Consider the following 137,546-nt stretch of genomic DNA (forward strand, 5'->3'; position numbering starts at 1 on the left):
TTGGAAGGGACCTTGGAGGTCATCTAGTCCAACCCCCTGCTCGGGCAGGAAACCCTACACCATTTCGGACAAATGGCTGTCCAGTCTCTTCTTAAAAACTTCCAGTGTTGGAGCATTTACTGCTTCTGGAGGCAAGCTGTTCCACTGATTAATTGTTCTCACTGTCAGGAAGTTTCTCCTTAGTTCTAGGTTGCTTCTCTCCTTGATTAGTTTCCACCCGTTGCTTCTTGTCCTGCCTTCAGGTGCTTTGGAAAATAGCTTGATTCCCTCTTCTTTATGGCAGCCCCTGAGATATTGGAATACTGCTATCATGTCCCCCCTTGTCCTTCTCTTCGTTAAACTAGACATACCCAATTCTCGCAACCGTTCCTTATATGTTTTAGCCTTATATGTTCTAGCCTTACTAGAAAGACTATTTACAAATAAGTGAAAGAGATGGATGAAGACCAGGAAAAGATTATTTCTATGCTGAAAGCAATACATGAAACCATTCTTTTAGCTTGTGATAAAATAAGACCTAAAATAAAAGATCAAGATGCCAGCTTAGATGCACAAAGCCAAATTTTGACTACAACCAAACTAACAATGCAGAAGATAACAAAAGAAGTGGGACAACCAAATATTAAGACAGAAGACTCAATTGACCAACAAATACAGCTGATGGAAAATCCAGAAAAGGAAGTGACAACATTGAAAATGGAAATGACTTTCTATATAAACCAGAAGAAAATTGAGAAAGAGGTAGAACAGATTGAATTGAAGACAAATATATTAGAGCAAACATGAGGAACTGGAATAACAGGGAGACAATTTAACAAATACAAATGGGCTAGTCCTTCCAGAAAACTGGCAATCAAATGGTTTCCTTTAATTCAAATAACATATATAAGAATGGAGGGAGATCTATTTGATGATTTAAAAGCATTGATATGGGAGCCTAGTTGGCAAAGAAAGAAAGCTAGAATAAGGTTGAGAAAACTGAGATTTTGACTCATTGGGGGGATTTTATATTGCCAATTAGAGGGTATTGAAAATAAGGATTTTATTGGTATAATATTGAAAAATTAGACTTAAAAAGGAAAAGAAAATTAAATATTATGAAAATGTTTGATTTATTGATTAACCCAGGCAATATATATGTTCTGGACCAGCAAGTTAGATGAGAACTTTATGTTAGAATGTTTGGCATTTAAAGGGTTAGACACTGTTTCCTTAAGAGATGGCTTATGGGTAATGTAGTTTTAGCTGTTCGGTGAATCCTATGTTTAACAAGTCAGTGGGAGGGACCACTAAGTTCATCACAGGATATCCTGGCTACGTGCCAGCTTCTAAAGGAATGCCTTTGTGTAAAACCAGCATGGGGAAGCATGCAGGGACATTGTCTGTAACCACTCTAGAGCTGATATGAAGGAATTACTATTTTTACCTACGTAAAATGGGCAAATCAAGAGCCGAGGTGGCGCAGCAGTTAGAGTGCGGTACTGCAGGCCACTTTAGCTGACTGTGTTCAGCAGGTCAGCGGTTCAAATCTCACCGGCTCAAGGTTGACTCAGCCTTCCATCCTTCAGAGGTAGGTAAAATGAGGACCCAGATTGTTGGGGGCAATGTAAAATATATATATATATATACATTGCTTACTGGTGTACACCACTTAGAGAGTGCTTGCACTTAGAGCGGTATATAAGTCTCATAAATAAATAAATAAATGTACAGCATCTGGAAGCATCTTCAGAATTGTAAGTTCTGTTAAGGATTCCCGGAATAAATATTTGTTTTAAAACCATTTTATTATTGAGTTGACCCTGCCTGAATTTGAATTAAAAAGCATCTTAGTTCAGGTTCTGGAACAGTAAAAACATGTAATATTCTTCATATTTGTTCTAAAAATGCTATTGGATTTGTTTGCCAGTCAAAGTTTTATAGTAGAAAGTTAATGCAGTTCTCTATGTCCTGTTGGATGAAGTGGAAAAAGCTGCAACCTTGCTAGTAAAACAATCTTTAATCTTCATCTCTGCTCTCTCTTTGCTAAAAGTAAAAATCAATAAGACTTCTCTATATCCTGCTTGGATGAAGTGAAGATTGTGTGTGTCTTCGTTAAAGTGAAGAAATACTGACTATTTTCTCTATGCCTTGCTTAACTAGTAAAAGAGAGATGAGGTGTGCTCCATCCATCTGCTAGCAAGCAAAGTAAAGGGCTGTAAATATTCTTTATGTTTGTTCTAAGAATACCAGTTTGCTACTGATTCTGTTGCCAGTCAACGTTTTACAGTAAAGAAATAATACGTGTTTCTCCCTTGCTGAGTAAAAGAGGACAGGAGATTACTGTCTGTGTTGCTAAAATCAATGGAAAGGTGCCTGTGTTGAAACAGCTTGCTACCAAGAACGCTGATTTTCCCCGGCCTCACGATTCTGTGAACAGGCTAATTTGTTGCTAAGGGAAGTAATCAGGTTGCCAAGGACAGTAATAAAGAGATTGCTCTTAAATGCAGAAAGAGCAAACAGATTACATAAACAATAGAAGCAAGCTTATTTCTACAAAGAAACAACAGTCAGTTTCTTGGCAAGTAAGAAAGAGAACTAATTGATGTTGTATATGAATGTTTGTTTGCATGCCTTGCTCAAAGGATTTCAGAACTTCATTTTCTTCACTTTGTCTGCATGTTGCTCAGGACGATTTACCTGAGAGGGGGCCCCAGTCCTACCAGTCAGCAATAAAGTAATCACTCTCTTCAGCTAACTTAGCAACTGGTGGAGCAAAGCTGGCTCTCCCCCTTTTTTTCTCTTGGAATTGAAAGAATTTGGATGGGGTGGGGAGAAAGGCATCTAGTTTCAGAGGCACAACCAACTCCACTAGCAAATGCAGTAGCATCCCTGGTGGCTAATCTGTACACAATGCCTATTTAGCCTTTTATCCCTGCTGGAACTACAGCACCCCACCTCACCTTGGTAGCTGATCAGCAAATAGCAGGCTTGCACCAACACAAGTTAGTAGCACCTCCCCAGAGGTGAAAGAAGGTACTTTGCTGAAATTTCTAACTATGCAGAATGTGTCTCTGATAGTCAAAGAGCAAGTTCCCTGAATTCATCCAAAGTAACCAACACCCCCTAGTGGGCACAGAGTGAACTTCACCCGAAGTAATCACTCACGTAAGCAGTCACCCTAAGTGGTGTCTTTGCTAAGGGCAAATTAAAGAGAAAAAAGGCAGCAAATTAACCTTGCTTATTATCACAAAGTTGTGAAGACCAAGCAGATATTATGGAACCTAGCTGGAGCTCAGTAATTTCCCAAGCAGTCCACATCTTTCAAAGTGACAATTATGGTGAGGATTTATGGGAGCTAATTGGAGCTCAGTAATTTTCCAGATGGCCAACTGTTTGTGACATGATTCTTAGAGGAAAAAAATTTAGCTAGCCTTTCTTCAAGCACCCCCTAGTGGTTAAAGGAGGAACTACATGCAAGCCTTTAATCAGACAGAGAGAAAGCCCTCTAGTGGACAAAGGGTGAACCTCGAAGGAAGAGCACCCTGGTGACTGACCCACAAGAAGTGACCCCTAGTGGTCAAAGGGTGAACTTTGCTGAAGTACCCACGCACACAGGAGAGTGCACCCAGTGGAGCCTCCACCCACAAACAGCACCCCAGTAGCTGATCTGCAAGTAGCGACTCCTAGTGGTCAAAGAGCAAAGTTCATCGAATTCGCTTCAAAATAGCTAGGAAGTTTACTGAACCTGTCCTAGCCATGGAGGAGTGTCTCCTTGATTTAGAAGAAGGGGTTCAAACAACCAGCCTAGATGAGACACCCCAACCAGTGGGCCAAGGAGAAATGCTACAACCAGCTAACCTTGACCTGTATACAGAGGCTGATGCTCATGCCTCAATGAGGCCAAAGACATCCCAGGTGCACTATGACCTGAGGCAACAAAGAAAGCCTACACAAGCCATGCACTCACATCAGATGGAAAGATGGGAGTTGAGCTATAAACACCATGAAAGAAACTGGGAGAAATTACAGAAACTCTACCAAGTGCCTATGAAGGAGTCTCCCCCAAATGTGCGACCTCATTAGAAATAGACAAGGAAGAAGCTGTCTGATAATGGACAGACTTTGAAAGTCACCTTGAAGAGATTCAGGCACAACTAGGAGACCCAATGCTTGATAGCAAGATGCAGAGCCTCAAGCTACTAAACAAGGAGCGTAAAAAGTTTCTAGAGACCTTAAAACAGCTCCTGAAGACCGAGCCTTACCCAAAAGTCATACCAGTCGAGTCTGAAGTTTCCCACCATTCGCATGCACCATCCCAGCGATCACGTGTGGCTCCATCTCACACCTCTGGAAAAGCCTCATCCTTTCACTATAACTCACCACAAGCCCAGGCGTATTCCAGCATGTCACAACAGTCTCACATTACAGGTGTCTCCCACCAGAAAAAAGCGTCTTCTTGTCATAGCCAAACGTCTGAGTTTCAAAGGCAGAGCAAGCAAACATTGAAGCTGAAGCTGCCAATGCAGTCTTTCGTGTGTTAGAAGAGGAGCAGCAGAAAAAGAAGGAATTGGCGGCAGTGGAGGTTGAAGTAGCTCAAATGGAGGCCAAATGAAAAGCAGAAGCAGTGCAATGGAAAGCTGAAGCAGCTCAATTGGAGGCCAAACGAGAAGCTGAAGCAGCTCCATTGGAGGCCAAACGAGAAGCTGAAGCAGCTCAAATTGAGGCCAAATGAAAGGCTGGAGTAGCGCAAAAGGAAGCTGAAGCAGCCCAAATCAAGCCCAAACTAAAGGCTACTCAAGACGAGCTTGAGCTCATACAAAGCCAATGAGAAGTGGCAGATAAAACGGCAAGAGCAAAAGGCCTTCAGAGAACACTCCAACAGACAACCTTCTCACCCAACTGGGAACAACTGGAGAATGAAGAATGGTGTAGCTGTGTGCAGGCCTACGTGGACAGCCAGAGCACATTTCAATGTGAGCAGGTACAAGCTCTGAGGCTATCAGCAAGCCTCCCAAGACCGAGTAGGGAAGGAGAAGAATCTCAATGGCCAGACGTGCCGATCAGTCAGAGAGTTGATGTTGCAACATCTAGATCATGAGATCTTCTCACCATTGCTACACCATTGACCCCAACAAACCATACCACAGATGGTAACCAAATGGGTTCACGTGCAACAGTGACACCCCTACAGTAGGAACAGCTGCCGCTTGGGAATGAGATTGCAAGAGCTCGAGCCAGACTACAGTCCCTACGGCATCAACAGGAGGCAGCATCCCAAGGAACCGCTACCAAATCTGACCACGGAACACCAGTTGTGCCAACCTACCAGGGAGCCAGCAACGCACCACCTGAAAGATGAGAAACCCTCCAACAAGTAAGCACACAAGAAGTCAGGCCCCCTCAGCTCAACGTAAGAGCAGAGGAATTCAGATCAAGCCAACAAGGTCCCTCACATGTGACATAGCAAGATACCATCAGCGGACAACACGCTGAAGAAAGTAACCAGCCCGACATGGCACACACCCCCACTCTCGGAAGCAACACACCACCTCCGCCTGACTACACCCCATACACGGGACTGATGTATCCTCCAACATTCGGTGGAAGGAGGTTAGACATGGCAGCCAGAGTCGTGCAAAAATTCTCCGACAAACCAGGGAGGGAGTACTTATTGTGGAAGCACATCTTCAAGCGCACCATCCACGATGAAAGGCTTGGGGCAGATGAGGAGCTCATGCAGTTGACAGCCTGGCTAGGACCAGAATCTGCAAGCATAATGAAGAACATCTTCGCATCCCATCTGGGTAACCCAGACATTGGCCTTATGAAAGCTTGGCTTACACTTGATAAGGAATATGGTGCACCTACAGTGACAGAGTCCTTGCTCCTGGAGCACATTCTAGAATTCCCTAGAATGAGAATCAACGAACCTCGCCAGCTGAAGAAATTCTCATCCCTCCTTACACAGCTACAGATGGCACAACAGGATCCTACCTTACCGGGACTAGCCTGCCTCAACCAGTTTAGGTTGCAAAACCCTATCGTCCAAAAACTACCATGGCAGTTATGTGAAAAATGGATCAAGGTCTCTGTAGCTTATAGGAAAAAGCATCAAAATGGAGTCCCCCCCCCCTTTGCTGTTCTTGCAGAATTTGTCAATGACCAGGCAGAACTGTACAATGATCCCCAATACCTCTCCATCAGAGAAACACATTTTCCACCGACCAGGCGGAGCAGTCAAAATTCTGATGCAGCCAAGGGTCCCGTCCAAAATGCTTGGGGTAAAACTCCTGTTTCTGTGTATAAAACAGAGGTCACAGCCTGGCCAAAGAAGACTTCAGACATGCAAATGCCGAGGAGTATTCATTCCAAACTTCATCTATCAGAAAAAAGCCTGACTTGTCCAATTCATAAATGTTCACACTCTCTAAACAATTGCAGAGAATTTGGGAAAAAGTCCCTGCATGATCGAAAGGCTCTGCTCAAAGAGCATAGGATATGCTTCAACTGCTGTGACTCTATGGATCACATGGCCAAAGATTGAGCAGTTAGGGTGAAATGCCACCTATGTAACAGTGACAAGCATCCAGCAGCCTTGCATCTAGACTCCAAGAAGCCCTCTGAGGAGACACAACAAGTGACCTCGATCCCTACCATGGTGATGGAGACTCAATGTGACTGTAAAGAACACCCAGAAATGCATGAGGTGTACTACACAGATATATGTGGTGACTCAACACACCCTCCTTCATGCTCACCCATCTGTCTAGCAAAAGTCTACCCTGACGGATGACCAGAAAAGGCTGTAAAGATGTACGTCATACTAGATGCACACAGCAAGGTTACAATAGCTAAGCCTGCCTTTTTTGACTTCTTCGACCTCCCAAGTGAGCTAAAGCATTTTGCAATAAATATGTGCACAGTACCAATGCGCACGGCGGGGAAGAAAATCTCTGGTCTTTGCATAGAATCACTAGATGGAAGTTTGCAGTTCCTATTGCCATCAGTGTTGGAATGGGAGACCTTACCAGATGTTTGCAGCAAAATTTCAACACCAGAGACGGCAAGAAAAATACCTCACCTAGCGCACATAGCCAATTTAATCCCTCCCGTAGATCCTGAAGCTGAAATCATGGTGGGACAAGACGCCCCAGAGTCCATTGGTTCCAATGAAAGAATCAAAGGGCCACCATGCACCCTGGTAGCCATTAAGACGGAACTCGGATGGGCAATCGGAGGGTCGGTCTGTATCGATAAACTGCACACTCCAACCCAGGTGAGCATCTCAAAAACTTCCATTCCCAGAAATGGAAGAGCACCTCACCCAAAACCACGCCAAGAATACTTCATGCTTGTGACAACCAAACCCGTTTTGGAAGCAACAGTGTTCCAGACCCATGAAAGTCACGATGACTCAGCCTTGTCCATAGTCAACAAACAAATCTCTGCAGCTACGTGCATTCTCCCAAATATACATCAGAGTCTACAGCAGGGAGAGCTGCAGTCTCGGTGTCATTTTTGGAAAAGCGAGACTAACAATACAACAAGGCCACAACGTACCAAGATTAGAACTCTGTGGCACCATATTGGCTGTAAAGCTCACTAACTTGACACCGAAGACATTGTGCCTTGTCTTGACATTGTCCACCAACTTCTACGCAGACAGCAAGGTGATGTCAAGCTACATCTGCAAACAAAGCAGATACTTCTATGTCTATGTAGGCAATAGAGTAGAAAAGATTGAAACATCTTTAAACCCTGAACAATGGCAACATGTGCCAATGGATAAGAACCTTGTGGACCAAGCTAAGTGGCCCAACCTTGCCACACAGTTAATAGAATAGATCTGGCTAAAAGATCCTGAGTTTTTGGCTTGTCCAAACAGCCTGATGCCACAGAGACCAAAACGCTATATGCTTACAGTTCCAGATCAACAGTCCAACGTTCAACCTAAGACACTCAATAAATCTTTCAGGCAGGACGAGAAAACGATTGTCCAGACCATCTGCTTGTCCTCAATGGGCAAAGAGACAGAGAAACCCCCTTCTAGCCATTTCATAGAACCAGCCCACTTTGAACACTCCTTTAAATGGAGAACCCCGAGATTGGGCACAGTATTGATCGTCCTGATCACTTGTCTTAGCATCCCAAGAACTAGCTTTGTGGGAGCCTGCAAAGACTTACAGACTATTGAAGACATTTGTCATGACCAAGTGATTGACAAATGCCTGAAGGCCAAAAATTACCCTCCCCATGCATCTCACATGGGCGAAGCGGGAAAGCGCATGATTGGCATACCCTGGAAAATCATGGACTCTATGTCGACAAAAATACCCACGCCCACACATGAGGTCCTCACTACCCTCATGACAACAGTAGCAGCCATCGTCAGTGTTCCACCAGTGGTTCCGGATCCTTCAGTGTCCTGAGTCTTCTGCTCCTGTTGTTCTTGATTTTCCACCTCCTGCTGTTCCTGATTTTTCAGCTCCTGCTGTTCCTGATTTTCCAGCTCCTACTGTTTCTGAGTTTCCTGTGATTCCAGGTTCTTCAGTTCCTGAGTTTCCTGTGGTTCTAGTTTCTTCTGTTTCTGAGCATCCTGTGAATCCAGGTTCCTTTGTTCCTGAGAAAATTTGGGTTCCAGTTTTTCTGTTCCAGAAGTTTCTTTGGTTCCAGTTTCTCCTACAGGAAGAAGACCTTGTCTTGCTGAGAGACAAAGATGCATACAAGAAATCTTGGCCCGTGCGCTGAGCCCCACCTAGTTCTGATGGACTAGTTCGCCAAGTTGAGGTCCAGATCGTGAATCCACATGAGCCAGATTGTGACTCAAAAACTCTTGCGAAAGGGCTTTACACCCAACCGATCACCGACCTGGTCCCGTTGCTGAAGAAGACGGAACAGGAAGATTGAACCTCAAACTATGTATTGTGTTTTCTCATGATTGCATTGTTTGATGTGCTACCTTGTTTATCTCTGTTATAGTTGTGCATGTTTTATATTTACCTCATAGTTATGCATGTTTTGATACCATGTTTTTACCTATTTTAGTCACTAATTAATTAGCAATGAGAATTGCATGCTTCAATGCTACGTTTTTTGCTTATTTCTGTTAGTAGTAGTGGAAATTTATATTTCCAAGAGGGGAGCGTTCTGGACCAGCCAGTTTGATGAGAACTGTATGTTAGAATGTTTGGCATTTAAAGGGTTAGACGCTATTTCCTTAAGAGATGGCTTATGGATAACATAGTTTTAGCTGTTCAGTGAATCCTATGTTTAACAAGTCAGTGGGAGGGGCCACTAAGTTCATCACAGGATATCCTGGCTATGTGCCAGCTTCTAAAGGAATGCCTTTGTGTAAAACCAGCATGGGGAAGCATGCAGGGACATCATCTGTAACCACGCTAGAGCTGATATGAAGGCATTACTAATTTTACCTACGTAAAATGGGCAAGTGTACAGCATCTGGAAGCATCTTCAGAATTGTAAGTTCTGTTAAGGATTCCCAGAATAAATATTTGTTTTAAAACCATTTTATCATTGAGTTGACCCTGCCTGAACTTGAATTAAAAAGCATCTTAGTTCAGGTTCCGGAACAATATATAATGGTTTTGATTTATTAAAGGGGATATGGTGGGAAATAGATAACTCTTAGGAAATAGAACAAGATTATATGCAAACAGATAAAATGTGTATTTTGAATATTATAGTTTGTTATGAAGTGAGATAAGGGAAAGTTTGGTTACCCAAAATCTGAAAATTATAAATATCAAAGGTTAGATTGGAATATTAATAAGAAATAAAAAATTGAGTAAAAATCAATAACAGGATATGGATTGTTTATGAAGATTGAAAGTAATTAAGATATGTATAAGCTAAACTTTTATTGATAAATGTAATAATGATGTTCTCATTGAGTTGATATAATTAGAAATGTACTAATCTGAATATGAGACAGTAAATGTTAAGGGAAAAGAGAAGAAATATTTGATGTTGTAACCTGAGATTTGCACTAAGATTTTGTTATTGAACTATTGATTAACCCCAGTCACCACATTGCTTTTTAAATATTCAAATGTAAAATTGGAAAATTAATAAAATATTTTTTAAAAAGAATGAACAGAATATTACAGATAGCCCTTGATTTAGGACCCGTCACTTAGCAACCATTCAAAATTATGACTGACCTGAAAAAGGAGACATGCAATCCAGATCTGAAGTTCCAATGGTCAGCCTCGCTCTGCAATCACATGACCGCAATTCAGGCATTAAGCAACACAGCTGCATTTACTCCCTGTTCTTGGGTGTCCCATCTTCTAGGATTAAGCCTTTCTCGCAGATCAAAGAATAAGCCCTTGGAACTTTTAGCCATGGTACACTGTGTGCACAATGATTAGGTGTGGAGGAATTTGCACGCGCAGCAAACTGACATGCTTCCCCCCCCCACAAACCTCATAACCTTTTGATACCCTTTGTCCCAAGGAAGCAGTCAAAAGATCACCCCCTCTTGATTTAATATCTTACCTACCTAAACAGATAATATGCTTAGTTCCTTCCCTTATCTCTTCCCATCTTTATCTCTTCCTGTCTTTCATCTACCTGTATTTGTCTTTACCTGATCTCTGACCATGTAATATGTTACTAGAAAATAATTGCTTATATGAAGGAATTTTTCAATTACTTTATGTCAACAGCTAAAGTATATAAGAAGGAATAAACTCAGAGTTTGTCAAGCTGTGTCCTGCAGCTTCAAACCTCTGCTCAAGACATGCCTGTGTCTTTTTCTTAGCATCCTACATCTGGCGCCCAACGTGGGGCAGCCCTCCCATGGAGCAACTGGGACAGCCCCCCCTTCCGAGGGAGCAACAGCCAACTTACTTACCAGCGTCTGGAATAGACCCCTAAGTGCACTTTCGTCCTACGGGACCCCTCAGTGGTAAGTAAGGGTTGCAATCTATCTCAGCACCAGCAAAGGAACTCAGATTCCTGTTACACACATCAGGCATGAAAACGCCTGATGCAGACAAAAGGAAGCTGATGGGTGAGGTAGGGAAACATTCCCCTTGATATCCTAAGCGCTGGACGCTTAGGTTACAAGATTGGGAAAAAAATAGGGCATACTTTACATCTTGAATCTTGGGCTCCAGTACAGGTATTACATCAATGGCATCAATGCCATCAAGCAGTGGAAAAATTTGGCTCAGATGCTTCAGCAGGGTAACAATTAACTACAAGCCCCACACCTGATTAGGATCAAAGTAAAAACTGTGCCTCCGAAAGCATCTTTAATTGGATTTTCAGCTCCTTCTGAAGAGGCTAATTCTTTTGCCTCCTTACAGCCACCATACACCCCCATAAGGAAAATATTAGAGGAACAATCTTGAAGTAGGAAAAATATATATGGGGAATGGTCAGAGGAATTTAAAGAAACAAATTAAATTAAAATGTACTCCTCTGCAATGTGTTTTGAACAAATGGGATGTTTTGAAACTTCAAGTAGCTGTTAAGTTTAACCCTGTCAGACAATGTCTGATGGTGCTTTGTGTTGATGTGTAGAAGTATAAATAATCTTTAACAAGACAACACTGAAAAATTTTGTAAACCTCCGGCTGGCTAGTTTATCTGATAACAACTAAAGCCACGGAAGAAAAAGAAAAGAAAATTCAAAGAACTGAAAGCAAGTTTTTTTTCCCCCCTTTTAATCTGGCTCTATTCAATTCCCTTTTGTCAAGAGGTAAGGAGAGGAGGCTGCTACATTTCCCTCACCTTTCACACCTTCAATATTCCTTTTAGTCTTTCCCCAATGTCTTTTGAAATTGCTGGGATAAGTTGGAAGTAACCATAAATGTTCTCCTCCTTTTTAATTAAAAGGGAAGGCCTGTTTTAGCCTCAAACCCCAAATTGATGTGTCTTTTGTTTATGTATATGTGTGTATATGTGTGTGTGGCCACCCAGAACATTATGCTTGGGCTTGGAATGGTGAGAAAAATAGGAGATGATTAAAAGGGCCCTATTTAAAAAACAAAACAAAAAAACACATGTTTGGTTGGAATCATCTCATGATTTTTCTCGCTTTTTGCAAGACAAGCCATATGTCTAAATCAATGTTGTTTTATTGGTATTTGTATATATATGTTTGTCTGTGTTGTTCTGTGTTATTTCCAAGACTTGGAAGAGGGTCAAATCCTCTCTGATAACAACAATACAAAAAGACCTTATTTAAAAATAAATAGTTTGCCTGGAGAAAGTATAAAATGAAATATTTGTATGTGGAATTGTTTATACAAGCAGTTAGAATGAAAATGAATGAATTAATTTGTTGATACCTGAGTCTGTGTGTTAGCCCTCAAACCCCACCCCCACCCACTCTCTCCCAGGCTGTAAAAGAAATAAAAAACTGCAGATTTTATTGTTGTAATTGAAAAGTAATAGTAAGTGTTTGCATGAGAAGAGTCCCATGGAGAATGTGTGAAAGAATTTATGGAAAATACATGTCAAGGAGAGAAAACTAATTTTTAGTGGTGAAAAGTTTGTAACAAAAAAAATTTCCTGTCTCTTTTGTTTTTCAACTGGCTGTGTTGCTTTAAGAGCAAGAGAGACCAAAAGAAAAAAGAAAGAAGGGGGGGGGGGAACTGTTCATTTTAAACTTTTTTTTTCCTCTCTGCTTAGAATTCCAGTTTGCGAATGGAGATGAAATTTAATCCCCGCTCTTGCAGTTTCAGCTGGCAAAATCTTTATCTATCAACCAAAAGAAATAACTCTGAATTGTTTTATTTAAGTTTTGTAAATGTTTAACCTACTTAATATAAATTTGTTTCCATCTTTGATTAACTTGGAATTTAACTTATTGACCAAAGGAAAACAACCTGGAGATCTCATTTGTAGTTCCACTTGCAGCATTTACCACAGTTGAGCAAATTAAGTACTTGAGTACTCAATTTGTGGACAGAATTCCACATAGGAATTGTCACTTAACACTTTTGATATTTCTTACTAGTAAGATACTTACAGGAATATTAGCTGTGTTAGAAGCGCAAAAAGTATATTGTATTGAATGGCTTTATTTATCCCATCCCAAAATGTTTTATCTTTTATCCAGGCTGTTGCTGAAATAACCTTAGGACACAATCAAGCTTGTCCTTGAAATGGGACTGATTTAATTAATATTGTTATTCCTATCCCAAAATTTGATTTTCAATTTTATTTTCAGAATAACTTATCTCTTCTGCTGCTATTTTAGCTTTCCACACCTTTTCTCAACAGACTTTTAACTTAATCTCTTATTCTCATTATGTGTGCCAACTTATTTTTAATCTTACAGGTGCTTACATCATGCCCAGGATCGACCCCAATCTTATGGCTTTGTTTTTAACTTTACAGCAGCTATCTTTTGTTTCTCACATATGTATCGGTCCTTTAAGGACTGCCTTCATAAACAAATAAAAAAGGAGGGATCAAGGGTACCTAATTTGGCATGGATAAATAATCGAGTCAATAAAGTCCTAATAACTTTAAATCAGCTAAATATTTCTTTTCAAAAAAACTACTGCCTACCAGCGTCACTTTCAGCAGAAAGCTGTGCTTCCTAATCCATTGGTATGTTATCGGCAATTGTCTGATAAAACCTGGTTAGATCCAATTCCCTTACTAACTTGGGGGCGAGGCTATGCTCTGTGCTTGCTCCTACAGGCCCTCTCTGGATTCCAGCCCAGTGTGTGCAACCAGCCAAAGATGTCATGGCATCAAGTCCAGAACCCAATACTGGAAATGAAGCAGGTGATTCTTCAGACAGCACAACGTCCCTTTTGCTCTCACCATCGCAGTTGAACAACAACCTGGGGCGATGTGAAGAACCTAACATCCAAAGCGCAGGAGATTCTGAGGCAACAGGGAAAAGAACCTACACCAGAGAATTTATGCGCTGCCATATTAGTGGTTTTGACTGCAAATTCCTTAGTCATTCTTTGCCTCTCTTTCCTTCTTAATTGCTGTGTGGGGGCTCAAGCTCTTCCATCTCATCCTTTAGAATCACGGATGAAATATAATATTTGGGTGCAATTAGCTAATGTAACACAAGTGACAGACTTTTGTATTTCTGAATCATATGACATGGAAAATCTACTCTCTACCTGTCTTATACCTGTGTATGTCCCAGCTTCAGTTTATTTGTTATTTCAATGTTTCTGATCAATCTGGCGTTATTCAAAAGCAAATTAATGTTTTACATAACTTGGCTTCTGATTTAAAAATTGATACCTTAGGAAATTGGTGGAGTGCTCTATGGTCATGGCTTCCCATTGGCCTTCTTGGAAAGATTGTTCAATATCTCATTATAATAGTTGCTATCCTTATCAGCTGTTGTTGTTTATTTCAATGTCTTTTTTCTTTACTTAATAAGATGTCTTGCAATCTTCCATACTAAGCTAAGACCCACTGACTACTCCTGCTTAAAATGTCTTCATTAATAAAATAAAGGAAAGTGAGTTGTGGAGGAATTTGCACGCGCAGCAAACTGACATGCTTCCCCCCCCCCCCCACAAACCTCATAACCTTTTGATACCCTTTGTCCCAAGGAAGCAGTCAAAAGATCACCCCCTCTTGATTTAATATCTTACCTACCTAAACAGATAATATGCTTAGTTCCTTCCCTTATCTCTTCCCATCTTTATCTCTTCCTGTCTTTCATCTACCTGTATTTGTCTTTACCTGATCTCTGACCATGTAATGTTACTAGAAAATAATTGCTTATATGAAGGAATTTTTCAATTACTTTATGTCAACAGCTAAAGGTTAAACTTCTAAATGTAAAATGTCAGCAGTTAATGGCAAAGCCTATGTATGTAAAAAGTATATAAGAAGGAATAAACTCAGAGTTTGTCAAGCTGTGTCCTGCAGCTTCAAACCTCTGCTCAAGACATGCCTGTGTCTTTTTCTTAGCATCCTACAATTAGGCAAGTGAGTATTTTCACCATATCATTTTCATGCATATTTTCCACCTTGAAGCAGTATAAACTTGAATGTTTAGTGGATATAAGCAGATCAGATGACATGTATTTGTATAATGAGGGAGGGTTTTGATCAACACCCTATATCAAGGTGTACATTAGGCAGCTTCTTTTCATCAGGCAAAATGGGGGGGGGAGAGAGATTTAACTGACTCTGAAAAATCAAAAATTGTAAAAAAGACTTTCAGAGGAATGCCACACTCTTGAAATTGCTAAAATATTGGGGCGTGATCATAGAACCATCAAATGTTTTGTTGCAGATAGTTCACAAGGCCGCAAGAAATGTGTTGGCTGGACTGGGCAGGGCCACGTACCACCTGCCACATGCCAATGTACCACCAATGGTATGCGTACCACCGGTTGCAAGTCCCGCACCAGCTATGGTGAGGAACTGCAAGTGTGCCTGTGCCCAGAGGGTGAGGAGAAGGAAACGGAAGGTTGCGGAGGCTGGGCTGCTTTCTGGCCCACTGGATTCAGGTTTTTCCTTTGACTGGGGCATATGGCCTGACCTGTTGTGTCCTGGGCCTGATGAGGAAACTCAGCAGGCCCAGAAATGTTGCAAATGGTCCTGGGCAATCTAAAAGCTGCCCAGGACCAGACTGTCTGGTGCCGGACTACTGCGCATGCGCAAGGCGTGAAGAAAGGATTTCTATTGGCTGGACTGCCTGGGGGTTGGAAAACTATAAAAGGCCTGTGTGCCCGTTTTGCAGTTGCTTGGAAAGGAGTTATAAGGTGAAATAAAGAAATTTGGTTTATGATGTGTCGTGCTTCAATGCCTCGAATCCCGAAACACAAAACTGGCCAAAATGCAAATCCCCCTGTACGCAGGGATTGGGAGGCTGTACTGAACACCTGGCTGCAAACTACTCAAGCGGATTTTAGCCTAGCCCCTTGTGCAATCCCGGCCACATTCTGAAGGTAAGAGGATGTAGTAACAGGAGAGTGCTGAAAAATTGATTCGTGATTTATTCTTCTCTTTAGCAGCAATAACTACGTTCTTTGACGACTTTGCTAGCAACCTGCAGGCTGTGAACTTTCCTTTCCTCCTTGGGGAAAAAATTCAGAAGTGCTAGATTTATTTTTCCTGCTAATTACAGTATACCTTGTTGGGTTTTTAAGGAGCTTATGAGAAAAAGATGTGTTTGAAAATTAAAGGATGTATTGATTGAGTTGTGAGACAAGGAAGGGAAGTACATGGACTTCCAGTTGCTGACAGGTGTGCACTAATATTCTGACATGACACCTGCATGCTCTCAGGGCCCAAAGATTATCTTCTTTCTTCATAGGGCGGTATTGTGGATTAACTATTTTTTCTGATTTGAAGATGAATATCCTGAGCTATGGAGGCCTTTGATCTACTTCTTAAATACATAATAATAAAATAATGAGAACTAAAGGCTCAAAGGGAAGGCAGATTAGAAAGAATGAGACTTTTTGGGATCTTCAATTCCCTTCCTGTTAAGGTTTGCTCTTCCTTCCTAACATTAATAAAGGTGGTTTTTCCAGAAAATATGTGAAGAGCTGTAGTTAGTGATTTAACTATGTCTTCTTTTTGACTGTGTTTTAATTTATATGTAATGTATGTTTAATCAAGGAGGGCTTGGAGAGGCAGAAGTGGCCAATATGGAGGCTGCACCTTGCCCTCCAGATCTCTGTCTCCCCTGCAGATCTCTGGAGAGGAGGAGGGGGTGGCAGGGGAGCTGTGTGAGGGAAGGCTACCCCAACAAGCCAGCATCCTTAGCACGATTGGAAATGGGAATTCCCTTACGAGAAGGGCCAGCCTCCCTTGTGCAGGACCCAGGAGCACTGCTCCCCTGCCACCTCCTCTTGCTCTCCAGAGATCTGTCAAGACAGAAGTTGGACTCGGAGAAATTGCTTCCTTTTTTATTTTTATTTTTTATATAAGTTTTTTATTCATTTTTTCCATATACACAACAGTAATTTTTCAACCAACATGCTGTCTGAGTTTACATGCTAATACATATTTAATTCTTTCTTCTTTCTTCCAGCCAATGGTAAAATAAGGTCCAGGTCTGATAGTAGTCCGTTTCTTCTTTTTCTTTCAGTCTCATCGTCAATCTGTCCATCTCTGCACATTCTAGTATTTTTTAATTATTTCTTCATCTGATGGTATTCCTTCATTTTTCCAATGTTGCACAAATGTAATTCTTGCTGCTGTTATGACATGCAAAGTCAAGTATAAGCTTTGTTTATTAGTCTTTTCTGGCATTATACCTAATAAAAAAAGTTCAGGTTTAAAATCAACATGTTCTCCTAACATCTGTTCTAGCCAAGTATGTATCTTTTTCCAATAATTCTTTACTTTATCACATCTCCACCAAACATGATAACATATGCTTGACTTATGTTTACATTTCCAACATCTATCTGACATCTATCTGACATAATTTTAAACATTTTTACTAAACGTGCTGGTGGCAAGTGCCATCTCTAAAATAAGGTGACCAACCGTCCTTTTGTAAGCTCTGTCCTCCCTCAAAAAGTGTCCTCCTCACTTATTACCATGCCTGGTGGATATGCCCTATCGCTAAGAAATATTGGTCTAAGATCCATAGATGGTTGGAAAAGATGATGAAACTACAGATAAAATTTAAACCGGAATTGTTTTTGTTAGGAATATTAAGACCTGTTTATGGTAAAGAGAATGACTACTTGATATTGCATGTTTTAACTGCTGCAAGGAGTGAGTTCAAATCTTCAAAAAAAAAATTTCTCCAATTTTGTAGGTATTGTTTGAAATAGAAATAAGATTTTCGGTAGTAAATTCATTTTCACTGTGGCAATTCTTCCTAATATTGACAGTTGCAAGTTTTTCCATTTTTCCAAATCCAATTTTATTTGAGTCAATAATTTTGTGTAATTATCTTCTTTTAGCGTTGAACATCTTGCCATTAACTGTATCCCCAGATATTTAACCTTTTTAACTATCTGCAATTCTGTCTTTTCTGATATTTGGTTTTTGTTTTTTTGCTTATCTATAAGGTTTTTAACTATTAATTTTTTTAAAATTTTTTCTCTATTTATTATCAGTCCTGCCATTTCTCCATATTGTTCTATCTTTCCCAATAGTTTAGGAATCATCTCCAAAGGTTCTTCTAAAATAAACACCAAATCATCAGCAAATGCTTGTAATTTATATATTTCACCTTTTATTTCTAATCCTTTAATTTCTATATCTTGTCTAATATTTCTATTCAAAACTTCCAAAGTGAAAATGAATAACAGCGGAGTCTTTTCTTATCTCAAAATGCTCCATATAGTCTCCATTCACAATCACTTTCGTTGTTTGTTTATTATATATCGTTTTTATCATATTTATAAAATTCTGTCCAAAGTTCATTATTTGTAGTTTTTGAATCATAAATTGCCAGGAAACATTATCAAATGCCTTTGGGGCATCCAGAAATACTAATGCCGTTTGTTTTCCTGGATGCAATTCATAGTATTCTGATACATCCATTATTACTCTTAGATTATTTTTAATTTGTCTCTTTGGTTAAAAAAAAAATCATTCTGATCTGAGTATATAAATTCAGTTAAGTATCATTTCAGTATCTCTGCCATTTTTGAAGTAAAGATTTTATAATTCACATTCACTAACGATATTGGTCTGTAATTCTTTATCTGTGTCAAATCTGCATCTTCTTTTGGTATTAAAGTGATATTTGCTTCTATCCACGTTTGGAAGTTTAGCCTCCAACAAGAGTTCATTGCAAACGTCTTTCAACGGTTCATTTAGTGCAGTGGTGGCGAAACTACAGCACGGGTGCCAAAGGCAGCACTCAGAGCCCTCTCTGTGGGCACACATGCCATTGCCCCAGCCTTGCCTCTCCCCATGACCCCCTCCTTTCCAACAGCCCCCCTGAAGGAGAGTCGCCCCCAAGTGTGGCCCACACAGAGCAGTGAAGCCAAGGACATGGCAGCCAGGCAGCGTAGACAAGACTTTACCCTCACACCCCATCATGTAGTTGATGCTGAAGGGCACGGGCAGAGGGCATGACCACCATAGTGCTGCTGGGCTGCCTGGGTGATCTGCGGCGGGCCCTGGAGGCAGTAAGTGGTCCTATGGGCAGGTGGGGTGGGGGATGGGGGGCAGAGCAGGGGCAGGGCAGGGGGTGGAGTGGGGATGGGGGCGGGGCCAGTTTTGGGGCATTCGGACTCTAAAAGGTTCACCATCACTGACTTAGTATATCTGGCCTATACCATTTCAGACAAATGGCTGTCTAGTCTCTTCTTAAAAACTTCCAGTGTTGGAGCATTCACTGCAGCCTTGTGAACTATTTGCAACAAAACATTTGATGGCTCTGTGATCATGCCCCAATATTTTAGCAATTTCAAGAGTGCTGCATTTGATATGGTCAAAATACTCACGTGCCTAATCATTGTGCACACAGTGTGCCATGGCTAAGAGTTCCAAGGGCTTATTGTTTGATCTGCGAGAAAGGGTTAATCCTAGAAGATGGGACACAAGGAATAAATGCAACTGTGTTGCTAAATGCCTGAATTGTGGTCATGTGATTGCAGGACAAGGCACTAGGCTGAGGGCATTTAAAGTTGGATTTTGTAATTCTGTACATTCTTTTACCTTGTGTTTTCTATCCATCCTTCTCTTTTATTTCTAAACAGTTTGTTTTTTTCCATATAAATCTTTGACTGTAATTAAAAAAAAGCACTAGGCTGAGGGTATATAAATCTGTGATTTTGGAATTCTGGAATATCCGAGGGGCCAACAACAGGGAAGATTCTTTGTGCTGCCCCACTTCTTTTCGTTAATTGGCCACAAAGCGAGTCCTTGCTGATCTGGGACCTTTTGTAAATGACAGATAAAAACGGGATGGGGTGGTGCTAAACAAATGTGCCGAAGTATTTTTCAAAAATGTTTCTACAAACAGGTAAATATCAGGTTAAGGTTTAACAACACATCTCTTCTCAGTCCCCACTTAAAATGATTATTGAGGACCAGGCTTTTCCATGGATCAGTTACACAACTCACAATATATCTCAGAACCAGGGGACACAATATTTGCATTTGCCCACACTCAGAAAAAGTCATGACATGAGGTTCACCAGAAAGAGAGAGAGGAAAAAACCTGAAACCCTTTTTTATTGAAAATGAAAAGCATGATAAGTAAAACTAGGAGATAATACATAATTCAGCAGTTAGCAAGCTTTGATACAATATTATCAGTTTCTAAATGCTAAGCCTTAGCTTTCAGTCTAATCCCATGTCAATATATGCAGTTTTACCCTCTCTACAAGTACAGGAAGTAAGAAGCTGAGAAAAGTCTTTCTGCGTAGGCAACTCCTAAAAGCCAACAAATGCTTCTGCCTGAAGTACTATTTAAGCAAGATTCCCTGCTCTGCTTGTGCTTAAGTTAGAGCTTTTTCCATTACCGGTTTGTTACTAGAGAACTCCACACAGGTTACAAGTAATAACCCCCCCCCCAAAAAAAGGCCTCTTCGAGATGTCCTTCCTGGGCAACTGACATGGTGGTCTAAGTGATGCCACAGCAAAATGGTGGGGGCTTTTTCCCCCACATGGTCTTTTGACAGTAGGATTGTTTTTTTAAATTAATTTTTACATTTATTATTTGCCCTCCCTCCAAATTTGATCCAAGGTACCATTTAGGCTTAGTGCAGCCTAAATGTTTAGGAACCTTTCTCTACTCCAAATCATATAGAATAGAGGAAATCCTTTTCTTATTGCAGCATATGCATTGTTACTGTTAATTCCTTAAATTCAGAAATCTGATTTTAAGAGAAAGACGCTTTCTCCAGACTGAACAATTACTTCACACCGTATCCATAAATATGGGGAGAAACTAAACTTATGAACAATGAGCCTCTGATGTGTTGCAAGTTCAGTTTAGAAAACCCCGCGTTCTCTATATATTTCCAGCTCTCTCTTAACACGGAGCACCCATCCGTCAAATATCCCCAGGTAGGGTTACAGACTTGTTGCCAGAAGTAGGTCCAGGTTGATCTGTCAGCTGCTACATGTTCTATGAAAAAGTATGCACCACTCTGGAAAAAGTAAAATAATACAAAAAAGAAAAAATAAATCAGAAAACTTTGAAATTACATAAAAAATTGACACTGTAAACTGAGAACTGGCCTTTTTTATTTAAGGATGTTGACTAAGTAGCTGAATCAGTTCAATATATTTCCGTATATCAAACTCAAAATTTCAATAATTTATTCTTTTATTTATTTATATCCTTGTTTTATTATTTTTACAAATAACTCAAGGAGGAGAGCACGTTCAACACACTTTCCTCCTCCTATGTTCTCCACAACAACAATTCTGTGAGGTGAATTGGCTGAGGAGAGAAAGTGACTGGCCCAAATGCACCTAGGTGGCTTTCATAGCCATGGCAGGACTCAAACTCAATACATCAAGATAAGATGAAAGAAGCTGATTTATCTATTATTAAATGAATAAAGAAATGCATTTGCCCTTCACCACTTCTTCCTAAATTTATAGTATCCTTTTAAGATACAATCACCAAAATTTCAACGGAATGATGGGGAGAATAAAATAAGCCTCGTATCATGACAAGCAGAAATGGTAGAAGGATAATGTTTTTAACTCATTTGTTTAATTAGTTTGTTTTTATCTAGGTCTAGAATTTGTGCGGACAGCCAATCACAGCTTAGGTCAAACGTATGCAGAAATATTAAAAATTCAAAAGGGTTCACAAAATTGTAACCTTCACTGTATATTTATGAATTCAATTTTTATGTTATACATCTCACTTGGAAGGTGACTCAGGGTGGCTTACAAGTAAAAGATAATTAAAATATTAAAGTTACATAGATTAAAATATCATTAAAAACTACTAAAACTGAAACTAAGAGAGCTAAGAGATGGGCGGGAAGGGGATGAGGTCTTATCCCGTCAGACACCTCCAGCAGTGAGCTGGTATAGGAGTAGTAGAGTCATGTTATTTTTCCTTTAAACAATAGAGTGGAGGCTTTGGTACTAAGTTCAAAAATATACACTTTATATCATAAAAATCAGCTTTGCAAGATAGTCCAGACAAGAAGCACACCCAGAAGTACTAGCTCTTTTTTGTTCTTTTTCCTCCCTTTTCCCTTCCCCATTGTGTCCTAATATTTGCTTTGTATTTTATGCCCCAGCAGACATACTAAATGGGCACAGCCTGTGCTGTGACAGCCTAAGGCTCTTTTCCCTATGTTTTCCTCATGTAAACCCTCCTTCTCCTCTTGCCACAGAGTGAGCAGCTTGATCTATTCAGGTTCCTACTCAAGTCTCCTCCAAATCAAACTTGATCCCTGATGATTTCATGCAGACGTCCGCATTTGGGGCGGGATTTTTTTTGGAAACAATTAAAAAGTGGCTTGTCATTGCTCAGAGAAGTTGTTTTAACTTTCCCGTTTACCTTCAACCTAGTATTTTCTGGAGATCTCTCACTGAAGTACCAAGCAGGTTCCTCTCTCGGGCCAGAAACTTGCTGCCATTTACTAACATTAAAGTTGTGCATATATTCATTAAAGTTGTACACCGTCTGAAAATGATTCAGAGACACAGGCAGGCGGGAAAGCTGCAGTTGCTTTAAGAAGAAAATCTCATTCATAACGAAAGTTAAGTTTGAAAATCGGCAGCTGCTGCTATCTGATAGGAACAGTAAGTTAACTCAAAAGCAGACAGAGCGGTCAGGAAGAGAAGAATTGATGATTTTACTTTAAACCTAACTCAGTTTGAATTAACATCTACTCCTGTTACTATTCTAATTGGAGTGAACAAATATGGTGGAGGAATCCTCCTTCTTTGTCACTTTCTTTGTTTGAGAACTTTCACTTTCTATTTTTTACTTACTATTTTTAAACTGGCAACAAAGTTTTAACAATGTAATAGACTTGGTTCATTTTAAAGGGAAAAATTCTTATTCCCTTTTTTAAAGGGGGAATTGCTTTTTCTTCTCCTTTGTTCTTATATTACTATTTTTTGAAAAAGGGAAGGGGGGAACCCCTCCCCCTTTTTAAAAAAATGGCTTCAAAACGTCCTGGACTTTCTTCTCTTTCTGAAACTTCAACTGCCTCTCCAGTAACTCAGACTGTACAACAACCCAAACCTAAACCTTCTCCACCTTCGCCCCCACCTCAGGCACTTATACTTCAGGATTTACAAGATGCTTTAGATAAGACTTTGGAAAAATCACTAGAAAAAACAGCAGAGCTTCTGGCTCAAGAAAGTAATGAGCTCAGGAAAGATATTGTTTTGGTACTCCAAGGGCTTGCTGGCCTTGTGGAAAAGATTGATGACAGGGTGGATGAAGTGGTCGGTAATGTTGAAATATTACAAGATAGAGTTGAAAAAATAGAAGAAAATGTGGATGCTACACAGAATGATGTTATAATGTCACAATACAGAGAAATGGAGTATGCTTTGAGAATAAGGGGCCTGAAGGAAAATATTAAGGAGAATTTGAGAGAAGAAATTGCAGCAGAACTGGCCTCTATTTTGGAAATTGATCCCGAAGAAATGTTGAAAGATATTGAAAAGATTTTTAGAGTTAATTCGTGGGTTGCAAAACAGAGGAAATTACCAAGAGATGTGGTGGTCTATTTTGCGAGAAAATCACTTCGTAATGAATTTATACAGGCCTTCTATAAACAAAGATTTCAGATTGCAGCTCAGGATGTGATAGTTTTAAAGGAAATACCTTCTAAAATTCTTAGAAAAAGAAAAGACTTTGCTTTTTTGGCTGAAGAACTTAAGAAGCGACAAATTCAATTTAGATGGGACATACCTGTGGGGATAGTGGTGACTTACGCTGGTACATGATACCGTCTTAATACAGTTTCAAAAGCAAGAGATTTTTATGTTATTATTTTAAAAGCAAGTCCACCACCATCTCCAAGATCAAAGAAAGATGAGAGCAAGGCAGAAGCACAGTTATCTGTAGGTTCAATGCCATCTTTGGGAGAAGAATTGTTGGTTGAAGTTATGCAACAGAATTTGCAAATAACAGAAGACCCAAGGGAACAGAGAATTACACACGCTGCTTATAAACGTAGAGAAAGACAACAACAGCAGCAGCAGCAGCAGCAACAACAACAAAAGGCAGATGATGGAAGTTTACCACAGTCTATTTCGGAGCTGGTGGGAGGACCAAGGCCAAAGAGATTATCAACTGTAAATCTAGAGGCTTTGTTCCAAAGGCTTCATCCTGCCAAGGATGGCAAAGCTTCTAACCTGGAATGTTAATGGGCTTAACTTACCACAGAAGAGAAAGAAAATCTTTCATTATTTGAAACAACACAGAAATGATTTTATTTGTTTACAAAAGACTCATATTATTTCTAAAGATCAAAAATATTTGTTTAATCCCCGGCTGGGGATACATTTTATAGCTCCTGCTTTGCAGAAAAAAGGAGGAGTAGTTATCTATGTGAGAAAGGAGCTTTCACCGAAGTTAATTGACTTTGACTTACAAGGAAGATATATTATTATTGATTTACTAATAAATGATAAGAGAACTCTTCTTGTTGGTTTATATGCTCCCAATCAACAACAAAAACATTTTTATAAGTTGATTCACCAGAAATTAACTTCTTTGGATTATAAGTCAGTTATTATGATGGGAGATTGGAATGGTGTTTTAGACTCAAGTAAAGATAAGAAGGGTCCCCTTAAAGTTTCTAACCATGCAAGACTTCCTAAAGTTTTTTTTTTTTTACTTAAAGGATGATTTGGAACTTAGAGATATTTGGAGAGAATGGAATATTGAGGAAAAAGACTTTACTTTTTTTTGGATAGACACCAATCTTATTCTAGAATTGATTTTTTCTTGGTTACTAGTGATTTCCTTTCTAGGGTGAAGAATATCAAGATATTTCCTAGAATAATTTCAGACCACAGTCCGGTATGGTTGGAAATTTCATCGGAAGAAAGAACTAGAAGGACTTGGAGGTTGAATGAGAATTTATTTAGATATGAAGAGAATATACAGCCATATAAAGGTTATTTAAAGGAATTTTTTGCTTGGAATATGAATAAGGGTACTTTGATGCCAATGGTATGGGATTCTTGTAAAGCATACATGAGAGGGGTTTTGATTTCTATGAACAATGCTCACAGATGTAAACAGACCCAGAAACGTAAAGATCTTGAAGATGAGATTAAATGTAAGGAAAAGATTTTAATATCAAATCCAATGGACAATAAGTTAAAAGTTTCTATTACTTTGCTGAAGGAGCGATTTAATATGTTATTAGCAGATCAAATGGCAACTAATTTGAGGTATCTGAGACATAATACATTTTGTAATGCAAATAAATCTGGTAGATGGCTGGCTTATCAATTACGTAAGAAACAGAAATCGAGGATTATAGATAAAATAATTTATAAAGGTAAAGAAGTCTACCAACAAAATTTGATTAAAAAGTCTTCTTTAGATTTTTATTCTAAATTATATGCTAGTGAAAGTATACAAACTTCAGATATAGAAAAATATTTACAGGGAGCACATTTTCCTAGACTTACGAGTGATCAGTGTGATGGGATTAATGGTTTAATTACTTCTGAAGAGATTATTTTTGCAATTAAACAATTGAAGGTTGGTAAGACTCCAGGTACTGATGGGTTAACAGCGATTTATTACAAGATGTTATCTGAAGAAATGATAGAACCATTAAAGGTACTTTTTAATGATATTTTATCTGGAGCAGAATTACCTCCATCTTGGAGAATGGCCTTCATATCATTAATTCCAAAGGATGACCAGGATCTGTCCCAACCTAGAAATTATAGGCCTATATCTCTTTTAAATACAGATTATAAGATTTTTGCAAAGATACTGGCAAATAGATTAATGCAGGTTTTGAAACAATTGATTCATACTGACCAATCTGGATTTATAATGGGGAGATATATGAAAAACAATGTAAGACAAATTGTTAATTTAAATAGAGTATTTGGATAAGAACAACCAAATCCCTGCTGCTTTAATATTTATAGATGCTGAGAAAGCTTTTGATCCATTAGATTGGAATTTTCTATTGAAAGTTGTAGAGGAAATGAATTTTGGAGATAAATTCTTGTTTGCTCTCAAGGCCATTTATCAACAACAATCGGCACAAATTATAATTAATGGGGGATTAACAGATGTATTTAAAATAGGAAAAGGTACACGACAGGGTTGTCCTTTATCCCCCTTGCTATTTGTATTAACAATGGAGATTTTACTTATTAAAATTCGAGATTCATCTAGATTAAAAGGAATAAAAATAAGTAAGATTGATTATAGGCTGAGAGCTTTTGCTGATGATTTGGTTGTGACATTATCCCATCCAACAGATTCGGTCAAAGATTTGGTTGAAATTTTAGCACAGTATGGACAGGTCTCTGGTTTTAAGGTAAATAAGAATAAAACTAAAATATTATTGAAAAATATGTCTAGGAAGGGAAAAGATTTTATAGCTGAAACAACCGGTTATGAAATAGTTAATAAGGTTAAGTATTTAGGAGTTTATATTACAACATCTAATGGAAAATTGTATAAGAATAATTATGAGTGCTTATGGGTTAAAGTTCAAAAAGATTTAAATGATTGGCAAAAGCTACAACTATCGTTATTGGGGAGAATTTCAGTAGTGAAGATGAATGTTCTACCAAAGTTTCTTTTTTTGTTTCAGATGATACCCATTTTAAAGAAGGATGCTAATTTGGATGAGTGGCAGAAGGGTATTAATAAATTTATTTGGGGCGGGAAGAAATCAAGGGTAAAGTTTAAGATTTTACAAGATGCTCGAGAAAGAGGTGGACTTAAAGCACCAAATTTGAAATTATATTATGATGCGGCCACTTTAACTTTAGTAAGTGACTGGCTCAATTTAACAAATAGAGATATTCTTGTTCTTGAAGGGTGGGATTTATTATATAGTTGGCATGCATATTTAATTTTTGATAAGAAAGTAAATTTGGTCTTTAAGTCACATATTTTAAGATATGCTTTACTTCGGGCTTCCGGTGGTGGCTATTCTTTAGCCGTCCTTCTGAGATAGCGTTAAAACCGCCGAGGACAGCAGACATCAGCTGTTCCGCGGTTTAAAACCTCCTTCCTGGGCTAAAGGAAGGAGGGGAGTTCTACCCTGAATAGTGGTAGAGCCTCTGAAACCCCCCAAAAGTTTTTTGGGGAGGCGAAAAGAGTGCTCCCACGGAGTTTAGGGTATCTCCGCTTCTCAGCTGTCTTTGTTCCTTGTCGTTCGGGACAAAGCAAGACGCCGGTCCCACCTCCGCAATTAAAGAGAACTGGTGAGTTATTTTAAAAAAAGCGGACAGAGCTGATCGGGGAATTTTATTTTTGGGATTTATTTGGACTTTAATTTTAAAGATTTATTTTTATTTTTTATTTTTGTTGAGAGGGAAAGTAAAATGGCGATGCGAGGTTTTTTTTTTTTTTTCAGTGCCTGAAAGGAAACGGAACGTTTGGCTACTTTGTTACTTTTTCTTTTTTCATTTTTTGCTTTTTATTATTATGGTTTTCTGAAAGAGACTTGGGTTTAGTTATTTTCCCTCTCTTTTGTTTATTTTTTCATTTCTTCTTGGGATTTTTTTGTACTTTTTTTTTTTTTAAGAAGGAGGAAAGAAGAAAAAAATTTTTTGTTTAAAATGGCTTCAAAGCGTCAAGTAATTTCCACAGTGGCTTCTTCTCCGGCGATACTACCAGCGCAACAATCTAAATCCAAATCACCACCACCTTCTTCTCCTATACAACCACTCACGGTAAAAGATTTGCAAGATGTTATGGGAAATGTTATATCTCAAATTAGAGGAGAAGTGAAGGAGATCTTAGTAGAGAATAATAATATTTTGAGGCAAGATATAGTTCTGGCCTTAAAAGGACTTGCTTCTGTTGTTGAAAAGTTGGACTTTTGTGTTGAAGAAGTAGCAAATAAAGTGGATTTATTGGAGGAAAAATTTGAAGGAATGGAAAAAAAGATGGAAATTTCACAAGATGAAATTGTTATGTTTCAATATAGAGAGATGGAGTTTGCTTTAAGAATCAGAGGCTTGAGGGAAGATATGCAAGAAAACTTGAGAGAGATGGTGGCAAATGACTTTGCTGTGATTTTGGATAGAGAAAAGGAGGAAATACTTGGAGAAATTGAAAAAATATTTAGAGTTAATTCTTGGGTGGCAAAACAGAGAAATTTGCCAAGAGATGTGGTAATTTATTTTGGGAAAAGATCTTTACGCAATGAAATTATACAAGCTTTTTATAACAAGAGATTTCAGATTGCTGCACAAGATGTAATAATTTTAAAGGAGATCCCATCCAAAATTCTAAGAAGAAGAAAAGAGTTTGCTTTTCTAGCAGATGAACTTAAAAAGAGGCAGATGCCATTTAGATGGGATATTCCGACTGGAATTGTGGTGAGTTACGCAGGGATACATTATAGACTTAATACTGTTTTCAAAGCAAGAGAGTTTTATACTTCAGTCCTTGGAGCGCGCTCATCACTGCCTATAATGTTTAAAGCTCTGGAAGAAAAGGAGGCAGAACAGCAGTCTGAAGAAGTTGTATTGATGAAAGCTGGAAAAATACAGTCTGAGTGGTACCAACAAGCTGAGATGAAGGAGCAAAGAATGACTCGAGCAGCACATAAATGTAAGGAAAAGGAACAACAGAAGAAGGAGGTTAAAGAAGTTCCACAAGAATTTGTTTCTAATTGGATTCAGAAACAGAATTAGTTAAAGATTGCATGGTCAAATGGGCTCAAAATTCTGATGAGCCGGTTTTATTAGAAACATGGGAGATAATTTGGGTGAGGAATTTTAAATTCACGCAAGCTCAAAATTTACGGGAAAATTTTTATAAAATGTTTTATAGATGGCACCTTGATCCACAAAAGATGTCTCGTATGTATTCAAATTTGCAACCTAAATGTTGGAGATGTGGTTGTTTGGATGCAACGTATTATCATATTTGGTGGTCATGTAAAAGTATAAAAGCTTTTTGGATAAAGATATGGTGGAATATTCCAAAAAATTTTAAGAGAAGGATAAAATTCACTCCACAATTGTTTTTGTTAGGTATTATTGTTGATTGTGATGATAAAGAAATTATTTTAATGTTAAATTTAATTACAGCAGCAAGGTTGTTGATAGGACAATATTGGAAGAAGGAATTTTTGCCTACCTTGGAGGAATGGTTTTTTAAAGTTTCTTATTTATCTGAAATGGCAAAAATTTCGGCTTATTTGAAAGATCAATCGCAAGAGAAATATCTCTTGGTGTGGAAAAGATGAATAAACTTTATACAGTATAAGTATGATATTAAAAGATATTATTTAGCTTTTGAATAATTTATGTTTAAAGTTTAAAGTTTAAGATAATAAGTATTTTTTATTATATATATATATTGGACTTTTATTATATATATATATTGGATTTTTTTTAATGTATTTTGTTTGAGGTTTACTTAAGTTTAAATGTTTTGTATTCTTAGTTCTAGTTAACCCTGTATTCAGCTCTGGGAAGAGGGGGGGAGGGTTTTGGGGAGGGTAGGGGGGTAGTGGGAGAGGGATTTTATTGTAAAATTGCAAAAACTTTTAATAAAAAAAAGATATGCTTTACTTTGAGTTTGGAAAAAATATTATTTTAAGTTAAATTATAAAATACCTATTTGGGGGATCCCTGGACAAGCAATCCAGGGGGTTTCCAAGGGGGTGAATTTTGACAACATTTCGTATAAAGAGTTACTTACTTGGTCGGGTACTGATTGGCAATTAAAGTCTTCTGATGTGTTAAGGCAAGAAAACATTTTACAATCGTGGTTTCAATATTTGCAAATTGTGCAGAGATGGACTTTGGATAAGAAAGTGGGAATTACTTTAGTAGATGAAAATTTGGTAATTCAGATCAAGGATCAGAAATGTGCCCATATTAAAAGAATTTATAATGAGTTAATAAAATTGGATTCAGAAACAGAATTAGTTAAAGATTGTATGATTAAATGGCCCCAGAATATTCAAGAACCGATCTCGTTGGACTTATGGGAGGTAATTTGGACTAGAAATGTTAAATTTACATAGGCACAGAATCTGAGGGAAATTTTTTACAAAATGTTTTACAGATGGCATCTGGATTCTAAAAAGCTGTCCTGTATGTACCCGAACCTGCAACTTAAATGTTGGAGATGTGGTTGTTTGGATGCAACCTATTTTCATGTTTGGTGGACTTGTAAAGTTATTAAAGCCTTCTGGATTATGATTTGGTGGAACATTCAAAAGGAAGATTAAGTTTACTCCCCAACTGTTTCTTTTGGGAATTTTCGTGGACTTTAATGTTAAAGAAACTATTTTAATGTTGAATTTAATAACAGCAGCAAGATTACTGGTGGGTCAATATTGGAAGAAGGATACTCTGCCTTCTTTAGAAGAATGGGTATTTAAGGTTTCTAATTTAGCAGAAATGGCTAAAATTTCTGCTTATTTAAAGGACCATTCACAAGAGAGATATTTTAACGTATGGAGAAGATGGATAGAATATGTTCAGAAGAAATATGAAACTACAAAGTTTCACTTATTCTATGAGTAATGATTTTGTTTATAAACCTATGATGTTAAAGTTTGAAGAGAGTTTTATGATTTTGTTCATTGTATAATTAGTAAACTTAAATAAATTATGTTTAATATGTTTGCATAATCCTGTATTTTGCTCTGGGAAGTCGGGGGGGAGGGGGGTGGGGGGTGGATGGGTTGAAGTTTAAGTAGTTCAGATAAAGTAGAAATAGTCTTATTGTATATAATATTAATGTTTTAATTTTGAGAGAGGAACTGCTCGGGCATTTCCCCTGGACCGCATCAAGAGGGAGGAGAAGGTGAGAAGTAAGTAGGAAGGTTGAGGTGAAGGAGGAGAGGGGGTGAGTGAAGAAAAAGAGGGAAAGAAGTAAGTTGGTTTGAGGTGGGATGCGGTTTGGGGGGAAATGGGCGGGCAAGATCGAATGTGGTGTGTATCAATTTGTTTTATTTTTTATCTGAAGTTTGTAAGATTGTTATGTATTATAAAGTTGAAAATAAAAAATTTACAAAAAAAAGAAAGAAAAGAAAATCGGCAGCATAAAGAACAGCAGAGAGGTGCTGTTTGGGGGGGGATCTAAAACTCCTGCTCCCCATCATTTTCAAAGCATGCATAGCCTAGTGCTCATTATTCGGTGGTCTTTGCCCTTTGACTTACTGGTCTGAGCACTCGCAGAATTTCCTTCAGGACAGCCTGGGCATTGTTGACAGAGCAAAGCACCAGCGTGCCAACCACCACGTCCACAGAGCCGTCTGGTACCGAAGAGATGTCCTCAGCGAAGCCGACCACAAAATTCTTGAACTGCAGGTGCGTATTCTGAGCCATGTTCTCCAGCAGGATGTTTCTAAAGTTGGGATTGTAGTCCATGCAGGTAACATGCGAGTTGGGTGGATAAAACTGAAAGTTGGTGCCGGGGCCCACGCCGATCTCCAGCAGGTGAAGCTTTCCCGAGGCATCAGCGAAGTCACGCATGTTCTTGAATAGCATCTCCTTTTTCTTGTGCATTCTTATATTGTAGAGTTTGCTCGCTGTCTTCATGAAAACTGGGAAAGTTTTTTTACAAATAGGGTCCCATAAACCAAAATAGGCAAGCACATAGATGGGCAGGATGAGAATTTTCATGCATTGTTGGAAGATGAGAAGCATCATCATTGCCGGACTAGGAAGAGAAGCCCTCCCTGCAGCAAAGCAGCTTGACTCCCTCAATGTTTTGCTTTAAATACAGTCTGCTCCTCCCTGTTCCCTTAATGAAGCTGCGCAAGCAAACCAACGCCCCCCTCCAGTTCTTCCTTAAACTGTCAGCAACTCTTTCAGTCACGTTGAAAAAACTACCCAGTGAACATTTGAATTATATTTAAATGCAGATTGTATTTATTAATTCAATTTTTATGTCATCCATCTCCCTTGCAAGGTGACTCTGGGTGGCTTACAAATTATAAAACAAGTAAAAGATGATTAAAATATTAAAGTTACATAGATTAAAATATCATTAAAAACTGTACTAAAACCGAACTAAAAAAGCTAAGATGTGAACAGGAAGGGGATGGGGTCTTATCCCATCAGACACCTCCAGCAGTGAGCTGGTGTAGGAGTAGTAGAGTGATGTTATTTTTCCTTTAAACAATAGAGTGGAGGCTTTGGTATGTGGGAAGTCAGCCCCACAGAGAAGGAACTATTAAAAGGGCAGAAAAATATATTTCCTCAAAGGATCTTAAAAAGGCAGAAAAGCATGCCCAGTTTTTCTTAATAGCCCCAGGTCTCCCTCCCCCAAACAGAAACCAGTTCTGTTGAAATGCAGATGAAGGCCAGGCTGGAAGATCAAGAAGACAAAGACACCTAAAATCTACATACTAAACCCAAACTCTAAGACAGGACATAATAGGATTAACACAGAGACACCAAAGGGCACACTCAGACTCAGGTCAAAGTTCATGCCACAGGAAGTGACTCCAATCAAAAGGCTCCAAAGGGTGTAAAAACCCACTCCCCACATGTGCTCAGCCCCTTTTTCCCTCTTTTCTGCCTGAGCCACCGTTCCGTCTGGCTCTCCTTTTCAATAAACTGCAACCTTCTTTCTAAAGCAGTCGCCATGTTGTTTATCCCCGGCCTGGACAGAACGATGATAAAGACTTTTCTTCCAACAGGTACTATTTTAAATAATATATACTTTATACCAGGGGTTCTCAACCTTGGCAACTTTAAGACATGTGGACTTCAACTCCCAGAATTCCTCAGCCAACTTTGCCATCTCTTTTTTTCCTTTTCCTCCCTTTCCCTCCCTTTCTTCTTCCTTTTTCTTCCCAATTGTGTCCTACTATTTGCTTTCTATTTTGTATTTTACTTTACATCTTAATAAAATGTTTTTTAAAAAAGAGAGAAATCTCTCTTTCTAACTCTTCTCTCATCCATTTGATCTATTTTATCTGCATCTTCTTTTGGTATTAAAGTGATATTTGCTTCTATCCACGTTTGGAAGTTTAGCCTCCAACAAGAGTTCATTGCAAACGTCTTTCAACGGTTCATTTAGTGCAGTGGTGGTGAACCTACAGCACGGGTGCCAAAGGCAACACTCAGAGCCCTCTCTGTGGGCACACATGCCATTGCCCCAGCCTTGCCTCTCCCCATGACCTCCTCCTTTCCAGCAGCCCCCCTGAAGGAGAGTCGCCCCCAAGCGTGGCCCACACAGAGCAGCGCAGCCAAGGACATGGCAGCCAGGCAGCGTAGACAAGACTCTACCCTCACACCCCATCATGTAGTTGATGCTGCAGGGCACGGGCAGCATCATAGCACCATAGCACTGACCACCATAGCACTGCTGGGCTGCCTGGGCGATCTGTGGCGGGCCCTGGAGGCGGTAAGTGGTCCTATGGGCAGGTGGGGTGGGGGATGGGGGGCAGAGCAGGGGTGGGGCAGGGGGTGGAGCGGGGATGGGGGCGGGGCCAGTTTTGGGGCATTCGGACTCTAAAAGGTTCACCATCACTGACTTAGTATATCTGGCCTATACCATTTCAGTCAGACAAATGGCTGTCCAGTCTCTTCTTAAAAACTTCCAGTGTTGGAGCATTCACTGCAGCCTTGTGAACTATTTGCAACAAAACATTTGATGGTTCTGTGATCATGCCCCAATATTTTAACAATTTCAAGAGTGCTGCATTTGATATGTTCAAAATACTCACTTGCCTAATCATTGTGCACACAGTGTGCCATGGTTAAGAGTTCCAAGGGCTTATTGTTTGATCTGCGAGGAAGGCTTAATCCTAGAAGATGGGACACAAGGAATAAATGCAACTGTGTTGCTAAATGCCTGAATTGCGGTCATGTGATTGCAGGACAAGGCACTAGGCTGAGGGCATTTAAAGTTGGATTTTGGAATTCTGTACATTCTTTTACCTTGTGTTTTCTATCCATCCTTCTCTTTTATTTCTAAACAGTTTGTTTTTTTTCTGTATAAATCTTTGACTGTAATAAAAAAAAAAGCACTAGGCTGAGGGTATATAAATCTGTGATTTTGGAATTCTGGAATATCCCAGGGGCCAACAACAGGGAAGATTCTTTGTGCTGCCCCACTTCTTTTCGTTAATTGGCCACAAAGCGAGTCCTTAATAAAATGTTTTTTAAAAAAGAGAGAAATCTCTCTTCCTAACTCTTCTCTCATCCATTTGACCTTTACTTCTGCTAAAGAAATACATTATGTGATACTTTTAGAAAACCAAAAAACTCCCAAAGTAGTGTTGTGCCCCAGCAGACATACCAAATGGGCAGAGCCTATGCTGTGACAGCCTAACGCTCTTTTCCCTATGTTTTCCTCATGTAAACCCTCCTTGTCCTCTTGCTACAGAGTCAGCAGCTTGATCTATTTGGGTTCCTACTCAAGTCTCCTCCAAATCAAACTTGATCCCATATGATTTCGTACAGACTTCCCCATTTGGTGGGGGGGGGGTTGGAAACAATTAAAAAATTGCTTGTCATTGCTCAGAGATGTTGTTTTAAATTTCCAGTTTAGCTTCAACCTAGTATTTTCTGGAGATCTCTCACTGAAGTACCAGGTAGGCTCCTCTCTCAGGACAGAAGCTTGCTGCCATTTACTAACATTAAAGTTGTGCACATATTCATTAAAGTTGTACACCATCTGAAAATGATTCAGAAACACAGGCAGGCGGGAAAGCTGCAGTTGCTTTAAGAAGGAATCCCCTTCATAGCGTAAGTTAAGTCTGAAAATCAACAGCATAAAGAGCAGCAGAGATGTTACAGACTTGTTGCCAGAAGTATGTCCAGGTTGATCTGTCAGCTGTTACATGTTCTATGAAAAAGTATGCACCACCCTGGAAAAAGTAAAATAATACAAAAAAGAAAAAATAAATCAGAACGCTTTGAAATTACATACAAAATTGATACTGTAATCCAAATTGTTGTTATATAACTACCTGGGGATCTAAAGCAATAATTAAATATAGAGACAAAATGAAACTGGAATACAATTTATCCATTAATGATTTACAGATAATTCAAGTTCTAGGAAAACTGAGAACTGGCCTTTTTTATTTAAGGATGTTGACTAAGTAGCACCTGCTGAAAAGCCTCCTACCTCCATTGGTGGTACATTGGCACATGGCAGGTGGTACGTGGCCCTGCCCAGCCCAGCCAAGGGTAGCGTGGAGGCAACGAGCCAAAGCGTAGCACAGGACTTGCCATGAGAGAGTCCTCAGGTGATGCAGGGCTGGTTGGGGCGAGATAAAGGCCCCAGGATCGGCACTTCTGGCTCACCTGATAGAGAAAGGAGGAGGGGGGGCGGAGACAGTAAGGGATATAAAAGGAGGCAGTTTGGGTGGGAGACGGAGAGAAGAAAAGACTTTGGAGAAAGAGGCAGAAGAGAATGGGAAGGATTTGGAGAGACGTGTGTGTGAGAATGGGAAGCTGAGCCGTGCTTTGCAGGATGGAGCAGGCAGACCTATGCCAGCACACCCATCAGCATCAGAAAGGCTCCAAAAGAGGTAACTGCCGGGGGGGGGGAAAGCAGGAGGCTTTTCAGCAGGTGCTGCCAGGCCTGCAAACATGGCACTGCCCCTCTGTTTTCCATCCCCCAAATTCCGGAGTATAGATGGGCAGCCTTTGAGTGCCGCTGACAAGTGGGTGGGCAGTGGGCAGGAGCGCCGGGTGAGCACCGCTTTGCAGGATGAAGTGGATGGAGTTCCTTGCAAGTCCTGCCCCAGCTATGGCGAGGAACTGCAAGTGCGTCTGTGCCCAGAGGGCGAGAAGAAGGAACCGGAGGGTATATATTATATCTAATATATTAGATATATTAGAGCAAACATGGAGAACTGGAATAAAGGGAGACAATTTAACAAATACAAATGGGCTAGTCCTTCCAGAAAACTGGCAATCAAATGGTCTCCTTTAATTCAAATAATGTATATAAGAATGGAGGGAGATCTATTTGATGATTTAAAGGCGCTGATATGGGAGCCTAGTTGGCAAAGAAAGAAAGGTAGAATAAGGTTGAAAAAACTGGGATTTTGACTCATTAAGGGGGATTTTATATTGCCAATTAGAGGGTTATTGAAAATAAGGATTTTATTGGTATAATATTGAAAAATTAGACTTAAAAGGGAAAAGAAAATTAAATATTATGAATATGTTTGATTTATTGATTAACTCAGGCAATATATATAATGGTTTTGATTTATTAAAGGGGATATGGTGGGAAATAGATAACTCTTAGGAAATAGAACAAGATTATATGCAAATAGATAAAATGTGTATTTTGGATATTATAGTTTGTTATGAAGTGAGATAAGGTAAAATTTGGTTACCCAAAATCTGAAAATTATAAATATCAAATGTTAAACTGGAATGTTAATAAGAAATTAAAAATTGAGTAAAAATCAATAACAGGATATGGATTGTTTATGAAGATTGAATGCAATTAAGGTATGTATAGGCTAAAAATTTATTGATAAATATAATAATGATGTTCTTATTCAGTTAATATAATTAGAAATGTACTAATCTGAATATGAGACAGTAAATGTTAAGGGAAAAAGAGAAGAAATATTTGATATTGTAACCTGAGATCTGCACAACAAATTGTGGCAAGTTCTTAAAGAGATGGGAGTACCAGACCATCTTATTTGTCTCTTGAAAAACCTATATGCGGGTCAAGAAGCAACAGTGAGAACTGGACATGGAACCACTGATTGGTTCAAAGTTGGGAAAGGAGTCCGGCAAGGCTATTTAACTTATATGCAGAGCACATCATGAGAAAGGCAGGGCTAGATGAATCAAATTTGGAATTAAGATTGCCGGGAGAAATATCAACAACCTAAGATATGCAGATGATACCACTCTAATGGCAGAGCCTCTTGATGCAGGTGAAGGAGAGTGCAAAAGTTGGCTTGAAACTCAACATTAAGAAAACCAAAATCATGGCATCCGGCCCTCTCAATTCCTGGCAAAGAGATGGGAAAGAAATGGAGGTAGTGACAGATTTTATTTTCCTGGGCTCCAAGATCACCGCAGATGGGGACTGCAGCCAAGAAATTAAAAGACGCTTGCTCCTGGGGAGGAAAGTTATGGCAAATCTAGATAGCATACTAAAAAGCAGAGACATCACCCTGCCAACAAAAGTGTGTATAGTCAAGGCCATGGTTTTTCCAGTTGCAATGTACGGCTGTGAAAGTTGGACCATAAGAAAGGCTGAGCACCAAAGAATTGAGGCCTTTGAACTATGGTGCTGGAGAAGACTCCTGCGAGTCCCTTGGACTGCAAGGCGTTCAAACCGGTCAGTCCTAGAAGAGATCAACCCCGACTGCTCTTTAGAAGGCCAGATCCTGAAGTTGAAACTTAAATACTTTGGCCACCTAATGAGAAGGAAGGACTCACTGGAGAAGGGCCTAATGCTGGGAAAGATTGAGGGCAATAGAAGGGGACCACAGAGAATGAGGTGGCTGGATGGAGTCACTGAAGCAGTAGGTGTGATCTTAAATGGACTCCAGAAGATGGTAGAGGACAGGAAGACCTGGAGGAATGTTGTCCATGGGGTCGCGATGGGTCGGACACGACTTCGCAATTAACAACAATTAGCAATAGCTAATACAATGTGAAAAAGAAACTTTCTTTTTCACATTGTAGGAAGATAGTGGTGGTCCTCTGGCATGCTATTTCCCAGATGCCAGTAAATATTATTTAATAGGAATCACCAGTTCTGGTGTTCGCTGTGGCAGATCAAAATTTCCAGGATTCTATGTGTGTGCTGCAAGTTACAAAAAATGGATATATTCATATTTATCTAACAAAACAAATATTGTAAGCCTTCGGTTTGTCTTAATTTTGGGAACTGCTGGATGGATAACTTTCCATCTTGTATAAAATTCAAATTTTATTGAAATAGGGTGACAGATGATTATGTTTTAAGTTTTTTTCTTTCCCTTGCACACATATATTTTCCAGAAAATTCTCAGTAATGGAACTAATTGATTTATGTGATAACTCAGTATAATAAACCTAGTCTTCTTAGTATTCTAATCTGCTACTTATGCACACATACCTAGAAAGAATTTAACATGTATTTAATTGATAGTTTAAATATAAGCACCACTGTTATGTACCATTTATGAGCTATAAAATATATAAAAGCTATCACTAATATGCTACTGGGGAAGAGCAGAGGGCTAGTACTAGTAGCGTCAGAAAGAATGAAGCGACTGGGCCAAAGCCGAAAGGATGCTCAGCTGTGGTTGCATCTGGTGGTGAAAGGAAAGTCCGATGCTGTAAAGATCTTTTCTCCATAGGAACCTGGAATATAAGATCCATGAATCAAGGCAAGCTAGACGTCAAACAAGAGATGACAAGACTGAACATCGACATCTTAGGAATCAGCGAACTAAAATGAACAAGAATTTAACTCAGATGACCATCAGGTATACCACTGCGGGCAAGAATCCCTCAGAAGAAATGGAGTAGTTTTCATAGTCAATAAAAGAGTAGGAAAAGCAATACTGGGATACAATCCCCAAAATGGCAGAATGATCTCAGTTCGAATCCAAGGTAAACCATTCAATATCACAGTAGTCCAAATCTATGCCCCAACCACTGGTGCTGAAGAGGATAAAATTGACCGGTTCTATGAAGCCCTACAGCACCTTATAAAATTAACACCAAAAAATGATGTCCTTATCATCATGGGGGATTGGAATGCTAAAGAAGGAAACCAAAAGATAACTGGAATAACAGGCAAGTTTGGCCTTAGAGTACAAAATGAAGCAAGGCACAGGCTGATAGAATTTTGTCAAGAGAATACGATGGTCGTAACAAACATTCTTTTCCAACAACCCAAGAGACCTCTCTGCACATAGACATCACCAGACAGTCAACACAGAAATCAGATTGACTATGTGCTCTGCAGCCAAAGATGGAGAAGCTCTATACAGTCAGTAAAAACAAGACCAGGAGCTGACTGTGGCTCAGATCATGAGCTTCTTGTTGCAAAATTTAGGCTTAAATTGTAGAAAGTGGGGAAAAGCACTAGACCACTCAGGTATGAACTAAATCATATTCCTGATGAATATACAGTAGAGGTGACAAATAGATTTAAGGAATTAGATCTGACAGACAGAGTGCCTGAAGAACTATGGATGGAGGTTCACAACATTGTACAAGAGGTAGCAACTAAAACCATCCCAAAGAAAAAGAAATGTAAGAAAGCAAAATGGCTGTCTGAGGAAGCTTTACAAATAGGTGAGGAAAGAAGGGAAGCGAAAGGCAAAAGAGAAAGAGAAAGATACACCCAATTGAATGCAGAATTCCAGAGAATAGCTAGAAGAGATGAGAATACCTTCTTAAATGAACAGTGCAAAGAAACAGAAGAAAACAATAGAATAGGGAGGACCAGAGATCTCTTCAAGAAAATTGGAGATATGAAGGGAATGTTTCATGCAAAGATGGGCATGATAAAGGACCAAAATGACAGGGACCTAACAGAGGCAGAAGAGATTAAGAAGAGATGGCAAAACCACACAGAAGAACTATACAAGAATGAGCTTAACGTCCCAGATAACCACGATGGGGTGGTCACTGACCTCAAGCCAGACATCCTAGAATGTGAAGTGAAATGGGCCTTAGGAAATCTGAGCAACAACAAAGCTAGTGGAGGTGACAATATTCCAGCTGAACTATTCAAAATCTTAAAAGATGACGCAATAAAAGTGCTACACTCAATTTTCCAGCAAATTTGGAAAACTCAACAGTGACCACAGGATTGGAAAAGGTCAGTTTACATTCCAATTCCAAAGAAAGGCAATGCCAAAGAATGTTCAAATTATCGCAGCATTGCACTCATTTCACATGCTAGTAAAGTTATGCTTAAAATCCTACAAACTAGACTCCAGCAGTATGTTGATCGAGAACTACCAGAAGTACAGGCAGGATTTTGAAGAGGCAGAGGAACTAGAGATCAAATTGCCAACATACGCTGGATCATGGAGAAAGCTAGGGAGTTCCAGAAAAACATCTACTTCTGCTTCATTGACTATGCGAAAGCCTTTGATTGTGTGGATCACAGCAAATTGTGGCAAGTTCTTAAAGAGATGGGAGTACCAAACCATCTTATTTGTCTCTTGAAAAACCTATATGCGGGTCAAGAAGCAACAGTGAGAACTGGACATGGAACCACTGATTGATTCAAAATTGGGAAAGGAGTCTGGCAAGGCTGTATACTGTCGCCCTGTCTATTTAACTTATATGCAGAGCACATCATGAGAAAGGCAGAGCTAGATGAATCAAAAGTTGGAATTAAGATTGTCGGGAGAAATATCTACAAGATATTTCTGATACCACTCCAATGGCAGAAAGTGAAGAGGAACTAAAGAGCCTCTTGATGCAGGTGAAGAAGGAGAGTACAAAAGTTGACTTGAAACTCAACATTAAGAAAACCAAAATCATGGCATCCAGCCCTCTCAATTCCTGGCAAATAGATGGGGAAGAAATGGAGGTAGTGTCAGATTTTATTTTCCTGGGCTCCAAGATCACCGCAGATGGGGACTGCAGCCAAGAAATTAAAAGACGCTTGCTCCTGGGGAGGAAAGCTATGGCAAATCTAGACAGCATACTAAAAAACAGAGACATCACCCTGCCAACAAAAGAGCGTATAGTCAAGGCCATGATTTTCCCAGTTGCAATGTATGGTCCTTTTTTGGACCATAAGAAAGGCTGAGCGACGAAGAATTGAGGCCTTTGAACTATGGTGCTGGAGAAGACTCCTGCGAGTCCCTTGGACTGCAAGGCATTCGAACCAGTCAGTCCTAGAAGAGATCAACCCCAACTGCTCTTTAGAAGGCCAGATCCTGAAGTTGAAACTCAAATACTTTGGCCACCTAATGAGAAGGAAGGACTCACTGGAGAAGGGCCTAATGCTGGGAAAGATTGAGGGCAATAGAAGAACGGGACGACAGAGAATGAGGTGGCTGGATAGAATCACTGAAACAGTAGGTGTGAACTTAAATGGACTCCAGAAGATGGTAGAGGACAGGAAGACCTGGAGGAACAATGTCCATAGGGTCACGATGGGTCGGACACAACTTCGCAATTAACAACAACAACAAACATAACTAAAATACACATGTTATTTCAAAATTTACCTTCTTTATAGACAAATATATTCTGATTCTCATTCTAATAACTCCTCCTTTAATAACAAAATATCTTTCATTATCACATATCTATTTCCATATAACAAAGTTATAGTCTAACAGTTAGTTTTAACTCCCATTATAAATCTAAGTGCTAAATATTTTTAAAAAACATTATCTCTGAAAAGCTGCTTTACCCGTTAAGTAGATTTCTAAATCCCATTTTTATATCTAACTCTGGCTTTCCTTTTGTGCCAAGTACGTTTCCATACCAGTAACTCTAAAATCTTGGATGTATCTCCCTTCTTTTCTACACCTGTTGTTTGAATCAAGGGAGAATGTCCAGTTATCAGTCTTTCAAAAGAACTGGCCCCTTTGTAATTGTTAAGTTGTTGCCCTAATAATTCAAATCTCCATGTTTGGTTTAGGGTATTTATAATCGGTTCAGTAGTCTGGTCCTCTTCTTCTTCTTGTGATTTCATCTGAGTAGAATAGAGAGTCAGCTGCCAGCTGCCAAAAAGGCCAACAGAGTGCTAGGCTGCATTAACAGAGGGATAGAATCAAGATCACGTGAAGTGTTAATACCACTCTTCAATGCCTTGGTAAGGCCACACTTGGAATACTGCATCCAGTTTTCATCACCACGATGTAAAAAAGATATTGAGACTCTAGAAAGAGTACAGAGAAGAGCAACAAAGATGATTCGGGGAACTGGAGGCTAAAACATATAAGGAACGGTTGCTAGAATTGGATATGTCTAGTTTAACAAAGAGAAGGATGAGGGGGGACATGATAGCAGTATTCCAATATCTCAGGGGCTGCCATAAAGAAGAGGAAATCAAGCTATTTTCCAAAGCACCTGAAGGCAGGACAAGAAGCAATGGGTGGAAACTAATCAAGGAGAGAAGCAACCTAGAACTACGGAGAAACTTCCTGACAGTAAGAACAATTTATCAGTAGAACAACCTGCCTCCAGAAGCAGTAAATGCTGGACAGCCATTTGTCCGAAATGGTGTAGGGTTTCCTGCCTGAGCAGGGGGTTGGACTAGATGATCTCCAAGGTCCCTTCCAACTTTACTATTATTGTTATTGTTATTGTTATTATTATCTGGTGGTGGGGGTGTTTGGTTATCTAAAATGTCTATGTTCTCTGCTTTAAGAGTTACATCAAAGTTCTCAGCCACTTGTGCATGTTGTATGAAGTCTTCTTTAATGTTAAATTGTTCATCTTCTGTTATTTTTTGGGTTATAGGTTGATTAGTTTGAGTCTGAGGTTCAATTTGTAGTTTTGTAAAAATGTCTTTGGCTTTCACTCCTGAGATGATTAGCTCTGTTGCTTCACGGATTTTTCCAAGGATAAGTTTGTAATTAAGTTGTGGATAGGGTTCATCAATTTCCATGGTGATTAAAGATAGTTCTTTAGTGGAGGCTATGTTTAGTAAGACTCAGCTATTGTCCACCTCCACAATTTGTAGGAATTATTGTCACCACAGATGTTTCTACATCTTATCTTTTTTTATAGTATAAAGGACAAATCAAAGTAGTCAACAAGCACAATTGAAAAAAGGAATTCCAGTTGCTATGCCAAAGTTTGCCACAAGATGTCCCCCAAAGTTTACCACAAAATCTTTTCCCAAATGCTGAATAGCCTCTTATTCAGGTAAAACACAGAAAAGCTGATATTTTGCAAAGTTAGTAGTTGAAGAAGTTAAAAAAGATGCTAAGTCTCTATAATAAAAAGTTTGGGCCCCCAAGGTATCCACAAAACAAAAATCCAATTATTTAGTTGTTGAAGTTAGTAGTTCTTTCGTTTTCTTTCCAAGCTGTAAAATCCCACGTATGCAAACACCGCTGAATTGACAGCGGGGAAACAAATTTCAAAAGGCTTTCACAGGAAGGTAATTAGGGTAATTAGGGAAAAAGAGAGGTAAAAAAGGATTCACCCAAAACCTCCACTCCTGCTTCATATGCTTAGCTGTTATTGGGACTTTCGGCTGGTGCAACTAGGTCCTAGAGAGCTGCCTCAGATCAAACAGAAGGGCTGCCGCCCTTCCGTGATCTTGCAAGGATCCTCCCCAATGCTGATGGACTGTGTCCAAGCAAGGAGGGTTCTTAGAGAACCGCAAAGCCTTAACAGCTCCGCCTGCTGCTTCCTTGGCTGTTAGCACATCTTGGAAGGAGACAGTTTCCTTAGCAAAAATCTTTTGCTGAAGTTCTTGGCTCCTCAGACTGCAAACTAGCCAATCTTGTAGCCATTCTTCCAAGTCCTTAAATTCGCACAGCCTTACAGCTTGATGCAGAGCAGCAATGAAGTTTGCGGCAGACTCTCCTGGATGCTGGTCCCGCTGTTCAAAAGCATGTCGCCAAACGATGACCGACAGCTTCAGCTCAAAATATTCTTTGAGCATTTTCTTACGCTCGTGTAAGCAATGGACTCCAAGTGTGCTGGAGCAACCAAGTTTTCAGCGATTTCAAAAGTCTCTTGACCCTAAATACACAGCAACGTCGCAGCTTTCAGTCAGTCCTCTCGAACTTGGTTGGCTCTAAAATAATTTTCTACCCTGGGAACATAGGAGCTTCAGCATTCAGGATGCATGACATCGAATTCGGAAAGACAACCGATCTTCGCGATGGTGAATTTTGGCGACCTCTTTGAACGCCTCATGCTGTGCAGGCTTCCGAAGGGATTCCAGGGCGGTCCTAGCCGTACTCTCCTCCAGCGTCTTTGTACTGGCAGGCAAAGAGGAAGGAAGTTGGAACGCCGTACTTCTAAGCACTTGCAGGCCTTCCATGGTGAGTCAGCCTTTGAATCTTTGGCAGCACAATCCCACCTTCATTGCCCATGCTCTGTTTTGCGCGTTGGTAGGCACTGAACAAGGCAGAGTAACAAACAGGTACTTCTTTATTCTTGCTTAAACAGAACTCTCCACAAAATAGCTCCGCCCCTTTTTATACATTCACCCTGGAGCGTTGTCAGCCAATGAATACAACGTATCTTCCCGCTCAAATGCATGCTCAGTAACTCGGAGACAGCCTCTCTGGCCCAGGCAGGCCACGTGGTCTGCCTGGGTCTCAGTGCAGCTTCCTACACCTGGTCTGTCAATCAAAGCCCAGGACATAACAGTATGCATGCAAAGGCCTTAGTGCCAGAGAGCAAGAACCAGCCTGGGGAGCTTTACTGAGGGTAGGTGAAGGGGATAGCCACAGTGTGATTCTGAATGATGTGTGTGTGCGCATGTAGCTACTTCTACAAGAACAGGTAATACAAACATCCTGAACAAATTTTCCCTCCCACCAGACAGAAATCCAAGTTGTTCAATACTTGCTGTGCCAACTATTCCCAAATGCCATCTCTCCATGAATCCATTTGACTGACTAATTACAAAGTAAATGAGGCAAGAATGAAAGCCTTACAATGGGTTTCCGCCCTCCCCCCCATAGTTTTCCTAGTTGTCTTCTGAGGTTTCAGTTGAGCGCCAATGGCTCCAGGACTCCTTCCTCTCTCTGTAGCTTTCCACAGACATTTGGGAAGATCTGTTCCACTCTGCTTGCAGATGACTTTCTAGTGGATGGATGGATTCAAACTCAATTCCATGGCTCAAAGGAATAGGCGGTCTTCTCTGAAAGCAGCCTCTGGCTCAGTGTGCTCTGTTTCCAAAGGTTGCTGAATCATCTGTACAGGACTGAAAGATATGAGGTCCCTCCCCCCTTTCTGGGTGACTCTCCGGGAAGAAACATTGCTGGTCAGACATGAGGAATGGAGAACAGAGGATAAAAAATGGAGAAGTAGAATGGAGGATGAATAGCTGGCAGGCAGAGTTTTGAACAGATATTAATGTTAACTTTACAGATGTCAAATAGACAGATGAAATCCATTCAATGACATATAGTACAGTAAATGCAAGAGTGAAACTTTTCCTGTAGATGAACTTAAAACATTCCCTCCTGATAACTTTGGGCTGCTTCTTAAAAGCACACAGAGAGAAAGAGAGTGAGAGGAGAAAAGAAAGAAAAAAGAACACAGTTCTCCTCACCCTGTTTTGCTGGCCAGGCAAAGTAGGGTAAGGGAATTTGCTTTGCTTATTTTAAAATTATTTCTAACAGAATTTAAAATTCTTTTACCTTTGGATTAGAGACATTTAACAATTACATTTAGTTCATATACAAAGACTTAGACACACAAAGACAAAGAAAAGAGAAAAGGAGAGGAAAACAAACTCTCAGTTTTCACACACTGGTCATTCCCAAATCTCAATTAACTCAAATTAGGGAAGAAACAACTTTTAAACATATCACATGTTTGCATAGAAAGAGAGGGACAGAGAAGATATATTCTTCTCTTTTAAGTACCTTTATTTAGCCAAATTGGTTTCCCAGCTTTGTCCCTGAGCAAAGCCCATTCCTCACATATCTCCCTTGCTCATTTTCTCTTCATACCGGCTAGGATGGGCACTCGCCAAAAATCTCCTAGGAGGGTTCCTGTCATGACCCTCAAGCTACAGCTTCTCATGTTCCCTTTCTGATGTGGGGTCCAATTGGCTTAGCCAGGTCTCCCTTTGCAGCCAAACTCTGCCGCTCCGCCTGTCAGTTCTCGGATTAAAAAAAAGACATCTTGGAGGACTCTGGTTCCCTCACAGAGTACAGGCACCTCTAACCAGAGAACACACCGCCTGTCACTTTGCGGACCAAAAAAGGGTCTAGGAGGACCTGCCACCCCCAACACAGCAGGTACGGGCACCTCCTTCAACTGCCGGTCACTTTTCAGACTCAAGAGAGTCTGGGAGGACTGCTGCTTTTTCCACACAGCAGGTAAAGGGACCTCCTAATCCAGGCTTTGCTCACTGACTTCCCAGCTGTTTTCAGGAAGAAGTCTCAAAATCATAAAGAAAGGATCAGGTCTCACCCAGTTTCCTCCACGTTGCTGTAGAATTGCTTGGTAGTGCTCGTTGACTTCCATAGTCCGCAGCTTAGGGCTGGCTACACAAATGTGTTTGGAGGATTTCCTCAGTTCAAACGACTGGGCTGCCACACACACACACACCCCACACACACACACAATCGACGAGCATCCCCTCCTTGCTTGCCGCCTCTGTGGGGCGACTTTCAACCCTTTCCAGGGTCTTCCATTGGGGCGAAATAAGATGCAAGAGACAGAGCCCCATCTTCAAGCATATGCATCACCACGAGATCCCAACTGGAAGTGTCTTTTTGGTATTCTGATAGTGCTGGGTTAATCCTTTTATTCTCAGAACACGCAATGGCAGTTCGAGGATTTTTTGGTCGGCTCCGCCAAGAACATCTCTTCAGTACCGGACGGCTCTGTGGACATGGTAATTGGCACGCTGGTGCTTTGCTCTATAAGCAGCATCCAGGCTGTCCTGAAGGAGATTCTGCGAGTGCTCAAACCAGTAAGTCAAAGGGAAAAGAACACCGAATAATGAGCACTAGGCTATGCATGCTTTGAAAATGATGGGGAGCAGGAGCTTTAGATCCTCCAGAACAGCACCCCTCTGCTGCTCTTTATGCTGCCAATTTTCAGACTTAACTTACGCTATGAAGGGGATTCCTTCTTAAAGCAACTGCAGCTTTCCTGCCTGCCTGTGTTTCTGAATCATTTTCAGACGGTGTACAACTTTAATGAATATGTGCACAACTTTAATGTTAGTAAATGGCAGCAAGCTTCTGGCCTGAGAGAGGAGCCTGCTTGGTACTTCAGTGAGAGATCTCCAGAAAATACTAGGTTGAAGCTAAACTGGAAAGTTAAAACAACCTCTCTGAGCAACAAGCCACTTTTGAATTGTTTCCAAAAATATTCCCCCCCAAATGGGGACGTCTGCATGAAATCACCAGGGATCAAGTTTGATTTGGAGGAGACTTGAGTAGGAACCCGAATAGATCAAGCTGCTAACTCTGTGGCAAGAGGAGAAGGAGGTTTTTACATGAGGAAAACATAGGGAAAAGAGCATTGTGGTGTCACAGTACATTCTGTGCCCATTTGGTATGTCTGCTGGGGCATAACACTTCTTTGGGAGTTTTTTCACTAGTCTTTCATTCTGCGGAAGCCTCTGTACAGCAAGATTCTGAAGTAAATAAACTGAAGGCTGCCCTTCACCTTTAAATAAAAGTTTAAAATGCTGCCCAAAATCAGCCATTTCCCTGCAGAATTTCAAAGCTATGTTCGTGTAGTGATAAGAAGCACAGAGAGAGGCTGGGGATAGCATGCAGTCCAGTGGCTTTGGGATGCTGTATATATATATTGATATTGTATGTGTCATGTGCTCCTGGCTACTTTCCTTCATGACCAGAGGCAAGCTTGCCTAACCAATAACCAGCCAAGACACAGTGAAGGCCTTTTGTTTTGTTTATTGCATAAGCAGGGAGAGAAGCTATCAAAGCTTGCTTCTCTCCAAAGTTTTAAACCAAAATATTTCCTTCTTTATACATCCCTTCTCCCGACCACCACATCCCTCCTCTTTCCCCATTGGCTGAGGTACTATGAGGTTACACTCTTTCCAACCACCTCCTACATATTTCCTGCCAATATATTAAATCATACATCACATGTATATTAAAATTAGGAGATAATTTATGCAAGATGTGTCAGTTAATATTAATCAATTAATTGTGCATGCTCAGTTGCCTGAGTTCTGGCCCCCTTTTTTATGACTTCTTAGAAAAATAGTTATCTTCTATTACAGATGTTGTCTTCTTCCTTCCCCACTCTTAAAATCCAGCTATTTTTGCCTACATATTTCTTTTACATCCTTTCTTTATTCAACCTTTCCTGTTTCTCATCATAGCTTCTCCACTCAGTAAATTTCCACTGCAGCAAATTCAATTTTAAATTTCTCTTTTAATATTAAATTTTGAAGACCTTTCTTTTACTTCTATCATATGCAGTTTGAGAAATGACCTATATATTTGCCGTACAGAGAAAATTAGCAGCCATTTCCATGGATGGAATAGTTACTCTGTGCTGCCCTCTGTAATCAAATAATAATCACCAGTAAAGCCAATGTAATCTTCTAAATAGGAAATGTAGGGTTGTTCCTAGCACCCTGAAACATGACTAAAATTTGGATGTTATTCTTATCAGGCTATTTGTCCAACTAGCTAGTTTTTCTCCAAAGAAACATATTGTTTATTAACCTTTATTGCTGTGTTTATAGCATATCCTCAGCCTCATTTTAATATATCCTGCTATGTGTCTAAAGTCCACATGGAAATTTATAACTAGCAGAACATCGACTAGCTTAAAGAGTGCCCCTGTGGTGATCTCAGGATCATCTGAAGAAGATACAAAGGTCTCATAAGATGTCTCATGATCTGCTCAAAGAACAGTAAGGGCATAATATGAGGACCTGATAAAACTGTAGACCAGGGCAAACAATCAAGAGTCACCCAAAACCAAGCCAAGGAACTGAAAATCAAAAAGCGCAGAAAAGAAGTGATAAGAGATGATCAAACATAGCAACAATCCTGGCAATATGAAGTTCAACGATGAGTCACAAGGCTCACAATGTTCCAATGCCATTTTTTTTTCAGGAAAAGATTCAGCGCCAAATGTTCCAACTTTCATATAAACCAAGTCGTGATTCAGACATATTGCTATAGGAGAGCAATAGTTCCTAAGGAAGCTGTAATTCTCAGTATGCCACCCAGCAATTTATAAAATGTTATGGTGCCCATCTTGAAATTTAAAGTGGACTCTGGATGGATTTAAATTTTATTTAAAACTTTAATAATACAGAAATTTATTTATAAAATGTAAATGCCGCCCAACTCTAAATTTAAAATGACTCTGGGCGCCTTTAAGCTTTATTTAAAACTTTAACAATAATACAGATATAAAGACTTCATTTCCCTCTTTTAAAAAGTACATCCACAGTTCTCTGTGCTTGTTTTATATTTTTCTGTCTTACTATAATTTTATTTAAAACAAGTATTTGCAAAAAAAAAACCCTATGAATAAACATATCACTATTTTCACCATACAAACTGTATAAAACAGAATGCATTATTTTTATGTAATGGTGTATGGAAATAAATTTGGCAGACAGAAGGAAGAGCTATGAATTAGAAAAATTAGACAATGATTAGACAAGAAGCAAATGAGTCTGCAGAAGCAGTGAGGAGGTGGCAAGTTCCCTAGTTTCTTAGATTGGAAAGATGTGCTTTCAGACATGCAAGCTTTTGTTAATTTAACATTACAATAAAGCTAGAGCAAGTATTTCTGGGTGGGCTTCTTGTCTGGACTATCTTGCAAAGTTGATTTTTATGATATATATATATATATATATATATATATATATATATATATATATATATATATATATATATTATATATATATATATATATATATATATATATATATATATATATATATATATATATATATATATATATATTATATATATATATATATATAATATATATATATATAATATATATATATATATATATATATATATATATATATATTTAACTTAGTACCAAATCCTCCACTCTATTGTTTAAAGGAAAAATAACGTCACTCTACTACTCCTACACCAGCTCACTGCTGGAGGTGTCTGACGGGATAAGACCTCATCCCCTTCCCGCCCATCTCTTAGCTCTCTTAGTTTCAGTTTTAGTAGTTTTTAATGATATTTTAATCTATGCAACTTTAATATTTTAATTATCTTTTACTTGTTTTATAACTTGTAAGCCACCCTGAGTCATCTTGCAAGGGAGATGGATGACATAAAAACTGAATAAACACAATCTGAATTTAAATCAAATTCAAATGTTCATTGGGTATTTTTTTCAACAACTGACCGATAGAGTTGCCGTCGCTTTAAGGAAGAACTGGAACAGATCCCAGCCGGAACTGTGTGTCGCTTTCCTTGCGCAACTTTATTAAGGGAACGGGGAGGAGCGGACAATATTTAAAGCAAAACATTTAGGGAGTCAAGCTGCTTGGCTACAGGGAGGGCTTCTCTTCTTATTCCGGCGACGATGCTGCTTCTCATCTTCCAACAATGCATGAAATTCCTCACCCTGCCCATCCATGTGCTTGCCTATTTTGGCTTATGGGACCGTATTTCTAAAAGAACTTTCCCAGCTTTCATGATGGCATCGAGCAAAGTCTACAATATAAGAATGCACAAGGAAAAGGAGACGCTGTTCAAGAACCTGCGGGACTTCGCCGACGACTCGGGAAAGCTCCACCTGCTGGAGATTGGCGTGGGCTCCGGCACCAATTTTCAGTTTTATCCACCCAAATCGCGCATTACCTGCGTGGACTACAATCCCAACTTTAGAAACTTCCTCCTGAAGAGCATGGCTCAGAATACGCACCTGCAGTTCGAGAATTTTGTGGTCGGCTCTGCCGAGAACATCTCTTCGGTACCGGACGGCTCTGTGGACGTGGTGGTTAGCACGCTGGTGCTTTGCTCTGTCAAGAATACCCAGGCTGTGCTGAAGGAGGTTCTGCGAGTGCTCAGACCGGTAAGTCGAAGGGCAAAGACCACCGAATAATGAGCACTAGGCTATGCATGCTTTGAAAATGATGGGGAGCAGGAGCTTTAGATCCCCTGTGCATGCTTTGAAAATGATGGGGAGCAGGAGCTTTAGATCCCCCAAAACAGCAGCTCTCTCTGCTCTTTCCGCTGCCGATTTTCAGACTTAACTTTCGCTACGAATGGGATTCCCTCTTAAAGCAACCGCAGCTTTCCCGCCTGCCTGTGTTTCTGAATCATTTTCAGACGGTGTACACCAGTGATGATGGCGAACCTTTTAGAGACTGAGAGCCCAAAAACTGGCCCCGCCCCCACTCCACCCCCTGCTCTTCCCCATCTTCCGCCCCACCTGCCCGCAGGGCCACTCCCGGTCTCCAGGGCCTGCCGCAGATCGCCCAGGCAGCCCAGCAACGCTATGGTGGTCATTCTCTCTGCCCGCGCCCTGCAGCATCAATTGTGCATGATGGGTGTGAGGGCAGAATCTTGTCTATGCTGCCTGGCTGCCATGTCCTTGGCTACGCTGCTTCATGTGGGCCACGCTCAGGGGCGACTCTCCTTCAGGGGGGCTGCTTGGGAAGAGGGGGTCACGGGGGGGGGCAGCCAAGGCTGGGGCAATGGCATGTGTGCCCACAGAGAGGGCTCCGAGTGCTGCCTCTGGCACCCGTGCCATAGGTTTGCCACCATTGGTGTACACCTTTAATGAGTATATGCACAACTTTAATGTTAGAAAAGAGCAGCAAGCTTGTGGCCAGAGAGAGGAGCCTGCTTGGTACTTCAGTGAGAGATCTCCAGAAAATACTAGGTTGAAGCTAAACTGGAAAGTTAAAACAACTTCTCTGAGCAATGACAAGCCTCTTTTGAATTGTTTCCAAAAATATCCCCCCCCCCCCAATGGGCACGTCTGCATGAAATCACCAGGGATCAAGTTTGATTTGGAGGAGACTTGAGTAGGAACCTGAATAGATCAAGCTGCTCACTCTGTGGCAAGAGGAGAAGGAGGGTTTACTTGAGGAAAACATAGGGAAAAGAGCCTTAGGCTGTCACAGCACAGGCTGTGCCCATTTGGTATGTCTGCTGGGGCACAAAATACAAAGCAAATATTAGGACACAATGGGGAAGGGAAAGGGAGGAAAAAGAACAAAAAAGAGCTAGTACTTCTGGGTGTGCTTCTTGTCTGGACTATCTTGCAAAGCTGATTTTTATGATATAAAGTATATATTTTTTAATTTAGTACTAAGTCTCCAACTATTGTTTAAAGGAAAAAATAACATGACTCTACTACTCCTACACCAGCTCACTGCTGGAGGTGGCTGACGAGATAAGACCTCATCCCCTTCCCTCCATCTCTTAGCTCTCTTAGTTTCGGTTTTAGTGCCGTTTTTAGTGATATTTTAATCTATGTAACTTTAATATTTTAATTATCTTTTACTTATTGTATAACTTGTAAGCCACCCAGAGTCAGCTTGCAAGGCAGATGGATGACATAAAAATTGAATTAGTAAATACACAGTGAAACTTACAATTCTTTGAACCCTTTTGAATTTTTAATATTTCTGCATACGTTTGACCTAAACTGTGATTGGCTGTCCACAATTAAATTCTAGACCTAGATAAAAACAAGGAGGAGGAAAGTGTATCGGATGTGCTCTCCACCTTGAGTTATTTGTAATAATAATAAAGCAAGGGTATAAATAAATAAATAAATAAATAAATAAAGGAATAAATTATTGGAATTTTGAGTTTGATATGTGGAACTATATTGAACTGGTTCAGCTACTTTGTCACCATCCTTAATTAAAAAGGCCAATTCTCAGTTTTCCTAGAACTTGAATCACCTGTAAATCATTAATGGATAAATTGTATTCCACTTTTATTTTGTCTTTATATTTAATTATTGCTTTAGATCCCCAGACAGTTATATAACAACAATTTTGATTACAGTGTGACTTTTTTATGTAATTTCAAAGTGTTCTGATTTATATTTTTTCTTTTTTGCATTATTTTACTTTTTCCAGGGTGGTGCATACTTTTTCATAGAACATGTAGCAGCTGACAGATCAACCTGGACCTACTTCTGGCAACAAGTCTATAACCCTACCTGGGGATATTTGACAGATGGGTGTTCCGTGTTAAGAGAGAGCTGGAAATATATCGAGAATGCGGGGTTTTCTAAACTGAACTTGCAACACATCAGAGGCTCATTGTTCATAAGTATAGTTTCTCCCCATATTTATGGATATGGTGTGAAGTAATTGTTCAGTCTGGAGAAAGCATCTTTCTCTTAAAATCAGATTTCTGAATTTAAGGAATTAACAGTAACAATGCATATGCTGCAATAAGAAAAGGATTTCTTCTATTCTATATGATTCGGAGTAGAGAAAAGTTCCTAAACGTTCAGGCTGCACTAAGCCTCAATGGTACCTTGGATCAAATTTGGAGGGAGGGCAAATAATAAATGTAAAAATTAATTTAAAAAAACAAAAGACCATGTAGGGGGAAAGCCCCCACCATTTTGCTGTGGCATCACTTAGACACCATGTCAGCTGCCCAAGAAGGATAGCTCGAGGAGGCCTTTTTGGGGGGGGGTATTACTCATAACCTGTGTGGAGTTCTCTAGTAACAAATCGGTAATGGAAAAAGCTCTAACTTAAGCACAAGCAGAGCAAGGAACCTCTGTTTAATAGTACTTCAGGCAGAAGCCTTTGTTGGCTTTTAGGAGAGGCCTACACAGAAAGACTTTTCTCAGCTTCTTACTGCCTGTACTTGTAGAGAGGGTAAAACTGCATATATTGACATGGGATTAGACTGAAAGCTAAGGCTTAGCATTTAGAAACTGATAATGTTGTATCAAAGCTTGCCAACTGCTGAATTATGTATTATCTCCTAGTTTTACTTATCATGCTTTTCATTTTCAATAAAAAAGGGTTTGAGGTTTTTTTTCTCTCTCTCTCTCTGGTGAACTTTTGTTCATGACTTTTTCTGAGTATGGGCAAATGCAAATATTGTGTCCCCTGGTTCTGGGATATATTGTGTAACTGATCCATGGAAAAGCCTGGTCCTCAATAATCATTTTAAGTGGGGACTGAGAAGAGATTTGCTGTTAAACCTTAACCTGATATTTACCTGTTTGTAGAAACATTTTTGGAAAATGCTTCAACATATTTGTTTAGCATCACCCCATCCCGTTTCTATCTATCATTTACAGAAGATCCCAGATTAGCAGGGACTGTGGCCAATTCTTTGTGCAGCACAAAGAATCTTCCCTGTTGTTGGCCCCTGGGATATTCCAGAATTCCAAAATCCAGCTTTAAATGCCCTCAACCTAGTGCTTTTTTCATTTTTTAAAATTTATTACAGTCAAAGATTTATATAGAGAAAACCAAACTGTTTAAAAATAAAAGGATGGATATAAAACACAAGGTAAAAGAATGTACAGAATATGACTTCTTGTTCGCTGGCGCAGCTGCTGCGGAAGCTTGGAAGGCGACTCCATCTTCCACATCCGATTTTCCTTCAATGGGGGACCCTGGAAAGGGTTGAAAATCGAGCAAGGAGGGGACCCCCGCTTGATTGCGGGAGGGCGGCAGCCCTTCCACTCAGTTCAGGGCAGCCCTCCAAACTGGCGGAGAAAAGACTGGCCATAGCAATATGACTCGTCATTAGGCTGCAGACAGCCAAAGTCAAATCTACTATCAAGCACTTTGAAAGCAATGTGGATGAAACTGGGTGAGATCTGATCTTCTCAGGACTAAAACTCAATACATCAAGATACGATGAAGGAAGCTGATTTATCCATTGTTAAATGAATAAAGAGATACACTTGACCATAAAGTCAAATAAGTCGTATTAAAAGACAAACAAGTTGTAATGTATGTACAGTAACAACTTATATTTGGATAACCATCCCCTAACTCATTTGTGGTCTCAATTTCCCCTCTAAAAATGCTACTTTTTTTTCACGAATATCCAGTGAGATTGCATTCACTGTAGATACCATTATTATGAGAAAAAACAAATTCCTTTCTAATAACTACTTATACAGATTCACAAGTTTAACTGTTCATCTGTTTTCCTTTTCTTCTATACTAAAAAGTATCATTGGAGCTTCTCTTTTTAAGGGAGTGTTCATTTTATTTGCCCTTCACCGCTTCTTCCTAAATTTATAGTATCCTTTTAAGATGCAGTCACCAACATTTCAAAGGAATGATGGGGAGAATAAAATAAACCTCGTATCATGACAAGCAGAAATGGTAGAAGAATAATGTTTTTAACTCATTTGTTTAATTAGTTTGTTTTTATCTAGATCTAGAATTTAATTGTGGACAGCAAATCGCAGTTTAGGTCAAACGTATGCAGAAATATTAAAAATTCAAAAGGGTTCAAAGAATTGTAAGTTTCACTGTGTATTTATGAATTCAATTTTTATGTCATTCATCTCCCTTGCAAGCTGACTCTGGGTGGCTTACACATTATAAAACAAGTAAAAGATAATTAAAATATTAAAGTTACATAGATTAAAATATCATTAAAAACTGTACTAAAACCAAAATTGAGAGAGCTAAGAGATGGACGGGAAGGGGATGAGGTCTTATTCCATCAGCCACCTAAAGCAGTGAGCTGGTGTAGGAGTAATAGTCATGTTATTTTTCCTTTAAACAATAGAGTGGAGGCTTTGGTACTAAGTTAAATATATATATATATATAATATCATAAAAATCAGCTTTGCAAGATAGTCCAGACAAGAAGCACACCCAACCTTTTTTGTTCTTTTTCCTCCTTTTCTTCTCCCTATTTCTTTCCCATTGTGTCCTACTATTTGCTTTGTATTTTGTATTTTATTTTACATCTTAATAAAATGTTTTTTAAAAAAAGAGAGAAATCTCTCTAACTCTTCTCTCATACATTTGACCTTTACTTGTGCTAAAGAAAGACGTTATGTGATACTTTAGAAAGCCAAAAAAACTCCCAAAGTAGTATTGTGCCCCAGCAGACATACCAAATGGGCACAGCCTGTGCTGTGACAGCCTAAGGCTCTTTTCCCTATGTTTTCCTCACGTAAACCCTCCTTCTCCTCTTGCTACAGAGTGAGCAGCTTGATCTATTCGGGTTCCTACTCAAGTTTCCTCCAAATCAAACTTGATCCCTGATGATTTCATGCAAACGTCCCCATTTGGTGGGTGGGAAATATTTTTGGAAACAATTAAAAAGTGGCTTGTCATTGCTCAGAGAAGTTGTTTTAACTTTCCAATTTAGCTTCAACCTAGTATTTTCTGGAGATCTCTCACTGAAGTACCAAGCAGGCTCCTCTCTCAGGCAAGAGGCTTGCTGCCATTTACTAACATTAAAGTTGTGCATATATTCATTAAAGTTGTACACCGTCTGTAAATGATTCAGAAACACAGGCAGGCAGGAAAGGTGCTGTTGCTTTAAGAAGGAATCCCATTCATAGCGAAAGTTAAGTTTGAAAATCGGTAGCATAAAGAACAGCAGAGAGGTGCTGTTTGGGGGGATCTAAAGCTCCTGCTCCCCATCATTTTCTGTTGGAGTCATTGGTTAAAACAAGTTTGTGCCGTGCGGTGCAAGGGAATGTTGTTTTGGTGTTTGTTAGTGCCGTGTGCAACAGCTGTATAGTAGCGTGTGCAAAACAAAGTTAGCACGTGTAATATGCTAATATGCTGTGTCATGACAAATGTGGTTGGTGTAAGGTGGTCACCAGGTGCCTATAAACCCGCCTTCTGATAACACAATAAAAGGGATGCTTCGTCTTTGTTCGAGGCTCCCATCCCGAGGAAACCACGTGTACGTGTCTGTTCTTCAACACCCATGGGAGACCGCTGGGCGCGTGAAAACCCGCAAATGGTGACCCCGACTTCAGCTTGGCCTGGCCGTAATGCACCCACTGTAGACCAGTTAACTGGAAGTGGGAATTACACTTACCTGGGGAATCAACAAGCAATGAACCCTGTGTTCTATTCCCATTCAGCTCTAGCTGCTAAAGCTGCTTTAACAAGAGTAGATGACCCACAAAGGGGAACAAAAGGCTCTTTTGTAAAGATTTTTCAAGGGCCTAATCAGTCTTATGGGGAATTTGTGGATCAGTTACAAAAGGCCATTTCTAGGGAAATCACAAATGATATAGCCTGCGAGGAATTGTTGAAGAAACTTGCCTTTGAAAATGCCAATGAGGACTGCAAACGAATCCTGCAGCCCTTAATGAGCAAACCTGATGCAGGATTGGCAGAATATATTCAAGCCTGTAGAATTGTGGGGACCAATGCATTTAACATGGAAACTTTGGCTATGGCCTTACAAAAAGCAGGAAGTAATGGGCAAACTGAGGGTAAAGCTGGTAACTGTTTTAATTGTGGGAAGCCTGGTCATTTTAAAAATCAGTGCCGGGCCCCAGGAGGGGGTGCAAATAAAAGCAGGGGAGTAGGAGCCAGACCAAAAACTGTCTGCCCGCGCTGTAAAAAGGGGTTTCACTGGGCAAACCAGTGTCGCTCCAACCCCATGCCCGCTGATTCCCAGGAACCGGGAACCTAGAGCTGGGGCATTCAGCTAGCCCCGCCTCAAAGGCTGAACCTTATCATTTTGTCCTGGTGGCCTCTGAGACAATAACCACAGGTTTATCTGGGCTGTCATATTTTTTGCCAATCCAGCCGGCTGTCCCTTTTCCCCCTGATTGTGACACCCCTCTGTTAGTGTTTCCTCACCGTGACTTTATTATGCAGGGAGTAATGGCTATGCCATTTTTGAAAGACCCAGCTGACTTTACTTCAGTCGCTTTGGCATTTACCCCTAACACTCCCATGACTGTTTTTGAGGGAACAGTAGTGGCAACTGCCGTCCCTGTGCCCCAACAACCACAAGTTTTGGCCATTGAGCAAGAAATTCAAAAGTTCCACCCCTCTATGGCCTTTCAAGTCAATGGACGCTCCTTTTTTGGTATTCTAGATACCGGAGGTGATGTATCGGTCATAAGAGAGGAGGAGTGGCCCTCTGAGTGGCAGACCGACAGCGCACCGTCGGTTCGGGGAGTGGGAGGAGTCCAACACGCACGTGTGAGCAAACACTGGCTTTCTGTGACCTCAGAAGAAACATCAGTAACTGCCCACATTAAACCTGTCATTCTTCCACTTCATACTAATCTGTGGGGTCGGGATTTGATGAGTCAGTTCAATGCAAAATTAATTTTGGATTAAGATGTCTCAATTAATAAAGTTAAACCTCTTGACTGACACCCCAGTTTGGGTGGATCAGTGGTCTTTAACCAAAGAAAAATTAGCCGCTCTGGTGCAATTGGTAGATCAACAATTAGAGTTAAAACACATTGAACCCTCATTGAGTCCTTATAACACTCCAGTGTTTGTCATAAAGAAAAAATCTGGAAAATGGAGAATTTTAAGTGATCTCCGGGTTATCAATAAGATCATTCGCCCCATGGGAGCGCTCCAATGCGGTTTACCTAATCCTAATTTGATACCAAAAGACTATGACCTTATGGTTATAGATTTAAAAGATGCATTTTTTTCTATTCCACTACACCCAGAGGACAAACACCTATTTGCTCAAGGAATGCTAAACAGTCCTACAATATGTCAATATGTTGTCAATCAGGTTTTAAGACCATATCGGGACAAGTTTCCTCATTTTAAAATTTACCATTATATGGATGATATTCTAGTGGCAGCTCCAGGGCCCTCAGGTACAGTATCAGCAACCTTGCCTGTTCTAACCTCCATTTTTCAAACAAATGGGTTTTTTATTTCACCTGAAAAAATTCAGCTTAAACACCCCTTTCTGTACTTGGGCCACAAGCTTTTAGCCTCACACGCCGAGCCTCAGCTGTCTAAGTTGTGTCTTCCACCATGCCCAACCTTAGTCCAACTTCAACAATATTTAGGATCAATTAATTGGGCCCGTCCCTACATGGGACTAACCACCTCTCAATTGGCTCCATTGTTCTCTGCTCTTATGCAGGGAAAAAATCCAGGAGATAAGATCGTGTTAACTCAACAACAACTTAAAACTTGTGACATCATTCAACATGCATTGTCAAAAGTATGGGTCGATCGTGTTCAGCCCAATATGCCTTTTTCTATGCTAATTTTCAACACTGTTGACCTTCCTACAGCAGCTTTGGCTCAGATCGTGTCTAACAAAAAAATGATGATTGTAGAATGGATCCACTTATCTCACACCCCAAAGAACACCATTTCACAGAAACATACGCTCTTTGCTCAGCTTATAACAAAATCTCGCTTTAGGGCAAAGGCTTTAGGGGGTGTTGAACCATCCTTTTTATATATCCCTTGTTCGCTAACGGCTTGGGACAGTTTGTTGGCCAATTATGAATCTTTGCAGCAAGCACTTGCTGATTGGCCAGGAGAAGTGTCTTGTCATCCACCATCAGATCCTCGCATTTTTTTATTAAAAACAGTCCCATTTAAATGGCAATCTCCTTATGTTTCTTTCCCTTTAAAAGAAGCAATAACGGTGTTTGCAGACGGCAGCAAGACTCATGGAGCCTGTGCTTGGAAAGAGGAGGGTAAGTGGTGTACAAAAATCACCCCCCCCACAGACGTCAGCTCAGCGCTCTGAGTTAGTGGCAGCCACAATGGCATTTTTTCATTTTAAAGATCAACCTTTTAATTTGATCCTGGACAGTTTATATGTTACCCAAATTGTCAAAACCATTTTTGATTCTTATTTAGCACCAAATGTCTCAATGGATCTGTTAACATTATTTTTGGACTTGCAACATCTCATAAATGATCGGAAACATCCATTTTTTGTTGCTCATATTCGTAGCCATCAGCCTTTTCCAGGTCCACTCCAAGAAGGCAATGATGTTGCCGATGCTGCCGCCTCACAAACACCTCTTAATATGCCACTCACTTTTTTAACCCCTTGGGAAAGTCACTCCTATTTCCATCAGAATAAGAAAGCATTAATCAAACAATTTAATCTTTCAGCTGCTGAAGCTACTGCCATCGTTCAGCAATGTCCAACCTGTAGCAAGCAAGCACACTCCATACCACTAGGAGTAAATCCTCGTGGTTTGGAGAGCTGTCAAATTTGGCAAATGGATATTACTCAATATCCTCCCTTTGCCCCTTGGAAACATCTTCATGTTTCTATTGATACATATTCTGGCTTTATTATGGCTTCCCCCCAGAGGGGTGAGGCCACTAAACATGTTATCAATCACTGTATTCGGTCATTTGCATCGTTGGGACGCCCCAAAGAACTAAAATCAGACAATGGACCTGCTTATATTAGCTCTGCTTTTGCAGAATTCTGTACAAAATGGTCCATTGTTCATAAATTTGGCATTCCGTATAATAGCCAAGGTCAAGCCTTGGTTGAGCGAGCAAATCAAACATTAAAAACAGCTCTCAATCGATATTTAAATGAAAAGGGGAAAATCGCCCCTGGCCTCCCAGCAGTGCAAAACATCCTTAACTTGTGCCTTTATACACTAAACTTTTTAAATCTGACGGGCGATCCACCATCAACAGCTGCCTCTCGTCATTTTTCAACAGTCCCTCCCCCTACTTCAAGACCTCCAGTCTACTATCGACGGCTTCCAGACCCCACGTGGAAAGGTCCTGCAGAGCTTATCACCTGGGGGAGAGGCTACGCTGCAGTAGATGATCATGGCAAAATCATTTGGACTCCAGCTCGCTGTGTTCGTCCTTATTTGGTTCAATCTCCACCATCCTAACCAGACATCAGATGACCATGGACCCTGGGCCCATAACTCTTTTATGAAAGATGTGCAGAATATTTCTCGCCTTTTGAACAAGACTGAGTGTTGGATGTGCATGCATATTCCAACCCTGGAGGAGGGGGGACTTTTTATGCATGCGGTGCCTTTTAATACAACTGGTTGGAAACAATTTCCTTGGTCTAGAGGGACTCTTTCCAATGCTATGGTGAATTATAAGGTATATACAATAGGAAGCAGAATCCAGGAAAAAGCAGCGTTTTGTTGGGAATATAAGAACACTGCTAAAAACTCTGTTTTAGTAGGCAGATACCCATATTGTAACATCACATTTCAACTTTCAAACAACATGACTAGACCACATCCCTTTAAGAAAATTCCTCTTTTTGACTCCCTTGATGATTTTTCTGAATATATGTGTACCTATCAAATAACTGGATGCTCGCTATCAACAGGATGTCACCCCGGCAACACAGACACGATGTCCACACTCTTCCTTTGCAGTATTGTAAGAGCCATGGCTCGCCAAACTGTGCAAAGCTCCAACACGACTACAAATATATTAAGTAATGTATGGATGCTTTGTGGCCGGCGGGCATATCAACGTATACCCCCACGGTGGTCTGGCCGTTGTACATTGGGCTTTCTTGCTCCCTCAGTTTTTGTTTCAGATCAGCCACCTTCAGGCCGTTTGCGCAATCGAAGAGATCTAGAAAATGGCCTGGGAGGACCTGGCAGTACAGGAACGCAAATTGCACGATCTATATTTCCATCTATGGGGGTAGCCATGAATTACAGAGACATCTATGCATTAAATAACTGGACTATGCACATGTTCAACGCTACCATTCAGACTACCAAATTGTTAAACAAGGAAGTGGCAGAAATACGAGAGATTGTTCTACAAAACCGTTATGCTTTAGACATTATCCTTGCCTCGAAAGGAGGAGTATGTGCCTTAATCCATTCTCATTGTTGTGTTTATATCTCTGATTACAAAGCCAATATCACAGGTACCATTGAGCATATGGAAGACATGGTTCGTCATGATCCATTACAATCTGACAGATCTGGCGCAATAAACATTTGGGATGCCCTATGGTCTTGGTTACCTGACGGAACCTGGCTGCGATCTTTAGTTTCTGGTATTATAACTATTGTAGTTATTTTAGTTCTGATATGTTGTTGTATTCAATGTTTGCCTTCTTTGTTTATGATGTTTAAAAATTTTTCCTCAGGAACTGTCACCCACCAACAGGTCAATTTAGTAACTACACCTATCACTGCAGTTCAGCAACCCTTGCTAACTAAACCAGCCTTCACTTTGCCAAGCGACACTGAGGATGACTTCCTATAAAGCGCAACCTCCTTATTTTTTAAATAAAACAGAAAAGTAGGAGATGTTGGAGTCATTGGGTTATCTGGCCTGTTAGGCTGAGTCATCAGCTGCAGTAGGCCAAGGTATGAGGAAGTCAAAAGTGAAAAAACAAGTTTGTGCCGTGCGGTGCAAGGGAATGTTGTTTTGGTGTTTGTTAGTGCCGTGTGCAACAGCTGTATAGTAGCGTGTGCAAAACAAAGTTAGCACGTGTAATATGCTAATATGCTGTGTTATAACAAATGTGGTTGGTGTAAGGTGGTCACCAGGTGCCTATAAACCCGCCTTCTGATAACACAATAAAAGGGATGCTTCGGCTTTGTTTGAGGCTCCCATCCCGAGGAAACCACGTGTACGTGTCTGTTCTTCAACACCCATGGGAGACCGCTGGGCGCGTGAAAACCCGCAATTTTCAAAGCATGCATAGCCTAGTGCTCATTATTCAGTGGTCTTTGCCCTTTGACTTACTGGTCTGAGCACTCGCAGAACTTCCTTCAGGACAGCCTGGGTGTTGTTGACAGAGCAAAGCACCAGCGTGCCAACCACCACGTCCACAGAGCCATCTGGTACCGAAGAGATGTCCTCAGCGAAGCCGATCACAAAATTCTTGAACTGCAGGTGCGTATTCTGAGCCATATTCTCCAGAAGGACGTTTCTATAGTTGGGATTGTAGTCCATGCAGGTAACATATGAGTTGGGTGGATAAAACTGAAAGTTGGTGCCGGGGCCCACGCCGATCTCCAGCAGGTGAAGCTTTCCCGAAGCATCAGCGAAGTCACTCATGTTCTTGAATAGCATCTCCTTTTTCTTGTGCATTCTTATATTATAGAGTTTGCTTGCTGTCTTCAAGAAAACTGGGAAGGTTTTTTTACAAATAGGGTCCCATAAGCCAAAATAGGCAAGCACATAGATGGGCAGGATGAGAATTTTCATGCATTGTTGGAAGATGAAAAGCATCATCATTGCCGGACTAGGAAGAGAAGCCCTCCCTGCAGCAAAGCAGCTTGACTCCCTCAATTTTTTGCTTTAAATATAGTCCGCTCCTCCCTGTTCCCTTAATGAGGCTGTGCAAGCAAACCAACACCCCCCACCCCCGGTTGGGATATGTTCCAGTTCTTCCTTAAAGTGTTAGCAACTCTTTCAGTCACTTGTTGAAAAAAATACCCAGTGAACATTTGAATTATATTTAAATGCAGATTGTATTTATTAATTCAATTTTTATGTCATCCATCTCCCTTGCAAGATGACTCTGGGTGACTTACAAGTTATAAAACTAGTAAAAGATAATTAAAATATTAAAGTTACATAGATTAAAATATCATTAAAAACTGTACTAAAACCGAGAGCTAAGATGGACGGGAAGAGGATGATGTCTTATCCCGTCAGACACCTCCAGCAGTGAGCTGGTGTAGAAGTAGTAGAGTGATGTTATTTTTCCTTTAAACAATAGAGTGGAGGCTTTGGTATGTGGGAAGTCAGCCCCACAGAGAAGGAAATATTAAAAGGGCAGAAAAATATATTTCCTCAAAGGATCTTAAAGAGGCAGAAAAGCATGCCCAGTTTTTCTTAATAGCCCCAGGTCTCCCTCCCCCAACCAGAAACCAGCTCTGTAGAAATGCAGATGGAGGCCCCAGCTGGAAGATCAAGAAGATAAAGACACCTAAAATCTACATACTCAACCCAAACTCTAAGACAGGATATAATAGGATTAACACAGAGACACCAAAGGGCACACTCAGACTCAGGTCAAAGTTCATGCCAGAGGAAGCGACTCCAAACAAAAGGCTCCAGAGGGTATAAAAACCCACTCCCCACATGTGCTCAGCCCCTTTTTCCCTCTTTTCTGCCTGAGCCATCTTTCTGTCTAATTGTCCTCTTCAATAAACTGCAACTTTCTTTCTAAAGCAGTCACCATGTTGTTTATCCCCGGCTTGGACTGAACCAAGACTTTTCTTCCAACAGGTACTATTTTAAAAAATAGATACTTTATACCATTAAAATCAGCTTTGCAACATAGTCCAGATAAGAAGCACCCCCAGAAGTACTAGCTCTTTTTTGTTCTTTTTCCTCCCTTTCCCTCACTTTCTTCTCCATATTTCTTCCCCATTGTTTCCTACTATTTGCTTTGTATTTTGTATTTTATTTTACATCTTAATAAAATGTTTTTTTTAAAAGGGAGAAATCTCTCTTTCTAACTCTTCTCTCATACATTTGACCTTTACTTGTGCTAAAGAAATATGTTATATGATACTTTAGAAAGCCAAAAAAACTCCCAAAGTAGTGTTGTGCCCCAGCAGACATACCAAATGGGCACAGCCTGTGCTGTGACAGCGTAAGGCTCTTTTACCTATGTTTTCCTCATGTAAACCCTCCTTGTCCTCTTGCTACAGAGTCACAGCTTGATCTATTCAGGTTCCTACTCAAATCTCCTCCAAATCAAACTTGATCCCTGATGATTTCATGCAGACATCCCCATTTGGGGGGGGGGTTTGGAAACAATTAAAAAATGGCTTTTCATTGCTCAGAGATGTTGTTTTAACTTTCCAGTTTGGTTTGAACCTAGTATTTTCTGGAGATCTCTCACTGAAGTACCAAGCAGGCTCCTCTCTCAGGCAAGAGGCTTGCTGCCATTTACTAACATTAAAGTTGTGCATATATTCATTAAATTTGTACGTCTGTAAATGATTCAGATACACAGGCAGGCAGGAAAGATGTGGTTGCTTTACGAAGGAATCCCATTCATAGCATCAGTTAAGTCTGAAAATCAGCAACATAAAGAGCAGCAGAAAGGTGCTGTTTTGGGGATCTAAAGCTCCTGCTCCCAATCATTTTTAAAGCATGCACAGCCTATTGCTCATTATTCGGTGATCTGGATAGACCAGACTGAATTCCCCTCTTTGCCCTTTGACCTACTGGTCTGAGCACTTGCAGAACCTCCTTCAGGACAACCTGGATGCTGTTGACAGAGCAAAGCACCAGCATACTAACCACCACATCCACAGAGACTTTGGTACTGAAGAGATGTTCTTGGCGGAGCCGACCACAAAATTCTCGAACTGCAGGTGTGTGTTCTGAGCCATGCTCTCCAGAAGGATATTTCTAAAGTGGGTATTGTAGTCCATGCAGGTAACGCGCGAGTTGGGTGGATAAAACTGAAAATTGGTGCTGGAGCCCACGGCGATCTCCAGCAGTTACCTCCTTCGGAGCCTTCCTGATCCCGATGGGCATGCCGGCATGGGTCTGCCTGCTTCATCCTGAAAAGCACGGTTCACCCAGCACTTCCCATTCTCACACACACGTCTCTCCAAATCCTTCCCATTCTCTTCTGCCTCTTTCTCCAAAGTCTTTTCTTCTCTCCATCTCCCACCCAAACTGCCTCCTTTTATATCCCTTACTGTCTCCGCCCCCTCCTCCTCCTTTCTCTATCAGGTGAGCCAGAAGTGCCGATCCTGGGGCCTTTGTCTTGCCCCAACTAGCTCCGCAGCTCCTGAGGACTCTCTCATGGCAAGTCCTCTGCTATGCTGCTTTGGCTCATTTCCTCCCCACTACCGTTGGCTGGGCTGGGCAGGGCCGCGTACCACCTGCCATATGCCAATGTACCACCAATGGTATGCGTACCACTGGTTGAAATGCCCTGGGTTAGATAGCTTTTAACATTCCTAAATTGAAAAGATAAATATTCAGATTGATTATTTACTCTGTTCAGGAATTTAGGAATAGCTTTTAACATTCCTAAATTGAAAAGATAAACAGGTTGAAGATTATCTGAAGATAAGAAAAAGTTTGTTAGTACAAATTGGGGTCTGGTTTATTTCTTTAGTGAACTCTAAACAACCATTTTCCGTACAATTTACACCTCTTCTGACATCAGGCTTCATTTTAATGAACGTGTGTTATATTATGGGATGCAAATGTGTAACATGGTTGACCACATTTAACTGATTTCCTATGCAAAGGGGAGGTTGGGGCAAGACAAAGGCCCCAGGATCCGCACTCCTGGCTCACCTGATAAAGGAAGAGAAGGGGACGGAGACAGGAAGGGATTTCAACCAGTGGTACGCATACCATTGGTGGTACATTGGCACGTGGCAGGTGGTATGCGGCTCTGCCCAGCCCAGCCAAGGGTAGCGTGGAGGGAATGAGCCAAAGCGCCGTAGCACAGGACTTGCCATAAGAGAGTCCTCAGGAGATGCAGGGCTGGTTGGGGCAAAACAAAGGCCCCAGGAGCAGCACTCCTGGCTCATCTGATAGAGAAAGGAGGAGGAGGGGGCAGTTTGGGTGGGAGAGAGAGAGAGAAGAAAAGACTCTGGAGAAAGAGGCAGAAGAGAAAAGGCTTTTCTCACGGAAGTGGTGAGAGAGAGAGAGAGAGAGACAAAGAGAGAGAGGAAAGGATTTTGAAGGAATGTTTTCATGAGAATGGGAAGGATTTGGAGAGACGTGTGTGTGAGAATGTGGAGGATATTGGAGGAATGTGTGTGTGTGAATGGGGAGGATATTGGAGGAACATGTGTGTGAGAATGGAAGCGCTGGGTGAGCCGTGCTTTGCAGGATGAACCAGGCGGACCTATGCCAGCACACCCATCAGCATCAGGAAGGCTTCGAAAGAGGTAACTGCTGGGGGGGAAGCAGGAGGCTTTTCAGCAAGTGCCGCCAGGCCTGCAAACGCAGCACTGCCGCTCTGTTTTCCAACCCCTAAATTCCGGAGTATAGTTGGGCAGCCTTTGAGCACTGCTGACAAGCTGCAAATCTGCTGTAGTCTCAGCTGCTGTCCCCTTTCTTGGCTAGGTGAGACTGGAGCGTTCAGCCTTTAGTCAGGGCTGCCGGCATGGCAGTGGGCGGGAGCACCGGGTGAGCGCCACTTTGCAGGATGAAGCGGGTGGAGTTCCTTGCAAGTCCCACCCCAGCTATGGCAAGGAACTGCAAGTGCGTCTGCGCCCAGAGGGCAAGGAGAAGGAACCAGAGGATATATATTAGATATATTATATCTAATATAGTAGATATATTAGAGCAAACATGGAGAACTGGAATAACAAGGAGACAATTTAACAAATACAAATGGGCTAGTCTTTCCAGAAAACTGGCAATCAAATGGTCTCCTTTAATTCAAATAATGTATATAAGAATGGAGGGAGATCTATTTGATGACTTAAAGGTGCTGATATGTGAGCCTAGTTGGCAAAGGAAGAAAGCTAGAATAAGATTGGAAAAAACTGGGATTTTGACTCATTAAGGGGGATTTTATATTGCCAATTAGAGGGTTATTGAAAATAAGGATTTTATTGGTATAATATTGAAAAATTAGACTTAAAAGGGAAAAGAAAATTAAATATTATGAATATGTTTGATTTATTGATTAACTCAGGCAATATAAATAATGGTTTTGATTTATTAAAGGGGATATGGTGGAAAATAGATAACTCTTAGGAAATAGAACAAGATTATATGCTAATAGATAAAATGTGTATTTTGGATATTATAGTTTGTTATGAACTGAGATAAGGGAAAGTTTGGTTACCCAAAATCTGAAAATTATAAATATCAAACGTTAAATTGGAATGTTAATAAGAAATTAAAAATTGAGTAAAAATCAATATGGATTGTTTATGAAGATTGAATGTAATTAAGATATGTATAAGCTAAAAATTTATTGATAAATATAATAATGATGTTCTTATTGAGTTAATATAATTAGAAATGTACTAATCTGAATATGAGACAGTAAATGTTAAGGGAAAAAGAGAAGAAATATTTGATGTTGTAACCTGAGATTTGCACTAAGATTTTGTTATTGAACTATTGATTAACCCAGTCACCACGTTGCTTTTTAAATATTCAAATGTAAAACTGGAACATTAATAAAATATTATTAAAAAAAGAAGGAACAGAATATTACAGATAGCCCTTGACTTAGGACCCGTCACTTAGCAACCATTCAAAATTATGACTGACCTGAAAAAGGAGACATGCAATCCAGATCTGAAGTTCCAATGGTCAGCCTTGCCCTGCAATCACATGACCGCAATTCAGGCATTTAGCAACACAGTTGCATTTACTCCTTGTTCTTGGGTGTCCCATCTTCTAGAATTAAGCCTTTCTCGCAGATCAAAGAATAAGCCCTTGGAACTCTTAGCCATGGTACACTGTGTGCACAATGATTAGGCAAGTGAGTATTTTCACCATATCATTTTCATGCATATTTTCCACCTCCAAGCGGTATAAACTTGAACGCTTAGTGGATATAAGCAGATCAGATGACGTGTATTTGTATAATGAGGGAGAGTTTTGATCAACCCCCTATATCAAGGTGTGCATTAGGCAGCTTCTTTTCATCAGGCAAAATGGGGGAAAAAAGAGATTTAACTGACTCTGAAAAGTCAAAAATTGTAAAAACGACTTTCAGAGGGATGCAGCACTCTTGAAATTGCTAAAATATTGGCGTGATCAGAAGACTATCAAATGTTTTGTTGCAAATAGTCCACAAGCCCACAAGAAACGTGTTGAGAAAAAAAGACACACATTAACTGCCAAAAATTTGAGAAGAATCAAATGTGATCTATTATAATACTATTGGCCCTACCATTAGAAAGTGAAACTATTATTTTAATACAGGATCACTATCCATTCTAATCATCAAAACCTAAAATCAAAGTTTCATTTGTTTCCATTTCAAGCAAAGATGTCTAATTTCTTTTCATAAATGTGTAGTTCCTGAGATTTCCTCAGAAACAGACATTTAAAGAAAAATATGAAAAATGGCTTTTGCAGATTTACAACCTGCCTCCAGAAATGGTGAATGCTCCAACACTGGACGTTTTTAAGAAGAGACTGGACAGCCATTAATAGAGGGATAGAATCAAGATCACGTAAAGTGTTAATACCCTTCTACAATGCCTTGGTAAGGCCCCACTTGGAATACTGCATCCAGTTTTGGTCACCATGATGTAAAAAAGATGCTGAGACTCTAGAAAGAGTACAGAGAAGAGCAACAAAGATGATTAAGGGACTGGAGGCTAAAACATATAAGGAACGGTTGCTGGAATTGGGTATGTCTAGTTCAGACATGTCAAACACAAGACTCGCAGGCCAAAACCTGCCCGCCATATGATTGGATGCGACCCGGAAAGCTGTCCTGGAAATGACAAAGGTCCAGCCCCTGCCACCTTGGCATTGGCCCGAAGAAAGCAAGCACACATGGGCTTATGGAGCCCAGCAACAGTTGCAGCTCATTGGCCCCTTGGCTGACCGCTCATTGGCCCAGCAGTCAGCAACAGGAACTCTGCCACCCTCCCACTCCTCTAGCCCAGGAAAGTTGTGAGCCCAAAGGTGAAGTTGTCATTGCAGCCTGCTAGGCATATGGTAAGCCTGTAGCTGGGCTGGAGGAGGCAGGGCTCCAGGCAGCCGCATCAGCAACATCAGCCTTCTGGCCCCTTAACCCCTTGTTGTCAGCTAGGAAGGGAGGGGAGGATATGCAGGCAGGAAAGACTGAGGGATTCCTGTTCCTTTGGGTGCTCCAAGACCATCTCATTCTGGGGAAGCATCCTCACAAACTGAAAACTCAGCAAACATTCAACAATTGAGCCCATCTCTCTCAACCTTTGTAACTTTAAGACAGCTGGACTTCAACTCCCAGAATTCCCCACTAGCAAAGATCTAGACTAAAAGTACAAAGGGGAAGTCCTTGCTCCACAGTCCAGTGCCACAAAGCCCAAAACCCTTCATTGGCATACCATACATGTTAAAGAACTGGTACTAAAATAACTGATGGGCATCCTCCCCCGTGAGCCCCATCCGCTTGCCCCCTGGGTCCCCAAACCTCATTATGCTCTGAGGCTTTGTGGAAAATGCGTGGAAGTCAATGGAGGGATGCTTTGGGTCTCCCCCAAAGGACAGACCAACAGACCCTGAGAAATCTAACCAGCATTGCTTGCGAAAGCTAAATTTTGGATGGATATTTCAGGGATTTTGAGCTCTATTTCTGGGCTTCATGGACATAGGAGAGTTGTTGGAAAAAGATGGAGCAAGTGGTTCCTTGTTTCCTATTTGGGAAAGCTGGATGTGTCTTGATTCCCCCCCCCCTTCAATCAGAGACTGGAAGGCAGCCCTGAAAATATCAGAATCTGATCAGAAAAGGAGGAAGCTTAACTAGAGAGACTGAGCAGTCCTTGTGGCTGCTAGATCAGCTTTGGAGAGATGGTGGATTGCTGATTTTTTCCTCCATCCATACAGGATCTCTCTTGTATAAAATATTTATTTTCAACTGTATCAAAGAGGGCTGCAGTCGCTTGCTTTCTCTCCATAGATGCTGTGATATTGCTAAACCTGCTCAAAACTTCTGGACTTGCAGCATCCTACTGAGCCACCAGAGTGCATACCTAGTGTGCTCACAACTGCTTGCCTCACATGCACCTGGGACTTTGAGCTTTCTGTCCAGTCTCATCCATATATACATCTGCAGGGAAGAAGACTTGCATGCCAATATTTAAAACCCCAAAAATGGCTAAACGGAAAGTGGATTCTGAAAAAAAAGATGCTTTCAAAAGAGGTGGGATGTCACAGCAGCATATGTTCACAAAAGCAAAATCACAAAGTGAAGCTGCTGTGAAAGCTAGTTTTATAGTGGCAGAAGAGATAGCTAAATCAGCCTGGCCATTTACAGAGGAGGAGTTTTTGAAACACTGCATGATTAAAGTGTGAAATCTTGTGTCCAGACCAAAAGCAAGCTTTTTTTAATGTAAGCCTAAGCAGAAATACTGTTGTTGATCGGATATGTGAGCTTGCCACTGATTTACAAGGACAGTTGGTTGAAAAGGGAAAAGAATTTATTGCTTATTGCCTTGCTGTGGATGAGAGCACTGACGTCTCTGACACAGCACAGCTGACAATCTTCATCAGTGGAGTGGACTCGAGTTTGTGCATTATGGAGGAACTTCTAGCTATAGAATCAATGCATGGCACTACCACCAGAAAGGACATATTTGAAGCAGTATTCAAAAGTATAAATGATATGAAACTGCCCTGGGACAAACTTATAGGATTCACAACAGACGGAGCACCTTCAATGGGTGGGGAAAAGAGTGGATTAGTAGGAAGGATGCAGGGGGAAAAGGAAAAGCGAGAATTGCACAGGTGAACTGATAGCATATCACTGCATCATACATCAAGAAACACTATGCGGCAAAGCCCTGAAAATGGAACATGTAATACACACTGTAACACAGACAGTTAACTTTATAAGAGCCAGAGGTTTAAATCACCGTCAATTTAAGTCTTTTCTTGAAGACATAAATTCTGAACTTGGTTATCTCCCTTATCACACAGAGGTGCGATGGCTAAGTCGAGGAAAAGTGCTCAATAGATTTTTTGAATTGCGTATGGAAATCTGTCCGTTTATTGAAAACAAAGGAAAAGACTCCACAGCATTGCGGGATGAAAAGTGGTTATGTGAATTAGCTTTTCTGTGTGACATTACTAATTATCTCAGTGCACTAAAACTTCAGCTTCAGGGACGGGACCATGTGATCACAGACATGTACAATGTTGTGAAAGCTTTTCAAGTAAAGCTGCGACTGTGGGAGACTCAGATGCAGCAAGGAAACTTGAGTCACTTTCCCAGTTGCCAAAAAATAAAAAACCAAGTCTCCACCACTGTGTTCTCAAGTGCTCAGTTTTCTGATAAACTGAGCACACTTCAGATGGAATTTACACGTCGCTTTGTTGATTTTGAAAGACAGAAATTCAGTTTTGGATTGCTCAGCAATCCATTTTCAGTCAAAGTGGAGAGTGCACCTGTAAATATCCAGATGGAGCTGATAGAACTCCAATGTAATAGCACGCTGAAGGGAAAGTACGATTCTGTAGAACCCACACAGTTCACCAGGTTCATACCTGAAACAATGCCCCAACTCCCCCTACGAGCTGCTCGAAAGCTCTGCATGTTTGGGAGTACATACCTCTGTGAGCAACTTTTCTCTGTCATGAGGGTGAACAAAAGCGCACACAGAAGTCTGCTCACGGATGCACACCTCCACTCTATCCTGAGAGTATCCACAGCTCAAAACCTAACGCCAAACATGGATGAACTTGTAGCCAAGAAAAGATGCCAAACATCCAGTTTGGACAAAATGGCATGAGAACTAAAAAGCTTGTGTTTTTCTTTGTTTAAAATTTGTTTTTGCAGATTTATTTGAAATAAATAATTTATTTGTTCATATTTGAAATTTTAATCCTTTTTGCCCCGCTTCTTAGACATAATACACTTCTGAACTAATACGATACAATAGTCTTACTACATGCAACTGGCCCTTTGAAGGCAACCATGATGCTGATGTGGCCAAAGTTTCCAGGAAGCAGTTTCCTCCAAGTCCAACTTCTGCCTTGAAAGATCTCTGAGAGGAGCAGGAGGTGGCAGGGAAGCTGCGTGAGGGAAGGCTGCTCCAACAAGCCAGCATCCTTACCATGCATGATTGGAAATGGGGATTCCCTTTCAAGAAGGGCCAGCCTCCCTCATGCAGGACTGGGAAGTGCTGCTCCCCTGCCTCCTCCTCTTGCTTTCCAGAGATCTGTCAAGGCAGAAGAAGGAAACTACACACCCACACAGACACACACACAAATACATTCCAAGCTTGGAGACTAGGAGGCTATTCACATATGAGCTAACAAACTACAATCATGCCTGGGCTTGGGAAGAAGGCCCTTTCTATCCTCTGTGGATAAAAGTCCCCAAACCTGGAATGCAATGTGTGTGTGTGTGTGTGCGAGCGCGCATGCGCACATGCTTGGCTGCCAGAGGTTTGGGGAGGTGAAGAGCTTGTGGGACAACAAGTTGTCCCTACATCAAGTTAGCCAGTGCAACTTGTTCTGTCCTGACCCAGGTATCTCGAGTCAGCTGCGCTGAGTGAGCACCATTGAACTGGCCACGCCCACCTGGCCACGCCCACCCAGCCCTTTGAGGGCAACCATAATACTGATGTGGCCCTCAATGAAATTGAGTTTGACACCCCTGGTCTAGTTTAACGAAGAGAAGGACGAGGGGGGACATGATAGCAGTATTCCAATATCTCAGGGGCTGCCACAAAGAAAAGAAAAAGAAAAGGGAGTCAAACTATTATCCAAGGCACCTGAAGGCAGGACAAGAAGCAATGGATGGAAACTGATCAAGGAGAGAAGCAATTTACCCCACAATTGTTTTTGTTAGGTATTGTTACTGATTGTGATACTAAAGAGACCACATTGATGTTAAATTTAATTACAGCCGCAAGGTTGTTAGTAGGGCAATATTGGAAGAAGGAATCTTTGCCTACTTTGCAAGAGTGGTTTTTTAAAGTTTCTTATTTGGCGGAAATGGCAAAGATTTCAGCTTTTTTGAAGGATCAATCGCAAGAGAAGTATTTTGCGGTATGGAAAAAATGGATAGATTTTATACAATATAAGTTGGATATTAAAAAATACTATTTAGCTTTCCAATAACTTATATTTAAAATTTAAAATATCTTATAGATTTTATTCTTTTTTTATTTTTATCTTTTATTTTTATTATATTTTCTTTTATCTTTTTCTTTTTTCCTTTTCTTTATTCTTTTTCCTTTCAAGTATTCTTCTTTTGGTATTTATGTTTTTTATACATATATTATTGTTAATTATCTTATAATTTGTTCAATTAATGTATTTAGATTTATTCATGGTTTATATCTTTTTTTAAGATTTTTTGAAGAAATTTCAATTAAGCCTATGTTCAGCTCTGGGAAGGTCGGGGGAGGGAATGGGAGGGTTGGGGAGGTTTGGGGAAGGGTTGTTTTGTTTTTGTAAAATTTCAAAAAATTCAATTAAAAAAAAAAAAGGAGAGAAGCAACCTAGAACTAAGGAGAAACTTCCTGACAGTTAGAACAATTAACCAATGAAACAATCTGCCTTCAGAAGCTCCAACACTGGAAGTCTTTAATAAGAGACTGAACAGCCATTTGTCCGAAATGGTATACGGTTTCCTGTCTGAGCAGGGGGTTGGACTCGATGACCTCCAAGGTCCCTCCAACTTTATTATTATTATTATTATTATTATTATTATTATTATTATTATTATTATTACTACTACTACTACTACTACTACTACTACTACTACTACTACTACTACTTTAAATACCTGCCAACTTTGTAGATGATGGGTGTGTATGTGTGTGGGGGTGGTAATTCATTACCTGAGGTAATTTAAAATTGGAGGTTGTCCAAGATCTCTTCCAGCCCTACGATTCTATGGAAACAATCTGCATTTAAATCAGATTCAAATGTTCACTGAGTATTTTTTTCAACACGTGACTGAAAAAATCGCTGACACTTTAAGGGAGAACTGGAACAGATCGCAACCGACAGGGGGGGGGGCGGTCAGTTTGCTTCGGCAACTTTTTTAAGGGAACAGAGAGTAGCACACTCTATTTAAAGCAAATCGTTGAGGGAGTCAAGCTGCTTTGCTGCAGGGAGGGCTTCTCTTCCTAGTCCGGTGATGATGCTGCTTCTCATCTTCCAACAATGTATGAAAATCCTTACCCTGCCCATCCATGTGCTTGCCTATTTTGGTTTATGGAACCCTATTTGTAAAAGAATTTTCCCGTTTCTCGTGAAGACAGCGAGCAAATCCTACAACGCAAGAATGCACAAGGAAAAGGAGACGCTGTTCAAGAACATGCGGGACTTCGCCGACGCCTCGGGAAACCTCCACCTGCTGGAGATCGGCGTGGGCCCCGGCACCAACTTTGAGTTTTATCCACCCAACTCGCGCGTTACCTGCATGGACTACAATCCCAACTTTAGAAACGTCCTGCTGGAGAGCATGGCTCAGAATACGCACCTGCAGTTCGAGAATTTTGTGGTCGGCTCCGCCGAGAACATCTCTTCGGTACCGGACGGCTCTGTGGACATGGTGGTTGGCACACTGGTGCTTTGCTCTGTCAACAATGCCCAGGCTGTCCTGAAGGAGATTCTGCGAGTGCTCAGACCGGTAAGTCAAAGGACAAAGAGGGGAATTCAGTCTGGTCTGAGAGACCTCCAGAAAATACTAGGTTGAAGCTAAACTGGAAAGTTAAAACAACATCTCTGAGCAACGACAAGCTACTTTTGAATTGTTTTCAAAGATACCCCCCCCAAATGTGGAAATCTGCATGAAATCACCAGGGATCAAGTTTGATTTGGACGAAACTTGATTAGGAACCCGAATAGATCAAGCTGCTGACACTGTAGCAAGAGGAGAAGGAGGGTTTATATAAGGAGAACATAGGGAAAAGAGCATTATGCTGTCACAGCTGTAATTCTCTGTATGCCACCCTGGAAATTTACCATTTCTGCTCTCCTATTTTTGAGTCAGTCAGCTTGGCACATACAGAATTGTGTCCTGACCAGAGTGACCTTTGGTGAGATCTGGCTATTTAGAATCAAAAAAGGGTCAGGAAGATACTATAGACAGGGATTTATGGCTTTCTAAAGTATCACATAACATCTTTCTTTAACACAACAAAAGATCAAATGGATGAGAGAAGAGTTTGAATTCCCAAGGTGATATGGTATCTAATACTATACATAAAGTTAAGGCACAACTTTCTATTACTTTTTATTTTCAGAGAGTGAGGTAAATGAATTTTCCCTGCACAACTAATAGTAATTTTTAATAACTCAGGTTTTATACCAGCACCATTCAGTACTTCTTTTTTGCTGCAAGATTGATAAAAATCCCAGTGCATTGTTGAAGTCTTATTCCCAATATTTATTATTTATACTTCTATTGTCACTTTTGGGGAACAAATTCAAAGTACAAATTCAAAGCAGAATGCAAAGGGATGAGCTGCTCCATAGTTTTGGATAGAGTTTTCTTTTTTTCTTTCATCAGCTCTAAATGTGTTTTTTTCTTACCGTTTATTAAATGTATATGCCGTCCATCTTGTGGTTCAGGGTGACCCTGCGTGGTTTTAAACTTTATTTAAAACTATAATTAATAATACAGCAATTTATAAAATATTATGGTGCCCATATTGAAATTCAAAGTGAACTCTGGGTGGTTTTAAATTTTATTTAAATAATAAAATTTAATAATACAGAAATTTATTTATAAAATGTATATGCCGCTCATCTCCAAATTCAAAATGACACTGGGTGGCTTTAAGCTATATTTAAAACTTTAACAATAATACAGATATAAAGATACATTATTTCCCTATTTTATTTTATTTTTGTAATATATTTTATTGATTTTTTTAAAAAACATAAACCACTTAATAATTGTTGAACAGTGTGTTGTCAGGGTTGCATTTGTAAAACAATCACTAACAATTGATTTCTATAATCCATAATCCACATAATAGTTTTAGTTGATTTCTTCTTTTCCCAAAATATCCTCTTTTGCAAACATTGAGTTAATACATTTCTTATTGTTTTGATAGATAACAATTAAATATATATTTTTCCCAATAGTCCTAAAAATAATCACATCAATATAATATTTCTTTTCTATCCAATCATTCTGGTTGCCTTATCATAAATCCTGTTACAGTTCTTATTTTAATTTGTTTTTCCCACCAAATTCTAGATATTCTTACTGGTTAAGATTTTCTCAAAAATTAATTACATTTAAGAATTTAACTCTATTTTTCCATATAAACCATCTCACACTTTTACATTTCTTAAGAAATAGATAAAAGTAGAAAGAAAGAAAGAAAAGCAAGAGTAAAGAAGCATAAAAAATAACATACTGCTTAAAATATATATCCCTCCTAAGCTAATACGTATTTATTTCCTAAATTTCATATTCTATTTAACCATAATTAAAAATATGTTTAATCTTTAAACATTCCATTTAATACATCTAGTCATCTAGTCTTTTAACTCTTATTCAAAACATTTTTATCCATTATAATTTTCTTAAATTCAATCACATTTAAATATCTAAAATATTTCCTTTTATCTAAGTCATTTCAACTTTTTTATATTACTCATATCAAGAAAGAGAACAAAAAGGGGAAAAAAGCATACTATATTATATTTAGAGAATTCATCCCTCTTAGAGTGACATATATATTCCAAAACTTTTCTATTTCTTTAACCATATTCAAACAAATGTTTCTTTTTTAAGTATCCTCTCTGGTAAGTCTCATCATCTATTTTCTTAGTTTCTACTTTAGTCTTTTTCTTTTGCCCAGAGTCTTTCTTAATCAATGTATTTTGCTGAATCAAAAAGTTTTTCCCTATGTTTATAAATGTTGCTCTAGATATAAAAAGTAAATCAGGAGAAATGTCTTTGTACGGGACTTCTGCCTTTCTGTGTTTGTTGAAAATCTTTTTCTTTTTCTTTCTCTCCGCTTCTCTTATCATTTCTTTTCTCTCCAATGTTTCTGACATCTCTACGGTCCATTTTATCCGATCTGTTTTCTTGTCCTCAGATTTATTTTGTAATCTTAACGAATAAGTTGTTTTTTCCAATTCTTCTGATTTTTTTCCCACTAGGATTAAATCATGTTTCCTTGTTTTGTTAAGTTCCATTTTTAAGTCTCTGTTCTCAATTCCACATCCATTTATCTGTTTTATCTGCTCCTTCTCTGTTGTTGTTTTCTGGGAATTTTTTTGTTGTAGAGTTAACTTGGAAATAGATTGATATATATTTTCAAAGTTGTTTTGGATTTCTTTGTGGTTTAAAGTCATTGTTGTTTGAATTAGTTGCAGTATACTATATATCAGGGCCTGTCAATTGGTGGTATGCGTACCACTAATGGTACGCGACCAACTGGCTGGTGGTACGTAGCGGTGTCTTCCTGCCCCCGCGGCGTCGCCTCCCCCCTCCTTCCCAGCTCATGTGCTTCTTGAAATTGAAAACATGCTGCTTTGCGATGGCCTGCAGGAACCCTGCAGAGGGTGCACAAAGAGCGCAAGCACAGAGCGAGGCCCCGCCCTCCCCAGGGACTCGTTGTCGCCCTTCCCCCCTCTCTTCTTACTTCAGAAGCAAGCGTGAGCCTGAGGTGGGCAGGCTCCCTCGGCAGGTAGGTATTTGAGACCGCTCGCATGGCGGCCCTGAGCACCAACCTCACAACCACCTCTCATGGCCCTCACATTGCCTCCCGGGGCTTGAGTCTTTTCCCCCTCTCCTGTTCCCGAGGTGCCGGGTTTTACAGAGGGGAAAGCAAAGCAGCCAGATGGCATGCACCCATCTCATCCCATAGCAGCAGGTGGGAATCGAGGCCCACATTTGTTTTGCTTATGCTGATCAACACGGTGACTCAGGGGCCGGCCGGGGAGGGGGGGGAGTGCTCCCTTGCTTTGGGCTTGCTGAGCTCAGCTCTCTGCTCCCCACTCCTGATACCAATCAAACTGGCCACAATGGTGCTGCACACTCAGTAGCCACCCCTTAACTGCCACCCCCCGCCCGGCACTCATTGGCCACTATGTGCTGCCTGTCAGGCACAGCGCAGTCTCATCGGGCTGCGGTGGCAGCTCAAGGCAATCGCCGGCGCCTCATTGGCTCAGGCCGCCCGCCCGTGATAGGAATCTGATGGGGATTCGGGGGACAGCTGGAGGGGACTGTTCCCTTGCTCCAGACTCACTGAGCTCCGCTCCCGCTACCGATCGAACATTCCAATGCCCCCATGCTGGAAAACCGATCGGGGCACCGCAGCAGAAGCCGCAAACTGTGGGGGATCCCTGCCGCCGCCACCAGAGCCTGCTACAATGGAGCGCCAGCCAGCTGCTTCAACCAGGCACCAGCAGCCTCCTTGGGATGCCCCGCCCATTGGTGATGTTGCCACGCCATGTTCCATGATGCCTGGGAATGCCCGCCGCAGGCAGAGCCGGCCATAACGGAGCACCGGCCAACTGCTCTAACCAGAAGCTGGCGGGCAATCCTGGGGTGCGCTGGAGTCCCGCACACCACCTGGTAGGCTGCCATCAGCTGTTCCTCCTGTGTGGCATTTCCAGCAGCCAGCTGCATGGGTCTCCCCCTCTATTGTAGGCCCCGCTGGCCGGGAAGGCGCGCCAGAGTCCCGGATGCCGGGAAGGCAATCGGCTCGCTCCTCTCCCATCGGCCGCTCTGCCCAGCTCGTGCCTGGCTGGAGCAGCATTGGTACTTCCAAAGGTGGCCGCTTCAAAATCACACGGGCACCCCTCGGCTGCTCCCTTCCCCTCTGCACCTCCAAATCGATCCCCAAGCAAAAAGGGGGGGAGGAAGTGAGGGAGGAAGAGAGGGAGAGAAAGAGAGAGGGAGAGAAAGAGGAAGGAAGAAAGAAAGAAAGAAAGAAAGAAAGAAAGAAAGAAAGAAAGAAAGAAAGAGGAGGGAGAAAGAGGGAGAGACAAATAGAAAGGGAGAGAGAGAGAAATAGGGAGGGAGAGAAAGAGGGAGAGAGGGAGAAAGAGAAAGAGGGAGAGAAAGAAAGGGAGAGAGAAAAAGAGGGAGAGAGAGATAGAAAGGGAGAAAGAAAGGGAGTGAGAGAGAGAAAGGGAGAGAGAGAAAGAGGGAGAGAGAGAAAGAGAGTGAGAGAAAGTGGGAGAGAAAGAAAGAGGGAGAGAAAGAGGGAAAGAGAAAGGGAGAGAGAGAGAGAGAGAAAGAGGGAGAGAGAGAAAGGGAGAGAGAGAGGGAGAAAGAGATGAGAGAGATATAGAAAGGGAGAGAGAAAGAGGGAGAGAGAAAAAAATAGGGAGGGAGGGAGAGAAAGAGGGAGAGAAAGAAAGAGGGAGAGAGAAAGGGAGAGAAATAGAGAGGGAAAGAGAAAAAGTGGGAGAGAAAGAGAAACAGAGAGGGAGAGAGAAAGGGAGAGAGAGAAAGAGGGAGAGAAAGAAAGAGGGAGAGAGAAAGAAAGGGAGAGAAATAGAGAGGGAAAGAGAGAAAGAGGGGGAGAGAGAGAAAGAGAGAGGGAAAGAGAGAAAGAGAGAAGGAGAGAGAGAAAGGGAGAGAGAGAGGGAGGGAGGGAGAGATTATATTAGTAACATGGTTGTTAAGTGAATCTAGTTTCTCCACTAACTTTGCTCATCAGAAGGTTGCAAAAGACGATCACGTGACCCTGGAATAATGTGACCATCATAAATATGAATCGGTTGCCAAGCATCCAAATGTAAATCACATGACCATGGGGATGCTGCAATGGTCACAAATGTGAAAAATGATCATAAGTCACTTTTTTCAGTGCTGTTGTAACTTTGAACAGTTAACTAAGCAAACTGTTGTAAGTCAAGGACTACCTGTACTTTATCACCTTTTTCCATTTTTTTTGGTCAAGTTTTTGACACCTTGCTAGGTGACTTGTGGTACTCGAATGTTGCCATATTCTAAAAGTGGTACAATTGCTGAAAAGGTTGAAAATCCCTGCTATATATCTCCTCTTGTGACATATTTATCTTTTCTTGATATGTTCTTTCTACATGTCTCTGATCCATGATAGACAAGAATTTGAGTTTTCCTCTTCCTTTCTTTTCTCTGTAAATAGCTTTAGAGTCCAATTAGGTAGATATTTGTAATCCAAATAGTTCAAAAAAGTTTTTTTCTTGAAATTTATAATTCTCTCATTGTTTACAGCCCAGATTATTGTCTTTTTTTGTCATAGCTGTTTTTTGTTGTTAAAACTTTGAAGGTCACAGACATAGATTAGCTTTTCTCAGATTTCGCCAAGTCTTATATTAAAGTCATAGCTGTCATAGTCATCTGCCTGTTATGGTTCCGGCTAATGAAACACTTCAAGGAACTTCCAGGCACTTATTTTCCCAAAAGTCAGTGATTGTTACAAAATGTCGGCACAGGCATAACAGAGGGATGCTAGGATCTAAGTTCTCTTCCTCTGAGCAGTTAAATTATCAGCATGTTCCCTCCCTAAATTAGCCATCATATATCACATTATCCAATTAGTGTGAAGGTCAAAGGTTTTCTTCCTCTTTCTTTCCTGGGCTTTACCCCCACCCCCCTTCTGCTCTGTATTAGCCCCATAAATACCAGACAGTTCTGCATATTGTCAAAAGCAAGAATATACAATATTTGCAGTGTTGATATCCGCCCCCCCTTACAAGGACAGATCCTGTAAAGTAAACAAAAGCATATGTTAAGGGTTATCTTTCAGTTTGTTGGGGTGTTTCACATGAAACCTTTTGACCAATCTGTCAGTTTTCACTTCACTCGATTTCACCCAGGTGGCTTCAGACAACGGGTATCCCTTCCATTGCACTAGGTACTACAATTTCCCTCTAAAGATTCTAGAGTCAAGAATACGTTTCACTTCATAGTGGGTCTGTCACGCGACTACGAGGGGCCCAGGTGCCTTCTTCGGAGGAGGTCTTAAAGTGGAGCCCCTATAAGGTTTCAACAAGCTACAATGGAAAACTGGGTGAATTTTCCCTAAAAGTCTAGGAAGTTTTAGTTCTACTGTGACTGAGTTGATGATCCTTACTATGGGGAAAGGCCCCAAGAATTTAGGTCCCAATTTCCTGCTGGGGAATTTGAGGCATAAATACTTACTTGACAAGTAAACCATTTCCTCAACTTGGAATGTTCTTTGGGGACCCCTCTTCCTATCAGCCTGCTTTTTATAGGTTTCAAAATTCTTTTTTAAAGCAGTTTTTGTGTTTTTCCAAACTTCTTCCCATCCCCTCACCCACTGATCTAGTGTCTAGGAAGCGGAGGGCAACTGAGGATATTCAGGTATTGGGCTGAACTCTTTTCCTGTGGCCACTCTGAAAGGCGTATAGCCAGTGCTGCTGTGCACAGAATTATTGTACGCCACCTCCGCAAAAGGGAGGAGATCGGTCCAGTTCATCTGTTGGTAAGAAACATAGCATCTAAGATATTGCTTCACCATTTTGTTAGCGGCTTCTGCGGCCCCATTGGTGGCCGGATGAAAAGCAGATGATAAAGCTTGAGATGATCCAATTAATTTAAGAAAAATTCTCCAAAACTTTGCTGTGAACTGCACCCCCCTGTCCGAAATTATTTGCTTAGGAGTGCCATGCAGCCGGTAGATATGTTTCAGGAACAATTTGGTCAGTCGTTGGGGAGATGGGAGTCCTTTGCAGGCGATGAAATGAGCCTGCTTCGAGAACAGATCTATTATAGTCCAGATGACAGTATTTCCACTACTTGCAGGTAGGTCTACTATAAAATCCATAGCTATTTCTTCCCATGGTTGAGAAGGGTCTGCCATGGCTTGCAGTAACCCAGGGGTTTTCCCCAGGATTCTTTTCATTGTGGCACATACAGTACAACTTTTTACATAGTTTTCCACATCCTTTTTCAGCCCCGGCCACCAAAATTGCCAGCGGGTGAGGTGTAGGGTTTTCAAATATCCAAAGTGTCCAGTCTGTTTTACATCGTGACTGTGTTCGAGAGCAGTAAGACAGAGTGCTTCTGGTAAATATAGCTTTCCCCCTTTGTAAGCCAAGCCATCCCTGCATGTTAGGGAGGCTTGATTATCTTTGAACCATTGGTCGGTGAGGAGCTCTCATTTTATTATCTTCGCCCCAGGATCATCAGGAGGGGACTCTGCAAGGTGTAAGTTGAGCAGCCGTTTGTGGATTGAGAATAATTGCTTCATTAACCTCCTCTCGTTCACTTTTGTACTGTGGTAACTGGGATAACGCATCAGCTAGGAAGTTCTTTCCTCCTGCTATGTATTTTAGTGTGAAGTTGAAGCGGTTAAAGTACTTGCTTTGGGGACAATTTGTGGGGAGTTTTCAGCACTTCTAGATTTTTGTGAACTGTCCATACTTCAAATGGCACCTTGCTACCTTCTAGATAGTCGCCAGTTTATTAGCACCCATCTAATCGCGAAGGCCTCTTTCTCCCAGATTGCTCATCTCCGCTTGCTCTCAGTAAATTTCTTAGAGGTATAGGCGCAGAGTTGCAGGATCCCATTTTTGTTCTTTTGCAGTAACACAGCTCCAACTGCCACATCGCTGGCATCGGCTTGAATCACAAACGGTTCCCCTGGGCAGGGGTGCTTTAGAACCGGTTCAGCAGCAAATAGTCTCTTTAAATTCTCAAAAGCTGTTTGACAGCCCATTGTCCATGCTAGTGGTTGGCCCGGTCATGGCTTCCCTCCTCCTTTGCCTGTTTTGAGTAGTTCTGTGAGAGGTAGGGCAATCTCGGCAAAAGAAGGGATGAATTGACGATAAAAGTTGGCAAAACCCAGAAAGCTCTGGAGCTGTTTGCGAGTCCTTGGGGGCTGCCATTCGATTATAGTTTTCACCTTGGCTGGATCCATTTCAATACCCTCATTGGAAATTTGGTAGCCAAGATAGTCTAATCGGGTTTGGTGAAATTCACACTTCGACCATTTGGCATAAAGCTTGGCATTCAATAGTTTCTTTAACACTTCTCTCACCAGCTTTATGTGATCAGTCATATTCGTGCTGTATATTAGGATATCATCAAGATACACCAAAACCCCTTTGTACAAGTGATCATGTAGGACCTCATTAATCAACTGCATAAATATCGCTGAGGCCCCCTGTAGTCCAAATGACTTTGAAATGATAGCTCCCCAAAGGACAGTTGAAGGCAGTTTTCCACTCGTCCCCCTCTTTTATTTTCACCCAGTAATATGCCTCTCTCAGGTCTAATTTAGTGAAGACACTCCCCTTAGCCAAATGGGTTAATAAATCCTTTAGGAGGGGGAGGGGGTATTTATTTTCCACACTCACAGCATTGAGACCCTTATAGTCTACGCAGAGATGAAGAGATCCATCTTTTTTATCTTTGAACAACACAGGGGCTCCCATGGAAGATTTGGCCCATTCGATAAACCCCCACACTAGGTTTTTGTTCATGTATCACTGCATCTCCTCCATTTCGAGGGGGGACATGGCATACATTCGCGGTCGTGGGAGTTTGGCTCCGGGGACCAGTTCGATGGAGCAGTCATTGGGTCTGTGAGGGGGTAGGACATCACATTCCTTTTCACTAAATGCCTCCGCCAGGTCCCAGTATATCTTGGGGATGACTGGTTCCCCTGGAGACAGTGAGGCGGCCATGTGCACTCGCTCATTGGGTGACCTAAGATGCCTAGCAACATCTGTGGAATCAATGGGGGGATTAGGCCCTATAGATAGTCTCACAGTTCTCATTCCTTTCTCCCACCAGATAAACGGCTTCCATTTGTCTAACCAGGCTAGTCCTAGGATCACCGCCTCAGTCATTTTTGGAGCCACCAGGAAGCGAATAAACTCCCAGTGTGCACCTATTTCTAGGCATAAGGGCTCAGTTAATTGTGTGACAAGAGTTCCTCCCATCAGGGAGCCATCGGCTTGCTCAAACCTCACCAGTTTGGAAAGCTGTTTTGCCCGTATGCCCATTTTCATGGCAAATGCCAGACTAATAATGCAGTGGGTGCATCCCGAATCAATTAGTACATTCAAGTCCATTTGTGCACCAGACTTAGGGATTATAAGTTTGGCGACCAGTGAAAAAGGCGGGATTTGTCAACTCACCATCAGGTCATTCTCTCCTTCATCATCGCTGTCAAAGAAGAGTAGAGCAGGGGCGGGTCCACCTGGAGTCCCGGCGTCCTCCTGTGTGGGGGGTGTAATCTGGGCGACAGGTTCCAGTGTAAGTCAGTTGGATTTTTTTCTCGTTAGCTGCTGAGCAGGTTTCTTTCACATTGTTGGTTCTGGTTTGCTCTGCAGTCGGGGGTAGGGGACTGGACAGGTGGCCGCTCGATGTCCTCCTTGTCCACACTGGAAACACTTGAAGGAAGGGCATGTAGGTGGCCTGTGTCTCTCAGCTCTTGCAATAGTTGAAGGCTTTCGTGGGTGTGATTGCTGTCCGGGTAGCTCTGGTTGCTGCTCGGGTTCATGTGGGAGAGGCTTCTTATAATGAGAGAGCTTAACATCTAACTTCATGGCTGTCTGGTACTACTCCTGTAGCTGATCAGGTATTTCTCAATAAATGCAGGCCTGAGAGAGGTGATCGTCTAATCCCTCGATGAAGTAATGGATGAGGGACTGCTCAGGCCACCCCTCTATTCGACCTGCTATCTTGTGGAATTCTCGCACGTACTCCAGGGCAGGACTCCCGGCTTTTTTATTTTGTGAATTTGTCCTGCTGCTTTGAGGCCAATGGATGGGTCCTCAAATCATTCTCTCAGACTTAAGAGAAAAAGGTGGGGATCTTCCAATTCGGGGGCTTGCTCACTATATAAATTGTTCAGCCATTCAGATGCTTCTTCCTTTAGGTTGGGCGCAATGACATCGACCATGGCCCCTGGTTCCGGGTACAGATAGGCCCAGTGATTCAAGTGAGAACGCACTTGGTTGAGGAAAAAAATCAGCTTCTCTGGGTCCCCATCAAAGGTTGCATTGAAGGGTGGTATGAACACAGGCTGCTGTGGCCCCCACTGGGGCTGTTGCTGCTGGTCCCACCCTGGTTGCTGGTCTAGTCTCTGTGCTTGTGGTGCCCTCAGTTGCTGTTGGCCCCATCCTGCCAGCTGATCCAACGGCTGCTGGGCTCTCTGCTATTGATGTGGTGCCTCCAGTTGCTGTTGGCCCCATCCTGGCTGCAGATTTATGCCCAAGGGTTGCACGTTTGGGGGCTGTGGCCAACCTCCTTGCTGTGGCTGTTCTCCCACCAGCTGCTGATCTCCTGGCTTCTGTACCACCCCAGGGCATTGCAAGGCTTCTATTAGCTATGGCAAGTTCAGAGGACATGGATCAGCCACCTGCTGGGAAACCCAATCTCCTCATTGCTGCAGAGGACTCAGACTGGGATTCTCTCTGTGTTCAGGGCTGGAGTACCTGTCAGGAACATCTGCAATGGAAGGGCTATAGGTTTCACTCTGTAGGAATTGATTTCTGTTTTTCATTTCTGTGTTTTGAAATCTTTCCAGTGACTCACCCACAACTCTGTTATCTCTCCATTCTGCTTTTGAAGTCTTTACTCTCAGCTGGGAAATCTGCCAAATTCCTCTCTCCCCCAGCTTGCTGGCTGTCGCTTCCCCCCCCCCCAGGGAAACTGTTGCAGCCACGGGGCTGGCTTTAGGCAATCTTTCTTTCTCCATAATGAGATCTCCCCTGAATCTTTACCAGCTCCTCTCAAGCCTAGAGGCAGTGGATGGAGTTCGGGACCCCAGGTCGTTTGAAAAGAATGTGAGATCCTAGCATGTTGTTATGGTTCCGGCTAATGAAACACTTCAAAGAACTTACAGGCATTTATTTTCCAAAAAGTCAATGATTGTTACAAAAATGTTGGCACAGGCATAATGGAGGGATGCTAGGATCTAAGTTCTCTTCCTCTGAGCAGTTAAATTATCAGCATGTTCCCTCCCTAAATTAGCTGTCATATATCACATTATCCAATTAGTGTGAAGGTCAAATATTTTCTTCCTCTTTCTTTCCAGGGCTTTACCCCCACCCCCCTTCTGCTCTGTATTAACCCCATAAATACCAGACAGTTCTTCATATTGTCAAAAGCAAGAATATACAATATTTGCAGCATTGACACTGCCACTAGGTGTCAGCAACTATTTGTTTTTCAATTTCCAAAATGAACAATTATCTCTGAAATGAGAGTCTTAACCATTAAAACAATTTTAGATTCATTGAGATTTAAGTTTTAAGTTTCAGGTTTTATATTTATTTCACTTACATATATTTTGATCCTCCATAAAAAGATTAATTTGCCACTTCCATTAAGAGTGGGCAGAAATCTCTCTCCTTCCCTTTCGGAAGTATTTTGCTTCTTGGGGATCTTTTCCAGGAAATTAAATGTAAAATAGAAAATAGAAGATCAAATTCCTCAGCCAGTTTCAAGCACGCTGTTCACAGTTGTGCTGGTTAGCACTTTTGGACTTCGGTTGCAAGCAGCTTGAGCTGGTCGATGCAATACGGCCAGCCTTTCTCCTGTCAGGTTAGAAGGCTTTCCCAAATTTGAACGGAATGGCTGCCACCATTCCAGAATCGATGGAGCACCCTTCTTTCTTCATCGCCTCTCTGGGGTGACTTAAACCCATTTAGGATCCCCTGGCAGGGTGAAATTAGCTCTCGCGGTGCAGAGAATCCACAAGCCTGCGACCGGTCGCTACCATGCAAAACCAGAAGTCCTCATTTCCCTATTTGAAAAAGTACATCCACAGTTCTCTGTGCTTGTTTTATATTTTTCTGTCTTACTATGTTATTAGTTGCGAAGTCGTGTCCGACCCATCACGACCCCATGGACAACATTCCTCCAGGTCTTCCTGTCCTCTACCATCTTCTGGAGTCCATTTAAGCTCACACCCGCTGCTTCAGTGACTCCATCCAGCCATCTCATTCTCTGTCGTCCCCTTCTTCTACTGCCCTCAATTTTTCCCAGCATCAGGCTCTTCTCCAGTGAGTCCTTCTTTCTCATTAGGTGACCAAAGTATTTGAGTTTCAACTTCAGGATCTGGCCTTCTAAAGAACAGTCGGGGTTAATTTCTTCTAGGACTGACCGGTTTGAACACCTCGCAGTCCAAGGGACTCACAGGAATCTTCTCCAGCACCATAGTTCAAATGCCAGAATTCTTTGGTGCTCAGCCTTTCTTATGGTCCAAATTTCACAGCCATACATTACAACTGGGAAAACCATGGCCTTGACTATACGCACTTTTGTTGGCAGGGTGATGTCTCTGCTTTTTAGTATGCTGTCTAGATTTGCCATAGCTAACCTCCCCAGGAGTAAGCGTCTTTTAATTTCTTGGCTGCAGTCCCCATCTGCAGTGATCTTGGAGCCCAGGAAAATAAAATCATTTCATCCCCATCTATTTGCCAGGAATTGAGAAGGCCGGATGTCATGATCTTGATAACTTTATTTAAAACAAGGAAGTATTTGGGGAAAAAAAACCTATGAATAAACATATCATTAGTGACACTATACAAGCTGTATAAAACAGAATGCATTATTTTTATGTAATGGTGTATGGAAATAACCTTGGGAGACAGAAGGAAGAGCTATGAATTAGAAAAATTAGACAATGATTAGACAAGAGGCAAATGAGTCTGCAGAAGCAGTGGGGATGTGGCAAGTTCCCTAGATTGTTAGACTGGAAAGATGTGCTTTCAGACATGCAAGCTTTTGTTAATTTAACATTACAATAAAGCTAGAGCTAGTACTTCTGGGCGGGCATCTTCTCTGGACTATCTTGCAAAACTGAAAATATAAGATATATTTTTTAACTTAGTACCAAAGCCTCCACTCTATTGATTAAAGAAAAAAATAACATCACTCTACTACTCCTACACCAGCTCACTGCTGGAGGTGGCTGAGGGGATAAGACCTTATCCCCTTCCCGTCCATCTCTTAGCTCTCTCAGTTTCAATTTAATACACTTTAGTACAGTTTTTAATGATGTTTTAATCTGTGTAACTTTAATATTTTAATTATCTTTTACTTATTTAAATAACTTGTAAACCACCCAGAGTCACCTTGCAAGAGAGAGGGATGACATAAAAATTGTATTAGTAAATACACAGTGAAGCTTAATATTTGGTGAACCCTTTTGAATTTTTAATATTTCTGCATAAGTTTGACCTAAACTGTGATTGGCTGTCCACACAAATTCTAAACCTAAATAAAGACAACCCAATTAAACAAATGAGTTAAAAACATTATCCTTTTACCATTTCTGCTGGTCAAGACATGAGGCTTATTTTATTCTCCCCATCATTTCTTTGAAATTTTGGTGACTGCATCTTAAAAGGATACTATAAATTTAGGAAGAAGCGGTGAAGGGCAGATAAAATGAACACTCTCTTAAAAAGAGAAGCTCCAACGTTTGATACTTTTTAGTATAGAAGAAAAGGAAAACAGATGAACAGTTAAATTTGTGAATCTGTATAAGTAGTTATTAGAAAGGAATTTGTCTTTTCTCATAATAACGGTATCTAGAGTGAATGCAATCTCACTGGATATTCGCGATAAAAAAGTGGCATTTTTCAAGTGGAAAGAATTGAGACCACAATTGAGTTAGGGGATGGTAATCCAAATATAAGTTGTTACTATACATACATTACAACTTGTTTGTCCTTTAATAGGACTTGTTTGACTTTATGGTCAAGTGTATCTCTTTATTCATTTAACAATAGATAAATCAGCTTCCTTCATCGTATCTTGATGTATTGAGTTCTAGTTCCGTCTTGGCCACCTGGGTGACTTTGGGCCAGTCACTTTCTCTCCTCGGCCAACTCACCTCACAGAATTGTTGTTGTGGAGAACATAGGAGAAGGAAAGTGTGTTGGATGTGCTCTCCGCCTTGAGTTATTTGTAAAAATGATAAAACAAGGATATAAATAAATAAAGGAATAAATTATTGAAATTTTGAGTTTGATATGCAGAAATATATTGAACAGGTACAGCTATTTTGTCACCATCCTTAAGTAAAAAAGGCCAATTCTCAGTTTTCCTAGAACTTGAATCTCCTGTAAATCATTAATGGATAAATTGCATTTCAGTTTCATTTTGTCTCTGTATTTAATTATTGTTTCATGTCGCTAGGAAGTTATATAACAACAATTTTATTACAGTGTGACTTTTTTATGTAATTTCAAAGTGTTCTGATTTATATTTTTTCTTTTTTGTATTATTTTACTTTTTCCAGGGTGGTGTATACTATTTCATGGAACATGTAGCAGCTGACAGATCAACCTGGACCTACTTCTGGCAACAAGTCTGTAACCCTACCTGGGGACATGTGGGCGATGGGTGCTCCTTGTTAAAAGAGAGCTGGAAATATATAGAGAATGCGGGGTTTTCTAAACTGAACTTGCAACACATCATAGGCCCATTGGTCATATATGTAATGCGTCCCCATATTTATGGATATGGTGTGAAGTAATTGTTCAGTCTGGAGAAAGCGTCTTTCTCTTAAAACCAGATTTCTGAATATAAGGAATTAACAGTAACAATGCATATGCTGCAATAAGAAAAGGGTTTCCTCTATTCTGTATGATTCGGAGTGGAGAAAGGTTCCTAAACGTTCAGGCTGCACTAAGCCTAAATGGTACCTTGGATCAAATTTGGAGGGAGGAAAAATAATAAATGTAAAAATTAATTAAAAAAAAACAAAGGACCATGTGGGGGGGAAAGCCCCCACCATTTTGCTGTGGCATCCCTTAGACCACCATGTCAGCTGCCCAGGAAGGACAGCTCGAAGAGGCCTTTGGGGGGGGGGGTATTACTTGTAACCTGTGTGGAGTTCTCTAGTAAAAAACTGGTAATGGAAAAAGCTCTAACTTAAGCACAAGCTGAGCAGGGAATCTTGCTTAAATAGTACTTCAGGCAGAAGCCTTTGTTGGCTTTTAGGAGAGGCCTACACAGAAAGACTTTTCTCAGCTTCTTACTGCCTGTACTTGTAGAGAGGGTAAAACTGCAAATATTGACATGGGATTAGACTGAAAGCTAAGGCTTAGCATTTAGAAACTGATAATGTTGTATCAAAGCTTGCTAACTGCTGAATTATGTATTATCTCCTAGTTTTACTTATCATGCTTTTCATTTTCAATAAAAAGGGTTTGAGGTGTTTTCTCTCTCTCTGGTGAACTTTTGTTCATGACTTTTTCTGAGTATGGGCAAATGCAAATATTGTGTCCCCTGGTTCTGGGATATATTGTGAGTTGTGTAACTGATCCATGGAAAAGCCTGGTCCTCAATAATCATTTTAAATGGGGACTGAGAAGAGATGTGCTGTTAAACCTTAACCTGATATTTACCTGTTTGTAGAAACATTTTTGGAAAATGCTTCGGCATATCTGTTTAGCATCACCCCATCCCGTTTCTATCTTTCATTTACAAAAGATCCCAGATCAGCAGGGACTGTGGCCAATTCTTTGTGCAGCACAAAGAATCTTCCCTGTTGTTGGCCCCTGGGATATTCCAGAATTCCAAAATCCAGCTTTAAATGCCCTCAGCCTAGTGCTTTTTTCATTTTTTAAATTTATTACAGTCAAAGATTTATATAGAAAAAACCAAAATGTTTAAAAATAAAAGGATGGATATAAAACACAAAGTAAAAGAATGTACAGAATATGACTTCCGGTTTGCCGATGCAGCTGCTGTGGAAGCTTGGAAGGCGACTCCGTCTTCCACATCCGCTTTTCCTTCAATGGGGGACTCTGGAAAGGGTTGAAAGTCGCCCTGTAGGGGCAACAAGCAAAGAGGGGACCACTGCTTGATTGTGGGAGGGTGGCAGCCCTTCCCTTGACACAGGCAGCCCTCTAAACTGGCGGTGAAAAGACTGGCCATAGCAATATAGCTCGTCATTAGACTGCAGACAGCCAAAGTCAAATCTACTATCAAGCACTTTGAAAGCAATGCGGATGAAACTGGGTGAGATCTGATCTTCTCTTTACCCTAAGTACTTTCTTTTCCTGCAAATGCTGTTTGAAGTATGTTCCCCCTGTGAGGAGAGAGGGAAGGGAATTTCTATCCACCCTCTAAGAACTGTGGCGTCTGACTACCCAGGGCAGGGGTCGGCAACCTTAAACACTCAAAGAGCCACTTGGACCCGTTTCTCACAGAAAAGAAAACATTGAGAGCCACAAAACCCTTTTGACATCTAAAATGAAGATAACACTGTATGTATCCTTTTTTCACCTTTACGCTATGTATAAAAAAACTATAGTGTGTTGCATTTATGAAATCAATGAACTGCTGCAAAGAAAACAAATTTTTATGTCAGAGAAAAAGGGGGAAAAAACCTTTCTCCATCATCCCAACAGGTGAAAACAATTTTAGTAGTTTATCTACCATCTTTAAATACAGCATAATTATTCCCATACCTCATCTCTTAATTTAAAAAAAATCAAAATATTTCATTAAACGTTCTTTACTAAAAGTCCAGTAAGGTCAACATATATTCATATCCCCCCCTCTCTCTTTCTCTCTCTCCTCTTCCTCTCTCTCTCTCTCTGTCTTTCCTCTCCCTCTCTCTCTCTCACTTTCCTCGCTCTCTCTTTTTTCTCTCTCTGTCTTTCTATCTCTCTTTCTCTTTCTCTCTCTCTTCTCCCCCTCTCTCTCTTTCCTCTTTCTTTCTCTCTTTCCCCCTCTCTTTTTCTCTCCCTCTCTTTTTCTCTCTCTCTTTCTCATTTTCCTCGCTCTCTCTTTTTTCTCTCTTTTTCTTCCCGTCTTTTTCTCTCTCTTTCTTTCTTTCTCTTTCTCTTTCTCTCTCTCCTCTCCCCCCTCTCTCTCTTTCCTCTCCCTCTCTCTCTTTCTCTCTCTCTTTCCCCCTCTCTCTTTTTCTCTCGCTCTCTCTCTTTCTATCTTCTCCCTCCCTTTCTCTCTTTCTGTCTCTGTCTCTCTCTCTCTTTCCTCTCAACTCCTCTCTCTCCCTCTCTCTGATCTTCTGCTCACCTGGCCAGCTGGCCTCACATTGTTCTCTGACAAGCTGACACACATTCTTATTGGGCTGGCTATCTCCTCCCCTTGGTCTACCAGTCTTCTTCCCCCACTAAGTAAGTAAAAGTGTGTGTGTGTGTGTGTGTGTGTGTGTGTGTGTGAGAGAGAGAGAGAGAGAGAGAGAGAGAGAGAACACTGCTGCTTTCTGCTGCTTCCTGCTTCCTGCAGAGATGCAGTAAGGGCAGGAAGCCTGCCCAATAAGCTTGTCAGCTTGTTGGAAAACAGTGTGAGGCCAGCTGGCCAGGTGATCAGAGAAAGAGAGAGAAGGGAAGCGCAAGTGCCTCTCTCTGTCTCTGTCTCTCTTTCTGCAAATGGAGAAGGAGGACTGGGAGCCGCAGTAGAAGGCTGAAAGAGCCATATGCGGCTCCAGAGCCGCAGGTTGCCGACCCATAACCCAGGGGAATCAAAGCATTTAAAAGAACAACTTTAATCTAATTGGATTTATATGTTGCTGAAACTTGGGGACCAAAAATTTCCCTATTTCTTTTGGTGACTTTTGTTTTTATCTACAAAAAAGAAATAAAATCGGAAAAAGAATTAGAAAAATTTGGGACTTAAAAACTCTAAATGGCATCGGTGGCATCTTGTGGTGAAGCTTGAAATTGCAATTTATTATTTCCTAAAAAGAGACTTGGCTCAAAGCCCAGACCTTAGATAAGACTTTCCTGATCTTGACACTATCTGTGAAAGACTTAACTGTAAGAGAACAGTTGGCCTATTTGAACTGTGAATGTAAACCTTTACGGACTTTTGCTTAACAAACAACTTTTACTAGAAAGACTATTTACAATTAAGTGAAAGAGATGGATGAAGACCAGGAAAAGATTATTTCTATGTTGAAAGCAATATATGAAACCATTCTTTTAGCTTGTGATAAAATAAGACCTAAAATAAAAGATCAAGTGCCAGCTTAGATGCACAAAGCCAAATTTTGCCTACAACCAAAGAACCAACAATGCAGAAGATAACAAAAGAAGTGGGACAACCAAATATTAAGACAGAGGACTCAATTGACCAACAAATACAGCTGACGGAAAATCCAGAAAAGGAAGTGACAAGATTGAAAATGGAAATGACTTTTTATATAAACCAGAAGAAATTTGAGAAAGAAGTAGAATAGATTGAATTGAAGACAAATATATTGGAGCAAACATGGGGAACTGGAATAACAGGGAGACAATTTAACAAATACAAATGGGCTAGTGCTTCCAGAAAACTGACAATCAAATGGTCTCCTTTAATTCAAATAACATATATAAGAATGGAGGGAGATCTATTTGATGATTTAAAGGCGCTGATATGTGAGCCTAGTTGGCAAAGGAAGAAAGCTAGAATAAGATTGAAAAAACTGGGATTTTGACTCATTAGAAGCGATTTTATATTGCCAATTAGAGGGTTACTGAAAATAAGGATTTTATTGGTATAATATTGAAAAAATAGACTTAAAAGGGAAAAGAAAATTAATATTATGAATATGTTTGATTTATTGATTAACTCAGGCAATATATATAATGGATTTGATTTATTAAAGGGGATATGGTGGGAAATAGATAACTCTTAGGAAATAGAACAAGATTATGTGCAAATAGATAAAATGTATATTTTGGATATTATAGTTTGTTATGAAGTGAGATAAGGGAAAATTTGGTTACCCAAAATCTGAAAATTATAAATATCAAAGGTTAAATTGGAATATTAATAAAAAAATTAAAAATTGAGTAAAAATCCTCAGCCCACCAAACCCTTGTCAGTTTGTCCTTGAGTTCCCACAGAGCAGCAGCATTATTATGGCTAGCTGAGCTGAAGCATTCATCCCAATCCCCCTTCTGCGCCTGATTTCTAAATAGAAGAAAAAGCACGTTAAAAGCAAAGCGGCTGCAATTTTCATCAGTTGTTAGAGCGGGAACATCCAATGTTTACAGCGTTGACACCCAGCATTTACTTTTGGTTTTCAGATGAACTATTGGTTTGCTTAATTGCTTAATAACCAAAAAAGATTATGTACAACCAAAAAAAGTTGTAAAACCATTTTCTGACTGTCAGGACTTATGGCCTTGATGCATAGACTCCATTATGGTTATATGTTGCATACTACCTGTATAAATGAATACCTATTGGATTATTGCTTCCTAAAATTTTTGTGTTGCTGGCTAATTCAGAATTTGCAAGATGTATAGCAAAGTAAAACGATGTTAAAGGAGATGTCAAGGCTAAAACAAACAGCATCACATGTATTTAAATTGTCCCCATTAACTTTCAACACCAGGGGCCCTTCCCTAATTGCCAGAGTGAGCCCAAGTGGCAGGAACAGTCTCTGGAATTTGGAATTCTACTCATCAAGGGATTGCTCTCGTTAGGCAGCTTTTAAAACCCTGCAACCTCTCACTTCCCCTGAGCCATTTAGTTTAGACATCAGCAAAAGAAGATTACACATTAATAAGGATCAAGTAGAAGGAGTTTGGGGGCATTGCTATAGCAAAAGAGGGAAATAATTATCTTATTGGGGTTCAAATAAAATCTTTGTTAGTTTGTTATCTCATAACCTGCAAGAGTAAATAGGAAAAACTAGCATGTCTAAGCAGACTCTTTTCCAGGTGTTAATTTAAAAATGTGGGTCAAGCACAAGGCAAGTGCATAGCATCTAAATGGATTTACTTAAATTGTATGGTATTCTGTTTCCAGCTGAAACATTTCAAATGGTGAATGGAATGCTTAAGCAATAATGTCTTCTACACTAGTTGAAGCAGAGTCAGATACAAGAGTCGGAGTCAGAATAACAAGGCATTACCCAACCACTGTCCCCCTCCATCTCTTCTTCCAGTAGGAAATCAACCCTACTTGGGTATCTTGGGAGATACCAGAATTGAATCTTGGCATTCTAATTTTTGCAGAGAGGGGAGGTTGAGGCACACAGCTGGCCATGGCTAGATTTTTAATCCAGTCATGACTTTTTAGTATCTATAATAGCACAGGCTTATCTTTCTCCCTGCTGATTTTAGATTTCAATTACTGTATTATTTTGGGTGCAGCTTGATAAAATGTCATGTTGAAAATCTTGGATTTTAACTTGCAAACTAAGTTGTATAACTGCATGTGCAGAACCAAAAATCAAATCCTGCCTTTTTATGCATTAAAAGTCCATTTGCTTCATTATTCAGTAGTTATGAACTTTGAATTTCCCTGATGCTTTTGTTCATTAACCTAGTGAATATCTGAAGGCAGAACAAGAAACAAAGGAGAGAATCAGAACTAAAGAGAAATTTCTTGACAATTAGAATAATTGATCAGTGAAATGACTTGCCTCTTGAAGTTGTGGGTGCTACAATACTGATGATTTTTAAGAAGAGATTGGACAACCATTTGTCTAAAATGGTATAGGCCATTCCTGCTTGAGCAGCGGGTTGGATTAGAAGACCTCCAAGATCCCTTACAATTCTGTTGTTCTGTTTCAAATATCTGATTAATTCTATCTAATTCTGATTCTTAAGATTCTCTAGAGCAGGGATGTCAAACTGCCCGCCCGCGGGCCGGTTTCATTATATCGGAGCCACGCCCACCCCATTGCCGGAAATGGCGAAAAAGCTCCGATACGTCGCATGACGGCACGTGACGTCGCGAGTTTGACATGCCTGCTCTAGAGTCTTCTGCTTCTTTGGTTTTTTTAAAATTCATCTCTTTTTTCATTTACAAAGCATTCTTTTATGTCAATAAAATATCTATCTTCAAAGGAAGTTACATTCTTTTACACTTACAGAAGAAATACAGGCTTCCTCCCTCATGTATTTTTAAAAAATCATTTTGCAAAATTATAGATCTGGCACATATAACAGCAGGGGTGTCAAACTCGCAGCGTCATGTGACGTGAAATTGTCTTCATCTGGCTAGACTCAGATTAAAATAAACATAACCTTAGAATCCATCTTTGCAGCACCCACCAGTGACGCCTTCTGTCCATTTACAATAGCAAATAGGTGAAGGGACCACTAATGAGTTTCTGAATGTATAGAAAATCAAATTATGATAGAACAACCTCATGGTATTTCCAGTTGCTTGTGCCGATAGCTAGTTACTGTAACTGCCAACAAGGAGCCCGAGTGGGTTGCTCTCTAACAGAACTTGGAAGAAAATAATGCTTAATTGCAAAGACAGGGAACTTCCTAGCCTGGATGGAGAACTTGTTTTCCTCCAAAGTTTGAACTTCAACATCCCTTCAATCCCCGTCCGTACGTTCCAAGACTCGGCGTAATAAACGCTCGCATCTGCCACCTTTCTTAATTTACATCGCTACTGATTTGGGCGCGTCCAAGAGATGTAAGGTAGGGAAAACCCGAGTACTGTATTACAAGAAGGAAGGAAGGAAGGAAGGAAGGAGAGAGAGAGAGAGAGAGAGAGAAGGCGCTCCCGGGTGCTGAAACCGCGGAGCGCACGCGCCATGTGAAACCCGCTCCGAGAGTCGCGCGGCACACGAGACGGACAACCGCAAAAGAAGCCGACCAGCGGCCCCGGCGCCATTTGCTTCCTGGATTGAATATGATTCGAGGCTTTCGTTCTTCCCTCTTTTTTTTGTGGTCGCTGTTTCTGCTGCTGGAGCTCCTGTCCCCAGCCTCCCTCACAGACGGTGAGAACGAGGCTGCCTGCCTGAGCAGGGGGTTGGACTAGAGGACCTCCAAGGTCCCTCTCAGCTCTGTTCTTAATTTAATTTAATTTAATTTAATTTAATTTAATTTAACCTGTTCGTTGCTCCGTAAGGCAATGGCCTTTGAATGAGCTTGTTCTCAACGGTGCTCAAAAGACCGAGTGGCAGAAAGCACCGCTGCTCCCTACAACCCTAATTCATGCTGATCCCGTGGTGGAGGTGCAGGCGCTCAGGGTGGCCCTAACCGACCCCTCCCCAGCTTGAAACCTCCGTAAGGAAAAAGCTCTGCTCGTCCTGCTGAGATTTCGGCAATCTCTTGGCAACAAGTATCGGATTCCTCCCTCCTCTTCCTCCCTTTTGTGCGCAAAATAGAGCCCGTAATTACCAGCTATTTCTCTCTTGGCAAATTGAAACAAATTCAGAACTAGACCTAGAGGAACAGATTCATCATACACGCTCTTCGTTATCGTAGGTCATTCCTAACCCATTGTTTCATCTGGCCCAGAAGGGAAGGGAACTGGGTGGGAGCGTGTTTGGGAGCTTCAAAGATCAGAAGATTTTTAGTAGCTTGCATATTGTTGAATTTGTATTAGAGTCACAGAATTACTTGAACAATAAAGCATTAACAATGCAATTTTTAAAAAAAATATCAAATGTAATACAATACTGTTTGTCTATGGACGGTCTCAATCATCCAGGTCACAGTGGTCCCAAAGATGCTTTTTCCAAAAAGCAACTGGACTTCCTTGCTTTTTAAAAAAAATATTTCACTTCTCCTGTATTGAAGAAGCTTCTTAGCTAAGAAGCAAAATGTTTTCAAAAGAAAAAAAAAATGAGAAAATCCAGTTGCCTTTTGGAAAAAGCACCTTTAGGACAAGTGTAGAGATACCAAAGAAGCTCTCCAGTGGAAAATCACATGATATAAGACTAGTGTTCTTTCTTTCCAGTACAAAGTAGATAAGTCTTGCTAGCATACCTTGTAATGTCATGTGGATAAGGTATTTTTTTAAAAAAAAAAAAAAAGGCTGCAAAGGCATATTTGTGTCATGATTAGGTAAAAGTGGGGAAAGATTTGTCATTATGCCCATATTAGCTCTATGAATGCTTTGAAAGTGGGTAATAAATCATGAATTTTCTATTAAGACATGCATGTGTTGTTAATCACGCCCTATTTAACATGACCTTAAGCATATGGAACTCCATTTCACTGAGATCAAATATTTATTCCACATTTTTCGGTGCTGAGAACAATCTAGCAAAAAAGAAGTATGCATATTGTTTTAACTAATACATGCTTTTGATGCTTTTAAAATTGTATGAGGAAAGATGTGCTAGTCTGGATAACAAAAAATCTGACTAACTAATTTTATTAAAACTAAGATTAAAACTAATTTTCAATCATAAGCTTTTGTGAGTTGCAGCCTTTTAATAGAATAGGATAGAACAGAACAGAATTCTTTATTGGCCAAGTGTGATTGGACACACAAGGAATTTGTCTCCAGTGCATAAGCTCTCAGTGTACAGACAAGTAATAGTGATAAATCATGATCATAAACAATATAAAAATACATTCATCATAAATCACAAAATACAATACTTCATCATAAATCATAAGGTGCAACACTTAGTGATAGTCATAGGATACTAGCTAAGCAAACAGCATATCATACTACGATACTAAGTAAAACAATATAAATTGCAAGATACAAGCAACAAAGTTATAGCCATAAGATAAGGATAGGTAATAGGAAAGATGAGGAGAATAATAGTAATACAGCTTTACTAAGCAGTTTGATGGTGTTGTAGGAATTAGTTGTTAAGCAGAGTGATGGTGTAGGAGAAAAAACTAGATAGAATAGAATTGGTTGATTAGAAAAGATACTACCAGACACCTTATTTCAGGCTGTTGAAGGCCATTTTTAATGTTTATGTCGCTATCCTCTGAACAAGAAAAGTGGTAATTTTCCCCCCATCAATTTCTAGTACAGGTAATCCTCGACTTACAGCAGTTCATTTAGTCACAATTCAAAGTAACAATGGCACTGAAAAAAGTGACATGACTGTTTTTCACACTTGCAACCATTGCAATATCACCATGGTCATATGATCAGAATTTGGATGCTTGGCAACTTGTTCATATTTATGACGGTGTGTCCTAGGATCCTGTGATCACTTTTTGCGACCTTACAAGCAAAGTCAAGGGGAAGCCTGATTCACTTAACAACCATGTTACTGAATTAACAACTGCAATGATTCACTTAACTGTAGCAAGATAGGTTGTAAAGTGAGGCAAAATTCATTTAACAAATGTTTTGTTTAATGAGAAATTTTGGGCTCAAAACATTTTGCTTAATGAGAAATTTTGGGCTCAATTGCGGTCTTACCTGTAATTTCTAGTTCTCAGGAGCTAGTTTTAATATATTGTTGAATATCGGTTATGTTTTAATCTTTCACAGAAATATTTCTTATCGTTAAAACTATTTTGATTTCCAGAATGTGGAACAAGGCCTGCAGTAGATGAGTCCATGATGGGCTCCCGGATTGTAGGTGGACATGATGCTGAACCTGGGGCATGGCCATGGCAAGTCAGTCTTCAAATTCATTACAGTGACAGAGCATATCGTCATATATGTGCAGGAGTTTTAATCAGTAACAACTCAGTGATGACTGCAGCACATTGCATTCAACATTATCCGTATGTATTTTTCAGTACCAAATGATTTTCTGTCCATTTTTGGTGAATGAGTATATAGCAATAGCACTTAGACTTATATACCACTTTGCAGTGCTTTACAGCCTGACTAAACAATTTACAAAGTCAGCCTATTGCCTCCAACAATCTGGATCCTCATTTTACTTACCTCGGAAGGATGGAAGGCGGAGTCAATTTTGAGCTGGTGAAGATCAAACTGCTGGCAGTCAGCAGAGTTAGCTTGCAATACTGCATTCTAACCACTACCCTACTACGGCTCTGTTTAAGGTGTGTATATACACACATACACATACACACATTTTGAAACCTGGATTATGTAGCAACAGATAATCCTCCAAGGAAAGAAAGAATGTTTTGGGAAAAGGAAATGAAAACAGACTTCATCCTCCCATTAATTGGTACACATGAGCACATATACCTGTGTATATACCTGTCATATTTGAAAGGGAAAAAATAGGAACCAGGACAAACAACATTTTAATTGTTTCCTGTAAAATAAGTCATTTCTATAAAATTCCCACTTTAAAAATTGTATCTATCTATACCAACCATTCTCTCCCTACACAAGTAAACCCCCCACCCGAAACAGGCATAGTCAGACAGGCACATATTCCCCTCTGTCCTTCCATATGAAATGGCAACAAACAAAATGAGATGTTTCACTGGGTAAGGATAGGATAGGAAGGGCTACCATTTCTCCTCTGCAAGACATGATAACTTCCACTATGTGGAAGTTGCCTTAAGGTAGTCTGAAATTTTGCAGCCCCAATATGGAATCTGTAAGGGGAAGGAATAGCCAAGCTGGATTGAAATAAAGTGAGAGGAAAAATGAAAAGAGAAGGAGCAGAAACATATTTATGTATTACAGAAAGATACCAAATTGTGTGATATATATAATTACATTAGAGAGTGTCATAGAAATGTGTGGCATTATACTTGTGGGAAGTACCTAAAGCAGTGGTTCTCAACCTTTCTAATGCCGTGACCCCATAATACAGTTCCCCATGTGGTGACCCCCAAGTGGGTGTGGCCACCAATAAGAGGGAGTAGGACAGCTAGGAAAAAGGGAAAAAATGGCGGACAGCATGGTTTGGCGACCCCCATGAAATGGTCATTCGACCCCAAATGGGGTCCCGAGCCACAGGTTGAGAACCACTGACCTAAAGGAAGGGACTGATTGAACTCTGAGAGTGCTTTCATTATAAATAACATTGATGTGCCAATTGTGTATTTATGAATCTCCTTCCTAAACTATTTCCTTCTTCCACATATCTTTTGCTTATAGGGGCAGGAGATATTCTGATACTTTAATCCACAAATTGAGCTTAAAAAGCATTTATTGTAGGTTTCAGTGTTTGTAGATCAAGTACCATATATGTATGTATGTATGTATGTATGTATGTATGTGTATATATATATATATATATATATATATATATATATATATATATATATATATATATATATATGTAGGTCTTTGGTTGTTCGGGTTTTCTCCCGCGTAAAATTGGAAGTGTCTTGGCGACATTTCGACAAAGTCCCATTCGTCATCTTCAGGCTGGTGTTTCAGCTTCGTGCTTCGAGCAGCAATGTGTGGTCTTAGCTGTTTCTTCCTTTTAACTGCCAGTGGGGGTATGAACTGATTGGGTGGGAGCTTGGCTGTGTTCTGATTGGGTGGAGGTGTGTTCTGATTGGTTAGGGGCGTGGCTGTGCTCTGATTGGCTGGGGGGTTGGCTGTGCTCTGATTGGCTGGGGGTTGGCTGTGCTCTGATTGGCTGGGGGAGTGTTCTGTTTGGTTGTGCTCAGGTTAGTCTGAGTTGCAGAGGGGTTTAAGATTTTGGGCTGCCTTGCTATTTTTTGGCTTCGCGTTCGTGGTTGTGCCTCCTCTTCATGGAGGGTGTCAGTTTGCTTCATGTATGGATTGGAGGGGTTTAAAGTGGCTAATGATGCAGCTGTGGTCTGGCTTCTGGTTTGTGGTCATGCCTCATCATCGGTGTGGCTTTGGGTTTGCTTTTTGCATGGATGTGTGGTGGTGACATCCTGTGTGGTTTTTGTGAGTGTGGGTCTGGTATCATTTTTTGTGTTAGGGAGTTGTTTGTCAATAAGGGCGGGTTTCCAAATGGCTGGTAGGCGGGAGGTATCATCTCGCTTGTTCATGCTGTGTGGGCGTTTTTCTATCTCGATGGCTTCTCTGATTATTCTGTTATTAAAATGTTCACTTTTGGCAATGGTTCTGGTATTTTTAAAGTCAATTTCATGTCCTGTGGCTTTAAGGTGTTGGACCAGGGAAGATGTTGGTTCCTCTTTTTTGACTGAGTTCTTATGTTCTTCAATGCGTGCACTTATTCTTCTGTTGGTTTGTCCTATGTATGTGTTGGGACAAGCAGTGCATGGGATTTCATATACTCCTTGATTTTCTAACTCAATTTTATCTTTGGGGTTTCTTAGGATGGTGGATATTTTTCTGTTTGTGCAGAATGTTGTTTTGATGTTGTGTTTATGGAGGATCTTACTGATTCTGTCTGTGGTGCCTTTTATGTATGGGAGGAGGGCTTTGCCGTTTTCTTGTTCTTTGTCTTGGATTTTAGTGGGGTTTCTTTTTGGATTAGGTTTGTAATCTTATTTCTTTGGAATCCATTGGATGTTAGTACATTGGTGAGAGTGTGTAGTTCGGTTTTTAGGTGTTGTTCGTCAGCTAAGCGTTTTGTTCTGGAGATTAGTGTCTTGGCTACAGAGTTGATCTGTGCTGGGTGGTGGTGTGAGAGAGCGTGCAGATAGCGGTTTGTGTGTGTTTTCTTCTGGTAGATGGTGTGTCCTAGGGAGCCATTGGATTTCTTGTAGACTAAGACATCCAGGAAGGGAAGTTGGTTGTTAGCTTCTGTTTCCATGGTGAACTGTATTTTGGGGTGTAGGCTGTTGAGGTGTGTGAGGAAGTTGTCCATTTTTTCTTTCCCATGTGGCCAGATTATGAAGGTGTCGTCTACGTATCTGAGCCAGAGTTTGGGTTTGTGATCCGATTTTTCTAGAGCTTGGTTTTCAAAGTGTTCCATGTAGAGGTTGGCAATGACAGGTGAGAGGGGTGATCCCATGGGTGCTCCTTCTGTTTGTTTGTATTTTTGTCCATTATAGATGAAGTATGTGTTGGATAGGCAGTGGTTGGTCAGATCTAAGATGTGTTTGGGGGGGTTATATTTGTTTTGAATAGCTGTCAAGGCTTCTTTGATAGTCACTTGGGTGAAGAGGGATATGACATCGAAGCTCACTAGTAGGTCGCTGGGCTGTAAGTTTTGTTTCTTTATGATCTCTATAAACTGGAATGATTTTTTTACGTGTGAGGTGATGGATTCTGCATAGGGCTGTAGTTGTTTGGCGAGAAATTTGGCTAGGTTTTGTAGAGGTGAGCCTATGGAGCTGACTATAGGTCTGAGTGGGGTTCCTTCTTTGTGTATCTTGGGGAGACCATAGAGTTTGGGGCATCTGGATGATCTCTCTCTGGGAATGATTCTTTGCTGGATCTCTTCGCTAATGGGGGAGGCTTTTATTTTGGATCTGGTGGTTTTTTCCAGGTAGGTGGTGGGATCTGTATTTAGGGGTTTGTATGTGGAGTCTTGGAGTAGGTTGGTTAATTTGGTTTGGTAGTCAGATGTGTTCATAACCACCGTGGCGTTGCCCTTGTCTGCTGGTAGGATTATTATGCTGGTGTCTTCTTTCAGGTTACGTAGTGCTGTCTGTTCCTCTTTGGGTAAGTTGCTTTTGGGTGGCTTGCTGGTGCAGAGGATGTTGGTGATTTCGAGTCTGATTCTGTTAGCGTCGTCGGGGTTGATTTTGGTCAGGCTGGTTTCAACTCCACATATAATGGTTTCAGTGGGGATGTGCTTGGGAGCGACTGCAAAGTTGAATCCTTTGGAAAGGACATTGGTTTCGGCTTTGGTGAGGATCCTATCTGATATGTTATGCACTGTTTGTTTCATGTGTGGCTGTGAGGGAGGAGGGGTTTGTTTCTGCCGTTCTTGTAGTCTTCGGAGTTTGTTGGTGTGTGTATCTGTCTTGAGGGTGGTCTGTGTTTCGGCTCTCCAGACGGCAAGTTGTTTGGATTTGTCCCAAAGTGCGGGGTGGATCTTGTTGCTGAGTTTGAGGTGGAGTGTGAGGAGATCTTTGTTAATTCGGTCTAGGAGGAATCTTTTTGTGTGAAGTTCATTTCTGATTAGGGCCAGTTCTGTTCTTTTCAGGATGCGTTTGGTGGCTGCAGAGTTGGAGTGGAATTTCAGTTGGAAACATGTGGGGATTAGATTTTGATCTCGGCAGTTGCGTAGGAATGCGAGGTCGCATAAAATGGAAGCTCTTTGGACTTCAAGTTTTTCATAGGTCCTGGTCAGATGGTGGATTTCCTCCCCGTAGAGGTTCGATATTTGTTTTCTGAGGTTTTCGCGGGTGTTTGTATGTAGGTCTTTGGTTGTTCGGGTTTTCTCCCGCGTAAAATTGGAAGTGTCTTGGCGACGTTTCGACGAAGTCCCATTCGTCATCTTCAGGCTGGTGTTTTCAGCTTCGTGCTTTGAGCAGCACTTCGTCGAAACGTCGCCAAGACACTTCCAATTTTACGCGGGAGAAAACCCGAACAACCAAAGACCTACATACAAATACCCGTGAAAACCTCAGAAAACACACACACACACACACACACACACACACACACACATGTATATGTATATGTATATATGTATATATATATATAGTGCTTTCAGCTTCGTGCTTTGAGCAGCAATGTGTGGTCTTAGCTGTTTATTTCTTTTTAACTGCCAGTGGGGGTATGAACTGATTGGGTGGGAGCTTGGCTGTGTTCTGATTGGGTGGAGGTGTGTTCTGAATGGTTAGGATCTTGGCTGTGCTCTGATTGGCTGGGGGAGTGTTCTGTTTGGTTGTGCTCAGGTTAGTCTGAGTTGCAGAGGGGTTTAAGATTTTGGGCTGCCTTGCTATTTTCTGGCTTCGCGTTCGTGGTCATGTCTCCTCTTCATGGAGGGTGTCAGTTTGCTTCATGTATGGATTGGAGGGATTTAAAGTGGCTAATGATGAAGCTGTGGTCTGGCTTCTGGTTTGTGGTCGTGCCTCATCATCGGTGTGGCTTTGGGTTTGTTTTTTGCGTGGATGTGTGGTGGTGACATCCTGTGTGGTTTTTGTGAGTGTGGGTCTGGTATCATTTTTTGTGTTAGGGAGTCGTTTGTCAATAAGGGCGGGTTTCCAAATGGCTGGTAGGCGGGAGGTATCATCTCGCTTGTTCATGCTGTGTGGGCGTTTTTCTATCTCGATGGCTTCTCTGATTATTCTGTTATTAAAATGTTCACTTTTGGCAATGGTTCTGGTATTTTTAAAGTCAATTTCATGTCCTGTGGCTTTAAGGTGTTGGACCAGGGAAGATGTTGGTTCCTCTTTTTTGACTGAGTTCTTATGTTCTTCAATGCGTGCACTTATTCTTCTGTTGGTTTGTCCGATGTATGTGGTGGGACAAGTGGTGCATGGGATTTCGTATACTCCTTGATTTTCTAATTCAATTTTATCTTTGGGGTTTCTAAGGATGGTGGATATTTTTCTGTTTGTGCAGAATGCTGTTTTGATGTTGTGTTTATGGAGGATCTTACTGATTCTGTCTGTGGTGCCTTTTATGTATGGGAGGAGGGCTTTGCCGGTTTCTTGTTCTTTGTCTTGGATTTTGTGGGGGTTTCTTTTTGGATTAGGTTTGTAATCTTATTTCTATGGAATCCATTGGATGTTAGTACATTGGTGAGAGTGTGTAGTTCAGGTTTTAGGTGTTGTTCGTCAGCTAAGCGTTTTGTTCTGGAGATGAGTGTCTTGGCTACAGAGTTGATCTGTGCTGGGGGGTGGTGTGAGAGAGCGTGCAGATAGCGGTTGGTGTGTGTTTTCTTCTGGTAGATGGTGTGTCCTAGGGAGCCATTGGATTTCTTGTAGACTAAGACATCAGGAAGGGAAGTTGGTTGTTAGCTTCTGTTTCCATGGTGAACTGTATTTTGGGGTGTAGGCTGTTGAGGTGTGTGAGGAAGTTGTCCAGTTTTTCTTTCCCATGTGGCCAGATTATGAAGGTGTCATCTACGTATCTGAGCCAGAGTTTGGGTTTGTGATCCGATTTTTCTAGATCTTGGGTTTCAAAGTGTTCCATGTAGAGGTTGGCAATGACAGGTGAGAGGGGTGATCCCATGGGTGCTCCTTCTGTTTGTTTGTATTTTTGTCCATTGTAGATGAAGTATATGTTGGATAGGCAGTGGTTGGTCAGATCTAAGATGTGTTTGGGGGGGTTATATTTGTTTTGAATAGCTGTCAAGGCTTCTTTGATAGGCACTTGGGTGAAAAGGGATATGACATCGAAGCTCACTAGTAGGTCGCTGGGCTGTAAGTTTTGTTTTTTTATGATCTCTATAAACTGGAATGAGTTTTTTACGTGTGAGGTGATGGATTCTGCATAGGGCTGTAGTTGTTTGGCGAGAAATTTGGCTAGGTTTTGTAGAGGTGAGCCTATGGAGCTGACTATAGGTCTGAGTGGGGTTCCTTCTTTGTGTATCTTGGGGAGACCATAGAGTTTGGGGCATCTGGATGATTTCTCTCTGGGAATGATTCTTTGCTGGATCTCTTCGCTAATGGGGGAGGCTTTTATTTTGGATCTGGTGGTTTTTTTCCAGGTAGGTGGTGGGATCTGTATTTAGGGGTTTGTATGGGGAGTCTTGGAGTAGGTTGGTTAATTTGATTTGGTAGTCAGATGTGTTCATAACCACCGTGGCGTTGCCCTTGTCTGCTGGTAGGATTATTATGCTGGTGTCTTCTTTCAGGTTACATAGTGCTGTCTGTTCCTCTTTGGGTAAGTTGCTTTTGGGTGGCTTGCTGGTGCAGAGGATGTTGGTGATTTCGAGTTAAAAAGAAATAAACAGCTAAGACCACACATTGCTGTTCAAAGCACGAAGCTGAGAGCACCAGCCTGAAGATGACGAATGGGACTTCGTCGAAACGTCGCCAAGACACTTCCAATTTTACGTGGGAGAAAACCCGAACAACCAAAGACCTACATACAAATACCCGCGAAAACATGAACACCAGGGTAGTAAAACTATAAAAGTTTAATTAAAAAGCGCCAAGCTTTCGCCGTCCCTGCCCGCATCATCAGGGCTAGAGCGCCAGAAAGTGTGAGAGTTTTTTTATAGGCAAGTCAGAGTCTGCGCCCGGCTCCTCGATCTCGTCACTGGGCCTAATTGATTCAAATGCGCTTGATTGGTTTGCTTCCTCCTATTCCTCTTAGTTACGTGTGTGTTGTCGTCTCTCCTCCTTTCTTTCGATTCTGGGATGGGTGGGATAACTCCCCTACCGTTCAAATTATCTCTATTCCTCAACCCATCCTCCCCATCAGGTTTGAGTGGTAATGTACACCTCCCCTTCCTTTCCCAATCATCCTCCGCTTGGCTGTTCTTTTTGCGATAGCCTTCTCTTTTAACTTTAGTACTTTCTCCTCCCATCCAACTGTCATCTGGACAATCCTGTAAGTCGCTCTGAGTTGGTTGCGATATGCTGGTGATCTGGGATAGGTTGATGGGTTGTTTGTCTACTGGGGGGGCGGTCCCCTGACTGTAATTACATTCAGTCGTCTTACTCCTCCTCCCCCTTTCTTGAGCCTCCTGTGTTCCTTTCGCACACGTTATAATTCGGAGGCTCAGTCTGGGGGAGATAGTAGAATTACGATCTTCTCGAGTGCCACCGTGCTTCTCTTTCGCTCTCCTCTCCCTTCTAACGTCGTTCGTGCCCATGTGCGCATCGTGGGGGTCTTCGGAGTCTATGGGTAGAAGGCGCAACAGTTCGGTCTCGTAAATGCCACCCTCTTGTTCATTTTCCCATCCCAATTCAGCCGTCTCAGCTGAGTGGAGGGGTCGTCTCCTCTTCCCCAGATCGGTTGCCTCGCTTCTTTCCAGGCGCAGGCAGGCTGCCAGATTCATTCTGCTGTTCCTTTGGATCCGTGCTGGTGTTGTAAGAGTGGTAGGAATGCTTCATAATTGCTCTTCCTCATCTGGCTTACACCGAGCCAGTTGGGGGGTTGGCATATTCCCCTTGATATTATCAGGGTTGTTATTAGGTCGTCGGTAATGGGGCAGCTGGTTGGTCGCACTCCACGATCTTAACGCCATATATGCTGGACACAGGTCAACGTGCCGATAAATAGAGCTGTTATTAGAGGGCCACGCCTCCCTAAGTAGGCGGCCTCCCTTGGTATTGTCACTTGCCAGCACACTAACTTCACTGAGCATTCCTACCACTCTTACAACACCAGCACGGATCCAAAGGAACAGCAGAATAAATATATAAAAAACAAATGCCAGGATAATTGCAATTGATATAAGTGTATTAATCAAGTCCAGTTACTTACTGTTTTGCATCAATCTCTGACATTCAAGAGTAATCTTCAAAGCTTTTGTCAGCTAACCTGGCAAATTCCATAAAGAGACATTGTCCATGCTTTCTTGTTGCAGCTAAAAATACATTTTATTGTTGAGTTTTATGTCTTTTCCAAATCAGAAATCACTCAACATCTAGGTTTGGGATGAGGGGGAATTATGGTAAGTTTCAAGTGTTTATGGATCCAGACTGAAGAGCAGTGGTAAAAGTAAGTATGGAGGAAAAAAGAGCCCAGGGAGAGGAAAGTAGGGGGAAAACATCCAGGAACCTAGGAAGACTAAAGCCACTGCAGGAAAGAATGGCAGTGGTGGCAAACTAATCAAAGTAACTAAGGGAACTACTGGTTCGAGGATTGGCAGCGAGAGCCAAGATCTCTACAGTTTGACCAAAGAATGGAAGAAGTAAAGGCAAAGAAGGGTAGGGCAAAGCATCTAAGCATCAAGAAAGCATCAAGAAAAAATAGCTGGATTTGGTACTTGGTGCTTCTTAGTCAATACTGGTATTAAAATCCTGTAGAAGAAGCTTTCCTGGGCTCTCATAAGCTTAAGTATTGCCAATAACAACATACTTTGATGAGTATTAAATCTGAAACCTCTTGTTGTTGTTAAATGCGAAGTCGTGTCCGACCCATCGCGACCCCATGGACAACGTTCCTCCAGGTCTTCTTGTCCTCTGAAACCTCTTACTAGTAGGCAAAATTATTTCTGTAGTTCTTCACATTAGTCCTCACTCTGCAAAGGCTTTCAGTTTCTAATAGGAATTCTTTTCTTAATTTAGAACAGAATTTTCAAGACAACTGCCTTCATTGGAATGACATAAATAAGGCTGCTTTTGGCAAAGATTGGTCTTGATTTCAGAACTCCAATCTGAAAATTCTTGAACTGAAGTGAAATTACTGCATTATTTTGACTCTTGTTTGTTATCAGTATTTCTGATGTAACAATTCTGTAGTATCTATTGACTCTTATGGACCTTTGATTTTTTTTCCCTAGGAAACCAGACAAGTGGAGAGCTGTAGTTGGTTTGCATCATCTTTACATACATTGGCCTTTTTCTAAAGAATATCATATCAAAGATATCATAATCCACTCTGATTATGAATTTGGAACTTTTGAAAATGATGTTGCCTTGTTCAGATTGATGCAATTTGTCAAGTACAATGATTACGTCCAGCCTATCTGCTTACCTGACTCTGCTCTCTTTCTGAGTGATAAATCTAAGAATCCATGTTATATAAGCGGGTGGGGAAGCACAAAGGAAAAAGGTAAATCTATTCTTATTACTTTTAATATTAAGATCACGATTTTAGTGATTTTAGGCTATAGTCTTATTCACAAATTAAATAAAATCAAGGCTGCTAGTAAATGTACTCAGTAAAACCTTACTAGCCATAGTGACAGTACATTTTTTAATCATCTTTTCACCAAACGTTCTAGATATGCATCCACAAACAATGGAATGGATTCATTTTTAAAAAAATTCTTTTTTTCCTGGATATTGAACTTTTAAAATCAGAAATATAAGTGATGTTACTATCAAATAAATCCAATTTTGTCTGGATGTAATAGTAGTATATTTTTTCTTCTCTTGTTCTTACATGCATTATTGACAAAACCTGAATAGACAGGACAGAACAATATTTTACTGCAATAAATGGGAAATCTAGATTTTTACAGGTGCAAAACCTCTGGTTTCTATATGTTGCTAACTGACAGCTCTCACTGTCTTGGACAATATGGTAATAGTGAGAGATGCTGGGAATCAATATTACAACATCTGGAAAGCCAGAATTTATAATTCCTCAAGGCGGTGATAAGCCTCCAGATGTTGTTGCACTATGATTCCCAGCATTTTTTCATCATCACAATGTTACGCTTACTTAGACAAGCCACTGGCATGCCTGCCATACATCCTGTTTGTATATTTGTATATTGCCAATAGCATAGGATGCAGACTAGTCCATTACTATTAGACATTACGTAGCCAGGATTGATGGAATACTACCATTACTAAATGATCAATGAAAATTGAAAACATACTACAGTATAATTTCAAATGCAATATTGTGGTCTAAAACAAAAAACTACTTATATGCTTAAAATTTTATGCTTAACATGATGGTGCAATGCTACGTGAGATGATAGCTTATTGTACAGATAACATAAATTTTACAATTCTCCATAATGATTTTTGACCTTAATATGACACTCAAAGTTGCAGTAATGAAAAGATGAAAATGAATAGACTGAAATATAGCAGTCAAACAAATAGTATGGATTTGTTATATAAAATTTGCAAAGATTGTCAATGACTATAGATACAGTATGAAGTATATGGGTTAGGAAATTTGACTTATAGTCCAAAAACCTTCAAATTCCATCAGTTTTTTCTACTGGATTCCCTACCCTATTCCTATATTACAAACACAAATAATCTTCCAGCTTTATTTTATGCTTTCATTACAGGTAAAGGTAAATATATATTACAAGAAGCTCAGGTTGACATTATTCCATTGCAAATCTGTAATAGCTATGATTGGTATGCAGGCACAGTATCCCTGAAAATGATTTGTGCTGGCTCTGAAAGTGGACATGTTGATAGTTGCCAGGTAAATTGTTGATCATTTCATTTAAAAAATATTGTGAAACTATCTTCTACAGCTGTTACTTGATCAATTTTTAATGAGTAGATGCACAATAATATGCCCAAATAATAGGAATACAATCAGTTTGGGAAGGAAAAAATAGTTGATGACAGTCTGTGTCATAAAATGGTTATTTGAATTTTTATAGTAAAATTCAAAGGACATTTTGCTTTTTCTAAAATCATTAAATAACGGTAGTTACAAAAATGACTGATAGTGCCTTAGGCACATTACAAAAGAGAAAAAGTAGTCACTCGTTTTTTAAAAAAAAAAAATCCTGAAAGCAAAAAGTTGTTACAAGAAAGGTAAAGTTCTTATAGAAATTTGCAGGACATATTTTTAATTTATGCATATGAACATGAATATAAAGAAAAATACATCATGACTGTTTCACAGTCTTTCAGTGAAGACCTTAGCAGTGGCTATGGGATAGTACTAGGGTCTCCCATTCGTTTCTTAGTTCTGGTTTCAGTATAGTTTTTAAAATCTTAATTTGTGGTTTTAATGTTTCAATATTTTAATTATTTAGTTTTATAATTTGTAAGCCACCCAGAATCACCTTATAGGGAGATGCATGGCATAAAAAATTAATAAATAATAGTAATAATAGCAGATTTTTTTCTGATTCAGATCACTTCACCTGTTTTCACAGTAGATCACTTGGAAATATAGAATGATTCTCAATACCTGCATACAAAAATGTTTGATGGTAGATAAGCCCCTAACATGCTGAGTTTATAGTGCAATTTCAGTGTGGTATAGTCTCTAAGTATTGGGCTGACACTAGGAAGACCCAAGTTCCACATTGCCCTCAGCCATGGAAGCTCATTGGGCCACTTTATTCTACTCAGTACTTGTACAATCTAATTCAGAAGGCTGTTGTGGGAAAAATAGGAAAGACTGCTATATATTCTGCCTTGATGTCATAAATGAAATGCATCTTATGAATAAGTAATCTGCAAATTATCCAAACAAGATATCAGTGTATGTATATTTAAAGTAACTTAATTTTAAAACTTGTAATCCAACAAAAGCAAATATTTCTCCTACAGGATATCCAAATTTATATTTCCAAATGATCATTATTTTCATTTGGTATGTTATGGCAAACATAACTCAGACTAATAGGAAATATGCTATTATATGCTTCAAAATAGCAATACCTAATTTGTCTTATCTTTCTTTTTCACATTGTAGGGAGACAGTGGTGGTCCTCTGGCATGCTATTTCCCAGATGCCAGCAAATATTATTTAATAGGAATCACCAGTTCTGGTGTTGGCTGTGGCAGACCAAAATTTCCAGGACTCTATGTGCGTGCTGCAAGTTACAAAAAATGGATATATTCATATTTATTTAACAAAACAAATATTGTAAGCCTTCGGCTTGTCTTAATTTTGGGAACTGCTGGATGGATAACTTTCCATTTTGTATAAAATTCAAATTTTATTGAAATAGGGTGACAGATGATTATGTTTTAAGTTTTTTTCTTTCCCTTGCACACATATATTTTCCAGAAAATTCTCAGTAATGGAACTAATTGATTTATGTGGTAATTCAGTATAATAAACCTAGTCTTCTAATCTTAGTATTCTAATCTGCTACTTATGCACACATACCTAGAAAGAATTTAACATGTATTTAATTGATAGTTTAAATATAAGCACCACTGTTATGTACCATTTATGAGCTATAAAATATATAAAAGCTATCACTAATATGCTACTGGGGAAGAGCAGAGGGCTAGTACTAGTAGCATCAGAAAGAATGAAGCGACCGGGCCAAAGCCGAAAGGATGCTCAGCTGTGGATGCATCTGGTGGTGAAAGGAAAGTCCAATGCTGTAAAGATCTTTTCTCCATAGGAACCTGGAATATAAGATCCATGAATCAAGGCAAGCTAGACGTAATCAAACAAGAGATGACAAGACTGAACATCGACATCTTAGGAATCAGCGAACTAAAATGGACAGGAATGGGTGAATTTAACTCAGATGACCATCAGGTATACTACTTAAATTGTAGAAAGTGGGGGAAAGCACTAGGCCACTCTGGTATGAACTAAATCATATTCCTGATGAATATACAGTAGAGGTGACAAATAGATTTAAGGAATTAGATCTGATGGACAGAGTGCCTGAAGAACTATGGACGGAGGTTCGCAACATTGTACAAGAGGTAGCAACTAAAACTATCCCAAAGAAAATGAAATGCAAGAAAGCAAAATGGCTGTCTGAGGAAGCTTTGCAAATAGCTGAAGAAAGAATGGAAGCAAAAGGCAAAGGAGAAAGAGAAAGATACACCCAACTGAATGCAGAATTCAAGAGAATAGCTAGAAGAAATAAGAATACCTTCTTAAATGAGCAGTGCAAGGAAATAGAAGAAAACAATAGAATAGGGAGGACCAGAGATCTCTTCAAGAAAATTGGAGTTACGAAGCGAACGTTTCATGCAAAGATGGGCATGATAAAGGACCAAAATGGCAGGGACCTAACAGGAAGAAGAGATTAAGAAGTGGCAAAACTACACAGAAGAACTATACAAGAACGAGCTTAACGTCCCATATAACCATGATGGGGTGGTCACTGACCTCAAGCCAGACATCCTAGAATGTGAAGTGAAATGGGCCTTAGGAAATCTGAGCAACAACAAAGCTAGTGGAGGTGATAGTATTCCAGCTGAGCTATTCAAAATCTTAAAAGACGACGCATTAAAGGTGCTACACTCAATTTGCCAGCAAATTTGGAAAACTCAGCAGTGGCCACAGGATTGGAAAAGGTCAGTTTACATTCCAATTCCAAAGAAAGGCAATGCCAAAGAATGTTCAAACTATTGCACCATTGCACTCATTTCACATGCTGGTAAAGTTATGCTTAAAATCCTACAAGCTAGACTCCAGCAGTATGTGGATCGAGAACTACCAGAAGTACAGGCAGGATTTTGAAGAGGCAGAGGAACTAGAGATCAAATTGTCAACATACCCTGGATCATGGAGAAAGGAGTTCCAGAAAAACATCTACTTCTGCTTCATTGACTATGCTAAATGTTGAGTCCTCGGCTAATGGCAATGACAATGCGAGACATTCTTGATGTTCAGTAACCTTCTTTATTTCTCTTCAGCAGCCCCGTTACAACTCAAGGCAGCACGGACTTCTCAGCTTCTCTTAAGGACATTTTTCCCAGAGCCAAAAGGCAACATTTAGGCGCGCAAAGCCCCTCGCGCAAATGCGCGAGCACTGGCACCAACCAGTCTGGTCCCGGGCAACTTTCAGCTGCCCGGGACCATTGCAACATCCCGAGCCTGCCCTTTTGCAGGCTCAGGACATAACACTCCTTCTCCCCCGGCTAAGACTACATGACAATTTTAACGCAACCTCAGCACGAGCGTGGTGTACACTCTTGTTAAATGGTACTACACTATAGTGCTGGGGATTAACTCCAGGGTTCCCATTTCCAGCTTCCACAGAATACACTTAAGTCTTCTGCCTGGCCAGTAAGGTTATAAAATCTTCAAGATATTTGGGAGACCTCTTATCTCTCTGTGACCTATGTAGGCCTGGATTATTTACAAGTACACCTTGTCCTGTGGAGGTTATAGGTTCACCCCCCTTCTCAGACCTTGGTGGCCCCCGTGGACTGTGCCCTGATGCCTGGCCTGCTTGCTTGCCCACCGGGCTCGTCAGGCCAGGACTTTGCTCTCTCTCTAACCTGGTTGACCTGCCTAGTTGCAGGCGACCTGACCCTTCTATTAAGCTGCCATTGTTGGGTAGCTCTGAATGGCCTCTCAAGCCCACACTGGACCTAACGGGAGGCTGGCTTCCTCCACTCCCCAGTTCCATAGCCGGACTGTCTGTTATTTCAGTATTGTCCCAAAACTCAGTTCCCCCTTCCGTTGAACCAGAGGGTCCACTGTCTAAAATTGGCTCTTCTCCCACTTCCCTGTGGCAGTGTCCTTCTCTAGGGACTGTGGCTGTGTTGGGCCAATTGTACTGCTTGTGTGCCAGCTCTCTTGCAATGTTTGAGTTATTAGGATGCTCCCAGTTATTCTCCCTGACTGGAGTGCTGAAAGGTGTACGTGTGTAATGATTATGCCCCCGGGGTGACTCCCTGGCTGAAGTCTGCGCTGTAGCTTGTGCACTAACTGGTTCCCTTGAATTCCTGTTTGGAACACTTGCGGAATCATGCGACAGGCCGTCTGTGGCCTCACTGTGAGAGTCTGAATGCTGCCAACACCCTTCCCTTTGCCCGTAAGGGTCGCCCTCCCCCCTGGAAAAGAACCAGGAGTCTGCAGGTGAGTCCAGCATTGTACGCAGCTGGTCAATATGCCATCGCAGGATGCGGCCGTCTTCCAAGGAGACCTCATAAGACAAAGGGCCTGTAACCTTGCAAACAGTGGCAGGAACCCATAAATGGCCTGGCCCGTAGTTACGGGTCCATACAGGGGCACCCACTTGCAATTGCCACGGTGCCCTGGGCTGTGTACCCCTAGGCGGCAGTCTGTCCGGATGCAACCGGTCAAGTTTAGTAATCAGTTTGCGCCCCCAACGAAGTTCAGCTGGGCTCCTCCCGGTAGAAGTGGAAGGTGTAGTGCGGTAGGAAAGGAGGAAGTCAGCCAACCTGTGATGCCAGTCCCCATAGGTAAGTCTCTTTAAAGCAGTGGTTCTCAACCTGTGGGTCGGGACCCCATTTGGGGTCGAATGACCATTTCACGGGGGTCGCCAAACCACGCTGTCCGCCATTTTTTCCCTTTTCCCTAGCTGTCCTACTCCCTCTTATTGGTGGCCACACCCACTTGGGGGTCACCACAACATGGGGAACTGTATTATGGGGTCACGGCATTAGAAAGGTTGAGAACCACTGCTTTAAAGCATCCTTGGTGATGCGGACCATCCGTTCAGCCATCCCATTGATGGAAGGGTGGAAAGGAGCAGAAGTGGCATGACGAATCATGTTGGCCTGTAAGAAAGCTTAGAATTCGGAAGAAGTGAATTACGGGCCATTGTCAGACACCAAAACATCCGGAAGCCCATGTGCAGCAAAAATTCCCCGCAGTACTTCGATAGTCTTTGCAGTGGTGGTGGACGAGACAGGTACAACCTCAAGCCATTTTGAATAGCTATCAACCAGGACCAAGAAGAATTGACCCTGAAAGGGCCCAGCGTAGTCAATGTGCACCCTAGACCATGGGGACTGTGTTTCCTCCCACCTATGTACAGGAGCCTGAGGCATTTCTGGGCGTGAGCGTTGACAAAGGTGACAAGCATGCACCTTAGCCTCAATTTCCTTATCTAACCCAGGCCACCACAAGTGGCTGCGCGCAAGCGCCTTCATTCAAACAATGCCAGGATGACCCTCGTGAAGGGACCCTAAGACTCTAGACCTCATTAAGGTAGGAATGACAACTCTGTTACCCCACAGCAGACAGTCTTGGAAGGTGGACAACTTGTTCCTTTTTAACCAGAAACTCTGAAACTCAGTACCTGGACAACTCTCTGGCCATCCAGACAAAACCCAGGATAAGACTCGAGAGAGTGTAAGATCCGTGGCTGATTCAGCAGCCACATCCCTGGCATTAAGGGGTGATTCAGGCAGTGCTTGAATTGAAAGAATATTGATTGCTGGGGCAGGGTCAGCCTCAACTACCTGTAAGGGTAATCTACTGAGGCCATCAGCATGGCCCATTTCTTTGCCCGCTTTGTGAATTAAAGAAAAATCATAAGCTGACAGAAAGATTGACCATCTGAGCATTCTGGGAGAGATAATGTGAGGGGTCTGTTTGTTAGTTGTAAACAATCCCAACAAAGCTTATGGTCAGTGTAGACCACAGGTCGGCAACCTGCAGCTCCGGAGCCGCATGCGGCTCTTTGAGCCTTCCCCTGTGGCTCCCAGCCTCCTCTGCCTTTGCAGAGAGAGACAGAGACAGACAAGCGCTTCCCTGCTTCTCTCTCTCTCTCTCTCTCTCTCTCTCTCTCTCTCTCTCTCTCTCTCTCTTTCTCTCTGTGTGTTTGTGTGTGTGTATGTATGTATGTATGTATGTATGTATGTATGTATATATGTGTAAAAGAGAGTGCACTCACAGTGTTCTCCGGGGAGCTGAAAAGCTTTTGGGGCGGAGCTCCTCCCTTTGCTGCATCTCTGCAGGAAGCAGGAAGGAGCTAGCTAGGCCAGCTAGGCTGACTCAGGAATTCTGGGAGTTGAAGTCCATGAGTCATAAAAGAGATGAGGTTGCCTACCCCTAAGCTTGTTGGACAACAGCTTGAAGCTTGCCAGGTGAGCAGCAGATAGGGGAGGGGGGAGAGAAAGAGAGAGAGGGAGGGAGAGAGAGAGAGAGGAAAGCGAGAGAGAAAGAAAGAGAGGGGGAAGAGGAGTGGCAGACCAAGGACAGATAGAGAGGGAGGGAGGGAGAGAGAGACAGAGAGAGAGAGACCCTTTTGACATCTAAAATGAAGATAACACTGCATATATCCTTTTTTTTACCTGTGTGTGTGTGTATATGTGTGTGTGTGTGTACACACACACACACACACATATATACATACATATATACATATACACACACACATACATACGTACGTACACACAAACACACACAAACACACACACACCTATAATAAATGTAAAAAAGGATATATGCAGTGTTATCTTCATTTTAGATATCAAAAGGGTTTTGTGGCTCCCGGTGTTTTGTTTTTGGTGGGGAAATGGGTCCAAGTGGCTCTTTGAGTGTTTTGGGTTGCCTATCCCTGGTGTAGACCGTGAAATGTCTGTCATATAAAAAATCATGGAATTTTTTGATTCCAGCAACAACAGCTAAGGCCTCCCTGTCTATCTGGGCATAATTCCTCTCAGCAGAGGATAAAGTTCTGGAATAATATGCAACAGGAACCTGAGTTCCATCAGGTGTGAGATGGCTGAGTACAGCTCCTACGCCATAAGGGGAAGCATCACAAGCAATGCACACAGGGAGTGTTTCATTAAAATGTGCAAGCACATTGTTAGATGTTAGCAAGGCCTTAACCTTATTGAAGCTTGCTTCGTGTGCTTGTGACCATTCCCACACAGCTTGTTTGTCAAGAAGCCTATGAAGTGGTTCAGCTACATCAGCCTTGTTAGGAATAAATGAATTGTAGAAATTCAAAAGTCCCAGAAAAGCTTGCAGTTCAGCTTTGGACTTAGGTCTGGGAGCTTGTGTGATAGCTTTTAATTTGGACTCAGCAGGATGAATCCCATTGGCATCAATTCTGAACCCCAGAAAATCTGTAGAAGACACCTGTCCACAGGCAACTGTTGGTAAGCCTGAGCTAAATCAAGCTTTGCAAAAATACGCCCCCCTTTGAGGGAAGCCAGAATGTGGCTGACAATAGGCACAGGATAGGCATGTTATTGTAATGCCTTATTGAGCGTGCATTTGTAATATGCACAAATGCGAATATCCCCATTAGCCTTAAGAGGCGTTACTATGGGAGTTTCCATGGACTGGAGTCAACAGGTTCTAAGACTCCTTGCTGAATCAATTTGTCCAATTCAGCATCAATTTTCCCTTTTAAGGCAAACGGTACCCTTCTTGCCTTTACTCTGATAGGAGTGACAGTGGGGTCTAATTTCAAAGACACTGGGGGACCCTTGTATGTGCCCAACTGAGGGCTGAATACATCTGCAAATTCCTTGCAGACTTCCTGTAAGTCTAACGTTTGCAAGCTGTTGAGCCCTGTAACTTGTATTCCCAGGGCCTCAAACCAATTGAGTCCTATGAGACTCGTACGATCACCCCCCACTACCAATACATCTAATGGACCTTCAAAATCCTTATACTGCACGTTAAGGGTGGTCTCCCCCTTAACACACACTTTGGAGTTTTGAAAGTCTGTTAGTACTATGTTAGAAGGCCTAAGCTTGGCCTGGAAACCACTACCAGAACAAATCTTTCTGAATGTGTGAATGGAGATGATTGAAAGTGCAGACCCAGTGTCTAGTTCCATGACCAATGGAACTCCTTGCAATTTCACCCTAAGTGACAGCTTCTTTTTAAGTGGTCTGTGTGTGCCTGTCTTAAAAATGCTTTTTCGTGAAGCACAGAAACCCACCCTGTTTTGGCTGGGGACCCTGGTACCTTTCAGGCGCAATTCTTCTCGGGGTTGTACCTTCTGTCGGCCCAGACACACAGCTGCTATGTGGCCTTGCTTCCCACATGCTCTACAGATTGCAGAACGGAACTTGCGGTCGGTCCTCTTGTGGCGACCTCCACACCCGAAACACTTGGGTACAGGTGAAGACTTTTCTCTGCCTTCCCTCTGCTTTCCTTCTTTGGTTGGGTAGAGATGATCTATTTCTTCATCAGGCTCCTGAGCTTCCTTGAACTCCCTCGTGATATACGGAAACAGCTTCTGGAAAGCTTTTGATGGGCCTCATATTCTTGATTGCCCCTCTTGCTGCCTCTTTTGCAGTAACCTCTCTCAAGGCATCTTGGAATGATATGTCCTCTTTGGCAAAAAGCCTTTGTTGTACATCTCTGTTTCTCAGTCCACATACAAATCTGTCTCTCAGTCTTTTCTCTAAGTCTTTAAATTCGCAATGCTTAGCTGCCCTTCTTAATGCAGCAATGTACTCTTTAGCTGATTCACCAGCCCGTTGATCCCGCTGTTCAAAATTATGTCTCCAAGCAATAACAGACAACTTGGGTTGAAAATGCTCTTTCAGTAATTTCTTAAGATCTGTGTAGGTAACAGATTCAAGAGGTGCAGGGGCTACTAAGTTTTCAGCAATTTCAAATGCATTTTGACCACAAACGCAGAGTAGGGTGGCGGCCTTTAAGCCCTCTTCTCTTACTTGATTAACTCTGAAATAATTTTCTGCTCAGGCCACGTAAGATTCCCATCTTTCGGGATGTGTAATATCAAACTCTGAAAGTTTTCCAATCTTTGCCATTTTAGTAAAGCAGGAAGGGTCTATCAGCCAGCTTACCTCCAATGAAGCTGTATTGGCAGGCAGTTGCTGAATTTAATGCCCTTTCCTCGCTGTGCTGGACTCCAGGGTAAGCTTACAATTGTTTGCGTAATTGCAAGGCCATCCCACCTTCGTCGCCAGTGTTGAGTCCTCGGCTAATGGCAATGACAATGCGAGACATTCTTGATGTTCAGTAACCTTCTTTATTTCTCTTCAGCAGCCCCGTTACAACTCAAGGCAGCACGGACTTCTCAGCCTCTCTTAAGGACGTTTTTCCCCGGGCCAAAAGGCAACATTTAGGCGCGCGCTGGCACCAACCAGTCTGGTCCCGGGCAACTTGCAGCTGCCCGGGACCGTTGCAACGTCTTGAGCCTGCCCTTTTGCAGGCTCAGGACATAACACCAAAGCCTTTGATTGTGTGGATCACAGCAAATTGTGGCAAGTTCTTAAAGAGATGGGAGTACCAAACCATCTTATTTGTCTCTTGAGAAACCTATATGCGGGTCAAGAAGCAACAGTGAGAACTGGACATGGAACCACTGATTGGTTCAAAATTGGGAAAGGAGTCCAGCAAGGCTGTATACTGTCGCCCTGCCTATTTAACTTATATGCAGAGCACATCATGAGAAAGGCAGGGCTAGATGAATCAAAAGTTGGAATTAAGATTGCCAGGAGAAATATCAACAACCTAAGATATGCAGATGATACCACTCTAATGGCAGAAAGTGAAGAGGAACTAAAGAGCCTCTTGATGCTGGTGAAGAAGGAGAATGGAAAAGTTGGCTTGAAACTCAACATTAAGAAAACCAAAATCATGGCATCCAGCCCTCTCAATTCCTGGCAAAAAGATGGGGAAGAAATGGAGATAGTGTCAGATTTTATTTTCCTGAGCTCCAAGATCACCGCAGATGGGGACTGCAGCCAAGAAATTAAAAGATGCTTGCTCCTGGGGAGGAAAGCTATAGCAAATCTAGACAGCATACTAAAAAGCAGAGACATCACCCTGCCAACAAAGTGTTTATAGTCAAGGCCATGGTTTTCCCAGTTACAATGTATGGATGTGAAAGCTGGACTATAAGAAAGGCTGAGTGACAAAGAACTGAGGCCTTTGAACTGTGGTGCTGGAGAAGTCTCCTGTGAGTCCCTTGGACTGCAAGGCGTTCAAACCGGTCAGTCCTAGAAGAGATCGATCCCGACTGCTCTTTAGAAGGCCAGATCCTGAAGTTGAAACTCAAATACTTTGGTCACCTAATGAGAAGGAAGAACTCACTGGAAAAGGGCCTAATGCTGGGAAAGATTGAGGGCAATAGAAGAAGGGGACGACAGAGAATGAGGTGGCTGGATGGAGTCACTGAAGCAGTAGGCATGAGCTTAAATGGACTCCAGAAGATGGTAGAGGACAGGAAAGCCTGGAGGAACGTTGTCCATGGGGTCACGATGGGTCGGACATGACTTCACAATTAACAACAACACTGATTGAAAAGCTCTATAATCGTTTAATGAGTTCAAAATCCTGACTTAAGTATTTCCATACTTTTTACAGCATTTTAAAAATAAAACTTATTTTACAAATGTGTGAAATTGCAGGAGAAAATACAGAACAGCAATTCCTTTCAATTGATTACACCTTAGAAGTAAAACAGGGACATTTATATATAAAATAATAAAGTGACTAAATTAGTAGATCAGGGAAATGCTGTGGATATAGTTTACTTGGACTTCAATAAGGCATTTGGCAAAATATGTCTTGGTAAGATAGAACAATGTGCGATAGACAGTACCACCACTAGATGGATTTGCAGTTGGCTGATCAAACGCACTCAGCATACAGTCCTTAATGGAATTACATCTATATGGAGGGAAATATGCAGTAGGGTACTTCAAAATTCTGTCTTGGGTCCAGTGCTCTTCAACATCTTCATAAATGGTCTAGATGAAGGGACAGAAGGGGAATTCATAAAAATTGCAGATGACACCAAGCTGGGAGGAGGGGGAGAGAATTGCCAACACCTTGGAAGGTAGACTCATGATTCAGAAGGTTCTTGACAGATTTAAGCATTAGGCTGTAGCCAATGAGATGCAATTCTGTAGTGAGAAAAGCAAGGTCCTGTACCTAGACAGGTAAAACTAAATGCACATCTATAGAATAGGTGGTACCTGACTTAACAACAACTTCAAGAAAGATCTAGTGAATCATCACTTAACTTTGAGCCAGTATGGGCTGCAGCTGACAAAAAAGCCAATGCAATCCCTGGCTGCATCAACAGAAGAACAGTAACAAGATCACAAGAATTGATAGCACCTGTTTATATTGCACTAAGAATACTGCATCCAGTTCTGATTCCATGACACAGAAAAGATGCTGAGACACTACGAAGATTGCAGAGAAAAGCAACAAAGGTAAAAAGGGGTCTAGAGGCTAGATGTATGATGAATAGTTAAGAAAATTAGGTAAATCTAGCCTAATAAAGAGAAGGATTAGTGATGACATGATAGCTGTCTTCTGGTACCTGAGGGGCAGTCACAGGGAGGAGGGAGTCAACTTACTGTCCAAAACACCTAAGGGCAGGGTAAGAAGAAAGATGGAAGCTCATTAAACAGGGATCAAATTTGGAACTAAGAAGAAATTTCCTAACAGTAAGAACAATTATTCAATGGAACAGCTTGCCTCTCAACAGTTGTGGATGCTCTATCACTGGAGGTCTTCAAGAAAAGATTAGACAATTATTTGTCCGCTACCCTGCAATAAGCTATTTGACAGTTAGCCTCCAATGTCCCTTCCAAACTTATGTTTCTAAAAATATATAACAATTCTTATCTGGAAGTAAAAACTGGCTGGGCTGTAATATAATCGGTATTAAAATTGCATAGGTAATCTTAATGAGTGTTATGGTTCCAGCTAACGAAACACTTCAAAGAACTTCCAGGCATTGATTTCCCTAAGTCTTTTATTGCTTCAGAATGTCGGCACAGGCATAACGGAAGGTTTATGCTAAGATCTATGTTCTCTTCCTCTGAGCAGTTAAATTATCAGCATGTTCCCTCCCTAAATTAGCTGTCATATATCACATTATCCAATTAGTGTGAAGGTCAAAGGTTTCCTTCCTCTTTCTTTCCCGGGCTGTACCCCCACCCTCTTCTGCTCTGTGTTAACCCCAAAAATACCAGACAGTTCTGCATATTGTCAAAGCAAGAATATACAGTATTTGCAGCGTTGACATGCTACAATGGAAATCTGGGTGAATTTTCCCTAAAAGTCTAGGGAGTTTTAGTTCTACTGTGACTGAGTTGATGATCCTTACTATGGGGAAAGGCCCCAAGAATTTTAGTCCCAATTTCTTGCTGGGCAATTTGAGGCGTAGATATTTAATTGACAGATAGACTTTTTCCCCAACTTGGAATGTTCTTTGGGGAGCCCTCTTTTTATCAGCCTGCTTTTTATAGGTTTCAAAAGTCTTTTTTAAAGCGGTTTTTGTATTTTTCCAAACTTCTTCCCACCCTCCTCACCCACTGATCAAGTGTCTGGGAAGCGGAGGGCAACTGAGGATATTCAGGTATTGGGCTGAGCTCTTTTCCTGTGGCCAATCTCCTTGCTGTGGCTGTTCTCCCACCAGCTGCTGATCTCCTGGCTTCTGTACCACCCCAAGGCATTGCAAGGCCTCTATTAGCTGTGGCAAGTTCAGAGGACATGGATCAGCCACCTGCTGGGGAACCCAATCTCCCCATTGCTGCAGAGGACTCAGGCTGGGATTCTCTCTCTCTTCAGGGCTGGAGTCCCTGGCAGGAACATCTGCAATGGAAGGGCTGTAGGCTTCATTCTGTAGGAATTGATTTCTGGTTTTCATCTCTGAGTTTTGAAATCTTTCCAGTGACTCACCCACAACTCTGTTATCTCTCCATTCTGCTTTTGAAGTCTTTGCTCTCAGCTGGGAAGTCTGCCAGATTCCTCTCTCCCCCGGCTTGACAGCTGTCGCTTCCCCCCCCCCGGGGAAACTGTTGCAGCCAGGGGGCTGGCCTCAGGCAATCTTTCTCCATAATGAGATCTTCCCCGAATCTTTACCAGCTCCTCTCAAGTCTAGAGCAGTGGTTCTCAACCTTTTTAATGCCGCGACCCCCAACCGGTTGTAAGTCGAGGACTACTCAACCAATCATAAGTAGAGGACTACTCAACTGGTGCAGCACCGTTTGCAGAATGGGACTTTTGGCGGGCTCAGCAGGGCAGAGACAGCCTGGACAATTCCTATTGGCTTTTGAAAGCCAATAGAATTAGACTCTATTCAAGAGAGTCTATTCTATTGGCTTTCAAAAGCCAATAGAATAAAAGGGAGTAGCACAGCTAAGGAAAAGGGGGGGGAAATGGTGGACTACGTTGTTTGGCGACCCCCGTGAAATGGTCGTTCGACCCCAAATGGGGTCCCACAGGTTGAGAACCACTGGTCTAGAGGCAGTGGATGGAGTTCGGGACCCCAGGTCATTTGAAAAGGATTTGGATCTTAGCATGTTGTTATGGGTCCGGCTAACAAAACACTTCAAAGAACTTCCAGGCATTGATTTCCCTAAAAGTCTTTTATTGCTTCAAAATGTCGGCACAGGCATAACGGAAGGTTTATGCTAAAATCTAAGTTCTCTTCCTCTGAGCAGTTAAATTATCAGCATGTTCCCTCCCTAAATTAGCTGTCATATATCACATTATCCAATTAGTGTGAAGATCAAAGGTTTCCTTCCTCTTTCTTTCCTGGGCTGTACCCCCCACCCTCTTCTGCTCTGTATTAACCCCAAAATTACCAGACAGTTCTGCATATTGTCAAAGCAAGAATATACAGTATTTGCAGCGTTGACATCGAGTTTCTGTTTTTCTTTTTATTTATCTTATCAGAAAATGCACTGAATGTGAGCCATTTCTATGTTTAAAAGTAGTCTTTGTTTAGCAACAGCCTCATTAAGTAATTGTTTGCAATTTACAATGGTGAAAAAAAATAACTCTGACCAATCCTCATATTTACAATCTTCACAGGTCTGTAAAGCAAAGGAAAGGTAAAGTAAAATCATAAGCACAATTGCAGTTTTACTTAGAGACCACTTTGCTTAACAACCAATTGTAGCTAAACAAGGACTGGCTCATCGTTTCTCTTCATACAGTAAAGTACCACTCACTTAGCCTTGAGAAACATGATATCATAAAAAAAAATGCTGTCATCATTGCCAATCCATACCCTGCCTCAATGGCTTCTGTGCTGGTTTGTCACCAGAAGGTGGCCTCCCAATTTCAGGTGTACAGAACATTTTAATCCAAATCAATCATTACATTTTTCTGAACTATCCACCATCTTTCTGAATGTCACCAAAAAGAAAAATCCACCAATCAGAACATTTGCAAGTTTAGCCAACTGTCAAAATGTGGAGCCGCTACCGTATAAGGCAGGAGAGGTCTCCTGCTTTTTTTTTTTAATTGAAAATTTTTTAAGTTTTACAAAAAAGTTCCCTTCCCCGAACCCTCCCAACCCTCCCCCGACCTTCCCAGAGCTGAATACAGGCTTAATTAAAATTTTTAAAAAATCTTAAAACGCATATAAACCATAAGCGAATCTAAATACATTAATTAAACAAATTATAAAATAGTTAACAACAATATATAAGGAAAACAAGAAGAAAGAAAAGAAACAGAAAAAGAAAAGATAAAATAAAAAAGGAAAATAAAAAATTAAAAAAAATATCTATAAAATATCTAAAACTTTAAATATGAATTATTCAAAAACTAAATAATATTTTTTATATCCAACTTATATTGTATGAAATCTATCCATCTTTTCCATACCAGGAGGTACTTCTCTTGCGATTGATCTTTCAAGAAAGCCGAAATCTTTGCCATTTCCGCCAAATAAGAAACTTTAGGAAACCATTCTTGCAACGTAGGCAAAGATTCCTTCTTCCAACATTGCCCTACTAACAACCTGGCCGCTGTAATTAAATTTAACATCAATATAGTCTCTTTACTATCACAATCAGAAACAATACCTAACAAAAACAATTGTGGAGTAAATTTTATCCTTCTTCTAAAAATTCTTTGGATATTCCACCATATCTTAATCCAAAAAGCTTTTATATTTTTACATGACCACCAAATATGATAATAAGTAGCTTCCGAACATCCACATCTCCAACATTTAGGCTGCAAGTCAGGATACATACGAGACATTTTTTGTGGATCAAGACGCCATCTATAAAACATTTTATAAAAATTTTCCCTTAAATTTTGGGCTTGTGTAAATTTAACATTCCTCACCCAAATAATTTCCCAGGTATCTAATGGAACCGGTTCATCAAAATTTTGTGCCCATTTAACCATACATCCTTTAACTAATTCTGCTTCTGAATCCAGTTCTACTAACACCCCATAGATTCTCTTAATATGAGTTTGTCTTTGATCTTTTATTTGTTTTAACAAATTCTCATCTTCTCTAAGCAGACCCACGTTACGATCTATCTTCCACCTCTCCACTATTTGTCTATACTGAAACCATGAGTAAATAATATCTTCTTGTGTTAAATCTTCCAAAGATTTTAATTGCCAGTTTTTACCATCCCATCTAAGTAATTGTGCATAAGAAACACTATCCATCTTAACTCCTCTCCTTATCCCCTCTATCGCATGCCAGGGTATAGCCCATGATGGAATTTTAAAATCACTTCTATAATATTTCTTCCAAACCCGAAGTAAAGAAATCCTTATGAGATTTAAAAACCCTATCAACCTTTTTATTAAAAATTAAATAGGCATGCCATCCATAAAGTAAATCCCAACCCTCCAAGAGGAGTATTTCTACATTTGTTAAATTAACACAATCACTAATTAATGTTAAAACCACAGCATCATAATACAATTTCAAATTCGGTACCTTGAGTCCACCTCTCTCCCGAATATCTTGTATAATTTTAAGTTTTACTCTTGGTTTTTTCCCTGCCCAGATAAATTTATTGATACCTTTCTGCCATTCATTTAAATTAACCTCATTCTTTAAAATAGGTATCATTTGAAATAAAAAAAGAAACTTTGGCAGAACATTTATTTTAATCGCTGCAATTCTCCCCAAAAGAGATAATTGCAGCTTCTCCCAATTTTCCAAATCTCTTTGTATTTTGACCCACAGCCTTTCATAATTATTTTTATACAATTTTGCATTAGAAACAGATAAAATAACCCCCAAATATTTTACCTTATTAACAACCTCAAAATCTGTCAACCTAACCAAGGTCTCCTTGTCCAGATTGGTCATGTTTTTAGGCAATATTTTAGTCTTATTATTATTAATTTTAAAACCCAAAACCTGTCCATACCGATATATCAATTGTAATAGCTCTATTACAGAATCAATTGGTTGAGATAAAGTAACAACCAAGTCATCTGCAAAAGCCTTTAATTTATATTCTTTTTTATTAACTTAAGAGGTCTCCTGCTTTTACTGGACAGCTCATCTAGCTTGCTTTCAGCTTTCCAAGTGGGCATATTTTGACAGCGAGTTTGTAATCTTTTCAAAGAACACTAAAGCCACACTCAAAACTGTAGAAAAACTGTTCCATAGTGCATGGGGGGGGGGGAGATGCCTGAGAGTGGTTGCCCTGGAGTTGCTATTTTGTCTTAATTTTTGAAGTCCAGCAGACAAGTCATCTGTGGATGGTGAAAGATAGTCAAAATGGAGAAAAATCTGTACTTCTCAATCCATCACTTCCAGTATAGTATTATAGTGTAATGTACAGTATAAGATAATCCATAGTCTCCATAGATAGAGCTGAAGAGCCCAGTGTTAAATAGCTGAGGTTTCTGATTCTCCAAAATAGAAAGGCCCTGAGGACAAGGCCTAAAATTTGGAAGGAAGACATGCTAAAATCAGCATAAAACGACCACTGTTAGATTGAAGATGAAATGTACCATTGGCAACAACCAGTGGTGGGATTCAAATATGTGAACAACCAGTTCTCTGTGTGGATGCCACTTCCGGAAGTCCATTCTGGCCCTGGGCAACAAAAAATTAGCTACCAGTTCTGCCAAAGTGGTGTGAATCGGCTGAATCCCACCACTGGCAACAACCCCTCATATTTTTCACATCTTGAAGCTGACAATGATCACAATTGGCCTAAGGGGGAAAAATACCTCTTAACTTAGAACAGCCGAATATAATATAGTATTTGCTCAATTATAGATTAACAACAAGTAAATAATAACCATAACCATAGAAGAGTTGAAACGGACCTTGGAGGTCTTTTAATCCAACCCCCTGCTCAGGCAGGAAACCCTATACCAGGGGTAGGCAACCTCTGCCCTATACCATTTCAGACAAATGGCTGTCCAGTATCTTCTTAAAAACTTCCAGTGTTGGAGCATTCACCACTTCTGGAGACAGGTTGTTCCACTGGTTAATTGTTCTATGTTCTAAATGTACTGTACATTGCCTCAAGTTTAAATTAAAGACCAAATATGGGTCTAGGCTATAAAAACATTTATTTATTTATTTACCCTTCAGTCACCCTGAGCCATAGAAATTCAGTATGTGAGTTTGGGACCATCATTTATCCTCAGCCCAACCAAAGGTTGCTGTGCAGGGTTGTGAGAAAAATGGGAGGACAGAGCACTACTGTATGTACATTGCCTCAAGTTTAAATTAAAGACCAAATATGGGTCAAGGCTATAAATACATTTATTTACCCTTCCTATATATATACACAACAGTATCTGTCAAGCTTCCTTTTCCTTCATAATACAAAAATCTGTCTTACATGAAAAAGTCCACAGCTCAGAGTTGTCTGGGCTTAATGGCAGCTAATGGACTTCAGCAGGGCCATTATCGAGGCAAAGATTAACCGTCTATCATGGCTTCCTATAACTCGGGCGCCTTCCTCATCTGTTAATTCGCATTTTCTTTGTCCGTTCCATTCAGTAAGTCTTATTTCACCAATTTCATGCTTATTAAAAATACAGGCATATAAACGGCGCATAAATCGATTACTTCACGCGGATTAGAAGTGTATAATGACAACGGTATTTAACCGCAGGGAAGCGGATCAAAAGCTCTCTCCCTTTCTGTTCCCCTGGTCCAAAACCCGGACATTTCACGTGTGGGCGAAGCCTGTTGGAGTCCGAGTTCCAAGAAGCTGTTGCTGGAGGGCGCGCGAAGACCTTTTCCTTGGCCCGCTTCAACCGCCTCGCTACTCTTTCCAGCCTCCTCCGATGCGGACGGCGAGCGGGAAAAGAGGCCGCCATTTTCTTCCTTGCCAGGATGATTAACCCGAGTTCCCCATTCGCAGTCATTTCTCTTTTTTCTCTGGCACTGTTCTGCGTGGCCTCTTCCTTTGCGAAGGATGGACAAGGTGAGATTACCTTCTCCCGCCTTCGGTAGTGGGTTGGGCGGGCGCTTAGCCTGGGCAGGTTCGGCTCATGACATTTCGGGGCGAGGTAGGCGAGCCTAACTACGCCCGCAGGCCACAACAGCAGCCTGAGCGGAAGGCGTGGGCGTCTCTTAACTCGCAAACCCAAATAGCCAGCTGATTCATCTGAAGTGGATATACGTTCAGGAACATATTGTGGAAACTGGCTGGCTTTCTTTTTTAGCTTAAGTTGGACCTTCATAGAATCATAGGGCTGGAAGTGAGTTCAGTGTCTTCTAGTTCAACCCGCAGCTGAAGGCACAAGCATTATACCACCCCAGTCAAATGGTTGTTCGATCTATTCTTGAAAATCTCCAGTGAAAAAGCATCCACAACTCCAGGAGGAAAGCTATTCCATTAATTAATTCCTCTCACTATCAGAAATGTTTTCCCCCTTATTTCTAGGTTGGATTTCTCTTTGACAGGCTTCCACACATTATTTCTTGTCCTGTCCTCTGGTGCACTATAGAATAAGTTAATCCCCTCTTCTTTGTGACAGCCTGTCAAGTACTGGAAGACAGCTATCTTGTCCCTCCCAATCCTCCTCTTCAATAGGCTAGATAAGCCTAACTCCCCCAACTATTCATTGTACAATTTAGCCTCCAGACCCTTTGTTGCTCTTCTGTGCAAACTTTCCAGGATCTCGGTATCCTTTTTGTATCATGCTGATCAGAACTGGAGCAAGACTGCACAAGCTAGGCAGGTAGTCCTCGACTTATAACCTCGAATTATAACTATTTGTTTAGTGAGTGTTTGCAACATTTGAAAAAAGCGACTTATGACCATTTTTCATACTTAAGTCTGTTGCAGCATTGAGACCCAGGCCAAGACAATAACTTGAAAAACATCTGAGACATGCCTCTTCTTAGTTCAAATGAAGATAAGGTTAGGGAACATTTCAGACTTGCATGATCCTGTACTATAACTATTATAATAATGTGGCTGATGGGGAGGAACAGGGAAGAGACTTGTTATCATTACCTGAATCTTGGCCTCAGCCTCTGCACTAAAGATCAGGAGAAGGTAGATGGGAAGAATTTCCCCCTCCTTTTCATTTCCCCCACTATAGTTTGATATAATTGAGGAGTCCAAAACTAGTATTTTCTACTGTTTTGATCCTCATGATTATTGATTGTGGCTTGACCATGGAGACTACTGCTCAACCTGAAATCCCATGCCTTTTGCAAAGAATTACCTGATGCAGCCAATTGAAATGGGAGGTTGTGATTTTCTTAGTGAAAAGTAGTGAGGGGGATTGAATTAAGGGATTTGGTGCCTAATAAGTGTCACGTGATCATCTTCTGACAAGCAAATCAATGGGGAATCTAAATTCATTTAACAACCATGTTACTAACTTAATAACTGTGGTGATTTACTTAACAAATGTGGCAAGAAAAGTCATAAAATGGGGGACAACAAATTTCTCAGCAACATAAATTTTGGGCTAAATTCTGTTGTAAGTCGAGGACTACCTGTATGTACTTATTTTTCAATCCTCAGGAATATGTTACCCTACTGAGCACCATTTCAATGGTATATTGTAAGACATAAGTCATGCCCAGTGTACTGCAATGCATGGCTGTCCTTTAATGTAGAATATTATGTTCCATACATCAGTGCTCCACAAACTTTTTCTTTATAACCCAAAATTGTTGATCAAAATGTAATTTATGCAGGTTTGGGAGCACTGCCATATAGTATAATCTAGTACAGTGGTTCTCAACCTTTTTATACCGGCAACCCCGGTCATAAGGACGCACCACGCATGCGCGGCATGCCGCGCATGTGCGGTGGCGCCCCATGCGTGCTGCGCATGCACGGTGACATCCCCATGAGTGCCACGCATGCGTGTTGCCCCATGTGCGTGCGCATGTGCAGCGGCGCCATGCGCAGTGCACATGCAGGATGACATTCCTACGCGTGGCGCGCATGCGCGGCGGTGTCCCATGCGCGCTGTGCATGCGCGGTGGCACCATGCACGGCGCCCCCATGCGTGGCGCCACCCCTGTGTGCGGCACGCATGTGCGGCGGCGCCCCATGCACGGCACGCATGTGTGGCGGTGCCCATGCGCGGTGCGCATGCGTGTGATGTCCCCATGCGTGATGGTGCCCCCATGTGCAGCATGCATGTGCGGCATCCCATGTGCGGCCCATTGTGCAGCGGGCGGGCGGCCATGCGTGGCATTGCCCCCATGTGCAGCACGCATGCGCAGCGCTGCATTCCCATGCGCAGCATGCATGGGCGGTGCAGTGCACATGCGCGGTGCCGCCAGCTGAGAAAAAATGGCGGGTCGCGTTGTTTGGCGATCCCCGTGAAATGGTCGTTCGACCCCAAATGGGGTCACGACCCACAGGTTGAGAACCGCTGATCTAGTAAGACTGAGCTATAAGTGGACATGAAAATCCATGTGGTACACGTGGTCCTTCTAGAGTTCTTCAGAAACAAAATGGTAATATCTTCAAAAGGAGTTCAACTTCTGATAATTTCATGTAGTTATATTGGTAGCAGTGTAGGAGGAGTTTGACACTGCCTTTTTTCAGGATTCTTTGTTTGTTTTACTTAATGTAACTTATGGCACTGGAATTCTTAGAAGGTTCCCCTCTCTATATCAGCATGGCCCACAGGTCAGCAACATGTGGCTCCGGAGCCGCATGTGGCTCTTTGAGCCTTCCTCTGCGGCTCCCAGCCTCCTTTGCCATTTGCAGAGAGAGACAGAGACAGACAGAGACAGAGAGAGAAGCAGGAAAGCACTTCCCTGCTTCTTTCTCTGTCTCTCTCTCTCTCTGTGTCTCTCTGTGTGTGTTTGTGTGTGTGTAAAAGAGAGTGGACTCGCGGTGTTCTCCGACAAGCTGAAAAGCTTTTGGGGGCGGGGCTCCTCCCTTTGCTGCATCTCTGCAGGAAGCAGGAAGGACAGGAGAAAGCTAGCTAGCCCAGCTATGCTGACTCCGGAATTCTGGGAGTTGAAGTCCATGAGTCATAAAAGAGCCCAGGTTGCCTACCCCTGAGCTTGTTGGAGAACAGCATAAAGCCAGCTTGCCAGGTGAGCAGAAGATCAGAGAGAGGGAGGGGAGAGAGAAAAAGAGAGAGAGAGAGAGGGAGAGAGAAAGAGAGAGAGAGAGAGAAAGAAAGAGAAAGAAAGAAAGAAAGAAAGGAAAGAAAGAAAGAAAGAAAGAAAGAAAGAAAGAAAGAAAGAAAGAAAGAAAGAAAGAAAGAAAGGGGGGAAGAGGACTGGCAGTCCAAGGGCAGAAAGAGAGAGAGGAAGGGAGAGAGAGAGAGAGAGAGAGACAGAGAACGAGACCCTTTTGACATCTAAAATGAATAATAAAGATTAAAAGGGATATACGCAGTGTTATTTTCATTTTAGATATCAAAAGGGTTTTGCGGCTCCCAGTGTTTTGTTTTCAGTGGGAAACGGGTCCAAGTGGCTCTTTGAGTGTTTGGGGTTGCCTACCCCTGGCATGGCCCAATCCTACTTAATTTCCAAGTCCATTCAGAATCAGCCTGATGCTGCAATAGTTTCAGTCAGAGGTATGTGGTTGTATTTCCATTAAAATCTATTATATTTTAAGTTACTGGGCTTTGCTACGAAATGGGTTTTGAATTTGTGTCCACTTATTTGTTCCCTGAAACTGTGTTTAGCAAGAGAACAGTGTCAGAGCATGCCCAATCTTATTGCGCTGAGGTAACCCAGGAGTAAATACAGTAAACAGTGGTCTATATTAAATGGTGGTTTATATTACACTATCTACAATATACACTAGAAACAATTTACATACACATAATATACAGCAAATGCCAACACACAGCAATTACAGCAGGAAATAGATGAGAGAGAACACAGCAGCAAAAGCCTTCCCTTTTATACTCAGGCTCTTAAAGGGATACAGACACCTGCTGAGTCATTCCTATCATTGCATCATCCACCTTAATATTAAATCAGCTGGTTAGCCTTTAAATCATTATCCTGACACTCCTCCCATTTAAAGCTAAACAGCTGTTAACCCAAATGCTTTTACATTTACATTTGCCTGTATTTAAAGCTTAATCAAAATATTAGCTTGAACAATTGAACAATTTTTCTCTCTGTATATTCCTGCCTTATACTGCAGTTCATTATTGTGTCCTTGCATTTATCTTTTTCTATTTGAGGTAGAAATATCTTACACTGTATGCTCTAACCCCACTTACTATGAATCAATTAGGACAGTGATGGCGAACCTTTTAGAGATCAAGTGCCCAAAAACCGCCCTGCCTCCCATCCCTGCCCCGCCCATGCCACCCCCACCTGCAGGGCCACCCACTGCCTTCACGGCCTACCGCAGCAGATCACCCAGGCAGCTCTACAGTGCCATGGTGGCCACGCCCTCCACCTGCGCCCCGCAGCATCATCTGCACACGACAGGGTGCGAGGGCGGAGTGTTGTCCCTGCTGCTTAGCTGCCATGTCCTTGGCTGCGCTGCTCTGCGCGGGCCGCACCCAGGGGCAATTCTCCCCTAGGGGGGCTGCTGGTGAGGAGAAGGGGACTCCAGGGGGAGCCTGGGCTGGGGCAACGGCGCGCATACCCACAGAGAAGGCTCCAAGTGCCGCCTCTGGCATGTGTGCCATAGGTTCACCACTATTGTTCTATGATGATACCTTTAATATGGGGGTAAGCAATTAATTTTCTAAGGGGCCACATGCAAAACTGGGACTGTTATGGAGGGCCAAGCCAATAGGGTTGCCATTACTGTAGCTCCTGCAGCAAGTTATTATATATAATGATTTTCAGAAATAGACTAAAAATATTTATGGAAATCAACTTCCTGATTCTTTTTGACTATGTATGCCTGTGGGTGTGTGTACTGTATGAATTTATGAGAAAAAAATGCCAACTGAGAAGTCTGATTATTCAGAGAAACCCTAACGTTTGCATTTATAAACTTACATGGTATCTAACTATTGGGATTTCATTTCTAGAGTGCGGAACAAGGCCTGCTATAAGCACATCAGGGAGCCGGATTGTAGGTGGACATGAATCTGAGGAAGGGGCGTGGCCATGGCAAGTTAGCCTTCAAGTATATAAGCATGGCGGAGGATTTATCCATTTATGTGGTGGAACTTTAATTAATAACCGCACAGTACTGACAGCTGCACACTGCTGTACAACAAAAATGTATGTATTACCTATTCCTATATCTTTTTTATAGATTTTAATGTAATAAAACTACATGGATAAAAAGTAGGTGCTAAATTTAGAAATATATATTTTGAAATATTTATTTTGAAATCATCTTCTTCACCTGAACTGTTTTGAGTGAAGGGGCTACCATTTTCAGTGCTCTTGATAGTTTCTTGTGGCTGCTTTCAAAGCTTTCTTCTCCAATCAGCTGGCTGTCTGGAGACTCCAAACTCCCTTCTGACTCTTGCTACCCTTTGGGAAGCCAGTCCCTGTATGCAAATGTGGCAGCTTCAGGACAAATATGCCAAAACCTTTCTTTTGCTTTAACCGCCTCTTCCCTCCCCCTGAAAGCCACATTTGTCCAATAAAACAAAAAACAAAAAAAGCTGGGAGGGTCAGACTTGTTGATCTTTCTTCCTCTCCCCTTTAGGTGCTAAAACTAAACTCTCCACCTCTGCCCTCAATCTCTGTCCTTTTTAAAAACCTTGACTCCAGACTGAAGAGTAGAGGAAAGGAAGTAAGCAAGCAAAGAAAATCTTTCTGCAGCCTTGAGAAGCTGAAGAAAAGCCTTAAGAGCAGAAATGTCCAGCAAAGAGCCACAGCAGAAGCTGGGTCCTAAAGAGAGTCAGAGACGCTTCCAAGCTCTTTGCTTGCTTGCTTCCTTCCTTTCCTCTACTCTCAGGAGATTGGGTTTTGAAAAATGGATAAATCTATGGGTCTAGTAATGTAGTGAATTGTGGATGCTTTTACTGCCAGCACTTTTTTAAGCTGTTCCATATTAGTTTGATGATAGCAATACCAACAATACCCCCAGCTGTTCTTATTGCTGAAACAGAATTGGACTTAGCAATGTGAGCAATGAAAGTATTCTAGAACATCTTTGTGTTGCTTCCAAGTCAGGGAAATATATCTGCATTAATAAGACGGGTAATCTTAGGTAGAGAACAGAAAAGATTATTGCATTGAGAGAGAAACCTGTAAGAAATAAAAACTAAAAGCAAGCAAGTTAGATAAAGGAAGTAAGTTAGTTACTACCAAGTTGTTGATAATAATAGGCCTATTCAGTCGATGTGTGTTTTCATCTGCATTTTCAGGGCTTTTTGAGTTTTTTAAGGGTGTTCTCACAATAATACTGTATATACTTGTAAATAAATTGACTCTCAAATTTCTATCCAAAATACCATAAAAATACACAAACCCACATTTTTCATCATGTTTTTGTTAAGAATTCAAGGATCTACTTAACCATAAATGGACTTATCTGCAGGTATAGACAGGTGCTTGTGAAAAGGTTTTACTGTACATGCCAAGAGTCTTCAAACTTGGCCCTTTTATGACTTGTGGACTTCAACTCCCAGAATTCCTCAGCCAGGCACGCTTGCTGAGGAATTCTGGGAGTTGAAGTCCACATGTCATAAAAGGGCCAAGTTTGAAGACCCCTGGTATATGCCTACATAAAAGCCATCAAAGGATAAGCTGAGTGCAATTTTTAGGTGTATTTTGGCACCTAAGATTTTCGGCTTCTCCACAAGTATCTGAAGTACGTAATAATATTTTTAAAGCACTATTTCTAAAAATGTATGTGAAGATAAGCTCCATTTAAGGTAGGAATTTTAGGAATATAGAGATACGAAGAATGTCTCTGTGTTTTTTTAGATTTCTGTATAAGCCACAAAGCTTTTCCAAACTTAACTCAGGTTATTGTTATTTATTATTGTTGTTATTTATTAGCAAATCCAAATAAACTCTGGGCAGTGAACAATAAAACTCAAACATATATAACTAATACTGATTTGATTTGATACTGTAAGCCACCAAGAGGTCTATAGATGGTAATATGCCCTGTTCCAAAAAAGCATTAAATATCTCCCAGATACAGCCATTCACACTCCACCTGGCCATCCAAAGGAAAACATGGATCAAGACTACAAGTGGCAGAATTCAAACTCTAGAAAATCCTGTTCACATCCTTGTATTCTAGAAACCCAAAAATACCAGATTATTATACAGAAATTATTATTCTGTCTTGTTCTCCACTACAGCCTTTGTCTACTATAGACTATGTCCAGCCCAAGTACTTTGGCATATATTACTTTGGCATGTATAGAGTTACTCTCTCCCACCCATCTTTCCCTAAAAGGATCTTCATTACTCTGAACAGACCACTAGATGGGAATCTGTGGATACAATAAGCACAAGAGGGGGAAAACATTATGTTACTCTTATTGTCATTGGGTAGCCTGAAACCTGAGCTTATACTTAATGATAACTTTTTTTGTTGGGCGGGGGAGGAGGAAGGAGGAACCATTGCTCTAGCTATTTTTTCAGTTGCTTCATTTGCCTATGTACATAATTAAATGAAGGAATTGCCAGGAATTGGTAACTAGGCAGAGGCTGCACTGGAGCAATTTCATCTAGTACTCTGCTTGCCTCTGTTTTTGACTGATTAACTATGTCCATAATGTTACTGCTTGCCAAATTGCCAAGAAAATCTCCCAAACCCGTCTGGAACCCTTGATCAATTAGGTCAGTGATGGCGAACCTTTTAGAGACAGAGTGCCCAAACTGCAACCCAAAACCCACTTATTTATCGCAAAGTGCCAAGTCTGCATCAGCATTGTGGTGCCCTCAGGGGAAGGGCATGGGGGCATGGCCCACTGGGTGGGCATGGCTGCGGTGATCATGGCAGACTGGGTGGGCGTGGCTGGAGTGGGCTTGGCCACCTCGATGTTGCTCATGGAGGGGATGCCTGCGGGGGCCGGGCAGGTTTGGGGGAGATCCAGGGGGTCTCTGGCAGATGGGACAGTGGGCAGGAGGCCCAGCATAGATGGGGGAGAGGCACTCAATCCTAGCTGGGACTGGGGGCCATGGCGCCGATGAGGATCCAGCTTTCCCTGCTCGGGGTGGCCTTTGGCTTGCTGGGTATGGGCGTGCTCTACCACCTCTACTCGATCTTGCTAGCTGGCTGCTTTGCCTCCTTTGTGCCTGGTGGGGCTGCTGCTCTGGGCGGCAGCAGCGGCCTAATGGACCTGCGCAAGCTGCTGGCAGCGGTGGTATGTGTTGCGTCCTTGGCGGGAAAACAGACACGAGAAGCAGCTGGAGTTCTCAGGTTCTTTTATTCAGCGTTCAGCTTACAGGAAGATGGCTTCAGCTCAGCCCAAACGCCTCACAGCCTCTTATATAGGCAACTCCCGGGTAAATGGGTTACTTTTCCCACGCCAGCACCCGCGCATGCGCACGGCGCTGGCGACAGCCTGTCTGGTCCCGGGCGGCTTTGCACCTGCCCGGGACTGCCTGCAAACGCCCGAGCCGTTTGCAAAGGCTCGGGACATAACACCCCTTTCCCCCGGGCTAAAACTACTACCAACATATAACATTTATTTTATATGACATTTTGCTCCCCAGTGCTCCCCACTGTTTTACTGGCTTTTGTCTTGCCACATGTTTGTAATCTTCTAGGTACTTGGAGA

The 137,546-nt window shown here is 41.1% G+C and overlaps 5 protein-coding genes across 5 annotated transcripts; 3 read left to right on the forward strand and 2 right to left on the reverse strand.

Moving 5' to 3' along the window:
- Positions 1-20,088: 20,088 nt before the first annotated feature.
- On the reverse strand, positions 20,089-31,748 carry LOC120311926 (methyltransferase-like protein 7A). The gene is made up of 2 exons (XM_039352022.1): positions 31,210-31,748; positions 20,089-21,026 (listed from the first exon to the last, which is right to left on the reverse strand). The coding sequence occupies exons 1-2, from the start codon at positions 31,702-31,704 to the stop codon at positions 20,790-20,792; spliced, it is 732 nt and encodes a 243-aa protein (XP_039207956.1). The 5' UTR covers positions 31,705-31,748; the 3' UTR covers positions 20,089-20,789.
- Positions 31,749-34,710: 2,962 nt separating this feature from the next.
- On the reverse strand, positions 34,711-62,743 carry LOC120311928 (methyltransferase-like protein 7A). The gene is made up of 2 exons (XM_039352024.1): positions 62,249-62,743; positions 34,711-34,874 (listed from the first exon to the last, which is right to left on the reverse strand). The coding sequence occupies exons 1-2, from the start codon at positions 62,741-62,743 to the stop codon at positions 34,758-34,760; spliced, it is 612 nt and encodes a 203-aa protein (XP_039207958.1). The 3' UTR covers positions 34,711-34,757.
- LOC120311927 (methyltransferase-like protein 7A) lies at positions 49,697-53,635 on the forward strand. The gene is made up of 2 exons (XM_039352023.1): positions 49,697-50,664; positions 52,691-53,635. Exons 1-2 carry the CDS (start codon positions 50,173-50,175, stop codon positions 52,925-52,927), a joined length of 729 nt encoding a protein of 242 aa, XP_039207957.1. The 5' UTR covers positions 49,697-50,172; the 3' UTR covers positions 52,928-53,635.
- An 11,411-nt stretch (positions 62,744-74,154) lies between the features above and the next one.
- On the forward strand, positions 74,155-90,250 carry LOC120311929 (methyltransferase-like protein 7A). The gene is made up of 2 exons (XM_039352025.1): positions 74,155-74,768; positions 89,329-90,250. The coding sequence occupies exons 1-2, from the start codon at positions 74,274-74,276 to the stop codon at positions 89,563-89,565; spliced, it is 732 nt and encodes a 243-aa protein (XP_039207959.1). The 5' UTR covers positions 74,155-74,273; the 3' UTR covers positions 89,566-90,250.
- A 6,263-nt stretch (positions 90,251-96,513) lies between these two features.
- On the forward strand, positions 96,514-112,121 carry LOC120311930 (transmembrane protease serine 12-like). Its single transcript, XM_039352026.1, has 5 exons — positions 96,514-96,741; positions 99,253-99,454; positions 108,907-109,178; positions 110,380-110,522; positions 111,756-112,121. The coding sequence occupies exons 1-5, from the start codon at positions 96,654-96,656 to the stop codon at positions 111,990-111,992; spliced, it is 942 nt and encodes a 313-aa protein (XP_039207960.1). The 5' UTR covers positions 96,514-96,653; the 3' UTR covers positions 111,993-112,121.
- Positions 112,122-137,546: the final 25,425 nt, after the last annotated feature.

This window comes from Crotalus tigris, unplaced genomic scaffold, assembly GCF_016545835.1.
Source record: "Crotalus tigris isolate CLP2741 ecotype Arizona unplaced genomic scaffold, ASM1654583v1 scf7180000018397.210595, whole genome shotgun sequence".
Classification (NCBI taxonomy): domain Eukaryota; kingdom Metazoa; phylum Chordata; class Lepidosauria; order Squamata; family Viperidae; genus Crotalus; species Crotalus tigris.

Coding starts and splice junctions, on each gene's coding strand:
- LOC120311929 (XM_039352025.1), top strand. CDS start 74,274: ATGATGCTGCTTCTCATCTTCCAACAATGTATGAAAATCCTTACCCTG. Junction 74,769..89,328: donor TTCTGCGAGTGCTCAGACCG/GTAAGTCAAAGG, acceptor TACTTTTTCCAG/GGTGGTGTATACTATTTCAT.
- LOC120311926 (XM_039352022.1), bottom strand. CDS start 31,704: ATGATGATGCTTCTCATCTTCCAACAATGCATGAAAATTCTCATCCTG. Junction 21,027..31,209: donor TTCTGCGAGTGCTCAGACCA/GTAAGTCAAAGG, acceptor TACTTTTTCCAG/AGTGGTGCATACTTTTTCAT.
- LOC120311927 (XM_039352023.1), top strand. CDS start 50,173: ATGCTGCTTCTCATCTTCCAACAATGCATGAAATTCCTCACCCTGCCC. Junction 50,665..52,690: donor TTCTGCGAGTGCTCAGACCG/GTAAGTCGAAGG, acceptor TACTTTTTCCAG/GGTGGTGCATACTTTTTCAT.
- LOC120311930 (XM_039352026.1), top strand. CDS start 96,654: ATGATTCGAGGCTTTCGTTCTTCCCTCTTTTTTTTGTGGTCGCTGTTT. Junction 109,179..110,379: donor GGGAAGCACAAAGGAAAAAG/GTAAATCTATTC, acceptor CTTTCATTACAG/GTAAAGGTAAATATATATTA. Junction 110,523..111,755: donor GACATGTTGATAGTTGCCAG/GTAAATTGTTGA, acceptor TTCACATTGTAG/GGAGACAGTGGTGGTCCTCT.
- LOC120311928 (XM_039352024.1), bottom strand. CDS start 62,743: ATGATGATGCTTTTCATCTTCCAACAATGCATGAAAATTCTCATCCTG. Junction 34,875..62,248: donor TTCTGCGAGTGCTCAGACCA/GTAAGTCAAAGG, acceptor TACTTTTTCCAG/GGTGGTGCATACTTTTTCAT.